The 140,590-nt window shown below is 50.2% G+C and overlaps 4 protein-coding genes and 2 long non-coding RNA genes across 12 annotated transcripts; 4 read left to right on the top strand and 2 right to left on the bottom strand.

Annotated features, from left to right (window-relative positions):
* Positions 1–19,370: 19,370 nt before the first annotated feature.
* Positions 19,371–32,611, top strand: PDYN (prodynorphin). Of its 4 annotated transcripts, none has more exons than XM_048820459.2 (3): positions 19,371–19,556; positions 29,354–29,501; positions 30,370–32,611. In XM_048820459.2, the coding sequence occupies exons 1-3, from the start codon at positions 19,456–19,458 to the stop codon at positions 31,027–31,029; spliced, it is 909 nt and encodes a 302-aa protein (XP_048676416.2). In that variant the 5' UTR covers positions 19,371–19,455; the 3' UTR covers positions 31,030–32,611. The 4 variants fall into 4 exon arrangements, with proteins under 4 accessions (XP_048676416.2, XP_048676418.2, XP_048676419.2 ...); XM_048820461.2 differs by lacking the exon at positions 19,371–19,556 and adding an exon at positions 20,157–20,298; XM_048820462.2 differs by lacking the exon at positions 19,371–19,556 and adding an exon at positions 20,357–20,481.
* A 6,913-nt stretch (positions 32,612–39,524) lies between these two features.
* On the bottom strand, positions 39,525–66,005 carry LOC125622133 (tyrosine-protein phosphatase non-receptor type substrate 1-like). 2 transcript variants are annotated; one of them, XM_075118655.1, is made up of 9 exons: positions 65,955–66,005; positions 65,148–65,238; positions 51,718–52,062; positions 48,868–49,182; positions 47,931–48,278; positions 46,186–46,296; positions 44,410–44,431; positions 43,337–43,376; positions 39,525–41,971 (listed from the first exon to the last, which is right to left on the bottom strand). In XM_075118655.1, the coding sequence occupies exons 1-9, from the start codon at positions 65,988–65,990 to the stop codon at positions 41,711–41,713; spliced, it is 1,569 nt and encodes a 522-aa protein (XP_074974756.1). In that variant the 5' UTR covers positions 65,991–66,005; the 3' UTR covers positions 39,525–41,710. The 2 variants fall into 2 exon arrangements, with proteins under 2 accessions (XP_074974756.1, XP_074974757.1); XM_075118656.1 differs by lacking the exon at positions 65,955–66,005 and adding an exon at positions 65,394–65,916.
* LOC125622136 (uncharacterized) lies at positions 64,223–122,185 on the top strand. The gene is made up of 3 exons (XR_007352658.2): positions 64,223–64,336; positions 111,603–111,765; positions 121,592–122,185. It is a non-coding gene; the product is annotated as an uncharacterized LOC125622136 (long non-coding RNA).
* On the bottom strand, positions 108,401–120,567 carry LOC125622135 (signal-regulatory protein gamma). 3 transcript variants are annotated; one of them, XM_075118657.1, is made up of 7 exons: positions 118,652–120,559; positions 117,682–117,786; positions 115,372–115,752; positions 111,583–111,684; positions 111,458–111,479; positions 110,936–110,978; positions 108,401–108,871 (listed from the first exon to the last, which is right to left on the bottom strand). In XM_075118657.1, the coding sequence occupies exons 1-7, from the start codon at positions 118,686–118,688 to the stop codon at positions 108,734–108,736; spliced, it is 828 nt and encodes a 275-aa protein (XP_074974758.1). In that variant the 5' UTR covers positions 118,689–120,559; the 3' UTR covers positions 108,401–108,733. The 3 variants fall into 3 exon arrangements, with proteins under 3 accessions (XP_074974758.1, XP_074974760.1, XP_074974759.1); XM_075118659.1 differs by having other exon boundaries at positions 115,372–115,536; positions 118,652–120,557; XM_075118658.1 differs by lacking the exon at positions 111,458–111,479 and having other exon boundaries at positions 118,652–120,567.
* Positions 122,186–123,121: 936 nt separating the features above from the next.
* LOC142068789 (uncharacterized) lies at positions 123,122–124,819 on the top strand. The gene is made up of 2 exons (XR_012664669.1): positions 123,122–123,234; positions 123,753–124,819. It is a non-coding gene; the product is annotated as an uncharacterized LOC142068789 (long non-coding RNA).
* Positions 124,820–126,969: 2,150 nt separating this feature from the next.
* LOC125622134 (signal-regulatory protein beta-1) lies at positions 126,970–134,420 on the top strand. Its single transcript, XM_048819766.2, has 6 exons — positions 126,970–127,144; positions 127,994–128,338; positions 129,239–129,553; positions 130,128–130,475; positions 131,142–131,249; positions 132,621–134,420. Exons 1-5 carry the CDS (start codon positions 127,039–127,041, stop codon positions 131,243–131,245), a joined length of 1,218 nt encoding a protein of 405 aa, XP_048675723.2. The 5' UTR covers positions 126,970–127,038; the 3' UTR covers positions 131,246–131,249; positions 132,621–134,420.
* Positions 134,421–140,590: the final 6,170 nt, after the last annotated feature.

Raw genomic sequence — 140,590 nt, 5'->3', positions numbered from 1 at the left:
GATTGGGGGAGGGGTGGTCAGCAGCGGGATGGGGATGTGAAGGGGGAATTTGAGGCTGGGCAGTGACTGGGGCCCGACTGTGCAGTCGCAGCAGGGGAAGCAGGGAGCTGTGCAGCTGCAGCAGGAAGGGGTGTTTTGTCTTGCGGGTGGCTATGCTGCAGCTGCACGGTGGGGGTAATAAACCGAAAGGTGGGGGCTATGCATCAGTCTGCAGGGTGTGAATTAGGCAGGTGCTGGGATGAAGCAGCATGGGGGTAGGATCTTGGGGGCTTTGCGCGGTAGCATTGGGGAAGGGTTAGTTGGGACAGGGCTGTATGCCCGGCCGTTAGCTCTGTATTGTTAGGTGAAGTGTACCAAAGAGAGAGTTTCTCTGCCCTGAATAGCTCAATGTTGAAGAGCTCCATGTGTCCGGTACAGAATGGTACAGGAAGAAACACACACACACAGTGCCACGCTCTTTGAGAGATGAGAGGAAAGAGCTTGATTTATATGAATTGGGAGGCTGTATCCATATTTACTTATACCATAGGGAGTTTTCTGTGGCTTTTAATCTCTGCTGGGCCTTTTTAGGGTGAAATGACAAAAACCAAACCATACCGAAAGGGAGGGAGTCCCATCGTTATTATGTATAGTATAAAATACCCAATATTTGAATTTGTTTAGCTGCACCTTCTCAAAATCTTCCTTAGTGTGCACGAGTCTAAATAGCTTTGTCTCATCAACAGCTTGCTAGTTACTGCTTTCTCGCAGCCATTAATAAATAGTTCTGGACACAACACCACTTCCAGGGATATCCCACTGAGAGCGTCTCAGTCTATGCTGGAGGGAAGCTGTTGGTTAAATGATGAACTGTGGAGGTCATATTTTGGTTTTGATTTTGTAATCCCCAAAGCCAGAGGTGATTCAGATCAGGTCCAATTTTATCTAAATCACCACAGTTCTTTGAAGAGGATGGTTAACTGGTTAAAAGATAGGAAACAAAGGATAGGAATAAATGGTCAGTTTTTAGAATGGAGAGAGGTAAATAGTGGTGTCCCCCAGGGCAGCCGCGTAGCCAGGTGGAGGGAACAGGGGGAGCGATCCAGAAAATGGCGCCACCCGCTGTGACGCTTTTACTCACCCGGCAGCGCTCTGGCGGTGGGCCCTCGCTCGCTCCAGGTGTCTTCGGCGACACTGAAGGTCCCGCCGCCAAGGTGCTGCCGAAGACCCGGAGCGAGTGAAGGTTCCGCCGCCGAGGTGCCGCCGAAGACCCGGAGCGAGTGAAGGTTCCGCCGCTGAGGTGCCGCCAAAGACCCAGAGCGCCGCCGGGGGAGTAAAAGCGCCGCAGTGGGTGGGTGCCGTTTTTTTGGATCGCTCCCCCTGTTCCCTCAAGGGGAAAATTTAAAAGGCGCCAAGACATTGACAAGGCGCCACTTATGCTCAGCGGGGGAGCGGCTGCTGCCCGGCTCCCCCCTAGCTACGCCACTGCCCCAGGGGTCTGTACTGGGCCCAGTCCTATTTAACATATTCATAAATGATCTGGAAAAGGGTGAACAGTGAGGTGGCAAAATTTGCAGATGATACAAAACTACTCAAGATAGTTAAGTCCCAGGCAGACTGTGAAGAGCTACAAAGGATCCCTCAAAACTGGGTGACCGGGCAACAAAATGGCAGATTAAATTCAATGTTGATAAATGCAATGTAATGCACATTGGAAAACATAAACCCAACTATACATATAAAATGATGGGGTCTAAATTAGCTGTTACCCCTCAAGAAAGAGATCTTGGAGTCATTGTGGATAGTTCTCTGAAAACATCCACTCAGTGTGCAGTGGCAGTCAAAAAAGCAGACAGAATGTTGGGATCATCAAAGGGATAGATAATAAGACAGAAAATATCATATTGCCTCTCTATAAATCCATGGTACGCCCACATCTTGAATACTCCATGCAGATGTGGTCGCCCCATCTCAAAAAAGATAAATTGGAATTGGAAAAGGTTCAGAAAGGGGCAATAAAAATTATTTGAAGTATAGAACGGCTTCCGTATGAGGAGAAATTAATAAGGCTGGGACTTTTCAGCTTGGAAAAGAGGCGACTAAGGGGGATATGACAGAGGTCCATAAAATCATGAATGGTATAGAGAAAGTAAATAAGGAAGTGTTACTTACTCCTTCTCATAATACAAGAACAAGGGGCCACCAAATGAAATTAATAGGTAGCAGGTTTAAAACAAACACAAGAAAGTATTTTTTCACGCAGTGCATTGTCAACCTCTGGAACGCCTTGCCAGAGGCTGTCATGAAGGCCAATCCTATAACGGGGTTCAAAAGGGAGCTAGACAGATTCATGGAGAATAGGTCCATCAATGGCTATTAGCCAGGATGGGCAGGAATGGTATCCCTAGCCTCTGTTTGCCAGAAGCTGGGATTGGGTGACAGGGCATGGATCACTGGATGATAACCTGTCCATTCCCTTTGGGACACCCGCCATTGGCCACTGTCAGAAGACAGGATACTAGGCTTGATAGACTTTTGGTCTGACTCAGTATGGCCGCTCTTATGGTGGTAGAGTTTGACTGAAAAAAATCAGTTTTGGTCCATCTCTATTATTTGTATTTATGCAATGCCATAAATGCACGTGATGCTTTATCAAACAGTGAAAGACTGAGGCTGCACTCTGTTAGGACACACAGGATTTGGAGGCATAACTCGCACTCATTCCAATGGGAACTGTGTCTAAACTCCTAGGTGGCTTTGAAAATCTCACCTTGGGTCCAAGACTTGAAATGCTTGTGGTTTAAAGGTAAGAACAGGAGGAGAGGAGAGACCCAGACGCTTAAGAAGTTAAGGATGATAGCAGTGCAGATGAGTGATGTACGGATTTTAAGGTTTACATGGTCGTTCATTTCTTGACAAGTGTTTTTCACCCACACCAGGAATTAGCCTCTGAGACTGGTATCATCAAACATTTCCTAAAGCCTACAGACATTGGGCCAAATCCTGCTGTAGCTCCACTGAAGTATATGGGGGACTTTAAAGTCTGCAGCAGTTTTTGGCTGTTAGATGTATTCTGGAGCATAGATATTGTAGCACTGGACTGACTTATTGGACCCGCTAATTTTTACTACTATATAGTCTGTTTCTAGAGGCTGAGAGAGAAAATGTCCTGGCCATCAGATAAACTTCTGAATATGTTTGCTACGCAATACATTGCTGCAGCAGTTCCCAGCACCCAAGAAATGCAGTTTGCAAAGGCCTGCATTGTCCCAGTGAATCCTGATTGTAGTTTAGTGACACTTGATCAGCCATTTGAATGTGTGTTGCTGCGAAGTCTGTCCCATAACTAACTTCATCCAATCACTTACTAGTTTCAAATGCCATAGTTTCATCTGACAAAGTTAAACAAATCCCTGTTCCCCATGCCCAGCTTGTCTGGGATTTAATAACCGTGTTTTCAAACAGAAAATTCCTTGCGAATGTCACTGGTCATGAACGTGAAGCTGTAATTCTGTCCAGTGTTATTTTGCTCAGCTTTGGGACAGCTCATTCTGGTGCTTTGGGTTTCCAGGCTTGCGATAAAGAGAGATTTGTAGCTGGAGCTTCTTAAAGCAAAATAAACGTTTTGAGATGGCTGCTCCTTGCCAGCAATACAGGATTTAAAGCAGCACCCATCCCTATTACACCTCGCATCACAGGGCATGGCCTGGGGTCAGTGATCTGCCTGAATCAGTCGAGTTCATGATATTAAGCAGTGAAACCCAAGAGTTAATTGGTTTGACACCTCTGTTGAGCGATAGCTCGGCAGTAAATAAATCCAGTACTTAATACACTTGGAGGTACTGCGGAGGCTCAAGAGCTCTGATAGCTATTTGGGTTATATTAAAAAAACAAACCCAAAGACAATTACTAAAGACTCCAAGAAACAGCTGTGAGTCTCCATCTGTAATTACTTCCAAGTCTGTATTCTGCCTTGTAAAGCTCTCCTTGATACAAAGAAAATTGACAGGTTTCAGAGTAGCAGCTGTGTTAGTCTGTATTTGCAAAAAGCAAAGGAGTACTTGTGGCACCTTAGAGACTAACAAATGTATTTGAGCATAAGCTTTCGTGAGTTACAGCTCACTTCATCGGATGCATTCTCCACTGAATGCATCCGATGAAGTGAGCTGTAGCTCACAAAAGCTTATGCTCAAATAAATTTGTTAGTCTCTAAGGTGCCACAAGTACTCCTTTTCTTTTTTTAAAGAAAATTGAGACTCTCCCAGTGACTCATCAGTGCATGAGGGTTTGGGTATGCTGTACTCATTAACCCTCCACTCCCAGTTACTGGCCATGAGATTATGGCCAATTTCCCTAATTTCAGTCCCTCTAAATCACTTTTAGCCTGGGGCGATAGTGACAAAGCTGGAATCTGTCCTGGCACCATTGTTACTAGTGGGTGGGACTGAACTTGACTGGGACTGAAGTAGTCATTAAACTGCACTTCCTTAATGCCTGTCTTGTGCGGGTCTCAGAGTGCTTGACAAGCATTCATGTAACTTGTCTACATCACAGGGGTGCAGGTAAGTATTAAGGGCCCAATCCTGTAACCACTGCACTTTGCATAGTGCTTCCTACTGTGAATAATCTCATTGAAGTCAGTACAGCTGCTCACGTGACTAAGGGCTTCAGGATCTGCGTAACCAGAAAAACAAAGGGCAAGACTTTAAAAAATGTAGGTGTGCAGAACGCACCCTTCAAGGCCCATTTGAGGTCCCTCTATTTCCATTGTGGGAGGTGAAAGGCAGCAGGATCAGGCTCTAACTTGGCGTCTTTGCAATGCAGTGTTGTTTCCCCACTCCCGACCAACCTAAGTATAATGAGGTCGTTGGGGGGAAATCAAACAATTATTTTTTCATAAAGTGTTGCAAGCAGATATTTTCAGTTTATTTTTGGACCATTACGTAACCGCAACTATAACCCTTTCCAGGATTTTTTGTATGTGTAAGATTGGCGGTTTTGGTACCAAAACATACAGCTTGGCATAACGTTTGATATGATTCTTTGGGACTGAAATTTATGAATTAAATAAACTGTGGGGTTTGCCCCCAAATTCACAGCATTTAAAGTGGCCACTAGGCTGATGTTTAGCTCCCAAGTGATCACAGTTGAGTGGGAAACCTGGAGTTCCATAGGCGGCTTTTGCAGAACTGGATTGACATTGTGAGGCTGGAAAAAATGTGAAATATATTGGGGCTGATCCAAAGCTCATCAGTCAAATTCTCTGGGTGTCTTTCCATTGACTTCAATGGGCTTCAGTGGGTCAAGCGCATTTCTGAGAGTCCAGATTCCATTGTGAGTATCCCAGCACCCACAGTAGCTATCTCTGTGAAGTGTATCTCTAGCCACCTGCTGTGCAACCTCCCCATGGGAGATCCAGGCCATGTCTTCCAGAAAAGCTTGTGCCAATTACCCTCTGGGGAAGGTGGGAGATCTGCAGATCATGGCACACACCCCCTCTCTAAGGCAAAGCACTTACTGTCAAAATTCAGTGCAAGATCCACTCCACCCATTCACTTCCTGGGATACCGGCGGCCCTGCCAAACCCAGAGCACATCACTTAGAGCAGCCAGCATGCCAACCAGCTGTTGGGAAACGGTGGTTTTGTGTTCAGATGGGCAAATAAAATTAACCCTTGGTTCATTCCCAAGCTGGTCTGTGGGCCATAGGTGGTTGATGGAGGCATGGGAGGGCTTACAGGGTCCCCTGGTGCTGCCTCCCCTAGTTTCCAGCTGCTTTTATAGATGTCCATTTCTTGGTGTAAAGATGGCTAAAAATGTACAAGTGCTCTGAAAGGGAGGGAGAGGCTGAAAGAGGACAGTGTAGATGGGTGCTGGGGCAGGGGCCATTCCAAGTGGAGCATTCCTGCCAGAGGGTGTCAGTTGAGCCTTTAAAGAAGGGCAGAGATGGCAGCACATTTCAAGAGAGAGTCAAAAGCGGAGCAGACCCTGAGGGTTCCAGTCACGGGGGTCGAGGAGAAGTAGCGATGTTTGGCAAGGGGAAAAGCAGAAGTGAGGGACAGCAGAACAAACTCCTCGCGAAGGAAGTCTCCTAAGAGTGGGATTTCCTTTTGCGCTTCCACAGAGTGTCCAACGTGACCTAGAGGGGTTTATACCCATGCTCCGTACGCAGCTGATGTAAGCAGCATGGAACACAATCCTCCTCCTTCCAGGTACACACGTGGACCACAGAAACATACATTTACCAGCTCGGCAGATTGCCAAAGAGGGAGGTGTGTCCTGTGCTCCTTTTGTCAGAGCTCCCCTTCTGTTTTTACGTAAAGCCCGCCCACAGGCAGCCACTTAACCTAGGATGCTTTAATAATAAGTACTTATAATTATTGCTGGTATGTTGTCCTTCTCTCTTATTTTCTGTCCCTGCGTTGCTTTCCATGAAGCCTGCTAGCACGTTGTCCCTTAGATTCCTTCCTGCAAGTTTACAAATCCTACCACAAAAAAAGCTTCTTATTAAATAAGAAAAGAGAAACGCTTCTTTCTCTGCTTTTTTCATTCCTCTTTCTTTTTTCTCCCCTGATGACACTGAAAATGGGCACATAAAGCTGGAGATGATGACCTTAAAAGTGAGTTTTAGCATTATTATTTTGTTGGCACGCCTCTTTTTTTAGTTGTTGAAATGATCCCCTCCTGAATAGGATCTGGGGCAAGGATGCTCTGTCTGCAGCAGCATTAGAGAGCTCCCCTACAAATGGTGTGAGGCCCTCGCTGTGTGGTGCAAAACAATACTGGTGATCAGTACATTGGGAAAACCAGGTGCCCTTGGAAGATGGTACCTTTGTGAGTGTTGTGTTGTCTGATGGATTTCCGTTTGTGCAAGGCGAAGTACAGAATGGCCAGAGATGGTGGGGACTGGGATGGGGGATTTGTTTCTTAGCCTTTCTGACGGGAACTTGAGAAGATGTGGGAAGATGCATTTGATCTTCACACGCTGCTCAAGGTTGAAAAGTCACTGCCTTAGACTCTTCAGTCCTCCTCTTGCTGCTGGACTGAGTTTAATTTGCCTGCACAATTCATCCAAATGCATCTAATTACCCACTTGCATGCACAGTTACCTGATTTGTATGCACAATCATAGTAATTGTGTGTTTAGATTAAGCATACAATTCCATGTATATTTTGCATGCCCAGCTTTTTTTTTTCTTTATAAGATCTAGCCAGTAATGTCCATATAGAGCAGGTAGGACCTCTGTTTTTACATTGTCATCCAAAAGACACTTACACTGTAAACTGCATCATTCTCAGTTTATCTACTACACCTTGGAAGGACAAAGGTTTGTGTAGATCCAGCCAAGATTTGAATCTGTGGTTTCAGGGAATCTGGTACCTAACTCACTAAGAAATCCCACCTCTAAGTAGTGAAGCCTTAAAAGCAAAAATTATTCTATTATCATATTATGGGCCTAATCCTGCCTCACGGTGAATCCTTGTGTCAGCAAAACTCCCGCTGGCTTCAGTGACACCTTGTCTATGTTAGAGAAGTTTACTATACTAAGAGATTCGCTTTTACAATGCCCACCTGCTGAAGTGAAGAAACAGATTGACAGAGCCAGAAGAATACCCAGAAGTTACCTACTCCAGGACAGGCCCAACAAAGAAAGTAACAGAACGCCACTAGCCGTCACCTTCAGCCCCCAACTAAAACCTCTCCAACGCATCATCAAGGATCTACAACCTATCCTGAAGGACAATCCCTCACTCTCACAGGTCTTGGGAGACAGGCCAGTCCTTGCTTACAGACAGACCCCCAACCTGAAGCAAATACTCACCAGCAACCACACAACAAAGACACTAACCCAGGAACCTATCCTTGCAACAAAATCCGTTGCCAACTCTGTCCACATATCTAATCAAGGAACACCATCATAGGACCTAATCATATCAGCCATACCATAAGAGGCTCATTCACCTGCACATCTACCAATGTGATACGTGCCATCATGTGCCAACAATGCCCCTCTGCCATGTACATTGGACAATCTCTACACAAAAGAATAAATGGACACAAATCAGACATCAAGAATTATAACATTCAAAAACCAGTCGGAGAACACTTCAACCTCCCTGGTCATTCAATTTCAGACCTAAAAGTCGCAATTCTCCAATAAAAAAACTTCAAAACCAGACTCCAACGAGAAACTGCAGAATTGGAATTAATTTGCAAACTGGACACCATTAAATTAGGCTTGAATAAAGACTGGGAGTAGATGGGTCATTACACAAAGTAAAAACTATTTCCCCGTGCTAATTTTTCCCCATACTGTTACTCACACCTTCTTGTCAACTGTTTGAAATGGGCCATCCTAATTATCACTACAAAAGTTTTTTTTCTCCTGCTGATAACAGCCCACCTTAATTAGTAGGTCTCATTACACTTGGTAAGGCAACACCCATTTTTCATGTTCTCTGTGTACATATATCTTCCCGCTGTATTTTCCACTGCATGCATCTGATGAAGTGGGTTTTAGCCACGAAAGCTTGTGCCCAAATACATTTGTAAGTCTCTAAGGTGCCACAAGTCCTCCTTGGTTTTTTTTGCTGATACAGACTAACACGGCTACCACTCTGAAAACTGTCACCTTGCCTTTCTTCGAACAGCCAGCTTCCCAAGGAATTGCCCTCTCTCTCACATGGCTGTGATGCTGGGGGCTGAATTCTGCACTGTCAAACATTTTGCTTCTCACTCAATGTGGCTGAGCAGAAATGATGTTATGTTTTGAAGGCCCGCATGATCGTTACCCAACTCCCCCTTCAAAAAATACCAGGACAGGCTCCAGATGCTGCTGTGACACAAGAGCAGGGTTCAGTGGCTGTGACCATCACGGCAGACTATGATAGCTTTTTTAGAAGGGGCTTGGGAAGGAATAGCAAAGGGGAGCTGACGGGCCGGCAGAGAACCTGTGGACCCCACTTAAAGTTTTTTTGTGTTTCATTATAACCCACTTCTTCACTCAAGTCTCCACATATGGGAAGGTGGAGGTTAAAGAAAGAGACCTTTAATTCCTCTTTGAGTGGAGGTGTTAATAGGGGAGACATGCTACCTTAGATCTCTTGATACCTGCCTGCAGGCTCAGTTTGCCTTGGCTGCTGCTGAGGAGGGGGCTTTGCACAGCTAGTTATGTGTCTTTGCACCAGTGCAGCCTTGTAACAGGTGATGGATGCCTGCCCCCCCTGCCAACAGGAGGGCAGTTTATCAGGGCCAGGGATGCTAATTACAAGGTTGGAAGGGCTTGGTGGCGCAGTGGGCAGCTTCTTCACTAGTTAATATTGTATGAAGGAGTGGGCTGATGGATGGAGGTTGCAGTTTGGTGTCAGATCACTTGGCGCATGCTGTGATGGAAGATCTGATTAAGCGCAGACTCAGCTGAAGTTACGAAGTGAGAGTAGGTGGCTGCCGAGATCATCTTTCTTAAACTCAATTCACTTCTAAATAGAGTCACTTTGTCTCCTCCTTCTGAATGATAGGGGCCATTAACATAACTAACAGCCCAGTCCTTGTGGAGTAGAGTTCTGCGTTCAGGGCAGCAGAGGCCAGCATGTTGGTTTGAAGAGGCTCACAATATTCTCCGTGACATGTCAGGCATAATGGAAGTTGTGTGATTCCTTTGTTTATTCGGGCTCATCGTTTCATAATGGCATCACGTAGCTGCTAGTGTTTGATTGCACAGGCAAATTATGTACTTTTGTGTGCAGAAGAACTATGTATGCAAATGGCTAATTAGTACAAGTAGACACGCTCGTTGTCTTTGAACATTTATGGTGGGTTTTCTGAAGAATTGGGTCGTGGTTGTTTTTTTTTTAACCTAGACACAGGAACCAGTTGAGGATGCACTTTGAATTTACAGCTGACTGGGCTGTTTTCATGTGATGTTCACAGTGTCACTACTAGGGTGACCAGACAGCAAGTGTGAAAAATCAGGACAGGGGTGCGGGGTAATAGGTGCCTATATAAGAAAAAGCCCCCAAAATCAGGATTGTCCCAATAAAATCGGGACATCCGGTCACCCTCGTCACCACCCTGCACCATCCCCTCGTCCCTCTCCTTAAGGAACGCTGCCATTTCCCTACCTAGGTGAAGCTCTGTGGATAGCCTATGGGACTACAAAGCAGGGAATTGCTTCTACTACTGCTGAGATGCTGAAGACCCTCAGGTCTTATTGCCTATGCCGTGTGGAGGGCATTTGATATATTGTAAGATTAGGCCCTTATTCAGTATCCCCAGCTGTAAAAGGAGATGATACTCTTACCTCACAGTGTTGCACCTACATACGCAAAGATGAGCTGGTAGTCTTGAAGATACACACTTCACATCTCCCCGTGGCCCTTGAAACATAAAGGGTGTTCCTCTTGGGGAAGTACCGTACCCATTAAGAAGAGGTAAGGATCAGGTGCCTGTGACAAGGAGAAATTTAGGAGAAATCTAACACAGTTCCGCCAGCCTTTCATGGCTCTTCCAGCATTTGCTTTGGTTTTCCAATAAGATTATTCAAGACCTTTTGAGCAAACACTTGTCAAGGCTGGTCTAGGTTTACCTGGTCCCGTCTCCGTGCAGGGGGCTGGCCTAGATGACCTCTTGAGGTCCCTTCCAGCCCTACAGTTCTACGATTCTATGGCTAGAGTTGCCACTGGCAGAAAGGGGTGATGTTGCTGGCAGTGCCTGGGCAGGGGCTGGAAGTGGTTTGGCCTGGAGGATGAGCTAGCCCAGTGGTCTCTGCGAAGCAGGGTAAAGGCATGCAGATGTAGTGGTGTGGGGAAGCTTATGTTTCCACTACAGCTGCTCTGTGGATAAGCAGTGGGCTTTGTGCCAAATTCATCCTGTTCCACTGAAGACAGTGGACTTGCACCAGGGTTTAATTTGGCCCTTCTCTAGGGCCATCAGTCTGGCACCTTTCCCAGCACCAACTTCAAGTGGAAAGGAGACCCAGGCTGCTATTCTCCCCAAGAACATTAAAAGCACAGTGGCTTGTTTTAGTGGGGTGCATCCTTGCAGAGTTGTGTGCACTTGTGGTAACTAAGGAACTGGTCACTTTTGAGCCTCTTGTGAGGCATTCACTTCCTTCATTAGCGAAAGCCACTCATTCGCTCCCACATCACTTCATCTCAGGCAGCAGCATCTGAGTTCCGCTGAATGGCGTTCTTAATGACGGCACCAAGCAAGGTGTCACGAAGAGCCTCAATTCCCAAGGCTGAAATGAATCAGAATATATTCACAGTTAGATGCAGATACAGCAGCGTGTATAAGAGCTTCATGGTGTCGTCAGGGCAGGAGGCTGACAGCTTGACTCATCCCAGGGGTCTAACCCCTTTGTTTGTGCCATTGTTTCTTTAGGAATCCTACATCTTGCGCACGTAGAGGAATAACCCACGTGATCGGAGACAGGCTATTTTAGCAGTTGCTTCTAAATCTTTCAGCTCCACCTACGAAAGCTGCCCAGTTTTCTGGCTGGATTCCTCACTGTGGTCTGAACCAACTCCCATCAAAGTAAACGGGAGTCTTTCTACTGACTTCAGTGGGCTCTGGATTAGGTTCTTGGGTGGCAAGAGAGATGCAGCGCATTCCTTCAGTTGGTTAGCTACCAAAAGAAGAGATGGCTGTATATGTCAGAAAGAACTTGGGCCCAGATCCTCAAACATATTTAGGTGCCTAGCTCCCATTGATTTCAATGAGAAATATGTACCTAAATACCTTTGAGGATCTGGGCCTGGGAACTGGATTGATGTGGCTACAGGACAATTACCCCATGGGCAGCAAGAAGGCAAGTGGATACGAACCAGTAATCATACGTTAGCCATGACCTGGAGAGGAGAGATGCTAGTTGTCTCCATTGGTTTATTCAGTCTCTGGCTTCTCTGCAGGACAGGGTGATGCTGGTGCTGGTTTTTAGCTGTCTTTGTGATGCAGGTGTCTGTCCATCAGCACTGGATTGAGACTCCCAATCTCACTGCATGTGGGCCACCAAACAGCTGTCAAATGATGACAAATTCCAGTCACTGCCAATGACCTAGAAAGGCTCCATGTCCCTCTATCATCCCCTGAGCTACCTGTTCTCCCAGGAACTAAACATGTATGTTGTGCTGATGCTTAGCTCAATACTCGCCAGGTGGGAGTTATGTATCTTGTCACGGGATGAGCCCCATCCAGTGATGAGCAATGGCCACGGGCAGTATGTTGAGAAGGGACCCTGACACATGGTCATTGCAGCCCTCTAACAATCTCCTCACCCCCTTGGGACAATAATACACTGTGTGCATAGCCTTACGTCACACCTGTGCTGCAATGCTCACAAATGCCAGTGGGTAGGCAGTCGGTGTTGGGTAGTACCAAATGCATTAATTGCCCTTCATTCCCTTTCTTGGGTTTTCTCCACCTGTTGCCTCTCATCGTGTGCTGATATTGCAAGCTCTCTGGGGGCGGGGACTGTCTTTATTCTGCCAGGTACAATGAGTGCTGAACCCTGGTTGTGGCCATTAAATATTACCACAATAAAAACAGATGGGACAGTAATTCATCTGAAGATCTCAAAGCACATTGCAACTGTCAGTGCAGCTGACACCAGGCCTGTGAGGTAGTAGTCTGGCCCTTTCCCATCCCACTGCCCCAATCTGGTGGTCGTGAGGGTAAGATTTGTGCACCCCGTGACTCACTGCCATCGCGGATGTGGTGAATTAAGAGGTGCCTACTCGTAGAGCATTGGGAATCACTGGCATCTGAATCCAAGGGAGTAAGGTTCTCTTTGAAGTGAGTTGGCCTCACACCCAGATGTTTCACGTCATTGGATTTTATTCTGGTTTGTAAACAACAAACAATCATTTCCAAATGGCCAATGCAGTGACGCTTCCGGGCTGGGTGGAATCCTGCAACCTTCCGTTCATAGCAACAAGGGATGCTGCTGCAAATGGATATTTGGTCCAGGTCCCTGTACTAAGAAGACTGCCAAGGACTTCCCTTTGTACCCTATCCATTACCTCTGTCCCCCTCTTCCTCCACTTGCTGACTAAATCCTGCTTCACACCTAGCGTAGCCCTAACAGGGCAGCAGGTTGCATCTGCTCAGGGAGAATGAGGGGTGTACAAGCTACTTAGCACAGGCCCTTTTCTGGGAAAACTGTAGACTGTAATAGGGTTGAAACCAACAGAGTTCTTTAGAAATTGCTTTTAAAACCAGAGTGCTCTCTCATTCCTGCTCACCAATGCAATAGAATTTCACTGCAGCCACGTAGCGATTAATAGAGAATTTATATTGAATGCCCTCAAACCTCAGTAGGAAAGTTCTCCTTTTCTATTCAATCCCATAAGCCCAGGCCAGTGGGACTTCTGAAGAGTTGTGGTTGCCTGCTGGTAACTTGTAGCTCCTACAATGATCAGATAAGCAGACTTTAATTAACAGTTGTAGCAGTAGTGATTAACCAGGGATTTCTTTGTCTATAAAGCTTCTATTCAGATTGTGTAACTTTGTGGCTTTGGGAACATTATGGCTGGGAGGCTCACAGTCCAAGCTCAGCATGACCCAAGGGATGCTGATGGTCCCTGCAGTGGGGAAGGTGGAGGTACCACTAAAGATGCTTGATGTCTCCATTCTCCCAGGGCCATTAGAAAAACCTCAGCATGCAGCTCCCCCTGCTGGCTCAATCCCCATTCTACAATGCAATGATTTTCTTCTCTAAGGTGCCACAAGTACTCCTGTTCTTTTTGCGGACAGACTAACACGGCTGCTACTCTGAAACCTTCTTTCCTTTTGAATCTGTATTTAGCTTTTACTGTGGGCCACTTAACCCTAACACCCCGGGTTGGCCGAGGGGTTCACAGAATACTAAGAACTGCCCTGATCCTGTAGTCACTGTACATTTATAGGCCTGGAATGTTCTGAACCAGCAGAGTCCAAAAAGCTAGAATTAGTGTTGGGGTGGAGGCTTCGTGGCGGCTTATAAAGTAAGAGCCTTTCACTGTGCTAGCTTGTTTCATTTTTCTTGCTATTGTTCTGGTCCAGTTAGTCACCGTATATAATTGTAAAAAGGCAGCTTTGGCTGCTGGGATCTCGGGTGACAAAACGGCCCAATATCTCCAGACCCTCACTGCTCCCCCTCACCCACCGCCTTCCTGCCAGATGGAGAAGTTTCATTCTTCCAATAGAAGAGTGTTGCCTGCTTTCTCCTGAAAGGAGCCTCAAGAAGCAGGGCAGCTGGCCTGCTGAGAAACGAGCTAGTTGGACAGTAGCTGCTGGAATCTGGGACTGGCTGGTGGGAGGTGAACAGTGGGAATGATGGACACCAAACTCTGGCAAATGTTTTGTTCTGACTAGCCAGAGTAGCTTTGCTTAAAAAAGAAATCCCAGCTGCCGTCCCTCCCCAAGCAGACCTCGTTGTTAGAGTGAAAGTTACTGAGGAAAACAACCGCACTGAAGATGGAATCAAATTGTGTTTAACTGATGCTGCAGGAGCAGCGGGGAGCTAATCCCAGCTCTGCCGGGTTCCACCAAAACTCTGCCACCACCAGAGCTCTCCAACCATCACTCACCAGCGTGAACTCCCATTGGCTGATCGTACCTGGAGGGCAGGATACGCCTTGGTCCTGAGCGTTCTCCGTTGCTCGAGCCCCTTCCCAGCAGGCCGAAGTGTGGCTGCTCTCCAATGGCAGACAGCATTGTAGGAGCTGTATGAATTCTTTTCTCATGTTTGGGACTGAAGCACTTGGTTGCTAGCAGGCCTCTCTGCCATTGTCTGACCCAAGACATTATCCCCATCTGATCCCCACTGTCAGAAGCTCTGGCTCTTCTCTGGTATGTGAGAATGGCATTGCCCCCACTTGAATATTGATCCAGAGGTGGTCTTTATGTGCTCCCCGTGGTACAGGCCTTATTTCTCTTCTGTCATATGATTGTCTGCCCCTGGTGTAGGATGGGAGGTAGCTGGCCACAGGACTGATGCCAGTCAACGGGTACCCACATGCTTGGTGGCTGTCACTCTCCTTTCCTACACCTCTGCACAGTGTGCCTGGTCTCTGCCAGTCCCCTGGAGAAAATCCTCAGTCTCCTTCCAAACCTGGATGTGGGCTTCCCCTACTGACCCCTGGGTGATTTCTTTAACCTCCCCTTCCCTCCCCTCTGCCCACTCCTGTTCCTTCCCAGCTCCAGGCTCTCTGCTCTCCTCAGGATCATTTTGCTGTCCATGGTGCTTAAAGATTGAGTGGAAGTAGGGAGTGAATCCTTGACCTGCTGCACTGCAGGTCTAAGTTGTGAAGCTACGTACAAAGGCCAGGGGCTTTGGTGACGTGAAAGAGGAAGGAGCTTGGCGCATGGCCTTCCTGAGCCAATATTTAAAGATCTTCTGAAGGGCTGTTTATTTCCATGACCCCTGGGTCTCATGCATGTTGAGCGGAGCTCACTGGTCATAACCAACTTTGCCCTTCCATCTATCTGCTGAGACTGCCAATAAAGCAGCTATTTAGGGCCAGTTGACTTTTTAGGATTTTTTTTTATGATGTAGGAACAAGACTGAGACCAATAAAACTCATTTCCCATTCAGCACCCACATGTGGTCAGATGGTGGTAACTCTCGGTCACGTTCAGTGTGGACTGGAAGAAAACTGGCACTCCAGAGATGTCGTATCCCCATGACCAAGCCTGTGAGCCATCCAGTCTCCAAGGGCTGCAGCTTTATGTACCTATTGTGGTTCCATCAGGACTGTCCAACAGCCTTTGGGAAATAGCTGGTCTCTCAAAGACACCACGGTCTATGATCCAGCAAGCAGCAGCGCCGCTTCACTTGCCTGAAAATTGCAGCAGTACCCCCATTCTGATGGCCACTTCCAGGAATTGCTTCCCAGTTGGGCATGGTGGTGGCTATTGCACGGGGACTTGCAGCTAGGCGTGGCTCCTGGGTAGTGAGTTACCTGCTCCAGTCTGGGAGCCCGTGCTGGTTCTGGGGTTTTCATCTGCCTGGGGAAATGTCCATTCCCAACAGCCTGTGGTCATGCACACAACGAACCCATGAGATGCAGTAGCGGGAGAGGGCCAGAGCAGGCTAGAAGCACCTCGCTGAATGTAACAGTTTTCTATCTAGATGCCATTCATACTTTGTCTAGGGGACAGCCCCATAAATACCAATGCACTGTGATCTACCTTGGTAGACCTGAGAAGCTGGTAGTCGGATTTTGCTGGATTTTAAGTGAACTCATTACAATGTGACACCATGTTCTTCCCAGACTTGCTCCCCTCTACTGTTTCCCAGTAGGTATTGCACCTGCTCACTCCTCTGCTAGACGGGTGCTGCCACAGATGCAACACGCTTCTTCCAGTATAAAGCAGCAGCCCCTTAATGCTCTGCTGCTCCTAGCATTTTGCAGTCCTCGGTGTCCACCTCCTCCGGCTTGTCTGGTGGAGTTGGTGCTGGTTGGAGCATGTTGTCTGAACGGTTACGTGGTGTTCCCGGGAGATTTACCGAAGGTGACGCTTACTTTTCCGGGAGGATCATCCTGGCCATCAAAAGGAGGGACTCAGGACGAAGCTGATTTCATTCAAGGAAATGTGGAAAGTTCTGCAAGCTGCTACAAAAATTCAGCGGTTTTCAAGCAGCTGCCGGTTGGCCCTGGTGAAGAGGGGCTAGAACTGTAAAGAGAAGAGCTGTGTGACATTAGCTGAAATTAACTCCCACTTATTTTTCCACTAGCCTGAGACTCATGCTAATCCCTCCTCCCTCCTAACCAGCTTTTAACTACTCTAGTTAAGAAAACTTAACTTTTCTATTACTGCACATTTGTCTCTTTTACCCAGGTGCTTAATTACCATTGTCCCAGCGAAATGTCAGCATGAGTCAGAGACAGTCTCCCATTAGGAAGAGACAGATGAATATTAATTATACTTACTGGTGAGTGGGTTTTCTTTTTTGTCATTTCCCTGACTGCGCTGAGGACCCTGTAGCTACATGTTCCCTGGCCTGAGCAGCTGAGCTGGCGCCAGATGGTCAGTGAACTGACAGAGTTAGTGGAAGTCAGGCTGTGGGAGATGGAAGGGAACCCAGCAACGCGAGGCAAGAGGACTCTCAACACTAGCTACAGCAGAGGCTGAAGATGAGAGAGAGAGAATGTGTAACAGAAATTGAGAGTAATAATACATTCCATCTGCTCTAGGAACAGAAGCAATTTAACTTTTCCCTCTAGCCAAAGGAAACAAACTCTTATTAAGAAATCTTATTACCAAGTACTTTAATCTTTGGGTGAATAACCCAAGCCTGGTGCTTGGTCTCCCAAAGCACGTTTGTCTATGGTGCAATTGAACTTGTTCAAAGCAAAGCAGCTGCGAGGACTTTCAGGTGCCCTTTGGGGGCTGAATTCCCTCTGACGTCCAGGACGCTCTCTGTGAATTCTGAGCTACACCATCAGTCACAGCACTGGAGTCTCTAAAGATAAGCGGGGTTAATAGGGAGCAGGCAGCTCTTCTCTCCCTCTCATCCTTGTTTGTGAATTGCACACAGCATGCGTGCATTCCATATGGCGTACGTTCGGGGACAGATTTTGGTGTTTTTTTTTAAAACCCTGGCTTCTAGTTTTCCACTTGCAGTTGTGTGGGCACAACAGATGTCAGATCAATGTTTGATTAAGTGGTGCGTTACCGTCAGGTAATGATGTCTCTGACAGCCATTTCAGCTCTCACAATAGCTGGTGCAGCATGGAAGGCTGAAGTAGGTTCCGTTTCCAATCAGGCCTTACAGTTCTGCATTTCACATCCCCGGCTGTACAGGTACTGTTATGGGAATGTGGCTGATGGCATCTGGAGATGATCAGACACTAACATGACATCTAATGGGTCCATATAATTACAGGTTAAAAAAAGAGAGGCCAGGTTTTAAACATCTGGGGTCTTAACCTGGGAGAATTAGTTGCTAGAAATGGAGAATGCTTTCCAGTATTAAGCATTATGCCGACATAGAGCCTTATCCAAAGCCCATTGAGGTTAATGGGAGACTTTGGCTTACCCTCAGTGGCCTTTGAATCATACCCATTGTGCTTAACAGCCAGGGTTAAATCTCTCTGAGGATAACTATGATCTTAACCAGCCAGACCAGGGGTGTTTGTGGTTTGCAGCTGCTTTTTACTACACCGGAGTCTGAGTCCATCTGTGCAAAGCCAAGCAGAAGAATGGGATGAGGTAACATGGTGGCTCCAGCTCCTTGGTAGCATGCCCTCCCATGACAAGTCTCTTCTTTATTAATGCCAGTACACGTTAGTCAGTCAGAGGTGAGCAGCAAGCTGGAATCTCTACTCCTTCGGGTAAGTTGGGGAACTTCTCTTTCAAACTCCGTGGTCAGAGCTGTCAAACGGAGAGCGGTTGTTGTCTTTCCAGTGGGTAAATGAAACCTTGTCATCGGTCCCTGAGGACCGGTTTTGGAAAGGCACAATGCTTTGTAATAACTCTTTGCAGAGCACTGATGTGAGGGAACCAGCCTTCTGTGACTGGAAGCATCTTATGGAAAGGCAGAAATTGCTGCTGCCCCTCTATTTCCACTCTTGGTCTGGTGAGCAAAGGTCCTGAACACAAAAGTCCTGTCTCAAAGTGCAGCGTCCCGTGGCCTTCCCCTTTCTCATGCCACCTTTGGAATAACAATAGTCACATTGAATTCTCTTGGCATTCAGTGGCTAGTAACATAGGGTGAAATTTACCCCTGTGCAAAGGGTCAGCAGAAGATCCCATGCTCCAACTCAAGCAGAACTTAGGTGCCACATGGGCCTTGTGCTGATCCTCTGGACAGGAGTAATTTTCACCCCCATGTGATTACACAGGTGTTCCATGTAACCTGCTCTGAATTGGGGCTGGATTTTCAGAGGGCCTGCAAGCCGTGCATTTGCAAAATTAGCATGACTAAAGGTCCCATGTAAACAACAGTTGGGTTATTGTGCACCTAACCTAATCTGTGCACAAATACCCATCTTTATGAGCAAATATGGAGTTTGCGTATGCAGTAGGCGTGGCCAGTTAGGTATAAAATCACCTTAGTTTTGTGCACGTCCAGGAAGAAGCTCTTTGAAAGGATTGGCATTTAAAGTCCTTTTTATTAAAAGCTGAATGATTCTCATATCTCATGGGCAACTTTCCATCCCTACCAAGTGGCCTCCTGAGGCTTTTGTAGAGAACTAAGATTTACCTGCTAATTCAATCCAACTCTTTATTCACAGGAAGGAACTTCAAGTATCCAGCAAGCCAATTTTCAAGCTAAAGGGAAGGGAGGGTTGCTGGGAAACATCCCTCTGGAGAGAGGGATGGTAAAAATAGTACGTTCTTCAGATCCTGGATTATCACTAATATTTGAAAGGCATCACATGCAGTAACCATGTCAGAGCCTCTCTCATTTTTAAGGCATAAACTTTACTGAGGGGTGGTGGGAGGAGCTTTTTCTGTTTGTGCCCAGGCATCCATGCTGATACAAAGGAGATGCAGATTCGTAACCTCTGGAGCATCACCCCAGCTGGGTGTCTCCTGCTCTCTGGTTTCTTTCATCTGAGACTTACTGGGAAGAAAGAGAGGAAAAGATGGTGAGTAAATTTCTGGGAGTTTTTTCACACTTGTCTGAAAGAGGAAGAGGTAAAGGAAGACCCCCCAGGCACATTGATAAGCACTATAACCTCTGCTCAGCCTGTTTTTGTGGCTACATATTCTGCTTGGGATGAAGCATGGCAATAAGGAGATCTAATGATAAAGAAATGCCCCTTGTAGCTTCTTTCACCTAATGCTTTTACATGATGAATGATCCCTCTCAGATAAATTGAATCCCCATTTTACAGATGGGAAAACTGAAGCACAGAGGGTTCAGGTAACAGGCCCAGATTTTCCACAATGTGCTTTAGTCCATGCCCAATTTTTCTCAAGCTTAACCCCCGATGCATGTGTGCAATTCAAGGCTTGTACACTCAAATCTTAGCTTGTGCACCTGCATCGAGGGTTGGCAGATGTTTAAAAATGCCCTGATGCCAGTCTGGGCCCGAGTGAATCAGAATCAGGGCTGGGAATAGAATCTGGACACACTTCTGTCTCTCCCATGTCCGGCTGCCTCCCGCCCCCCTCCGCTACGTTAATGGTATTCCCATCCCTTTGTCTGTTTCCCAAGGTAATTATCAATAGCTCAATGTGCAGGGAAAGAGGAGGTGGAGTGTGTGGCGGGGGGAAGTACAGCCTACCCGGGCTGTGAATAAAACCCTGCATTTCAATAGCAAGCGCAGGTGGAAGCTTTCGAACAAGTGAAGAGGCTTGTTCCGTATACAGCGCCGGAAGGTCAAGGTAAGGGACCACTGACTATACAAAACAGAGGGAGGAGAGAATTGAAGCAATTGAGGAGAGCCCCTGTGGCTGCTGAGTCCCTTTGCCTTCAGACACACTAGTCCCCGGCTGGCTACTTTCCGGCTCTTTTTTGAGAAGAAGCAGCTGGAGAACATCGGTGTCTTGGCATAATCGCCAGGAGAGGTAAATTCTGGAGAGGGCCTGTGAGGCCTCCTGGCCTTGTGACAGATGTCTCAGCAGCATGAGGGTGGCTGGGTGGTGGTAGTGGGGGGAGTGAGAGTGGGGACATGGGTGTGGGCAGGAATCTGAACACTAAAGGCCCTGTGTCCCAGGGTTTAATATTTGGAAATACACATCCAGTTCGTTGGGCCAGGCCTTTCCCCGGAGTCCAGGAGACTGTGAGTTCTCTCTCTGTCTTTTCCATTGCTCTGGGAGCTTGACTCTATCTCAAAGGCGTTACCGAGCTGATGAAGGCTTTCTGACTGTTGGAAAACAGGTGAGGGCAGGTGGCAGCTTCACTCGTTTTGACTCTTTACGGGTGATGGTTGAATTTAGTGCTGGTGAGAGATCGACAGGCCTGGAGTTCTGGCAGTTCAGTTCCCAGGGTACATTCAGTCCTGGGCCTCTTTGCCAGCTACTGTGTGTTCATAGTGAGTTTCATCTATTCCCTGGGAGCTGGTTGAGACCCACCAATCTCATCTCACACAGGCTGCCAGGTAGCCAGCAGGTGGGTGACTTTAAGGTGATTACCAGTCTAGGCTGGATTTGAATCAGCTACCAGAGGTGAGAAGCACCTCGCTCCATTGCCAGCCTAAGAGCGTAGTCTGTCCATTTGTGTTGCAGCTAGAGACTTTCACGGGTAAGTTCCAGGCTGCTTGGGAAGGGCTCGTCTCTGGGTCTGGTGTGTCCTCTGTCTTATCGCGACACAGCCGGCAATCCCACAGCCCAGCAGTGTCACTAGGAGAGCCACTTGGCAGGGCAGGCGCCCAGCAGGCTGGAGTGGGTTAGACTTGGAGATTTGCAAATGTAAATGACATTCAGTAGCCTGTGTGTGTGTGTTTACCCTCCTCCTTCATACTCCCTTTTGCACACTCTTGCTTTGAGCAGATGCGGGCCTGGGGATCATTGGAGGCCCAACTCAGGGCGGTGGAGAGGAGTCTGTGACTGATTATTCACAGTTTCAGTCTCCACCTATTGGCTCTGCAGAGCCTATGCTGAGCTGGGGCTCAGTGACAGGAGGAGGCTCCGTGTCAATAAAAAGAGGGGATAGAAAGAGTAGGGCTGTAATTCCAAAGGGAAACAAGCAGAGCTCTGCAGTCCTCGGTGCCGTCTGGGGGCTACAAAGCCAAAAGCTACAGCTGCAAAAAGGGAGCAGTTTCCTCCACCCCCCTTCACTGATGACCAGATTAACCTAAAGCTGAGGAAAGGAGATGGACAGAATCTGCTGAGACTCTCAACTTTCCAAGGGAGCCTGCAGCTACCAGAATCAACTTTCCACCCAAACTCTGCCCCAGGCGGGGAGCTCTCCAGGGACTGGGAGGAACACACAGGTAAGACACCAGCTATGTGTGTGTGTGTGTGTGTCCCAGTCGGTCTGTGCAGGTGTGTGTGTGATGCTCATCCCTGAATCCAACACTTTTTGGAGTTTAATTCTTTGCTTTCAGGTTTGCTTTTCCTTTCCTTGCATTTCAACTTCTAATAATGATTCACAGGCTGCAGCTTAGATAGTGACTCTATGATTAAAAAGGGACTTGATTTGGTTTCTCATGCCAAGTACCTCTTATCAATTGCTAAATTATTTAAAGACACGCAGATGAGCTACTTGGCCCCAGATATTTTTTTTATCCCTATAGCTGTGTGTTACCTACCCAGTCTATCTGTGTAAATGTCTTTCCTGTGCTTCATTTCAGTTCAGGTACCACATCGTTCTATCTTTCAAGAAGGGAGAGAATTACTTACGCTGAAACAAATCATATTTCAAAATAAACTAGAAAATGCACATGGAGGTTAAGGACAACACCTATTTCCTTTTTTTTTTTTTTTTTATAAATTCCCCTAAAAAAGGACTAGTATTCTACAGCAATAGTATCAAACTCTGAAGCAGCGGTACTGGAAATTGCAAAGGAATGGATCATTACTGTAGAATTTTGCAGCGTTTTTGTTTTAAGGGTTGGCGTTTTGTTTTTGTTTTATGAGGTAAAAGCAACATGCACAAAAGACATTTTTCAGGTAAGTTTTAAAGACAAAATGGGTGTAAATGAGAGGGGAGGGGAAATGATGTTAGAAATGTTGAATGTCCTAAAAGCCATCCAGAATGATAGATCTTTTAGAGAGGAAAAACTGGTGTAACCGGGCTGAATAAAGAAGAGTTGAGGTAAGTGTACTCTGTCTGTGTTGTATACAGTGCCAGGTATGTTAACATTATATTGGCAATAATAATCATTAATAAAAATAATTATCTTCATATCTTTCACACCTTTCATCTGAGGACCTTGCAGCCCTTCTTAAACACTAATTATGCTGCATCACACCGCTTATCAAGCCAGTAGGTGTGTATATATAGAAAATTTGATTCTGAAATGACCACCTACAGGAACAGTCTTCACTTCCCATTTTTCATTCTGTTCATTAGTTAAATACTCTGTACATTTGTTGCTTTATTTATAATGTGGCACACGATGTTCTCAGAAATGGCTGAAGGGATTTTGCATGAACTTAAAAAAAAAAATCCACTTTTGATCAGAGACCAAGCAGGGAAGAATTCAGCCCCAAAGGTGCATATTTAACTTAATTATAGGCAGCTGCAAGCAGGAGGTTAAGTTGTATTACATCTATTAAAATTCCATTAATGCAAGGATCTATCTCTCCAGGATGTGTGTAACATGGTGTGTACTGGTGGGTGTGTTTGAGTATATACCCACATTATAGTCTGGGTATTGTGTACTTATATAAAATATGGTATATATTTATAACTCTGATTTTCCTCCTCCTTTCTTTACCTCTTCCCTTCCTTGTGTTTCCTCCTTGGCTTTTATCCTTCGTTGTTTCTCTCCCTCCTTTTCTTCTGTTCTATTTTTATTGGTCACTTCTCCGTTTCTGAGCAGAGCGCAGCTAAGCTCTGTGTGGAGTACTTCTTACAGTGCTGAGTGAGTTATGTTCATGGGAGAGGTCTCTGGCTGCCTGATGACTGGTGACCGTAGCCTGCAGTTTGCCCAGAGGAGTTACAGATGCATGGGGTGTCATGAAATCCCCTGTCCTCTGGCTGTGGAGGGTGTAGGGATTATGCTTGGTGGATTGTGCCTGATCCAATAACTTAACTATCAGGCAAATGCTCTTATTTCATAGTCTGTTAATCACTTCTGGAATTTGTCACATCAGGTTTGAAACGCCTGTGTGATAAATATTATCAGATGTGTAAGGTGGTGCCCGGCTTCTCCAAATGGCACAGAGGGCTCCTTTTCTGATCTCCTCTCTGAAATCCAATACCAGATAGCCAGTACTTGCTGGCTTCTAAGCTCTTGCATTTTACAAGGCATTTTAAATCATCTTGGTAGAAATCAATACATAGGAGCTGACGTCACGGAATGCCATAGCTAACATAGGAACAAATCGGTACCAGTGCCCCGGTGCCAGACATTTGTTTCAGTTATAGAGATCAATGACGTTTTCAGCGCTGGATCAGACAGAGAAAAGCTATTAATGCAGAAAACTCTGGATCGATAGTGAACAGGGAAAAGACGAGTCTCCAGGCTGTAGCTACACCTGGTTTAAGCAGGTGAAGTGCCACTGAAGTCAAAAGGTATCTGGAAACACCAGGTGTGAATTTGACCCTTCTGACTTGACTTACCTGGTAAAGGGAGGAGACAGAATTGAGCCCCATTAATCCAAGCAGAATGAAGGACGTGGGGCTAGCTAGGCTAAATCGGGATTTGGATAAAGCAGGGGTACCCTTCACTAGAATGGCTGTATGTGTGGGGCCAGTCTGAGACTGGGAGTTGTTCAGATCAGAGGCTCGCCCGCACGCCCCAGCGAGAGGCTGTGCCACGCCCCTGTTGAATGCAAACCTGATTGAAGGCCCCACACTGCTTACAGAATGCGCTGCGTGGTGCTGGGCTTCTGGGCAAGAAAAAAGTCCGTCATCCTGCTTCAAGCAGCACTTTCACAAGCCCCCAAATATATGCCTCCCTCCCCTCGTCCCCAGGCCTTGCCTTGGGCATGGGGATTTTCATAGCTAGAAAATAAGGCATGTTGCTGTCTTCTTTCCTTGTGCTGTTGGAAACCTTCCTCAGGCTTTTGCGTGATGCCAAGCGTCCGGTCCCACTAGGCACCCAGGATAGAAGCTGGGGGGCCTTGTGTTACTAACGGCCCTGGGGTGAGGAGCTGAACATATTGCTGTTATTGACAAGTGGCATATTTGTCTTTTTTTCCATCTTCCTTTTAACCGTTTCCATACCAGGCCCTCCTCTTTGTTGCTTCCCTTCCCTTCTTCGCTTTCCATGCAGAGCCAAGACCTTCAGCATTTCAGTCTTTCAGACCGAGAGCACTTTAAATTGGGCTGTTAAAAATCGGTTTTGTTTTCATGCTATATTGAGCTTTCTCTTCCTGTTGTATTACAGTTTTGCACCAAGATTGGCATTCGCTGAGTTTTCTCTGACCAGTTCTATTTGCATGACTAGCAGAGATGCTAATAAAGCAATACTGTATCTCATATTCCTGTTTCTAATGACACATCATGAGAGGTTAACGGGGAGGGAGAGTGACTTAGTGGTTTGAGTAGGAGGCTGGGGATAGGGACTGCTGGGTTCCTTTCTGTTGATTTGCAGTATGACCTTAAGCAAATCACTTACCCCATTTGCCTTTTATTACCCACCTTTAAAACTGTGATGACACCTATCACAGTCATGGTGTGAGGTTTCCTGGGTTTTCAAGTGCTTTGAGATCCACAAATGAAAGGCACTACATTAGTGCAAAGTATTATCATTATTCATCCATTCATTTACTGAGTGTCTTGATAACAGCTTTGAGCCTGGTGAATTTGATGTTCTATTAATGGAGATAGTTCAGCATACGATAATACAGATAACTCAAATTACATTAAAGCATAGCCTGCATTAATAATCAGAACATTAACATATTTCTTCATTAGTGCCAATTATGGTACATTAACAGATACTGACTGAAAATGCAAAAGACTGCAGTACACATCAGTAATCCCAAATGGACTGCTTCTGGGTTATGCCATTGTCCTGGAGGCAAAAGGGACCAAGAAGGTAACAGGACACTTATCACATGCTCACAATAAAGCAAGGGCACAACGGGTGGCTAATTTTCTGCTTATGCATGTGTTGGAGACAACTAAACTTCTTACACGTGGTACAATGGGCAAGATTTTCCAAAGTGCCTACATCTCATTGAAAGTCAATGGAACGTAGGCTCCTAATTCACAATGATACTTCTGAAATTGTACTGAACATAAACAAATAATGACCTAGGGATACCAGGAATGAAGGTTTGGGAGTTGACAGTTGAGATGTTCCAGGTATCTTGGGCTCATGTGACCTGCTGTACTTCTAAGCTCTGAAAAAGATGGCTTAGTCCAGGATGTTCAGGTGCCATGCAGTGGAGGGGCGCGGGGGCAGTGGCCAGCGCATGTAATCTCATGGCAAGTGTGAGGGTTGGCCTGCGTTGCAGACAATGTGGGTTAAATGGCATATTTCTGTGTAAGGCTGCGTTCTTGCACTATCTCTGCTTCACGGCTGGTTGGAAAATAAAAGCACCTCTTACCTTATTTTCCTCCTTGTTGAGGGGTGTAGGGAGCAGGTACCTTCACTCCATGGGCCAATGACATTTTGCTTCATCCTAAACCACCCATTTCTCTATCAGCAGAGGAATCTTGGTGGGAATAAGGCATCACACCAAATTCCCTGCTTCTCGGGTGCAACGCCAGTGAACGCATGGGAAGTCAATGAGTCACAGCAAGACTCACTTTGGTCCAGTCTAGGTACCACTTACTCTGTCCCTAGTGGAACAGTGGGTGTAAGTGTTTTGAATGCATGTCCTGGGAAAGGTGAGTTTGGGTATTTGGGAGGCCTGGGGTTTGTGTGTGTATGTGTGGTACAGAACACACGGGTGGATTTTGGGAAGGAAGGTGTGTGTGTGTATGCTTGTGTGTGTGGTACAGAACACACGGGTGGATTTTGGGAAGGAAGGTGTGTGTGTATGGGGGGGGCAGAATTTTGTGAGAGAGGAAACTTGTGTGAGGACAGGGTGCGCTAGCAGGCAGTTAGGGAATCTTTCTAGGGTGTCTCTGGGGTGGAAATCTCCAACTAATATGGCTGCTGCTGTTAGCCAGTTTCATGAGTCACGGCCCAGCTGCACCATCTGTTCACTCATGATTGTGACTCAATTGGACGTAGATCCAAAAGGGAGAGGAGTGCTTCATGTGGCCTCATTTGATGGATGAAGAATCCAAAATGTGACATGGAGGTAGGTTAGATTCAGAGCCTAGTTTCCTGAACTCCACCCCTTCCCATCTCCTCCTTCTGAAGGATCAAGGCCCATAGGGAAGAAGACCAGAGTGTGAAGTGTTCATTGCAGCTGGGAATTGGGGAGGTGGGCATTGGAAAGGTACTGCCATCCATCACTGGATAATGCAAAGACCTTGAATTCCTTCCCTCCCCCTGCTCTCCTTTGGTGAATAGCTGCTATGGATTTCATTGCCTTTATTCTTCAAGGCCACGTGAGAGAAGCAGTGATTCACCTTCTCTAAGCCCCTCGGTAGCGCAGGGATAACAATACCGCAGAGAAATTCATGCTGCTGTTGATTAAAAAAGAATCTCTTTAAAATGATAAATAAAAGGCTTTAGAATAAATGTGTTTGAATGGCTCTCACTCATGCACCAGGAGGAACAGGTTATGGAACAGCATCTACAAGAGCGAGACGCACAGCTTCCGTGAGCTGATGAGGCTAGAAAGGTCCTGTTGATGAGAGACATGCTGTACGCAGGCACCTTTGAAACAGTCACCAAGAGAGTAGGAACATTGAGAGACAGGTCAGAAACGTACACAGTCATGCCAGGGCTCCCTTAAATACAGTAAAAGCTTTGTTATCCGGCATGCTGGGGGGGGGGGGGAGATGGGGGGTGCCGGTTAATCAAATATTCCGGTTAACTAAGAGAGATACTTACCGACGGAATACCAATTTCCAAAGAATTAGAATACGATAAAATGAATGAAGTATAAAATAGCACACAGGTACTCCTCAATCCAGTAGTAGTCCTGCACTGCAGAGTGGTTGGTTTCTTGAAGCACTTAGGTGTATACAGGTAAAGTGTTCTATACGGTAGGTTATGTGATGACACTATATATCACTCTGGGCAGCGCATGGCGTACCCCCAGATCACTAAAAATACACTGAACACTAAAACTATACGCAACACAACGTGATCTTTCTTTGGTTCAGAAGGCACTTTGGGATCTTGCAGGGTCATCATCATCAACCTCAATTATCATTGTAGAGGTAGAAGGTGCCGGAGATCGGGCTGAATCTGTAATGACCCTGACACACCCTGGAAGCTGCTTTTCTGAATAAATCCCTGATATCAGCTTGCTTACATGTCTTCTGCGTCTTTTGCATGAAAGTAGAGTGCAGAACGTGAAACTGCATAACCTCCTGGGCAGTATACTAGTCCCGGTTACTAGGCTGAAGATTTGTATTGGGAGATATCAGAAATGCCGGCTAACAGAGCTTTCCGGTTGATACCGTGCCGGATAACACAGCTTTTACTGTATGTTGGAGGCAAAGAGCCAGATCCTCAGCTTGTGTAGATCAGTGTTAGCACCATTGACTTCCAGGGAATCATGCTCATTTATATAAGCTGGAGTTCCGGGCTAAATTGTGCATTAGGCACACGTGCAAAAGTTACCAGCTGGGTGAAAGTGAAGGGTTTCTGAGACATCTAGGTGGAACATGTGTTTGTGTATGTGTGCGTGTGTGTCTCTGTGTGTTTGTCTGCACATGGGTGGCAGGGTGTGTTTATGCCTGTATGTTTCGCGCTGTAGTCGTATCTTGCAATTCTGTATCATCATTCATGCTGCACCAGAGATCAGCTAACGCCCCCTTTTTGCCATTCAGAGCAACTCTAAACGGTGGTGCTGCTCGCTGACGCACCTGCACCCTGTAAGCAACTCAGCAGTCTCTAGAGGAAATTCCTCCAGGATGCTGCTGATGCCCAGTGGCAGCCATTTCCTGTGCATGTCAGTGTGACTAATTTCAGAGTAGCAGCCATGTTAGTCTGTATTCGCAAAAAGAAAGGGAGTACTTGTGGCACCTTAGAGACTAACCAATTTATTTGATAATAAGCTTTCGTGAGCTAGTGAGCTGTAGCTCACGAAAGCTTATGCTCAAATAAATTTGTTATTCGCTAAGGTGCCACAAGTCCTCCTGTTCTTTTTGTGTGTCTAATGTGAACGTGCTATGCTGAGCACAAGCTGCAGGGCCACAGCTAACCCCACCCTCCCACTGGCAGCCTGAGGGTGTTCTCTGGGACAGGCCGCATGGAAGTAAAGCCTCACAGACAAGGCCCGGGACAGGGATTCAGGAGATCTGGGTTCAGATCCCAGCTCTGCTCCAGACTGCCTTTGTGACCTTGGGCAAGTCACTTAACCTCACTGAGTGAGGAACTTCAGACCTGTGCCCCATGTGCCATTGCTTTGGAATCACCTGCACGTAGGTACTGTTAAGGTTAAGGGCAAGTGTGAGATCGGTGCAATGCCCTCTCTCAGGGGACTATCACCTGCCTTGGCAGGGGCATTTTTCTTTCTAACTTCTATTGGTCCAATAGGTTTTGCTGTGATCTCTGGCTCATGGGGGATGTGGGTGTGGCACTCCCAGGCCCAATACTGAGTTTCCTCCACAGTGGGTTCGCCCATGTCCAAGTGCTGTGGGTGCCCCTGGCTATGGGAGGGTAGCGCTGGGGACCCATTGCCTGGGGTTTGCATCTGATAGTGAAAGATCATTGGTCTCTTGTGGTTTTCCTCTCTCCCCTTGCTGCAGGAAGTGCCCACTGCGCAGAATGGAGTGGCAGGTTCTGGTGTTGGCTCTTTGCATGGGTTTGGCTCATTCGGCCTTTGCAGACTGTGCAGCCCAGTGCTCCGTGTGTGCCGTGCAGACCCAGGATTTGGAGAAGCCCATCAGTCCCCTGGTAAGTGCTGGGTCCTACGTCTGGTGCAGTCTGGAGCAAACTCAGCTTTGGAGCTCAGATCAAATGAGCTCTGTATTCAAACCGGCGCCTGTTTTAGCCCATTTCCAGGTCTGGTAACACTTGCTCTACAAAGACCCAGATTTTCCAGACTTGCGCATCTGTGTTTGCATGCCTAATTTGGGGGTGCCGTTGCCACGGCTGTGTGCGTGCAACCGCAGTAATTGTGCACAGTAATGGGCTTTTGTGCACACAGTTCTGAAATCTAGCTGAACATGAGCATTTCTTCTTGCCTTGTATGGGCCAGTGGCAGGGCTGCTGAAGTGGCTGGTCCTGCTTGCTGGGGAAAGGTTGGACTGAGAGCACGACGACCCTCAGGACTCTGCATGCTCTAGCAGAGATCAGAGAACAACAACACGGGCCCAGTTCTCCACTGCCCTGTACTTTGTGCAGTTATTTACACTAGTGCAAAGTCTGTGTCAAAGCTACCAGTCTGATCTGACAGCATCTCGCACCCACTTTGCACTGGTGTCTACGATAATCCCCAGTGCTGCGCAACGCAGAATCAGGGCCATGGGGCTGGGGCTCCTTTTAATCTCTGACAACCTTTCCCTCTCTGTATCTGGCCCTGGCCCTGGATGTTAGAAGAATGGAAGCATCTGCTTCCCACTGTGGGACCAGATTATTCAGCCACCCACTGCAGCAGGGTGGGATGCAGGCCCTTAAAAGGTAGGATGTTATGGGACCCCAAGAAGTAGAGCTAGAGCTGGAAAGGGGAATCCCAAGACGTCATTCCTCCCTCTGGAGAGAGCCTTGGTGGTTGGGAACTGCCGGCGGGTGTCATGGGTTTGCTCTCATTGGTGTGTTGCAGATCTGTTCGCTGGAGTGTCACGGTTCCTTGCTGTCCAGCGCGGAGTGGGAGAGGTGCCAGACCATTCTGGCTCTCCTCACCCCACTGATGGTGGATGTGGGGGGCCAGGGCCTGTCCCCTCTGGAGGCTGAGGCCAAGGCAGAGCCAGAGGGGAGCCCCATCCCTGGCGAGCTCCCCAGCGGCCTGGTCAAACGCTATGGTGGCTTCATGAAGAAACTGGACAAGAACAAGATTTTCTCCCTCTTGCGTGAGAACGCCCACAGCAAAGGTGGCATGGCTAAGAAGTACGGTGGCTTCTTCCGCAAGCCGGGGGAGAGGGCGGCCTCTGAGGTGGCGGAGGACTACCCGGAGCTGGAAGCCAGGGAGACAGGCGACCACGGGGAGGAGCCCGAGGAAGGAAACCTCAAGGATGAGATGAAGCGCTACGGGGGCTTCCTTCGCAAGTACCCCAAGCGGAGCTCGGAGCTGGCCCCCGAGGGGGAGGGGCAGGAGCTGGAGGACCTGCACAAGCGCTATGGGGGCTTCATGCGCAGGATCCGCCCCAAGCTCAGATGGGACAATCAGAAGCGCTACGGGGGCTTCCTGCGGCGCCAGTTCAAGGTGACGACGCGTTCGGACGAGGACCCCAACGCCTACTCGGGGGAGGTCTTGGACCTATAGAACCCCCCCGCCAGCCGAGATACTTCCAGTAGAGACTGCATCGCTCCTCCCAACCCACATCACCCTCCCGTGCTCAGCTGCGCGTCCCCGGCATCACACACCAATCCGTCCTTTGAGTGATACCTAGGTGCACCACCCTGCTGCCGCTTCCCTGAAGAGCCAGATGTTTAGAAACCAGGCAGGGATTGCAGCCGGCCACGTTTCTCCCCAGTTTCTGTCTCTCTCAGCTCTGGGACTTGGACCAGTACCAAAGCGATCGGCCCGGCTATGGGTTTAGTTCAGCTGTATGGAAAGCAGGTTACTTTAATTAAGTCTCAGACAACTGACTATTGATCCTCCTTGTGACCCGTAGTGATGAGCCCAACTCAAGCTCCCACCCTCCAGTCGGAATACCCCAAACACTGGGAAAGTTCAGCTCTGGATCCAAACTTGGTGGCTGGCCCCTTTGGTCCTTCGTGGACCAAACCAGAGCTCCAGGTCCAAAGGCCTCCCAGCTTTGGGGGAGTTTGGCTCTAGCTCCAAATTGGAACCATACAGCTTTGCGGTGGAACCCCATTTCCAAGGTCCCCAGCGCTGGCCCCAGGTGCTGCTGGGCATTTCAGATATAAATATTCTAATGGAAACAGAGGCATCTGCTACTTGCCTTCTAGTCTATCCATTCAGATGCCTCTGCTCAGAACATCCCAATTGTTCTCTAATTGAACAGTGTCTCCCAGAGGGACCTGTGTTTGTATGGGAGGGCATCTAGCCTGGAGAGCAAGGTAGGCTTGCCCTATAGAACCCTGACTTGCTTCATTATATTCCAGCTAAATCACAGCTGTGACCCTTTATAATACACATGAGAGAGGCACACTTCTAATGAAGCGATGAAATCTCAATAGTGTTGCACTTCTGAAGGCACCCAAGTCAACCGCTCGTTTGTCACCTGGGGATTTATGCGCACAGTCATGAAGGGAGCAGAGTGAATGTCGGTATTGTGCTGCCAGATTTGCGGGCACAGTCTGATTCTTTGTGCCTTGGAGTGATTGTGTGCACAGAATTGCAGGTGCAAATAAGTTGGAGCACAAACCGACACTAGCTGGCCCCATTCTGTCCCTGCCCACAGGGGATCGCCCTCACACACAATGACAGAAATCAAGTAGGAGCCATTTCTGAAAGTTTGGCTCATCATGTAGTTCTCATTGCAACCATCCGTGTTCTCCCCCATCCCCCAGCGAATGCTGAATTGCAACAGGCCAACAAAAAGACCATGAGACAGAGGCAGGAAAGGGCAGGGCGTGGCACATTGTTTCCTTTTCTAACATCAACCATGGGCAAAATTGGGAAATTAAAATAGATGAAACTTATGAAAAGGAATGTAGATGAGGTTGGACTCTGCCTGAGACGCACTGTTTGGCTGAGCACAGCCCTCCATCGGCTGCCACCTGCTCCCTTGTGCTGTTCTGAGATGTACAGATCGTTTCGGAGTCTGGTTACTTTTCATTATTACATTTGCAAGAAGAAATAAAGTTTGGTCTGTCTTGAGATGGGTCACGTTCACCCCCTTCCTTTTCTGTACGGTAAATAAAAAGATGTTAATGAGTCTGCGTCTGGTGATGCATCTGTCCACAGTGTGGGGGCCAGCCAGGATGGGGGCCCATCACAGTGTTCACATATATCTTTGGGGAGGAAGCACTGGAAATCAGGGATGGGCTAGGTGTACTTGGTCCTGCCTCAGTGCAGGGGCTGGACTAGATGGCCTCTCACTATAGCTCCTTCGGGAGAGCAGCGAGCACCTCACAGGAGTGAGCCCTAAATGTGCTTGATGTGCATGAAGCAAATGTGGGTGCTTTTAGATTCCCTGCTGAGTGCTCGGATTATTCAGCTGAGGGAGGGGAGCAGCAGGTGCCAGGACAAGGACACAGAAAAGAAAACGATGAATGACCAGTACCCCTGCTTCGGCTGGGCATGAAGCACTGGCCTACAAAGGGACACAAAGCATAGAGAACCGGTGGAGTTATGACCCTCGTCCAAGATAAGGGAGGAAGAAGCCCCTGTCCAGAGAGTTCTGCTACTCCCATCTGAAAATGTGTCCCATGGTAGAAATAGAACAATTCCAGCCTCTCACCCACACATCAAGGCATGGGAAATATCCGCCGGTCCTCGCCCCCTTCATGGTCCAAATGGGTGAGAAGATATTGATCTGGGAGCTGGTAATTGTTCCTGACAGTTTTGCAAATTTGATCTGTACAGCAGAGCCCACCCTCTGTGGCTCCACCTCACCTAGTCGCACCCACCTTCTTGGCCCACTCAGCCATTCCACTCCCTCTCTGTTGAGAACACACCTCTTCCTGGTGCTTTCTGTGCTTTGAAACACGCCATCCCCAAAACTTTCCAGCTGCAGCTCCCAGACTGCAGGTGAGCAGAGCTCTGCCCAGCAGAGACAATCCCCCAGTCTCCTGCCATTCTCCTTGGGAAGGAATGGAGTCATTGTTACAACAAAGCTGGCAATTTGCTGGAGATGTCAGACGGGAAGGAGCTTCAGTAGATGAAGGGAGACCATGTGGACAGGGCAACAGTCTGGGAGGCAAGAGACCTGGCTTCAATTTCTGGCTCTGCCACTGTTTGAAATTCAGCCCCGTGCAGCCAGCCAGCACCCGACCTTAGGCATTGCATGCATCTCTCTATAGTCCTTTCTCCAGGGCTGAATTTCACCTTATGTGGCCCTCAGCAAAACCCTTAACCCCCTCCCCCCCCGCCCATGTACAACAGAGGGCTAAGGAGACTTCTCCAGATACAATGAGCTATGGATGAAACATGCAACGTAAGTGCAAATTATTAAATATAATGAGCACGAGACAAGTAAGGAGGGATTCTTCTATTTCCCCCAGCACTAGGCTGGTCCCCGTGTCAGATGTCTGCTCCCAGCTGGTCCGCCATTCCCGCAGGACGGAGGCTCAGAGAGCTTGATTCTGATTTTTCGCCTGTTTGTGATTCCAGGGGAGCTAGTCCCCATTTACCCCAGCTAAGCGGGATCAGAACCAGGCCCTGCTCCTGCTGAGGAATGGCCCTTCACTGAGAAACCACCTCCTCTCCTTCCCCGGAACAACAACATAATAAAGCTGGCAAACAGTTCCCATGGCAACAGCTGCCCATGGACCATCAGCAGGTGTGACTCAGTGCTAGCAGGGGCTGCCATGACCTTCAGTGGAGCAGGAGCCATCCACCACCAACTTCATCGCAAGAAGGGCTGTGGAGCAGCCAAGGACACCCCCTCTCAGCAGGAACGGCTGGTGGATGTATGTGCAAATGCCCCAATGGCTCCCAGAGGCAAAGAATAGCTGCACCCTGGAGAACCTGCCTGGGCTGTCAATTGGGGCGGGTGTGCGGATGTCCTCCAGCTGGCTCATTAGGAGGGGGGAGGGGGCTATAAAGAGAAGGCAGCGGCCACCCTGCCCAGGGTGGGGCTAACAGAAAATTGGGGCCTGCTCAAACATGCAGGGGCAGAAGCAGTCAGCTGGTCTCCTTAGTGCCCATGCCCAAGAAGAGCAAGCCTGGGCTGGCTGGTGAAGACCCTGCCTTCTCCTGGAGCTCAGCAGAAGGGCTGATCACAGGTACTTTGGGCCGGGCTGAGGGAGGCTGGCAGGAAGCGTGGGGGTTCATGTTTGTGCTGAAGGATCCAGGGCAGGCTGTGTGCACGCCTGGGAACTGTCATGAGGCTTAGATGGGCATGGCTTTTGCCATGTATGACACCATTGTGTCAAGTGCCCATGTGACCTTGGTTGGATGCAGTTTGAAGCAGTTTGAGCCTTCCTGCAGCTGGGGATGAATGCTGTGTGCTGGCCCTGAGAGCTGTGGCTTTCCTGCCTCTCTTCACCCCCTGTAACTCCCTTGGCGGGGCATCCCAATTAGCCACCAAAGGGGGAGGCTGCCCACGGGTGCTAATGCTGCTGGACGCTGCTCGGGGAGGGCGCTCTGAGATGCTGCCTGTCTCTGGAGATGGTTTGCATGGCAGCCCTTTGGGGAACGTTTTTGTCTCTGCTTTGCAAACTCTGGGCTCGGGACTCTATCTGCTGGGGCCGTGCCTGAAGTCTAGTAACCACTGACCTGCAGCACCTGCAGTATGAAGGGTGGCTGCCGACTCGCAGACAAGCTGGGGTACACGCTGCAGGGCGGTGGTAGTGGGGAGCTGGTAGGTAACCTGCAGCTGTACTGATTAGCAGTAGCAATGAGAGCAATGGCTGCAGATTGGGTTGTATATTTCATGGGGGCAGAAGACTTTGGCCTGCCAGGGAATGAGTTTCTGTGACGAGCTCAGGCCCATGGGAAGGAGGGCCTTGCTCACAGGACACCCCAGTGCCACCCTCTTTCCTAGGGGCCTGGTTGATGGGGCATCACCTTGGTGGGGAAGGCCCCCTGCCTCTGTGCTCTGTGTGCTGTAGCGAGTATTGTTGGCAGCTGCCAGGTAACTTATCCTGTAGCCTCCCCTTGTGGCCTGGAGATGAGCCTTTGAAGCTGCTTTGTAACATGCAAAGGAGGCAGAGGGGTGTGTGTATTTGGAAATCTAGAGCTGTGTAACAGGAGGAAAAATGAAGGTGGGTCTAGTGAGCCTTCCCCACATCCAGTGAGTGAACTGTCCTCTCCAACGGTTAATGATACACCCTCCTCCCCAGCAATTATTGCTCCTTGGGCCACCAGGGCTCTTCCTGTACAGCTGGTGTGTCAGTTTATCCGGGGACTGATTGAGGTACAGACCCTGCTCCATGGAAGTACATTACCGGCTTTCGGCATACGCTTAGGTATGGGCCAGACCTGCAAGTAGGCCGCCTATTACCCCTCATCCTCTGTCCTGATTTTTCACATTTGCTATCTGGTCACCCTACCTGCAAGTAAAAACAGCAGCACATGGTGGCACCATCTACCCAGTGAGAACAAGCTTTGATCTCTCCAACAGCTGATACCTGAGCTCCCCTTAATGGTGAGTCCGGGACAGAGAAAAATCAACAGGCTGCTAGTCCCGGGGTCAAAAGCTGAAAGGCAGGAGGGTCCTGATAGAAGCTAGAGTGAGAGGGAAAGTCTGGCAGAAACAGTTCAAGTCAAGGGGTGGTGGGGGAGGCTCAGCAGCTGCTTCTGAGCTGGGGGATTGTAAACTAGGAGCCTGGGGCTCCTAGTGCCCCACTGACCACAGGAACAGGAAATCTCCCCCTCCGTGTTCTCCGTCTTGTTTGTTTTGTGGTCTGAATGGCTGCTCGATAAGCTATTGGGAAATCGAAGGTAAGGAAGTGAGTTTGCTGCTTGGACTTCTCCTCTGCGGTCTGCTCTGGCTTCAGTCAGCCACAGCTGTACTGAAACACCTTACTGCTGCACTCCCCAGCTCCCTGGGGGGCCGTGGACCCCCCTGCACCCAGGCAGGCAGGCGTGCTCCCCAGATGGCTACCAGAATGACGCTGCCCAGGGGTCCTGCTGGGAGAGGGGCTATGGAGGACACAGCCCCGCCTTGCTCAGTGGGACTTGAAGGATCATCTGCGTGGCCAGCAGTTGTGTGCCAGGGGACCTGTTCACTGTTTTAGGCTGGTGTTGGTTAATGGTGGCTCAGTTTGGGAGAATAGCAAGGAGGGAGCAGGGCTCTGATGGGGGACAAGTCGGTGCTGCAAGATGGACTGGAGGGGGCTGCCCTGCTTAGGGGCTCTTGCCACCCCCAGACCTAGCCGTGCTTATCACTGTAAATGGGCTTTACAGGGGATCCTGACCGTGCTGGAGCGCCATAGCGGGAGCAGTCATGGTGGAAGGGGCCCATCTCCGGAAGAGGGCTCCTCTTCTGAAACGCCTGTTGTTACTGACTTCCACATATCTGCATACAGGGCTAAGCCTGGGGGGAGCTCCACCAACAAAGCTGGGATTTGATAATTCACAGCCCCTGTGGCCAGACCCTACCCCTTCACTACCCCACTTCCACTCACCTGAGTCGCCCACCACGACAACTTGCTCCCGGGGGAGGGGTGGAATGGGCAAGGGTGGAAGATAGAGACGTGTGGGCACACAGGTGGGTTGTAAATACACAAGGGGCCCCTGGGCAGGGTATGTAACTCCTGAAGCTTGGAAAGGATCATGGCTGGTCTGAACATGTTTTGGGCTTCATGACAGTTGGGAATCACTGAATCATTATTTTGAGATCTCTTGTTCTTAAGAAGTATCGCAGTATTTCTCCCCCCTCCTGCTCCTAAACACAGCAGACAGCCGTGGTGGCTTGGATCATTCTTGGTGCAGGCCTTCGTGTTTTTCCATCATTATTCCCAGCACACTTTCTTCTTTCTGGAAAGCTCAGGCCCACCTCGCAGAACCATCCAATGATTACTACCCTACACTTATGCTCTTGAGCCCTTCTGTAGTCTGCTTGCTACTGCCTGCAGTTCTCTGCAGTTCTCGCATCCCCCTCGCAAGCTGTAGGAGCCCTGAAGGACAGCTACAGACTCATGGAAATCGCTTGGAAAGTTTCCACACAGACGGTGTCTGCATCATGTTGTTTCCCTCTCAGCTGTATGGAAATGGAATCTGTGGATGTCTGGTTGAATTGCTTCACAACAACTGATTAGCCTGGCACGAGAAGTGGGGAAACACACCACATGCCAGGGGCTTATGTTACCAGGTTCTACTGCTTCCTCCCTCTCCAGTTCAGTACAATCTCCTGACAAAACCCCTCCCACATAGACCCCCCTCCTTCTCCACCTGATGCTGCTCAGGGTCCTTGCCTTGTTTTTTGATTCTTCTGCTGCAAGGGATGGACCTTTCTCACCCTCCAAACAATAAGCTTTATCTCCAACAGAAGTAGGCTTCAGCTAATGGTAGTTGTAATGAGGAATGGAAAACTTGTCTTATGAAAGGAGACTCAAGGAGGTTGGCTTGTTTAGCATAACTAAAAGAAGGTTGAGGGGAGATATGATTGCGCTCTATAAATATATCAGAGGGATAAATACCGGAGAGGGAGAGGAATTATTTAAGCTCAGTACCAATGTGGACACAAGAACAAATGGATATAAACTGGCCACCAGGAAGTTTAGACTTGAAATTAGACGAAGGTTTCTAACCATCAGAGGAGTGAAGTTTTGGAATAGCCTTCCAAGGGAAGCAGTGGGGGCAAAAGATCTGTCTGGCTTTAAGATTAAACTCGATAAGTTTATGGAGGAGATGGTATGATGGGATAACATGATTTTGGTAATTAATTGATCTTTAAATATTCATGGTAAATAGGCCTAATGGCCTGTGATGGGGTGGGATCTGAGTTACTACAGAAAATTCTTTCCTGGGTATCTGGCTGGTGAATCTTGCCCATATGCTCAGGGTTCAGCTGATCGCCATATTTGGGGTCGGGAAGGAATTTTCCTTCAGGGCGGATTGGAAGAGGCCCTGGAGGTTTTTTGCCTTCCTCTGTAGCATGGGGCATGGGTCACTTGCTGGAGGATTCTCTGCTCCTTGAAGTCTTTAAACCATGATTTGAGGACTTCAATAGCTCAGACATAGGTGAGAGGTTTTTCGCAGGAGTGGGTGGGTGAGATTCGATGGCCTGCGTTGTGCAGGAGGTTGGACTAGATGATCATAATGGTCCCTTCTGACCTTAGTATTTATTAAACTAGTTTTGAGGTTCAGCAATGAGCTGCCATCAGCACAAGCTATGGAGTCTTTTACGAGTGGCCCAGCAAGTCTAACCACGGGCAGATGGCGGTGATTGCTGGCCCATGCCTGAGATCCAGACATCTAAGCCACAGAAAGCTAAACTAAGAAGGAGGAACAAATACTTACTGAATTCAGCAGGGTGGCTTTCAAAACAGGTTTTAACTGCCTCTGTTACCATTATTTGCTGCTCTGCTGCGGACTGAGCAGGCAGCAAAACCAGATGACGGGTAGAATGCTTTGGGGCGGGGAGGCTGGGGGAAGAGATGTGTGGGAATAGGCGCGTGGGTCGGTGTTTAGAAAAGCACAAAACTAAACTAGCTCCTGAGTTGTAGTCCTGCGGCCGACTGGCTGTGACCGCTGAGGCAAGGTAGGCGCGCATCTAAATCCCATCGGGTACCGCAGTTGTACACGCAAATGGTCCCGCTTGCCTGCAATGCGCATGCATCTGTGCTCGGTTACCATGACGACACTTGCACCTTTGAGCGCCAGACTTGTTTAAAAACCGCACAGTGGCTTAGTTTGCCTGTCTGCGCCATGGGGATCACATTGTCCTGCCTTGCAGCGGGGCCGCGAGGCTGCACTGGGAAGCCCCTGGAGCTTCTTGGCGAGAAGATGCTTTAGACTTACAAAGCAGCTGCGCTCACCCCTGCATGTTCTTCTCCCCGACACCACCCAGCGAGTAAAACTGGGCCGTACATAGAGATGGGGAAAAGGGTCTGAGAACCTGAATGACTCAGATTTGCCTCCCCGCTCCCCCAGGGTATCTAACCCAGGAAGGGTATTCTGGCTTCCCTATGGCAGGGGGCCCTGAGCACAGCACCTGGCACCGACCCACGAGCAAGACAGAACTTTGAACTTTTTATTACAAAAATATCCTGCAAGCAAAAGAAAAAAAAGAAAAAAAAAAGAAGATATGTTGCAATCTGTACAAGTGGTCATTCAGTTGATTTTGAAACATCCTGTCGAGATCTCCTGGCTTCCCCTTCCTCCTCCCCAGCTCCCTGCAGGATCAAACAGCTAGAATACAATCTAGTTTCCAACATGTCTTAGTGCTAGATTATTTCTCCCTCTTCTGCCCTCCTTCCAAGGAATGGTACCACAAGTCCCACCTCTTCTCTTTAATACTGCTGAGGAAAGGAGGGCAGGGAAAGGGCTTTCCGCCATCACAATAACCAGGCAAGGGGGCCATATTCAGGCCTGGCGTAAACAGGTATAATCCCCTGCCTGGAGCACCAGCTGCCTAGCCCAGCTCTTCCTGACCCTGGAAATCTTGAAACCTGAATCCTAGGGATAAGGTGAAAATTGAAACTGTGCGTTATCTGCAACCTCCCATGTAGAAAATCAGGAAGACGGCTGCTTCTGAAATGCCACTTGTGGTTGCATTTCAGCTTCGTTTGTCACTTTTCTTCGCTAGGCCAGTCAGTCTGCCCGGCCGTGGGGAAGGCCGAGAAGTCAGAAATCCGCACCCCTCCCCCCCCAGCGCTGATGGAGGGTTACTTGCTTACCAGGCCTTCACTTGACAGGGTTGGGGATTATCACGCTGACTCTGACGCTTAGTTTTGCACGTCTCATCCTAGTGATGAACACACAGCACTCCACCCACGGACGACACACAAGCATTGGCTTTTAGCTCTAAAGATGAACAGTTACATGTCAAACAGTCATGGTGACATTGTTCTCCGGGGGATGCCCTCCACCCGTGCATGAAGGCTTTCTTCTTGCTTCCAGGCACTGAGGCCGGGCGTGCTGGATGAACTGGCCAGCAGGAAGGGCTGAAAGGCAGCATAGCCCTGGAATTAGCCTGTGCTCTGGCAGTAGAGGTTGGCTAGCCTCTTCCCCCACCCCGGCTAGCACAAGCTTCTGTAGGAAGTCCGTCAGTCCCAATCTCATGAGGATAAGCTCTGTGGTTGGCAATGAGGATGCTCTGTACCAGGGGAACACAGGCCTGGGAGCGGTGGTGCCTAGGAGCTCATGACTAGTGCATGACTTGTGCATGGCTCCTGGGTCAGATCAAGACTCTCCACTCTGCCCAGGTAGCTCCGCAGGCTGCGTTCCCCAGCCCAAGGTGCTCTGGGGCTGAGAAACGTCCTCACTTTGTTGATCTGATTGCAGAGCCTGGCGCTCAACCCGCAAGGGCACGAGTGGGTCACTGGTCTTAACATACTGCCCGAAGGATGGGATGATTGGGAAGGGGGAACCTCAGGTGGAAACTTAAGGAATTACTTACGACACACTTAGTTTGGCGGGAAATCTGAGCCTAAAAATGAGCAGTCTCGTTCAGACACAGGTTCTGGAGCAGGAGGAAGGAGGAGTAGTCACTCTGGATCAAAGAGTGTCTGCTCTTCACAGAGGGACTCCAACAGGCAAGCTAGCTGGCCTATGTTGCCTTGAGAACAGCAGTCCAGAGCCTGCTGCCAGACAGCTCTCTGCCACTACGTTATCTCCCAAAACAGCCTCCTCTCCTTCAGGTGGCTGATCTGCGGCAGCTTGGCTGCTTCTTGCTTGCACACAACGTACTAAATTGGCTGCAGAGAAACTCAGGTGTTCACTAGACGAGGACAGCCCTTGTCTGGAGAGGTTACAAGATGGAGTAGGCCACTGCATCAGCGAAGCACTGAAAACTGTCTGTCTGCTTGACACATGCGAAAGGAAACTCAGTGCACCAAGCGAAGGACCTCTCCAGTCTTGTGACAAATCACTGGTGGCGGAGGGGGGGGGAATAGCAGAGATCCTGGTCCAGAAATAAAGCTGCACGGTGTGAGGGTCTTAGTTCAGTCTGGCCTCTCCGGGCCTGTTGTGGAAGTTGGTATTAACTCAAGTGAGGACACAGCAGCATGGGGAGGCTTCCGTACGCTGTGTGAAGCATTCCAGGCCCCAGGAATGCAGCTCCCATAGCTTGGCACCCACTTCCACTGGGCTCCTGATGCCTCCATTGAGATCCAGTGTTGGAGGACCAGGGCTCCATGTCCAGCTAGGGGCCTGCCAGACTTCACCAAAACTCCAGTGAGCCCCGGACTGCTTTTAGCCCTGATCATTTCTTTTGGATTTGGACGCTGGCGTACTCCGAGATGGCTTCCTCGGGCCGGGGGGCAGGTCTCTTGGGTGCCTTGCTGAGGTGGACCATGTCCAGGTCAGCGTAGGTGAGATTGTCTTCAGCGACTGCCGGCTGGCCGGTCTGGATGCAGGCGTACTCCAACTGCGGGCTCATCTCCATGAACCGGCGCGTGCTCCTCTTCTTCTGCTGCTTGTCAAAGTTCAGGTCTGCATAGGACAGGGTGTTGGGATCAGAATCCTGAGTTGGGGGAGGGAGAAAACATGGAGTCAGTAGGGAGCTGTGTCCCCTGCAGCTGGCATACAGATGGGATATGAGCTGTTCATCCTGAGCTAAGAGTCTGGTCTAGTGGTTATAGCAGGAGATTGTGGCAAGAGCTAGAATCTACTCCCAGCTCTGCTGCTGACTGACCCTGGGCAACTCACTTAGTAGCCCAGTGCCTCAGTTTCCCCATCAGTAAACTGGGAATACAACTACTTCATTCATGACTAACGTGCTCTGAGGTCCTTGGATGGACCCTGCTAGGGCAGCACAAGTATGATGTGCTACAATGTAAAGTCCTACCGCCTGAGACCTGGGGTCTGTGTTGATGAATTAGTGGTGCTGGATCCCTGAGACAGGTGTCCCCATTCCAAACCAACCCCTCAACTATGTGCATCAACTGCCAACTGGCTGGCTTGTTCAGCAGAGAACAAAGATGGAAATGGCTCTGGAGACGTATCTACCATCCTGGGCAGGATTAAGGCATGCTGGTGGGACATCTAGCCAGCAGCAGTGCAAGCTGTACTTGCTGGATAACTTGGCTCTAGAATGGTCACTCAGGCTCCTGGGGACACTCGATAATGTTTCAAGAGGGGCGGAGAAGCATGCTAGTCCACAGGGCCCGAGACTAACCAAGACACTCGCTTGCTACCTTCAGGCTTCTCCAGGCAACTGAGATGCACCATTACCATCCACTGCAAGAATTCTCCCTTAAGTCTGCTGGCGAACGATGCTCCGAGGGAAGAACCAGGGGCAATACCAAGCCAGAGTCTGCAATCCCTTGCACCCCTGTAGACCTGGAGATGCTCCACTGGGGTCAACAGAATTACTCTAGACTTGCAGCAGTGTCAGTGAGATCATGGTCTGGGCGGCTATGTCCAGAATGGATGAGGTCTTTCCAGTGTGAGGCCAGCTGCGTGCGTACGTGAGCATGTGGACGAGCTGGGGCGGGGGGACAGAGCTCAGTTCTGATCGGTAAATTACTCATAGCTGCATCACAGAATGCAAAATAACTCTAGAAATAGCTTCCCTGGCTTATTGTACAGCTGGCTCTAGTCACAATAGAGCCAGACTTGTTCTTTGGGGAGGGGTGGGGGCGCCGGGGAGGAGGAGAAGAGAAATTCAGTGCGATGGAGGCAGCTTCCCTATGCAATTTAGAGAGGGAGCGTTTGTCCTGAGCGTTTGTCTCTCTCCCTCCCCCCAGCCACAGAAGTAGGCTCGCATAGCTGAGATTCTGAGCACTTAATAAACTGCCATGATTTTAGCCTGACGCTTGGTATTTTCATGGCGTCTTCCGTCGTTCTCCCCTCTCCGGTTCCCCAAAGGAAGCTAGCTGTTACATACCTGGAGAGCTGTGCTGGGGCTCTTCTTGGGCTCATGTAGCCTACAGAAAAAGCAACAGAACAGAGTCAAACACTCGTATTTTAAAATGGTAGCGCTGCTGGGTGACTAAGTTTTGCAGAGGATTCTTTCAGGTTAGGATGGCCGAGGGCTGACTGACGGTTGATTTCAGGACAGAGGGGAGAACCACTGGATACCAGTGTGTGATAACGGAGAACTAACTGCACCATGAAGAGTTTATCCTCACACAACACATAGACTTAAGTAGCCAGCTGGCCATAGGATGAAGATCTGGATTTCCCCAGGCTGCCTGTGTGTGGCATGGACAATAAAGAACAAGTGAATCATAGAATATCAGGGTTGGAAGGGACCTCAGGAGGTCATCTAGTCTAACCCCCTGCTCAAAGCAGGACCAACACCAACTAAATCATCCCAGCCAGGGCTTTGTCAAGCCTGACCTTAAAAACTTGTAAGGAAAGAGATTCCACAACCTCCCTAGGTAATGCAGGTTTACAGCTGTTTAGTGGCTGGTTTACAGCTCGGTTAATGAATGTGTGGGTGTACGCTCGGCCAGGAACCTCCGTTCAGCAATGCTATGGGAGAACCATCTCCAGTGATGTCTGCTTGCTGGCTCGTAACTGTTTGTACAGAGAGCGACTTCACTGAGCAGTCTCTGGGTGGTAATTCTCGAACGGTCGTGTGCTGTAACAGGCTGAGTCATGGCTCATGAGGTACTCTTGCCTTTACAATGGCTGAGATATTCAACCCCTCCAGATCACTAGAGCTAGAGACCAACGTCTCCATAGCATGGATCTCCTCTTCCATCCACTAGTGACTGAGCATCACATCAACCGCCATGTACAGGCGAAGAGCTTTCAAAGTGAAGCGTAGACCATGCTAAACCATGTTCGCCTGCATATGACATAGGAATTAAAGTTACAAACTTGGAACCTAGCTAAAACTTGACCCCAGTTCAGCCCTGGTGTCAACGCTTTGACTTCATTAGCTCCTGTGGCTTTAAATTCCCTCACTGATTACCCAACAGTTCAATGAGGAAAGTGGAGATCGGTGCTTACCTTACAGAAGGGGAGCTTTTTCCTGTTTAAAAAGAGAAACACAACTTAAAAAACCTTACTGTAATAATCCCTCCTCCCCACATCATTTCACGTTACTTTATATTTTTTTTAGCTCCTTTGCACACTATTTATTTCCTTTTTTTCTAACTTTTTTGTAGAAGTTGCTAGATCAGCTTTTCCAGAAACCCAATAACAGCATCTTCCTGCAAACTCTGCTGAACATATTGCAAAGCTCCTTTCCTTTCATTGCAGGACAAATCTTTGTGGGTGGAGTCTAAACCTTTCCTATTTTAGGAGTGTCTTTTGCAAGACAGAAATTGCATCAAATACAATATTATGGGCAGCCTGGGGGTTTTCAGAATGGACCTGCTTTATGAAGTTAAACATGGCGGCATGCTAGAGGAGTGATGGGAAATGAGTCAGAAGGCTGTAAGGGTATCAGAGTTCTGAGAAGGTCTTATTGCTCTTGCTGTTTAAAATGTTATCGGATCCCTTGATGAGATTATCCTCTGGTAATTCCCCTCCCCTCCCCTCCCCTCTTATTTTTGGGATGAATCTTCCAATGCCTTCCAGGCACAGTACTGGGAGCTGTGATTCCTCCAGCAATTGGCAGAAACTAGAGGGGGGATGATAGCAGTGAGATTTTTTCCCATTTAGCCTTCCATCAGACAAGAGGGATAACCCTACTGAGATCACAACCACTGCTGATGTTTCAGTGATGTATTAATGGAGTGCTGCATTGTTAGGCAAGAAGATACTGCAACAAACCAGTGCCTGAAACACCCTGAGCTTACAACAGATGTACAAACACACCTGCATCCCCACATGGGCTGATCTGGACCCTGTACAATCCCTTGTTGGACTAGCTGGTTGCAGCACCTGGAATGAGGTCTTTAGTTCATGAGCTGGCAGAGCCAGTGATGTTTATAGGGGTGGTATTCCCTCCATGCTGGGAGTGGAACAAGTGGTGCAGATGCACTGGTCCTTGCCACAGTGCAATGCTGAAGTTATCCAAGCACCTGCTCCTAGCAGCTGTGGGGGGCTCTATGGGATAGGTGCTAGGCTCTTTGGGGTAGTGTTAGAATCTTATGTTCTAATGCATGGGGGTGAGAGTGTCTCCATCCAAAATGGTGTGGCCCCATGGACATGCTAAGCCCATTGCAAGGACACACACTGCAGCCCATCTTTCATGCAGTCAATGCTTTCCTTACTTGGTGTCCATACAGCAGTGCCCTCTAGAGGGGGCGTTAAACCAAGGGTCCTTTTACTCCTCATCTGTCCAGGAGGAAGTCAAATATCCCCCGGGCATTTTTTGAGAGCACTAGGAGAGAACCCTGGTGTCCTGGCCAGGATTCTCCCTCAACTACAGCTTTTAAATTCCCATAACTGCCCTTAGAATCTACTATAGTCATTGCCCCTACATCTGTCTAGCCCGCACCTTCGTAGCGGGTTTTCGGGGTCCCTAGATGCTATATAGAACTAAAAGAGCAATGTAAAGAGAAGAATACGAAGTGTGACACATACATATGATTTCCATGATGCATAACTTAAAACTATTCCAGTGGCTGTTACCCTTAAGCTATAACTGACATTTCCCTATAACTGCGAGTGAAATTCTCTTCCCCAGGTGAACGCTAACCAGTTCCGTTCATTTCTTCCCCCGCCCCCCGATGCTGGTGTGTTTGTAAAGCACTGCCTGCGTGTATGGGAAGAGAGTGATCTAGCCAACGCACCCCCCACCCCCGGCAGGCACCCCTGGAAATAATTCATTTTTACCTTTGCGCTGTTGTACTCTGATGAGATAGATGACAGCAATTACCAATACACCCAGCACTGCACAAACCACTGCTACGGCTATGTAGATCTTTAGGTTAGATAAGTTATTCTCTGTAACAAGAGAGAAACTCAGGGATCATAGGAGGCCAGTATCAGAATAGTCAAACAGAAAAACTCCTCTCCAAACTGAGTTAGTTAAATGCAGAACATCTGGGCTTATGCCAAGGGGAGTTAGGAGCTCAACTCATGAAAATTCAGACTCCCTTTGGCCTCTTTGAGAATCTCAACCAAAGCTCAGGTCTGAAGTTTGGTACAAAGGGGAACTTCCCCGGAGTTTGATTGTACAGACCTGGGATTCCTGCTCATAGCTGCTGTAGAGATGACAGGCCCATTCTGAAGGAGAGCGCTGTGCACCTTGAAAGCTTGTCCATTTCACCCAACAGAAGTTTGGTCCAATAAAAGAGATTCCCTCCCCCACCTTGTCTCCCTCAGACCTAGTCTGTGGTGTTTCGGGGAGGATTTGGAATCCAGTTCACTAGGTGCTCTAAGGGGTGTGGATACAGTTACTGCAATGGGCTGAAGTTTTTCTGGCAAACAGTGAAGTCACCAGAAAGTGTGTGCGGTTGGGTTCTTTATACCAAAAGCCTTGTGAATTCAGGCCAAATTCAGCAAATCTTTCAGCTGAAACAACTAAAACGGCTTGTTTTGGCCATTTCAAAATCCAGACTTGGCTCTTGTTTTATTTTGAAATGGTGTTTTGTTTAGATGTTTAGCTACAGTTTCGTTTAACGTAGAAAAAAGGGTGAGACGTCCAAAACAAACTTCCATTTGGGGTCAAAATAAACAGTGTTTTGAGGGGTTGTTTTTGTTTTGTTTTGTTTTAAATTTTTGCCCCTGCAGCAGAAAATCCATTATTCACTCAGCTCTAATAATAACCAGTCTCAGCCCATCTGCTGAGCATATCTAGTGAAGACCAGCAACTCCAAGTTACCGTGTTCCCATTAGACTGTTCCATAGCTACAGAAAAGGGGCGGGGGAAGCCTTTGGGTCTCCGTATAACTTCTGGCAGCACCAGACAGCAACCCCACCCCCGAGTGGCACAGCAGGCCCTATACCTGTTCCTCTCAACCAACAGTGGGCTGGAGAGGAATATGGGAGAGACCCTTCACCCACAGACACACACCGTGTGGAGGGGTTAAGTTATGTCTTGGGATACAGAGGAAAGAGGAAGACTCGAGGCAAGTAGTCAGCAGTGCAGAATGTTCCTAGAGAAACCTCCAACAGGCCGAACTCTGAACGCAAGCCCCCAGGCAACACACACGGCCTGGTTCATCCTCAAACCAAACACACGGGTTCAGTCAGGCAACCGAACCCTGCTGCGTTTGCCCAGCTCCGCCGGCAGCTGTTTGCATAAGATACTAGCTGGCCACATGGAACCTCATCCTCAGCTCTGCAGGAGTGACCATGCCTGAGCCCCTCTCCAAGGGACATTCATGCCCCTGCAGGGCTGCTGAGATGATCTACCCTGGGCACAGAGTGCGGCCAAAGTGACGTTTCCTGCCCTCAACCTTCCCCTTCTGCATCCGGGCCCCAGGAGAGCAGAGCTGAGCAATAATCCTGGAATAAAAGAGTTGCTATAATACTGAGGCGCTCACTGCCGGAGATGGGCTGAAATGACCCCTGGGTTCAGCAGAACAGACCTGGCATTTCCCAGCAGTGCAGGGAGGGTTCAGCTGCACATTTACCTGCATCATGTGAAGTACCATCTTTGCTTGGCGTAGGAGGTGGCTGGGAGATTCTCAGCATCTGGCTGGCACTGACGGGGGGCTGGGAATCGTGCACAACCCGACAGGTGAACATGGACCGATTCCTCGGTTCAGTTGCTTTGACCTCCAGGGAGCTCTGCAGCGTGTACGTCCCATCTGGATTCTCGGCCAGGGGGGAGGATTTTCCAAGGTTCGTCTCATTTCCATTCTCCAGCCAGGTGAGACTCGCGTCCTTCGGGTAAAACCCCTCCGCGTGGCAGGTGAACAGCACAGACTCGTTCAGTGTGACGGGCGCTGCTGGGTCACCCACTCGCAGCCTGGGTGGAACTGAGAACACAAATATCCTGTGCTCGGCAGCTACAGAAATTCTCCTTTTCCTGCTGAGTCAGAGGGAAATTTCTGGGGCTGGACAGACTGACCTTCCCCCTGAGCCCACGTCCCACTTGCCATGTGATATTTTTTCAAGGGCAAAGAACTTTGGTTATCTCTAAGTTGCCTTCCCACGTGTGAGAGCCTTGGCCCCCTCACAGGAATAAACCCAGGGGAAGGCAAATGTTTTAAAATGAGCAGGCTGCAAAAACCCAAGTCTACCCAGTGTCTCCAATTTCCCTCCCCTTCCCCCTAGAAAAACCCCTGACAGACCCAGCTTGGGTACATTAAAATGGAGAGTGGTGTCTTACCAGGGTTTAAACAAAGTCAAACACCTTCTTCCTAACCCTGCCCTCCACTGGGCTGGAGTAAGGGATGTGCCAGCCCAGGGCAAAGAGTTTCAAAGTTTTAAGGGCACAAGGCAGAGTCCAGAACTGAATCTGGATTTCAGTGACTCCCCTCTTACCCCCCACTACCCAGCCCAAAGGAACCAAAGGCTAAAGGATCCATCTCTGCCCCTCCGCAGTAGCCCCAGCTGGGCTCCTACCTCGCAGGGCATCTCTGAGGTTGTAGGACCCACGCAGGGGAGCCGGTAAGGTGCTGTGCTCTATCTGACAGGTGAGCTGGGAGCGGACGTCTCCTCGGGTCAGGCTCAGTCCCACGGTGCTGGACATGTTGTAGGAGACGCTTTTGTGTTCGGGGAGAACCTGGGGCTGGGGGGCTGGGAGTTTGGTCCCATTTTTGAGCCAGGTCACAGTGATATCTCTGGGGGAGAATCCTCCTGACGTGCAGGTGAAAGTCACTGAGGGACCCGGCTCCACCCTGCTGGAGGGGCCGGACACGGACGGGGCCGAGGGGCTGGCTGCAGGGAGAAAAGCATTTATCAGTCAGATCCCTGCGACTGAGAGCCCATCTCCCCACTCCATGGGGCCCGCTTCCCCACAGGGACAGCCTGAGATCGGGGGAGCCACAGCCCCTGTCCCTGAGCAAATGCAGGGCTGGGGTGTAGGGAGGCTAGAGTCATGGGCAGGGGTGCTGAACAATGTGTATGGTGGGGATGGCGAGAGCTATTGAACCAAACTGTAAACCGTGGATAAAATGGAAACCCCTTCAAACCGGGGTGTGTGTGTGATATCACCCCTAGTTCCAGCACCTATGGTTATGGGTGAGAAATAGCCCCCATTTCTCCCCCCAAAAGCAGGGCTAGATACGCGCCTTAGACTGCGATCCACAAGAGCCCCACGTGAGGCAGGGAGCTACCTAAGCTCATGGGAGAGGACCAGGACAGGCATGTGTGCTAGGCCCCTGCCCTCTCGTGGTGATCGGTGCCTAAGTCCAGCTTTCAGGGGGTGCCCAGCTCCACGAATAGGAATCCCCGGCCTGGTGTCAGGCAGCTTAAGCATCCTAGGTGGTTGTGGTGTGAATAGGCAGGCGGGTAACTCCACGCACAACAGCTGGAGGTGGTGATGAGGGTGTGTGTCCCCCCTTAGCCTGGGGTTAGAGCACTCATCTGGGGTGGGGTGACCCCGGTTCAATTCCTCTCTGCCTGAGGGGGAGAGGAGTTGAACAGCGGTCTCCAGGTGAAGCTGTTCCACTCTGGATAACTAGTCCCAGACCCAGAGAGAGGGGAGGAGGCTGGAGTCTGCTGGTTTGGGCACCCAGGTTGGAGGTGAGAGCCCAGGGCCCCGTCCCCCTGCTCCAGTGACTCTCTCTATGCGCAATGGGACAGCTTCAACAGGGGACTGAGGGAGCCCCCCAGGTCCCATGGGTGCGGGTTTAGAGCACTCTCCTGAGAGCGGGGAGACCCCTGTTTAACTCCCCTAACAAAGGGGGGAATTGAACTCGGGGCACTCGCACCCAGGTGAGTGCTCGAACCAACAAGTTTAAGGGAACGGGAGCTGCCTCCACCTCCTTCTCCTCAGTTTTGAATGGGACCCAATACACTAGGTGGTCTCTGAGCACAGCGTCCAGCAGAGGGCAACAGAAATGATTCGGGGGCTGGAACACACGACTTATGGGGAGAGGCTGAGGGAACTGGGATTGTTTAGTCTGCGGAAGAGAAGAATGAGGGGGGATTTGATAGCTGCTTTCAACTACCTGAAGGGGGGTTCCAGAGAGGATGGAGCTCGGCTGTTCTCAGTGGTGGCAGATGACAGAACGAGGAGTAATGGTCTCAAGTTGCAGTGGAGGAGGTTTAGGTTGGATATTAGGAGAAACTTTTTCACTAGGAGGGTGGTGAAGCACTGGAATGTGTTACCTAGGGAGGTGGTGGAATCTTCTTCCTTCAAAGTTTTTAAGGTCAGGCTTGACAAAGCCCTGGCTGGGATGATTTAGTTGGGGATTGGTCCTGCTTTGAGCAGGGGGTTGGACTAGATGAGCTCCTGAGGTCCCTTCCAACCCTGATATTCTATGATTCTACCAGCTTGGGCCCTGCACGTGAGAGAGGCAGGTGGGTGCCCATCTCCCCCGGTTTGTAAATTGCTCTGGGGCTGAGGCAGCTGAATGGCCAAGGGAAAAACCAGAGGCCTAGGGAAGATTTACCCTGAGTTCAGGCACCTCCAGGGGGTGAGTGTTCTGTGGGTCACAGTGGACCCTACATCTGGATTGCGGTGCCTAAACCCAGCCTAAGGCCCCCAAGTCATTTAGGTGCCTCAGCATAGGTGCTAGAACTGAAGTGGTTTCCATCATATGCAGGGTGTTTACAGTTTGGTTCAATGGCTCCCAGCACCCCCACGATACAAATTGTTCCAGTCCCCCTGTGCCTCAGTACCCTTGTGAAGCTAGCCCCAAATGCCTCATTCACGTACCCGAGCTCAGGCCGGGGGACTGAGCTACAGGAGAAGGAATTAAACGAGTGGGGGAGGGCGAAGTCACCCCAGGATTGCGTCTGGCTTCAGTTCCAGTTGTGCATGCAAGGAGCGAACTGGGGCTGGATGCTCCAGCCGCCCAGCTCCTGTGGGGCCTCCCCCCAGCTCTGTAGGAGGCGGGGGAAATGGCGAGTCCCAGCCTGGTACACCGGCACCGCTGGGGTGATGGCAGAATCAGCCTGCCAGTGCCGGCAGCACCTGCATTTTGGTGGGGGGAGGAGAAGGGAGGCACTAACCTGACACCTGCCTCCTCCCACCAGACCCCCCCCAGTGCTCATCGCAGTGTGAAGCCATCTTCAGAGGGCCAAGGTAGGAACAGAAATGGAGATTTTTGCCTGGTGCCCAGATTCCCCCAGGCCCATCAGTCACGGGGCAAATCTCCACCAGGCCTGCTTCAGCGCCGGTCTAGGGGCGTCCCATGGGAATCCCAGCTCCCCGGGGAGGGTCCGGGCGGAGCGAGGTTGGTCCCCGCCCTGGTCCCAGCCCCCGGCGGGCAGGGGCGTGTGGCTGGGACGGGAGCTCGCCCTCACCGCTCACAGTCACGGCCGTGCCCGCGCCGGATCTGAACTCCTCATCGGCTCCCGACCCCTTCTTAAACTTCACACAGTGATAGGTCCCGGCGTCCGCGGGGCGGGTGTCACTGATGCGGATGGTGAAGTCTGTGTCAGAGCCACTCGCAGCCCGCGTCACCCGGGGGAATGATCCTGCCTGTGCATAAACGAGCTGCTGGCCCCCGCCCGAGTCTTTGAACCACTTCACGGGTCCTACTGGAGCGAGGCTGGTCACAGAGCAGGTCAGAGTGAGAGTCTCTCCCGCGGACACCCGCACGGCGTCCTGGGGCTGCAGCAGCCGGAACTCCTCGGCCCCCCCGGCCCCTGTAACAAAAACAACCTTCGTAATCCGGCTCTTTTACTCAACACACCCCCTGCCCCTGGGGCCGGGACACAGCCAGTGACACTGTTACGGGGGAGGCCTTTAGAGTAACAGGCAGCACCATTCCTCCCGTGGCCAAGGGCCGAGCCCATCACGTCTCCTTTCAGCGGGAGCTTACAGGATTGTCCTGCATTACGGCAATGCCCGGAGTCATCGCTCTGGGGCTGAGCCGCTGCTGGCAGAAGACGGGTATGGTCCAGCTTAAAAATACCTGCCAGGTTTATCAGCGTTGACTGAAAATAGCTGGGCTGGGCCAAATCCACTGGCCAATGCCCCAACCAGGGGACTCTGGACCTGTTGGTATCACACAAACCGTTCCCATCTTCAGTGCCCAGGTGATAGGCACCTTATACTTACCCTAGCTAGTTACACACCTTCAGACTCTGTACCCCTTTAAATTGCACACGCAATGAGGTGGAAATGTCAGTCTAGACAAACCATAATTTGTGGTTGTGCTGGATTATTGCCCTGGAGAAACTAACATTTAGTCATAAATTTTATATGCATGATTTGTCTTTGGGTATCTACAAGTGCCTTATCCCTTACCATACAAGCCCAGGTGGGGATGGCTTTATCTCTTACTACCTGTCAGGTCACGGTGGTTTCTTTTTTCTTTTACGAGAAAATATTGTAGGAGAAACAGGGACCCCCAAAACCATGGAAGTTACAGCAGTGCTCAGCATCACAAATTCTTCTGTATATTACAGAGAGTAATTTAATTCAAGTGATCCACCTGGGCTGAGATGTGGTGGACATTCCTGGTCTTGACCAAAGAAGGGATCTACAGCACTGAATACACTTCCAACCCAAAAACTGGCTGAGCAATCGGGCTGGGCCATCTTGAAAAGTTTCAGTGGTCCCTCGCAAGGCAAGAGGCCCGTCAGCAATAATCCCAGCCTGATATCCGTGGGGCTGGTTTGGGCTTTGTCCTAGTTGTTAGGTAGGTGTAGCTTCCATCCAATGCCCATTGCCCAGTTATTTACACTTTTCCGAAACTATTCCATTTAAAATCCTCCAGGCCCCAGTTGTACAGGTTTGAGCTCAGCACCGGAGGGTACCTTCTGTGGAGAGTAGTTATGTCACTTGAGTTACACCTGATGTAGCAGGTCTCATCCCCACACATTCTACCCAGAGGCCTGAATGGTGAAACGGTGGGAGGAGGTTCTTCCAGCCACCACTTCCCTCACCCCAGCTCCTGTTGCCCCCAGTCTCCGTACGGGGCTCCCAGGAAGAGAGGTCCTCCTGGCTCCAAACTCGGCAACAGCGGTAGCAGTGCTGGTGAGTTACTGGTAAACTCCCCCCTGCAGGACTGGGGAGGAGCAGGAGTGCGGGGCTGAGCTGGAGAGCGACGTCATCCTGCTAACCAACGAGACAGAGCCCAAGTGATCATCAACAGAGCAGCCAAACTGACGCCATACAAAGTGCTGCCAAACGCAAACTGAAGAAAATATTTGTCTCCTAATCAGCCAGTTAGTCACCTTATGGGTTTTTTTGTAACGATATTAGGAAAATAAACTCCAGACAAGTGTGACTTTCCTGGTGACTGTTTAAAGCGATCAGTAGAAATGGCTGGGGTTACAATTAGAGGGGATGAAAGATTCACTTTTGTACTGACCTTTTTTTTAAATGGGTGACTGTGTTGTTTCAGCTATATTCTCCTGCCAATTCCAACCTGGCGCTGATGCTGCAAAGAAACTAGTTTAACACAGGGGAGGTCTCTTCCTTTCAGTGGATATCGTTAAACTTCTTAATTATGTAATGAATGCCCAGGGTGGGCACCTTAGAAATGGATCTTGTAACAACAGATGCGGGTTTTACTTGTGAACCACGTGACATTTCCTTGAATGGGCCTGACCGTCCTCTTTCTCCCGAGAACTCCGTTGCAGCGGCTCTTCAATGATACCGGCACAAGAGAGAGGCAACTCAGGCCCCTGATGTCTATGGTGTAATTGCTCTAATGATTCTGTGCTCTGTACGTAGCTTCTTTACTCTTAAGTTAATACAGGAGAGTATAAAATACTCCTGCTCACTGGAAACTAAGCCCGTCTCTGCAGCATGTTGGGGTTACAAAACTTTCACGGGGACCCCCTGATTAGACACTTGGTCCTGCAACCAGTTGTGGTAGCATGGAGGCCTGGGCCTGGGCCACGTACCATTGACTTTGTGGTAGTACATGGGCATGGAAGTCCCTGCTAGAGGAACTGGCAGCAGGATCAGAGCCTTTGTGAATAATAATAATCATTAGCACTTACAGCGAGCTTTACAATTCCAACTCACTGTACAAAGATGAATGTATTGATCCCTATGTTAGCCCGTGAGGCAGGTTGGTGTTATCTCTTCTCTATCAGCAAAAAGAGCCATTTAAAAAAACACCCCACAAACTTAACATAAGAATGGCCATGCTGGCTCAGACCAGTGGTCCATCTAGCCCAGTATCATGTCTCTGACGGTGGCCAGTGCCAGATACTTCAGAGGGAATGAACAGAATGGGGGATTGAGTAAGTGATCCAACCCTATCATCCAATCTCAGCTTCTGGCAGTTGGAGGCTTAGGGACACCTCAAGTATGGGGTTGTATGCCTGACCATCTTGGCTAACAGCCATTGATGGTCCTATCGTCTATGAACTTATCTAATTCTTTTCTGAACCCAGTTACACTTGTGGCCTTCACAACATCCCCTGGCAACAAATTCCACAGGTTGACTGTGTGTTGTGTGAAGTACTTTCTTTTGTTTATTTTAAACCTGCTGCCTCTTAATTTCCTCAGGTGACCCTTAGTACTTGTGTTCTGTGAAGGGATGAATAACACTTTTTCTCCACACCAGGCATGATTTTATAGACCTCTATCCTATCCCCGCTCAGTCGTCTCTTTTCTAAGATGAACAGTCCCAGTCTTATTAATCTCTCCTCTATGGAAGTTGTTCCACACCCTTCATCATTTTTGTTCCTCTTCTCTGCATCTTTTCCAATTTTAACGCAAGAGACAAACTATTGTAATTAATACAAATACAAGAATAGGTCTTATTTCCTGCATTTAAATCTTTATCTTTATTTGGCTTCTATTGAATTCAAATACTGAATCTTAGAATAGCAGACCAGGGTAGCACCACTTGGCACTAAGCAGATGTGATATTTATGCCAATTATTCCCAATTAACCAGAAGTTACTACCATTCCCTGCCAATAGGCTAAGTCACTTCCCTAGGAGACATCCCAATAAAACAGCTTCCCAATTAATCAGAGTATGCTGTATTAGTTAATGCAAGTGGGCACTTTTGCACAGAATTCTCCATCTTGTGAGCCCGAGTGCTCATTTGCACTGCATATCAAGGCTGTGTGTCCACATGCATGTGCAGAAACAAGTATTTGCGCTGGTCAGCTACGTGGGAACTTTGTCTGAGGTCTCTGAAAATGTCCTGAACATTCCAGTTTACCTTCAAAAGGTAATAATGATGATGATGATGATAAAGCAGCCTCAGATGAAACTTCATTGTTACCCTGACTTGCCGTGCTCAGCTGACTGAAACGCTGTCTGGTTATCTAAAGCAAATTAAGTGTTGCAATACCCAGGCACAATGGAGCAGGCAAGGTGAGAGCTCAAGACCACCAGAAATAATGAAAAGTGCTGTAGTCAAGACCTGTAGAAGCAGCAGCAGGAGGAGCAATATAGGTAGAGATGCTCTGTAGCCTACACAGATATTTGACGGATTAATTTTGGCAACACTTGTCATCCTGGTCATGCCAATGCAGTTACTGAAACTGAATTGAACAAGATTTCTATCCATGCCATTGCTTACGGTTACATTTTTAAACGCTGCACGGAGGGAAGTGTAATATTGTTGCAGAGCTTCTGTGGCTGTTAATGGCACTCGCAGCTAAGAGTAAATCACTGCATACTATATTATTATTGGGAGTCAATAGACGGCACTGAAACAAATGCTGTTAAGTTTAACCAAACGTGTAAGTAGTTAGCTCTTGAGGAAATGCTTAGTATTCGCTGTGATGCGCTTTTTTAAAAATACCGAGCATTTCACCAGTAAGGTCTGTTCTCTTTGCCTGAATCCAATACTAGTCTTTAGTGCAGCAGCTGCACACAGGTTATATCCCCACCATAAAACTGAAGACTTGGACTCAGTATTGCCCTGTGAAGAGTTCCCTTTGCATTGCTCCATTGGTACAAAAGGGTCTTACAACTGCTGTAGAGACCAGATGATTTTCTCAGATAGCAGTTGGGATTTAGGCTCTCTCACCATGGTGGCCAATATCAAAATGCTTCAGAGGATGGTGCAAGACACCCCTACTGGACAACTATGGAATTACTTGCCATAGGGAAGTTTCTCCCTAGACCCTGTTAATTAGTTGCTGGTTGATGCCCCACCACAAGAGATTTTTTTTATTGCTTATAATTTCTTATCCCCTATAATGTAACCCATTAATGTTCTCTTCATCCATATAGATTCTCAATCCTTTGACACCTGAGAAATTCTTGGCATCAATTATTTCTTGTGGCAGTGAGTTCCACAGGTGCATTGTGCATTGTGTAAAAATATCAGTTTTAAGTTTGTTGCTTTCTGGATAGTGTTCCTTTCACAGGTAAGTCCTGGGTTTTGATGTGACTAAGAGCACCAGGACACTGAAATTTCCCCCAAAATAGAATGGAGCTGATACAGCATCAGCACTTTGATACTGAGACACAAGTGTGTCCAAAAGGACATTTTAAAGGTGGAAACCCCATTTCAGCAGAAGCTCAGTGGCATTTCAGAATGTGCAAACTCAGTCTAGTCTCCATTTCATCCATCCGTGAGTGGTGGCAGTCTAATAACTCTGGGCTCATACAACGTTAAATTTTACGTTGTCCCTGAGTTTCTCAGATACCCATTTACAGCAGTGTCCCTCTCTGGAGCATGTGCCTGGCATGTGAGAGAAGTTCTTTAAACGGCAGGGAGTAGAGAGACTGGGGCATGTGTGAGCAGTGAGAAGAGAACATTAATCTCCGCTGTGCACAACTGTGAAACAAGGCATTGCACTCAACTTCTAGACTCAGATGTGCCTCCACTGAGCATTGAACTATTCCTGCACCAAAGCAGCCGAGCATTCACAGACATTTGAATGTGCGAATGTGAGTGAGCCGTACTTGTACCAAGGGTCAGAGCGCCAGGTTTAAGCTGCGTGTTTGAGAATTCTCTCCAGAAGCGACTCTGTTTGGCTCAGCACAGAACGAGTGTTCCTCAAACCCATCAGCAGAACCTGGCACAAGGCTGTGAAGAGCTGACGCAGATGAGCTATGCCTACTGGCATCTTATCTCTGAATGTAGTAGATACAGATCGACCATTCCTGTAACAGAGCCCACTAAGCAGCCCAGATAAGGATCTGACCACATTGGTCATAGCTAAGACTGCACTCAGACTCAGTTACTTGTGTGCACAGGAGAAGGGAAAGTTAAACTTCTGCTCTGCACCTAGCCAGTACATCTGATTGCCTAATTTTTCTGGGTGCCTCAAGCAAGGTCTGTGCAACCCAGGAAGTAAGAGATCTAAAAGCTTTCTGCAATATCGGCTCTCGCCCCCTAACCTGCTGCTGCTTCCTGAGATTTAGAGCTCCAGCAGCTTCTCCAAACCCTCCTACACTCTCCCAGGAAATAGAACCAATTGCGTGTGACTTCTGATCATCTGACCAAACACAACAGCTCAAATTTTGTCTATAGAATCCTTGCAGCAAACCAATCAATACAAAGAGTATAAAAAGATGAAATTCGTACAGCCACCACATTGGAGAAAATCACAATCATTTCGGTAAGCATGAAGAGGCCAAGCTCATCAAGTCAACTGTTTACCACAAACAATTCACTCAGCTCTGTTCCACACACAAGTCTTGTTAGCTCCGGATTTAATTTTTGTAAATTACTGCAACCAACCAATAGCCTTGAAACACAAGGGACATGATAAGGAAAAAAACCCCACATCTCTCCCAGCTAATTTGCGGTTGTGTTCCTCATTTGGGTCTTTATCTTACCTTTGTCAAAGAAGACCTCCTTTCCCTATGCATCTCCATAATGGGTGACATCAGCTGGGTTTCCCCTGTTGACAGTCACTAGATTTAAGTGTCACCTGTTGGTGAGTGTATGTTACAGATCCCTCTCTCTGCCCTATCCACAGAGGATATAAATCTCTAGAGAGCATTGGCTTTTAGCTCTGGAGGTCTCTGGTTCCCATTTGTGGACCAAGCTGGTGGCCGTCACATGAGTTCTTGAGGCATGGAGATAGTTATCCTTGGTAGATGGCTCCTTGCCATGGAATTGGCACCAGAGTCATTGTGTTGGCATTAAAGGAATTGTGCCAGGGTTGTCGTCTTGACTACTCGTTTGCTGGACTCTGGGCTCAACTCTGGAAGTAATTTCCACCAGGCGGGCTGGGACAGAGGACTGGGGTGAATGGCTTGTACTGCCGCCTAATGCATGCAAGGCTGGCTGATGGGTTTAGATACATACTCTGTTCCCAGAAGCCATGGCCACGAGTGCACAATTATTACATAGAAGTAATATTAAATATGGGCCTTGGCACATTGAGCACTAATTGCTTTGAAAATGGACCTAATTGACTAGCAGAGCTGTTCTCTTCCATGATCACTTGGAAATAACAGGAAAGCAGCTTCTGCTGCAAAAATAAGGGCTTCTATCGTGTTGCCAATATATTGGCTTCATCTTTGGTCATAGAACTGCTTCGTGAAAGAATTCTAGGACATTCTTGTCCATCTGCCCACTGCAATCCTCATTAGAACTGCCCAGTCCAGCAAGTCTCACTCAGGTACGACTCGCAATGTTTTCAGTGGGAGTTTGCCTTGGAGATCCTTCAGTCCTACCTAAGTTCCTGTACCGACACTCATCACTGTAACATCTCCACTTCCTGAGGATTGGGCCCTAAAGGGAACGTGATGGAGTGGAACTGAATGCTCGCTACTGCAGGTGCTTTATTTCTCCAACAAAAATTCACTGGGAAGATAATTTTCCTTTTGCATTATGCTCACAACAGCAATGTTTGATTAAATTACATCTACTAAAGAGGGAACTGTTTCCAACATTAACGGTCTAAGAGCAAAACAAAATTCTGCTGTGTCTAGAGGAAGATCCCGGATAAAGTTTCCCAGTAGGAATGAACCTGTCAATATCAGTAGCCCTAGGCAGAGGGAGTGTATAGGCTAGTAGAATGCACAGTGTGTAATGGACGTGAGAGAGCTCTCTTCTTCCTCCTCCCTCTCACCATCTGTCGATCTCTCTATCTGAAAGGCAAGCACTGTACCCAGAGAGGAGGAAGATGGGGGAAGTGTCTGCTCTGGAATCCTGGGGGGTCTGAGGAGCCTTAGGAACAGATATCAATGGGTGGGGATGTGGTTCAGCCAAGTTGTGTGTATTATGCAGGCTTTCAGAGGGACAGAATCTGATCTCAGTTACACCAATATAAATCTGGAGTAACTCCATGGACGTGAGTGGAATTACTTTGCATTTACACCAGTATAACTAGGAGAGGAACTTGGGCCATGAACTGTAACTGTTGGTCACTGTTGTTGAAACCCACTATCCATAGTCTCCAGTTAGGATGGCGTTTCCCCTCCCTGGCACCCCGCATCCTCAAGCTACTCAGCATGTATAGGAAGTGGCAGAGTTTTAGAGACTTTCTTTCGCGCTCCTGGAGCTCAAGCCCATCTGTGTTTTGAAGTGAGGATCTGCAGGCAGCTCATCCGTATCATGCACTGGCTCGTCCAACCCTATTCTTGCAACGTGTGCACATCCGAATGGCTGTCAGCTTCTAACTGAAGAGGAGTTTGTGGTTAATGAGCCTGTTCGTTGTTGTCGAGTCCAGTTGGTGACCCACATTCTGCCACAGGTCGGCCAGTTGCGTTGCTGCAGCTGGTGAGGTCAGCGCACCAGATGTGGCTGTTTGTTTCAGATGGAGCTGGCACTTTGAGAAGGACCATCAGTGTAACTGTGAGACAAACAGCCAACAGCCGTGATGGTGTGAAGCTGCCATCTGGCGGCTTTGGGGTCTCCTTGTCGCCTCTGTCAACATTGCCCAGCTGTACGCTCTTTGGGAATATATTTCAAATGTTGCTTTTGCCCAGCTTGTATCAGCCCTTCTCCCGCATCCTCCCAACTCAGCCACTTCTCCATAACCTATGATGACCTGTTGGTCCGTAGATCAGACATAAGCTACTGCTGATATTAGGATTTACTGTAATGGCTCAGAAGCATCTGCAGGATGGGCACAGCACGCCAGCGTCGGACACGAGCTGCCATGCTAGCATTTCCTAGCTTCCACTAGGCGTATTTACATCGCACAGCTTTCAAGTACACAACTGTCACTGGAGTCGCCATACAAAACGGGCCTACCTCTCCGCATGCCTATTGCCATAGTGGGCTAATTAATTCCTGGTACAATTCTAGCGATGTCAGCGGAGTAACTCCAAGGAGGCATCTGGCCCAGTATGAGTTCAGAAAAGGCTTGAAATGCCGAGATCCATCAGTGGTGCGAGTCCCTTCCCCCTCATCATTATGAAAAAAGAGGAAACTGAGCTGAAAAACCCTGAATAGACATACTGACTGCAGCATACAAGCAAGAAAATGCAAAGTTTAGGCTGAAACTCCATTCCCTGCTGCAATTCACCGTGACAAAGTTCCTCCTCTACCTTGGTGGGTCTTGCGCTTACTGGCGGATTTGCTCGCCTTGGAGCTTCACGGTAGCCCTCAGTTTGGCTGTTTTCGTGAACCCACAGTCCAGGTCGACTCCTCCTGTGTCTGACCAGGAGTTGGGAGGATTTGGGGGGAACCCGGGCCCGCCCTCTACTCCGGGTTCCAGCCCAGGGCCCTGTGGAACGCAGCTGTCTAGAGTGCCTCCTGGAACAGCTGTGCGACAGCTACGACTCCCTGGGCTACTTCCCCATGGCCTCCTCCCAACCCCTTCTTTATCCTCACCATAGGACCTTCCTCCTGGTGTCTGATAATGCTTGTACACCTCAGTCCTCCAACAGTCTGCGTTCTCACTCTCAGCTCCTAGCACCTCTTGTTCCCAGCTCCTTACACGCGCACCACAAATGGAAGTGAGCTCCTTTTTAAAACCCAGGTGCCCTGATTAGCCTGCCTTAATTGATTCTAACAGCTTCTTGATTGGCTGCAGGTGTTCTAATCAGCCTGTCTTAATTGTCTCCAGAAGGTTCCTGTTTGTTCTGGAACCTTCCCTGTTACCTTACCCAGGGAAAAGGGACCTACTTAACCTGGGGCTAATATATCTGCCTTCTATTACTCTCCTTTAGCCATCTGGCCTGACCCTGTCACATCAGTTACTGGATATTTTCTCTTCCTTAAGTATTTTCCCCACAATTAAACCCCATCATCTCTCCCCCTCCCCATTGTCTCCCCAAAGCAAAACACAAGCACTGTTATAGGTGAGCTTCTGAATCCACCAGTATTTCAATGGGTTTAAAATCAGGCAAGAATTCACCCATCGCCTTCCATGAAGGCTCCTATTACACAGCACGGAAGCACTGAGTGGGAGGGTGTTCAGAAAGTTTCTTCTAATAGTCTGTGCAATACAGCTACTGACTCAGACACTGATCATGTGACACACATACTGTACAGTGGTCAAGATCATGAGTTCCTTCTGCCGCATCACACGCATGGAAAAGACATCATTTGCACAGCCAGCTTCCACAAATGAAAGACAAGTTGTTCCTCCCAAGCGAACACGCATTCGGCAACAAATCCCTTCTCAGGCACAGCATTGAACAGTGTCTTAGAAAACCCATTTTCTTAGGAAACTGGCAACTCGTGTTTTAGGACCCAAGCTGCAAGGTGCTGAGCACCCTTAACGCCTTTAAAAGTTAGAATTAAGAATGAGTTAAGGAGGGTTAAGCATGTGCTGATCCCCACAGAATTGGGGACCTTAATGCTCATCTGCTGCAATCTACTTTACCATGATGTTAAATTTCAGGGATAGTGAGATGTTGTTTTTAAAAGCACTGTAAGTGTGGAAATCCTCATACCGCAGGCCCAGAACTTGTACAGTATAGAATTCATAATGGTGGGGAAGTGGCGAAGGCTAGAGTGAATTACGATGTTCCAGGCCCAGCAAGGAGGCAGTATCCTGCATGGTGTCCCGCAGCACGGGCTCAGCATCGTATATCCTTACCTTGATTTTTTGCTTGGCTTAGGAGAGCAGTAAGTTTGTTATTTGTGGTTTAAAATTTCTGGTTCGGTGAGTCATTAATTTTTCCCTTCTCCCCATTTTCAAGTCACTTGATGCTAGACGGGTTGGAATGGGTTAAGGTTTAATTGCAGGAGAGCTGCAGCTCTTGCCTAAATTCTTGCCCACAAAAATAGCTTTTCTTCAAAAGCAATCTAAAGTAATGCTGGAAGGAGCATAAGAGTGTTACTAAGCGAGGACTTCACATTCGTAAAGAAATATGCAGCTGGTTTGAATATTTGCAGTCAGTGTCATTGTCACTTGTTGGAATGAGACAATTTCAACTGGAGAAGGAGCCCAACAATAATTCACTAGGTACAATGCTTAAAATTCTCCCCAGTGGGGATACCCAGTTAAGGAAATTAACAGGTGCTTGCTATAAATGAGCATGGAATTTGCAACTCAGAAAAAGGAGAAGAAAGCCAGAGATCAATTTACACAGTGGTATAGGGAGCCCCAGACAGCGTCTGGTGGGTTACAGGAAGGGTGTATTTCACATGGGTGACAGCAGCAGAAAGTGCGTGTAGTTCACCAGGGTAATGTCATCTGCTTCAGCGACCTCCCCTCTCCCGCCGTCTCCCCAGCACGGACAGAACCCCAGAACCATTTATCTGAATCTCTTACACAGGGAGAACTTAGAGAAATGGGACCCAGAGCTGAATCAGCCCAGTTGTTCACGAAAATCGGTGTCAAGGAGGTGGGGGGAAGTCATGGCTTTGATCTGGCAAAGCTCTAGTTCAAAGGCAGCTTTACCAGGGATCAGCCAGTGCCACTTTTTTGTAGGAAAGAAATATTCTGGTTGTTTTGCCTTTTCCCTACCCCCTCAGAAATTTCTTTGTGGCAACCATCCCTGGAACCCGTCAGCCTTAGACAGCAGTGGTCACAGTCAGCATGGAAAGAACCCCACATACATTTTCACCTGAAAATTTTGCCCTTATGATTGGGACACAGAACCCCTCTTGGTAACGGACAGACTAGAGAGGTTCTCTCCCTCCCGCCCCCCCCCCAGTCGATAGTCAGTGGCATGTTCTGGCTCATGGACTGGCATTAGAGGTGGCTGGACATTAGCAGGAGCTGGCTACTCCAACATCTTTCCTGTGAGGGCTTCCAATGAAACGCAGACCTTGACTTTGGTCACACCTGTGGCCTTATGTGAATTAGAGAAGGAAGGTTCACCAATTACTTAATCCCGAGGCAGAAATAAAATTACTGGCAGCATTTCAGCTGCAAGCGAAGCACCATTGAAAGCAGCCGCCGCAGGGCTCATTTCCTGGTGGGAGAGGGAGGTTTACTGACACTGATAGAGGGAAGGGAGTGAAAAGAGGGACGTGCAAATGGCAGGAAGAATAAATAAATACTTTAGATGCACCACAATCGCCTCTTTCATCATCGATCTCAGAGCCTTTTGCAAGCCTTAAAGGAATCATCTGGCAGAGCCAAGAATGTGAGCCAGGAGCCCTGATTGGTGCTCAGATACCATGGGGCGAACACAGTATAAATCCCTAGATTAGGCTCTGTCTACACTAGCACTTTTGTCGGTAAAACTTTTGCCAATCAGGGATGTGGAAAAAACCACGCTCCTGACCGACGTAAATTTCACCAACAAAAGCGGACAGCACTATGTCAGCAGGAGAGCTGCTCCCACCAACAGAGCTACCGCCCCTCGTTGAAGGTGTTTTAATTAGTTCTCTCCTGCCGGCATAGAGCGGCTACACAGGAGCCCTTACAGCGGCGCAGCTGTGCCACTGTACGGTCCGGAGTGTAGACATAACCTACACAGGGTCAAACGGAGCTTGGAGTCAGTGTGTGCAACTTCCCTTGTGATGCAGACTTCATGTTGGGCGTAATTTGGCCAGAAAACTGATGCACAGTCCGGGAAGTTATACTGATTTGGTGTTCGGTGATTGTGCAAAGCGAGTGAGATGTGCACACCATGCAGTGCAGAAAGGAGGTTAAGGAACAAGAAAAGCAACTACCCAGAGCAGGTAAGAAAACAGCTATTTTACACCTGTGCCCATTTTACAGCCTCCTACACGGCCTCATGAAAATTAATCTGGAATAAGATAGAGTGTGAATTTAAAACAGATCAACTATTCCTGATTAACTCCTTGTGTGGATACTCTTCTTCTGGACTAAGAGCGTCCACACAGGGCGTTAATCAGGAATAACTTCCTGTGCTGACATGCCCTTAGTTGCCCTTCTATTACGCTGACTGTTTGTATGTAAATTACACCAATTCCGTGCACTGCCTGAATGGCAGATTTATGCAATTTTGACAAATTCACCATCTACACCCATCTGCTGATGAGCTCGCATCAGCCATAGGAGTTCAGACCCCTGCTGAATTCAGCCCCTGGTGCCCCTTTTTCACCAGGGCAAGGACAAGGTGTTTACCTTGTAGCAGAATCCATGGATTAGAGGAAATCAAACAAACCACAGCCATGAGCCAACTTACTCAGTGGGATCCTGGGGTTCCCATAACCCCTGCGGAACGAGGGGGCCAGAGCCCAGGTTCCTACCGTCCATAGACAATCCCCCGTCCCTTTAATTCACATCTCTGGCCCCCTCCCCTGCAGTGGTGCGGCGGTAGTTAAAGGTCAATACGCATCTATATTGTGCACCAGACACCCCTGGATGGAAAGGGTTTCTATAGGGGAAGGTTGAGGGGAACCAGAGACCAGGGAAAGGAAGAGATGGGGGTGGGAGGGGGGGGGCAGGATAAAGACAGGACCCAACAATGCTTCTGCCAGGAGTATCCAGCTCTGCCAGCAGCAGGTGCGAGGCAGCGTCACTTACCCGGCCGGCCCAGCAGGGCGAGGAGCAGCAGGCAGGGCAGCCAGCAGGCAGGGCAGCAGGAACGGCTGGCGACAGGCTCCATCGCGGGCGCCTGGCAGGGACAGAAAGGAGAAGAGCTGCGTGAAGAGCAGGGTCCGGGGCAGGGCAGCGGCAGAAGGAAATTACTGGCGCCCCAGCCCGAAGGGAGGAGGAGGAAGAAGAGGAATCGGACCGATCCCGATCCTGCCCCGGGGAGCTGCCACCCACCGGCGGCGGCCGCTTGGTGCTGCCCAGGCGGGATCCAAAATCCCCGGCGCGGTGACCCCTGCGAACCAGCCGCCTTCTTCAATCACATGCCGCCCCGCGGCGAGGAGCGGAAAGGAGCCCGGGGTGCACCTGGCCGGCCGGCCGCAGGGGGAGCGCTCCGCCCCCGGTCGCTGCAGCGGGCAGCCGCGCGCCCTCTGCGTCCCCGGGAGAGGCAGCGCGCGGACCCGGCCGCCCGGCTCCCGCTCCAGTTCTCCGCGGCGGCGGCTGCTGGCGCTCGGCCCCCCCGCCCGTTGCCTAGCAGTCAGCACTTGAGGAGACTCTGCTTCCACAATGTGCCAGTGCAGAGAGCCCCCCCGCAGCTTTCAGGCCAGCCCCGATTTAAGGTAGCTTGCCCGGGCGGTGCAGCGGAACCAGCCCCACAAGGGGCCCTGCCTGGCCCCGCACAAACTTGTTTTTCTAAGGTCATTCCTGCCTGCTTGAATCAACCATACGCTGCTGGCTTAAGGTGGGCTGGGCGAGTTCCCTGCCCTCCCCCCTGGGCTCCCGGCCTCCCCAGCTCACTTCGGCTGCTGCTGGGGCGGTCCCTGCGTCGCTCATTGCCTTCGCCAATCGCTTCCCCAGCCAGGGGTGGGAGTGGAGCCAGGAGCCCGCCTTGGTCTGCACCAATCCTCTCCCAGGTGCTCCCCATGGAGCCCAGGGAAAGGCTGAGGAAGAACTGGAGGGCAGGGAAAGCAGGAAGCAGAGGGGTTGAGAGGACGGCTGCCTAGTAGTTTGAGCACTAGTCTATGACTTGGAAGACAGGGGTTCGAGTCGCTGTTCTACCACAGCCTTCCTATGTGACCAAGGGCAAGTCCCTTGTGCCTCAGTTCCCCTTCTGTGCAATCACAGAATCATAGAACTGGAAAGGACCTCCAGGTCATCTAGTCCAGTCCCCTGCACTGAAGGCAGGGCTAATTATTATCTAGACCATCCCTGACAGGTGTTTGTCCAACCTGTTCTTAAAAATCCTCAATGATGGAGATTCCACAACCTCCCTAGGCAATTTATTCCAGTGCTTAACCACCCTGATAGTTAGGAAGTTTTTCGTAACATCCAACCTAAACCGCCCTTGCTGCAATTTAAGCCCATTGCTTCTTGTCCTATCCTCAGAGGTTAAGAAGAACAATTCTTCTCCCTTCTCCTTGTGACAACCTTTTATGTACTTGAAAACTGTTATCATGTCCCCTCTCAGTCTTCTCTTCTCCAGACTAAACAAACCCAGTTTTTTTCAATCTTCCCTTATAGGTCATGTTTTCTAGACCTTGAATCATTTTTGTTGCTCTTCTCTGGACTTTCTCCAAATCTTTCCTGAAATGTGGCACCCAGAACTCGACACAATACTCCAGTTGAGGCCTAATCAGTGCGGAGTAGAGTGGAAGAATTACTTCTCGTGTCTTGCTTACCCACTGCTGCTAATACATCCCAGAATCATGTTTGGTTTTTTTATAACAGTGTTACGCTGTTGACTCATATTTAGCTTGTGATCCACTATGACCCCGAGATCCCTTTCCGCAGTACTCCTTCCTAGGCAGTCATTTCCCATTTTGTATGTGTGCAACTGATTATTCCTTCCTAAGTGGAGTGCATGTATCCTTATTGAATTTCATTCTGTTTACTTCAGACCATTTCTCCAGTTTGTCCAGATCATTTTGAATTTTAATCCTATCCTCCAAAGCACTTGCAACCCTTCCCACCTTGGTATCATCCACAAACTTTATAAGTGTACTCTCTATGCCATTATCTAAATCATTGATGAAGATATTGAACAGAACTGGACCCAGAACCGATCCCTGCGGGACCCCAGTCATTATATCCTTCCAGCATGACTGTGAACCACCGATAACTGCTCTCTGGGAACAATTTTCCAACCAGTTTTGCACCCACCTTATAGTAGCTCCATCTAGGTTGTATTTCCCTAGTTTGTTTATGAGAAGGTCATTCGAGACAGTAGCAAAAGCCTTACTAAAGTCAAGATATACCACGTCTACGGCTTCCCCCCTATCCACAAGGCTTGTTACCCTGTCAAAGAAAACTATCAGGTTGGTTTGACAAGTCCAGGCTGACTGTTATTTATCATATTATCTTCTAGGTGTTTGCAAATTGATTGCTTACTTATTTGCTCCATTGGGGGTGACAGCCCCACCCTGCCCCGCAGGAGGGCGGTGAGGCAAAACACATTCCCAACTGTGAGGGGCTCAGAGACATTGGTAATGGGGGTAGGGTGACCAGATGTCCCGATTTTATAGGGACAGTCCTGATATTTGGGGCTTTTTCTTATATAGGCGCCTATTACCTCCCACCCCCATCCCGATTTTTCACTCCTTCTATCTGGTCTCCCTAAAGGGAAGCTCTGTGGGGCAGGGACTGTCTTGTTCCATGTCTGTACAGCACCAAGCGCAATGGGGTCCTGGCCCAGGACTGGGGCTCGCAGGTGCTACCGTAATACACATTAATAATAGTAAGCACCTTAGATGGAAGGGTAGGAAGATGTGGGGGCTGGGAACAAACAGGGGAGAGAGGGGGAGAATAGAACTAGGGGAAGGGAGGAGTCTCTCTGCAACCTACTGGAGAGAGCCCCTGGGAACCCCTTGTTAAATTCTGATAGCTAACTGAAGGGAGGGGAGAGGTGGCATCCCTGCCCCCGACAGCACTGACCCCACTCTCATGCACAACCATCCATGCCAGACAAAACCCCTACTCCCCTGGCCCCCCCCCCCCAAAAACCTGGTGTCCATCTCCCCTCCAAACATGCCCCAGCCATGGTACCCACTGCCCGGCCCTCCAACTCCTCAGGAGCTAACAGGAATCCTTCCAGCAAGTGCACTTAATAGGAGTTTGGTTGCCAAGTGGTACCGACTCCCTCCCTGGTATGGCGATGAGGAGAGCTTTGTTCGAGAGGGGAAATGGATGAATGGATTCCCCAGCCGAGCGCCCTGCGCGACGTGCCGTTTGTCACAGGCTGACAAGGAATGCTTTCCATCAATGGAACAAAAGCCCAGGGTGGCGAGGGAGGAAAGAGGGGAAGTGGGAGGATGAGAAGATGGAGGTGATGGGAGGGTGAAAAGTGGAGGAAGAGCAGGGCAGAGAAAGAGAATGAAGGGAGAAGGCAGAGTTTGGTTTGCCCTTCTCACGCTGCAGCGTATTCACGGGTACGTCTACACTGCGATAAAAACCCCGTGGTGCCAAGTTGCAGCGCCCAGGTCAGCTGACTCTGGCTCATGGGGCTTGGGGCTAAGCATAGCAGTGTAGGTGCATGGGCTGGTGCCTGGCTCTGAGACCCACCCACTTTGCGGCGTGTCCGAATGTCCACACTGCAGTTTTATAGCCCAGCCCCCAAGTCAGCTGACCCAGGCCAGTCGCAGCCATGCCACAGGTGTTTGATTGCAGCGGAGCCATATCCCAAGTGATGTGCGTGTTCCTGCAAGACACCAGACCCACTACGCCGGGGACTGCAGGCATGGCATTGCCACCCTACTGCGCTTCTCCTCACACATGGAGAGACCCTCTGTAGGACACACAGGCAAGCACAGTCTCCACTACTCATTCAGACCTTGGTTTTTCTCTTGGCACCTGTGAACAAGGGGCCAGTTGTGGCCTGGGCACTTCTATCTGGAAATGAAGTTGGTCAACTCATTTAACAATGGTCAGCTGGTAACAATTTTCATTCGCTACCAACTTGGGTCAGAACAGGTGGAATGACCTACTGTGTAAGGCTGTGGCTGCCCATCAGGCCCTGAAGGATTTCACCACTGTCCCTGAGCCTACCCTACGAGCAATATGAATGCACAGCACAAAGGTCTTAGGGAATCAAAGCAGCCTTTACAGAGTGGGCTGGGGAGTGGCAGATATTTGGGGGAGTCTTTACTGCTGTTTTAGCTTCTTATCAGAAAGAAAAATCCTTGACTGGGGCCAGATAGACCAAATATTCTTATATATGCTTGCACTGCATAAGACAGTTATCCATACACAGGAGCAGGAAGAGTGCACTAGACTTCAGTCAGAGGGTGGCTGCAGACCTTGCTCTGTGACTGCTGTCTAGAACAAGAATAATTCCAGTGTTCTGGAGAACTTCGCTGTAATTCTTCCAGCAGCCTGGCTTGCAGCCTCCTTCCGCCCCCATTAACTGTAACGCTCCACCCTTGGGAGGATGAGAGAGTGCCATAGCTATTTTTTTGATTTATATTGTGCTGTAAACAAAAGGCAAAGCTACCTCAAGTGATTTGGAAATGGAACCCCCAAGCTGGGTGCATTGTCAGCCCATCTAACTTCATGTTCTTACCACTACAACCCCTCTCTGTCCTGTAGTTTGCTACACCCACGTGTTGCATCTGGTCTTAATTTAATTTGCATGCTCTTGAAAGCAGGGAATGTGTTTTCCTGTGAGCCTGTGCTGTGCCTTGCTCAGTCAAGCCTGACACCTGATTAAGGGCTTCCGGGTACTACCCTAATGTAAATATAATCTTTGTGGTCAATATTATTCCAGTGGAGACAGTGGGTGTCCTATGTAAAAAGAAACTTGCTACCACCATTTTTACCTCCCCTGTCTGTCTGACAAGCCTGTAAGTGAGCAGCAGGGAATGGGGTTTGTGAGCACATTGGAACAATTTTGTCCCATACTCATGCTTCATCTGGGGCTTTTTGTAAGGCAAGAAGAGCTTCATCTGGGCTTAAAACAATTCCTTGCGCAGGGGTGGGCATGCAGGATCCAAATGGAAAGCAGGGTGGGCAGGGCAGAGGGTTATTAAAATCCTATAGTTGATCCTCTTATAGAAGTATAAGACATCCCCCCCTAGATTTCAATTCATTGGCACCCCCCAGAACTGAATTCTGGAGCAGTTGGTGCTGGGCGGACCAAAAGGAAGGGGGAAGATATATGGGTGAGATGCATACAGCTGTCTGCGGCATTTCTCCGCCCTGATGGTTATTTTTAAATGGAGCCAGAATTCCTGGAGGCCTATTTGACTTCAGCATGTCTGGGCTGTTCTCCTGCGCTGTGCTGAAGGTTCAGACAACCTGTTTTGAGGCAATTACAAAGTGGAGACAGCCCGTGTGCAAGCAGCAGCTACCGAACGGCTAGGAAGGAAAGTTACAGAGCTAAAAAAAAAAAAAATTACAAGGAGGAATGTGCTGAAGCAAAGCAGATGGCTGTGGCATGAGTGCTGCATGGAGCTAGGCTGGTGGTGCTCCCCTATAGAAAACACATGGGCAGGCCAGTGGAACCAGCCCCCTGCCCCCTGCCCCTGTCCCGCCTGCCCAAGGCTGTTTGGTTTGGTGACACAAGCTCCCCATCAAAGTGAGTGGTGCTTTCTGGGGCCCGCGCACTCAGGAGGCCTTTGTGCCGTAGCAGGGGCTGAAGGTTAATAATCTGTTTGCGATGAAAGCGCCATTTCCCCGGCTGCTGAGTGCCTGCGACGGAGCGAGAGAGCTCAGAGCCTTTCAGGAGACAGAATGCCGTAATTAGTAGTTTCCTTCGGAATTCAACACCCCCCGTTAGCAGGCAGCTTGCGACGCTATTCATCAGGGGTGGGTTAGTGCTGCCAGACGCTAAACACTATTATTGGGCAGCCAGGCTCCGCTCGGCAAGTTTAGTTTTTGCTTCTTAATTTAATCTGAAACTACCACTTGAGCTTGGCCATTTTAAAGGCCACCTTTCCCTTAGTTAGCCCTGCGGGCCTTTCCTGTCTGCTGCAGCAGCCATAGAGCCAGGTGGCTCGGTCACCCTTTGGTGTTAAGTTGCTCCTAAGCAATCCAGACCAGGTGCTGGGAGAACTCTGTGCGTTCAGAGCTGCTCTGACAGGTTGCGATAATAAATAACTTGCTGCTTGCAGGGGTTGCTTGGCCGGCAGAACTGAAAAAGAGGAAGCGCTGGGGTTTCAGTCTTTCAGGAGAGCTTTTCAGGAATAGGTTTGCTTTCACAGCTTCAAGGGCTGGACCTAAGAGCTCCCCATGCTTTCAACACCATTCTTGGGAAAGCATTACAAGGCCAGTGATAACAGTGCTGGATATTTGAGCCCTCTAAGTCTGTGGCTGGATCAGTCACCATGTCGGCTTCAGGCCTTAGACTTTTTTTTTCAGTGACCCCCAACAAACTGACAGTCCCGATTCTCTTTCTAAGTGGTTGGTTGGCGTTTCAGTTCATCCCCCGCGCCGCAGGAGCATGAATGAAATCTGGGAAATATCTGAGATTATTTCTGGACTCAGAATGCCTCCCTATTTTATATAAAATAGCACCTACCATCCAAGGATACCAGAGTGTTTATTCATAACGCCAAAATAAAGGCACGTGCTAGTGGCACCAATTAGGAGGGGCATCGGAAAATGCAGTTCTGTCAAAATCGAAATGGTTTGCAATCACGTTGATTTTGTCTAAATTTCATTTTGTGGGGAGAGGAATTCTGGCAATGGAAAACATCCCTTTTTGACATTTTTGAAATGAACGTTTCATCCTGTTACGTATAATATAAAAGTTGAGATTGAAACAAAGTTTCACTTTTGTTGAAACAAAATATTTTAATGCAAATTTTCCTTCGGAGAATTTTGAAACTTTGGGGTTTTGTTCTAATTCAAAATGAAGCCAATTTTCAAAACCTCAGAATCCTTCACAAAATAGAATGATCATCCCTGCAGCCAGCTCTTGTGTGTGCAGCTGTCCACTACTAGAGGGAACTCCATAGATGTGTACCATGGCCCCTCTACTGCTAGTTGGGACAGGAGATTTCCCTCAAGCTTAAGTAGAAAGGGCTTGTGATTTTGTACTGGAAGATCTGAGTTCTATTCCTGCAACTGCTATCCAATTCTGGGTGGCACCATACTAACAAGGGACATCAGGGCTGTCCACAGATTCTTGACAATACTTGAGTATTTATCCAGCACTCTTACATTTCTAAGAACTGTGCCAACATCAACACAATATCCTCCAGAAGTGAGTAAGTGGCACAGCCCCTAACCTACAGATTGGGACACATGGAAAGGTGGAGGGCAGCATTTTCAAAAGTGGGCACTGATTTTGGGTGCCCAGCGTGAGACAACTCAGGTCCGATTTTTCAGGGATGCAGAGCTCCCTTCTCTGCCATCAACTTCAGTTGGAGTTGTGCCCACTCTGTGCCACTGAAAATCCAGGCCCAAGGTGCCGCAGGCCAGGAACTCAAAAAGCCAGTGGTGAGTTTTGAAGGCTGAAGCTATTTGAAATGCCTCCTCCCTGTTCCCCTCCCCAGTGGTGCCAGGATCAGAGCAGGACTCTTGGCTTCTGAGCACCATGTCCAGGCCAGCATAACAGTGATTTTCAGCCTTTGCTCCATCACGCCCCACTTTCTCAAAGGCATGGAGTCTGGAGCCCACCTTCCCATGCACTAGAGGCAATGTTAATAACCAATCCAGATGCTGGCGTCTTTATGGCTACAGCGGCCTGTGCTCTGATGCATCTCGGGGACAGGCAGCAGCAGGTTTGTAAGCAGAGAGTTTATCCAGCTGGGGACAGACTGACCCACTAGGCAACCAGACAGTGACTTGTGAATCCCTCCTGTGGAAGGGGGACAGCATGGGCAGAACCCTGTGCCCGCTGCCTCTTCCGCATGGAGTCCCTGTCCTCCCAGCCTACAGTCCTTTGCCAGCAGGGCCCTCGGGCAGCCGACAGCAGATACCTCCACCCGCATGCCCCCCTGCAGGCTGAGCAGTAGCGGGGCAGCACAGAGCGGAAAAGGAGAGCGTCTCCCTGCATGCAGTCCCAGCAGCAGACTCTCTGCAGGGCCAGCCCTGTTCAGTCTGGGTGCATGAGAAGGGCTTGCCCTGGAGCTGGCATGAGCACACTTTACCCCAGGCTGCCATGGGGATTTATCTACTATTATAACGGCAGATACTAAAGGCAGGCAGACAGGCATTTGAGGCAAGAGCCACCAGCAGCATGGCCAGGCCCCACGATTTGTGAGCCAAGCCAGTCACAGGGCTGGGTGGGCGACGGGCACTGCTATATAGATTATTGGCTCTATTGGCTACGACATTGCATCCCCCTCGGATTCCTCATGTAAGGGGGGCTAGCTTGGGTTCCTAGCATAGGCTGCCCCTCATTCATCACCAGCTTTGCTCCCCTGTTTTCTCAGCGTCAGAATAGACCGTCGAGTGTCTATTGCCTAACAGAGAAGCACAAGTGTGTTCAGAAAAGGAAAGAATTTTGTCTGGTGGGATTCAAATGTTAAAGTCTTTAAACATCGACCCCAGTCAGGTTTTCTCATCCCCTTTTCATCACGCTCCCCACCCGGCTTGGTTTCAAACGGCCAGGAGAACGCTGGCAGCTGCTCTTTCTACACCGAGAGAGCGATTTAAAATTACACACAGATGTGGAGAGGTTTTCAGTTCTTGCGCAGTGGGACCACACACTGACAATCCTGACAAGTTCTAGTTCTGTCAAAGTAGCACCGTTTTATCACTAATGGAAATATTCCATTCACTCTCTTGCTAGGGCTTTTTCCTTTAGAGATGAAAATTTTACAATCCCATTAGACAAAGCAGTTTATATTATGGTGTAACAGGGACCTTCCTTAGAGGTTAATAGCAGTCAGTCTTCAGCCATACGAGGCCATACCACCCAGCCCGTTGGGTCTTACAGCTTCATTAAGTCTCTTAAATCCCAGGCAAGTGGGAAAGTCTCTTAAAATTATAATCAGAAAAGAGGAAAGATACCACAGGCTAAGGTGCAGGAACTGAAATCGATGGGGAGTTCTCCTTTAAAATCAATGCCACAAGAAGACCTCAGTCTAGGGTCTGATCCAAAGCCAGACGAAGTCAAATCAAAGATGCTCATTGACTTCAGTGGGTTTTGGATCAGACCCATAAAGTTCCTGGACCTCCACAACACACCAGCCAGCATGCACAGGAATCCCTCCATGCTTTAACAATGAGCTCAGATTATTTTAAATCAAATTTTATACATCAGGCTCTTTTTTTTTTATTCCCTGCAACCCAAACTCTCATACTCCCAGAGGAGGTTCACATTTCAATGACAGCTACAATTGCTGATCTTGTTGATAGTTGGCCGAGCTTGCAAAGCCCTTACACTCAACTCCGGGGCATTGCTCTGTCTGTATGTAAAGAGAACTTTTGAATGCTGCATCCAATCAACTCCAGCATTTCAGGGGATGTTCTAGCCATCGATGGCAACACCCCCAACCTCTAGCGCTTCTGCAACAGTCTGTAGATCGAAGAACTGGTTGATGGCTCTTGTTAATCAATACCCCTGCTCATCTCCGCTTATCCAATAAAAGCTGTCCCCTCACCCAGCTTGTCTCTCTAATATCCTGGGATCAACCAGGATACAACAACCCTGCAAACATCCTCTCAGTCCTTTCACATGCTGAATGACTTCTCTCCCAGTTAGAAAGAAGAAAGGGAGTAGGGGGAAGTGCACCCAGCTTGTGGAACATGAAGGGAGAATGGGGGACCCTCTGATAGGAGGAATGGGGGGCAAACAGAGGCCCTAGCAGGGAAGCGACTAGGGGGAATTGCAGGGAGTCCCTGAAGAAGAGGAGGCTGGCAGGATAGCAGACAGGGAGCTTGTGGGTGGAATGAAGGGCTGCCAGGAGCCCCGGTGTGTGCAGTGAGCTCTGCCTCCATAAACTACCGAGTGTGCTACCTTCTAATAGCCCTCATTTTCAGCACCAGACACTGCGCAGATCATCAGATCTCTGAGCCAGTCCTCAAATTAAATTACGTTTGTGTTTTCCCACAACAAAACCAGGCTGTGAGCTTAGAATAGAAGTGATGCATTGCACTGCTCAGTTTCCTGCCCTAACCCGGAGAAGCCCTCTCTGACTCGAGAGGCAGGGCCTGGGGCAGTTTTTGTTATGAGCCCTTTAAAAACTAGGTATTGCTATTGCACCACTGATATTTAGCATCTCCAGGGAGCCAAATGTAGCTTCAGCCTAGCCGGGTAGCCTGCCAAATTAATCCAAGACACCCAGTACAGAAGGAGCTTAAATTAGTTTTATCTGATGTTAGCTTGTACTAAACAATATGTTAACTTGATGATGGAAAAATACCCTTGTGCCAGTTTATAAGGAGTGATGCATAGAGCCTGCTGAGCCTCAGATGAGGGAGAACGTGATTTGGGGGGGAAAAGGGAGCAGGTGTTCGTATCTGTGTGAGGTTCAGACTCATGGGTTGCCTAAAGAGACCTTCTGACAGTCACCCATTTTAACAGCCGCAGACCATGTCCTCCTGGCTTTCTCATTGCACACTTATTGAGCACAGCTGGCTTGTTTCACTCCACTGCAATAGGTCTGTGCTCTCATGGGTGTCTCACAGTCAGAGACAAGACTAACCGCAACCAGATTCTTATATAGCCTAGGGAAACAAAGGGTTAACAAGCGACAGGTGCTGCATTAAGAATCTATTTGCTATCCTCCTACCCTCAGCTACTCATCAAAGAAGCAAAGGCCGTTAGGGTGGCATGGGTTAAAGCTGCCTTGTGAAGCAGAACGGTTGTTTGATGGTGGCTTTCTTCTGCGGGGTTCCTTCTCATGCTTTTCTGATGGGCCTTTCCTTGGTTGTGATATGTGTCACTGCTCTCACTCTATTTAAAGATGAACGGCAAAGTCAAGAAACTTGTGTACTGTGCTCTTTACTGTGCCTTTAGGAGGGGGCCTCCAAGGAATTGTCTTTATTATGTCTTCAGCAAGGGTTTTGATCACTTGATTTGCTTCTCATAGCAGAAATCTCAGGTCCTCTGTGCTGGAGGACTCTGGCAGTCCTAGGAAGCTGTGGATGGTGACTACAGCTCGAGGCTGAAACCTGACCTGTAGCCCTACCAGTCCCGAAGTGAAGGGGGGGCAGGACCCAAACTACCGTGTCTATTTGTGTGCGTCTACAGGAACAGTAAAACTGGGACACAACAATACAGCTTCTTTACAGCTCACTGTGAAGAGTCACCAGTTATTATTGAAGTCTAATTGGGGAGCAGTATTTCTAATCACACTCAACTTAATTTTAGTAACACTCGTGCTCCACTGGGAGTGTGTGCTGTTAGGCCCTTGGTCAATGACTTCTGGAGAACTACTTAAGTCTGGTTGCTTAATGTTAAAACCTGACTCCCAAAGCACTGTCTACTGCCCCAACAAACACAGCCGAAATCCACCTCTGCTATTGAGCACATGAAGGCGGCCTTTACTCTGTGTAAATAACAATTCAAACCCATTAAAACGTTATTGATTGTCTGTATTGCGGCAGTGCCCAGAGACCCCAATTAGGATCCGGCCCCATTGCCCTGGGTGTTGTGCTCCCTGAAGCTGTTACTTGGATCTGAGATGGTTCTGTGTCTCTCAGTGAGCTATGCAGTGACCCATCAGCTGCTTTCTGGCTCTGCTTTTGCTGGTGTATGGCACCTGCAGCCATGGAAAGAGAGTAATTCATCCAGGCTTCCTTAACATATTCATGCAAGTTTCCTGCTGGGGAATTCCTATTGGCCTGCGTCACAGCAGGAAAGGTGGATATATCCTGGAAGCCTGTCCTATTTTGACCTGTATGGACTGGAAGTGGGACCAATGTACACTGCGTAGAGGTACCATGGGGCTCAGGGCTGTGGTCTGAAAAACTGCTCTGGAACATTCAGAGTCAGGAAGGGGCAAGAAGCTGAAGGATCTCTGGAATTACGTCTGGTTAGTTACAGCAAGGAGTTAAACATCCCGGCTGGGCTCACGCCAGCAGCATCCCATTCCAATCTCTTCCCTTGCTTCCTTGGGCCCTGTGCGCCTTTCTGCTGTGCAGAGCACTGGGACACACCCCGAAACCCTCAAGCTGGGAGCAGGAGGGGAACAGACCCTGGGCAGCCGACTCCCCAGCTGGAGTCCTTCTGCATGAACCCAGCATGGTTAAGGCTTCCAGAGCATTAGAAGGATGTGGCTGGCGAAGGGTGAGGATCAGAGGAGCTGCGCTTCTGTACAGCAAACTCCCTGGTAAACTGGTGTATTTTCAGAGCCACATCCGCTTCGAACATGCACCTTCTGCCCCAATTCGGTCCACGTCTGGAGCAGGGACCAGTGACCCAACAGCCCCTGAGCTGCCCATGCTGCTAGATGGGAAGGGGACCCATGGAAGGGTTTTCATGGAGAGGCATCATCCATTCTGACTGTGTAGGGTTGGGGTTTTGAATTCTCAAGGGCCTGGTGCCAGGGGAGGGCTCTGTGTTCTTGTCAGCATGGGGATGGTGTGGTCCTAAATGAAGACCCATATCTTATGACTTGTGCTCCAGTTTAGGGGCCAGCGTAAACATAGTGGAGCCTCGTTGGCTTCAGTGGCATCACGTCTAGCGTTCGCTGGTGAAAATAAGCCAGATTCTGATCTTCGTTGCGCAGGTGTAACACATTGAGGGGCTCTGGGATTACACTGGGGTAACCGTGATCAGAATCTTGAGCGAGCTGGTATTCTCAGGCCTGGTTCCGTGTCACCCCATTGTATCTGCACTCAGTTCTGTGACGTTACTTCTGCCTCAGACTGCTGAGACCAGAACTGGGCCCCTAGTCCTATATGGAGAGCAGGTGTTTCCACATTAATGGCCCAGGACTTCAGGGAATGTTGGTCCCTGAGGAGTTTTTAGTGAAACATAAAATACTACACAGATCTGGCGGTAAAGCTCGTTTGTTCCCCTCTAGAAGGAACAGCTTCTGCTCATGCTGTCAGCAGCGTGCTGGAGAGTTAACTGGCTGTCTTGCAGTAAGTCTGACCTACTGTCCGTTATCTCTTCATCTAATTGTGCTGCTTGTATGCAAGCTCATCCTGGTGATCTCTGCAGGGCGTGCGTTACTATGAACACTGGCTGCAAAGCAGGGACTTCCCAGCTTCCTTTTCTGTTTCTTGTTACCAGAGACAAGAAATACATAATCCACCCTTAGCCCTGGGACACTTAGTTCTGACGCCAGCTCAGAAACTCTGAGAAGCAGCAAGTGCGGGAGAACAGGAGTGCCACGGAGGTACGAGCTGCCAAACCTTCAGAGAGTTCCCTCCCCTCCCATCTCAACTCGGGGCTCCAAAGAGCGTGGACAACTAATTACCAGTCCCTAGTTCCCAGCTTCCCTCCCACACATCAGGGCCGAGGTAGTGTTCTTGGCAAGCACTAGAAAGTGAAGCCTGCCTATGCCAGCAGCAATGCGCTCCGTGCATGAACAGACAGAGACAAATATACTTGCCAGTGGTGTAAAGACCTTCACTCCTCACAAGTCCTATGACCCACAAACAGCACTTGATTGTTCCTGATGTCTAGCTAGGCTCAGCCTGTGCTCCGGGGAACGGGCTTTGCTGACGGCTGTTACATGGGGAGCGGGGCTATTAAAATGAAAGAGGGCGAGCAGGAGGAATATACAAATCGGAACCTAAGCTTGCTGTGTTTAGGGCTGAGGATTATTTCTTTCATGGTCATTGTAAAATAAGCTGTGCCTTCTTAGCTGAAAGAGAGAATGCAGCAGGAAATCGGGACTGGTTCGGGAGCGTTCATGTCTGCCAGAGGGCAAATGCAAGCTCGTAGGGCATGTTCTGTGACTCCCATCTCCCTGTGGAACAAACACACCTGCCTGTGCCATGGGACGAGGGACAGAATAGCTGCTGGGCTTCAGTTTAGCAGGCAGGCGTCCTAATCCCGAGGGGAAGGCTCCAGGCCGCGAGCTGGATGCAAATAGACCTGAGGTTCTTGGCGTAGTCTGGACGAGGTGTGAGCTGTCACCTCCGTTCCAGGGTGTCTAGGCACCAGCAGCCCAGAGCTGCATGCCCTTCCTCCTGAGAGTAGTCCTGGTGTCTTTGATTTGGTGAGGAGGAGTAAAGAGCATGGTTGGAGCCTTTGATCTTGCTGAGCAGAGTCCTTTTAACTTTCCCTGGCTGTCTGCAGTCTCTCTGTGGCCAGCGTTATTTTATCCCGGTGTCTAGCTTAGTTTCCCAGCACTGTTGCTCTGCTGCTGTCTGCACCTGATCAGACCTAGTGTCCCAGTCCCCCAGGAGCCTTCTTTGGGGATGTTCCCAGGCCCTGTGCCCTTCTCTATCTGGGCACTATCCTTAGGGCAAAACCAGAACCTCAACCACGAGTCACCCTGCATTTTATAAGAGGAAGAAGTCAGATCTGAGTGTCTGGAGCCAAACCTTCCCCTAGCATTTGATTCCAGGTCAAGCCTGATTTCAGACAGGGGCCTGATTTCAGGGTCCTGTTCAGAGGCAGCTAAAATCTTTCAGGAAGAGGCATTGAATAGGATTCTTTCCATCCTGGGCCAAAAGCTCCAGAATTCCTGTGCTTAGAGAATTCTCCCACGCTGGGGCTTGTCTCTTACCAGAGGAGACATGATCGGGGCTAACCCATCCTGGCCTCCGGTTCAGCCTTGACATCCCAACCTCACCCTCATCTGCATCCAGATGCTGCTTCCTGCATCTATTTATGTTCCAGGGGCTAATAAGGGAACTGGGGTCGTGCTGACGCCTGATAGATTTATTTTGCCCTTTCCAGCCGCTGCTGCTGAGCCCATCTCTGATTTGTGTTGTGTCCACTGGCGTGACCGCTGTGCTGAAAAGAGCTGCTGTTCCTCAGAAAGTAAACACGTGTGTGTGGGTTGTTTTTACGCAGCACTTCTCCTCCTCTGGGTATCCCAAAGCTCTTAAATAAGATGCTGATGGTGCAGCATCTGGGTCGGCTGACGTGGCAGCCATGACGTGCCCTGGAATAGCTCCTTTGTTCATCACACCTAGTGAATGGGAAACCCCAGCATCCAGACCCACAAAGGGCCAGGGGATCCTTAACTCCCCCCTAGGCAGAGGAGAGCAGGAGTGACCGCGGCTGGCAACTCCTAGAGTGACAGGCGATGAAAGAGAGAACCAGAAATTTTGCAAAGGGACTTTTGTGACTGGCTAAAACTTGCCCCTGATCCCCCCCCCCAAAAAAAGAACCCCTTTTCTTCTCCCCAGCCCAAACTGCTGCTAACTTAGACCCTTGAAAGCCTGGACCTGCAGTTGCCCAAGGGGTTTAATGGGAGTTCTCTGGGGCTCAGTGGCGACCTGAATTGGGGGTGCTATTGGCTCCTGATGCCCTGGGCCAAGTAGCACATCTTCAAGCAACTCTTTCGGAGCAGGGTCTCCCCAGGGGGCTGCTTTACCGTGGAAATCTCCCGATGCAGCGTGTCTGAGGTGAGGGAGAGATTGTCTGGATCCTGAGAGAGAAATTAACAGCATCAGTTTGAGGAAATGGGCCGATGGTAGTATGCTCCCCCCTGCAAATGTGCTCACCTCCCACTAGCCGCTCCAGTCCTTGGCCTTGCCTGAGCTGAGACGACCCAGCCTGTGACAGACTGACATGGGGACTAGGACGAAACTGCCACCTTCATTTTCACTTGTGACCAACCAAAGGATTTGAGCCCCATGTCTAGAGATGCCATGCAAGGCCACCAGCCCCCTCTCGCGCTTCGTTAGCTGAAGGAAATCGACTCTTGTGTCTAAGGCACAGGGCTGGGTTCTGTTCTCCGCTTGGCTACAGACTGCTCTGTGACCAGCCACCGAAAGAACTCTGTGCCTTCCATTTTCCCCGTCCATAAAATGGTTCAACTAGCACTCGGCAGCGTCTGTGCAGTGCTTGGAGATCCTCGGAGGCAGGGTGCGGTAGAAGTTCTTAAATCCATCCATCCCCTTTTGATGCCTCCAGGGTCTGCAGTGGGTTAAATCGCTCAGCCCTAAACTGGATGATACCGTCTTGATTCTTTTCACTCCTGCAGAACTCTTCCTCGATTGCAATGTGTTATCGCGAGAGAACACCCAATGCTGAAACGGCAGATAATGCTCTTCTGCCTTCCAGGCCTAGGTGATTGTAGCTCATTGCTGGCTGGGTGGCCGGATAAGATCTCGCAGCAGTGTAGATAATTCAAAACGCTGCTGCTGAGGCATTTATCACATTAGTTTATCGCAGCCCATTGCTTCCTGCTTGCCATGGCTTTCTGCTAAAGGAGGCTGCGGGACTTTGAAGTCCTGGCTTTGAGACGTCTGTTCTCTTTGGCATTTTTTAAAAAGAGCCAGGGCCAGACAAGCCACTGGAATGGGTGGTGCGACATCCGCTGAGGATGTGGCCCTGTGTCCTATATGTGTTGTGCTATGCTGCTGATTGTGTCCCAGTGCAGTGCTAAAGCACTTGGGTGGAGTGGAGGTAGGTAGGAGGTGTGATCACATCCTAGGGGACAAGGTCAACAGTGATGTGAGAGGCTGTGATAACAGTTCTAGAGGTTATTTGTGCACAACCCATATCTTACCCACGCTGCAGTGAAGATGCGAATACACAATAGTTAGGGCGGATCACAGATGCTAAAGTGACAGCTAAGCTTGTGTGAAACATGGAAACCTTGTTTCCGCTGATTCCTTCTAGGATCTAAACAGGGATTTTCTCCTGTTGGGTCCCGCCTCCAAGTTGGGGCTGACGGGGCAGGGACAGGACCCCCCATAGGAGTGTGGCTTTAACCCCAAACGTCTCCTGCTTAGATCTTCCTGTCCTGACACCAGCCGAGGTGCTGGCCAGTTCAGGCCAAAGAGAGACTCCCCGAGGCAGAGTGGTTGGTGGGTAGCAGCTCTGCAGATGTGGGGCTCCTGTGGCTTGTGAGCAATAGCACAGAACTGTTTATTTCAGACCACGAGAGGCTGTTCATACTAAGTAATGTTCATGCCTTCAGCTGTCCGCTGTAGGGGAGGCTGCTACTGGCCCGCTGCGGGAAATCCTTGCTGGAAATGCGTGGGAGAGGGTTCCTCAAATCCGTGAATGCAGCAAAAATGCGGTGATTATTTCCGGCTCTGTGATGTTGACACACATACAAGCCCTTGGCTGATGCACTGGTCCCAAAGCCAACCACTTTTAGGGGCCTGGCACGGCCTAAGTGATATGTCACAGCTGACAAGCGAGAATGTGACACACCGTTCACTTCGTTGACATACGTGCCTCAAAATGCTGCAGCCCCTTCTCCTGGAACCCAGCCTCCTAGTGCCAGTGAGGATAACTAGGCAGAGGGTCTGTGCCCAAGGAAGTGGGGGGTTACTGGTTTCAGGGTTAGGGATCAGGGATTCATACTGCCTCTGGGCTGTGTACTGTGTAATCTAGGAAATATTGTGTCCTCAACTCTGGGAGCCAGCCTGACCCTGCTCTTCTGTGAGAACCCCCACTCCCAGGCTGTTCACACACAGCCTCTGGCACGTAAGCTGCTCCCAGAGACGTGAGTGAGCACTTTTGGCTAGCTGGTGCTTGGATAGCGCAACCGAATGACACTAGCCAATATCTCCGGTCCCAGACACAACCCTAGGAACCTCCGTCTTGCAGTGTCAACTTATGCCCGCTGGACGCTGCAAGCTTATATGGGTTTGTCAATTTAACAAAGAAATTGATATATACCAGGCTTGTTATCCCAAGGGGAGTCTCTGATATGATATGCTTCAAACCAAATGCACTGCTTCAGGTAGAATAAACAAACAAATGTATTAACTACAAAAGATGGATTTTAAGTTATTATAAGTCAAAGCACAACAAGTCAGATTTGGTCTAATGAAATAAATGCAAAACACATTCTAAGCTGATTTCAACACTTTCAGTGCCCTGACAAACTTAGATGCTTCTCACCACAGGCTGGCTGGTTGCTCTTCAGTCAGGCTCTCCCCTTCAGTTGCTTGGTGGTGGTGTTTGTAGATGGGGGTGGAAGAGAGAGGAAGAGCATGGCAAATGTCTCTCCCTTTTATCATGTTCTTTCTTCCCTATTGACTTTGCCCTCCCCCCTACAGGGTCAGGTGAGCATTACCTCATCGTAGTCCCAAACTGACCAAGGGAAGGGGGGTGACTCACTCGAGAGTCTAACAGATCCTTTGTTGCTGCCTAGGCCAGTGTCCTTTGTTCCTGTGAGGCTGGGCTGGGTTTGTCCCATTCATGCCCTGACGAGGTGTGAACTGCCCCTCTGCTGGAGAGTTTTGCCTGGGCTTGTTTTACGCGATGAGGACACATTTTCAGCCTCATAACTATATACATGAAATTGCAACCTATAACATTACTAAAACAACAATGCTCACTGCATCATGAGCCTTCCAAAAACACTCAACATGACAAACTTTGCATTGGATACCACACAATCATGTTATAAGGATGAACACGGGGGTGCAGGGTATTCCGTCGAGATACAGAGTGCACAGTTCCCATTCCCTGTGTGTTAGCCCGTTATTACCTAAAGCAAGTCCATTCTCTTCCTTCCCTGCCAGCCCAAGTCTTTTTTCCTTTGTTATCCAGCTCTTTTTCACACTTCTCAGTAACAATCTGCTGTGCTCTTTTAATAAGAAGTGAGAGGGTATTTTTCAAAAAAAGCACTGTGCTTAATTCATCTGTGGAACTCATGGCCACAGTATATTATGGACAAAAAGAGCTTGGTGGGGTTCAAAAAACGCTTAACCATTTATAAGTAATAAAAATATCTGCCATTATATTAGGCATGATCAAAATGTATAAACCACCACAGGCCAAGCACTAATTGTTTCCTCCATGAGCAGTTGACAGCATAAGTGATATGGCTTACATTTTTATTATCATTATTTGTATTATTTGTATTACCCCAGTGCCGAGAGTCACAGTCATGGATTAGGACCCCATTGTGTTAGGTGCTGTAGAAACGTTTTAGCTTGCATTTTATAGCTTATTCTGAAGCAGCTGCTACTGGCCATCATCAGAAACAGGATACTGGACTAGAAGAACCCTGGCTCAGGTCCAGAATGGCAATTCCTGTGTTCTGGATCATGTTCTGTAGGCAATGAACTAATAACACATTCATAAAATCTACTTTACATATTAGCTTCCTCATGCGCCCATGTGCACATGCAGAGCTATTCTGATCAGAAGGAAATGTTTCCTTATCGCTAAGCAGGGGATTTCCCCTTGGGACTGATAGGAAAAGTAGAATTTGCCCCATCAGTTTCTTTCTCAGTCTGCCCGGGGCATTGCCACAGTGAGGGACAAAGAGCTGAATGTGCTCTGGCTATTTGAGCCAAGAAGCTATTATTAAGTCCTTACATCAAAAACTTCACTCTTTCAATCAGAGAATCTATACTTTTGTCAGTTATGCTTTACTCAGGATGAGTTTCTCACAGATTTCCTGGACTTGAGATGGAATTTCCTTCTTGAACAGTCTGTCCTCCATGTTCTTTTAGTTACTTGCCCTTTTCATCACCAGGCTAATTGCTTCTCTTCGTCCTGACATCTCTCCTCTTACAGCACGGTTCTCTTCTCTGAGCATAGCAGCTTTCTACTCCTCATGTCTGCTCCCTGGACATATCTAGACTCTGATCTTCTGACTGCAGTGACAAAAATAAATTCCCATTGTGTCTCACTCCACAGAGACTCAGAGAGAGTTAGTGGGATTTATTGCTCCTTGTTCATAGCCCACAGGGTGGTTTGCTAAGTTCCAATTAGAAGGCCCAAATGAGATGTTTGTGCAAACCCAGTAAAGTCACTAAAGTTGCACAGGTGTAGCCTTGGCTATACTTTGACCTAGAGAGCCAAGAACCTTAATGACTGCTGACAATGCCCAAAAAGGAGAAGAGAAGCCAGCTTGGCGGTCAGATCCTAGGCTGAGTCCGCAGGGCTGGCAGATAGCACAAACCCCCTTGTAAACTTGGCCCAGCCAGTCTGTAAGACGGTATAAATGTGGGAATCCCACAATGCCATTTTCACAGAGTCACTTTTCAGATTAGAGCCACTGCATGCTAAGCACCTCTCGGGAACAGCCTCTCGCCCGGGCCCTGTTCAGTGCAATGCCCGATTTCTGTCTGTCCTGTTGTAGGAACCGGTACTGCACTCCTGGGCGGGAGGACAAGACAGGAGATGCACTAGTGAGCGAAGTGATTTTGTTAGGAAGCGAAGCGCCGGGTGTGGAACGTGCTGTAAGATGCCGTGTTCTGTTCTGCTCACCTTCGCCCTGCAAGAAGGGGGTGGTGATTATTTTTTTTGTATGTTTTGCTGCCAGAGTGGGCGGGCCAGACTCATCCATGTTTCTCACTTTTTTGCTCACGAAAATGAGAAATGTTTACCGAGACTTTGCTTTGCTCTGGGGTACGTTATTTTTACACGTTGCTATAGTTACCAATACCCTTATAAAATTAAGCTTGAACCTCGTGGTAGAAATGGATCTGTCAGAAGCAATTATTTTAAAAGAGCAAGTTGTTTATTCCCCCGCCCCCCAGGTAACCCTGGGCTGTAATGTATGTCTGGGGGGTGCAATCTGAGTGTTGGAAGTGGATGCCGTGATTGTGGAAGGAGCTGGGTTGAGAGCTCGGGAGGCTGAAGTTTGCAGTTTATCCCCAGAGAAGGTAAAGCCAGGGCAGCAGCAGGGCAAGCCTCGCGTACCTGCTTCCGGCCTGAGGTGCATCATTGCTACTGTTATTTATTTGTGTTTCCGCGGTGCCAAGGGAGCCAGTCCTGGGCCAGGACCCCACTGTGCTAGGCGCTGTATAAACATAGAACAAAAAGACGGTTCCTGATCCAGGAGCTCAATCCTTGGTTGGTTAATGAGAGCACTAGCCAGGGAGCCACGCCTACCCTGGGACCGGGGGTGTAGGCACTCATCCCCTGGGCACTGGACTGGGTTAAGCCCACAAACACCTTTCCTATGGGCTCCAGAACAGGCCTGGCTTTGGGTCCCTGGTTGTCAGAGTGGTGTGAATTTGAGCCAGGCACCTAGAAGGGAAAAGTTTTCAGTCCCTCTCTTTGCATGTTTCCTGCTACATTCTTTCTCCCCTCTCCTGAGTGCGCTTGGATACTCCACTATAATACAGCATCCACGTGGCATCCAGGAGACATTTCGATTTTGCATACTGCCTTCTGTTGGTGCCAAGTGCATCTGTGTACACTCAGAGCTTAGCAAAAGCAGATTTGCTTCACTCGTTTGTGCTCTGAAATTGCTTTCAGCACTCCTCTTGGCTTCTTCCAGCAGTTTCTGTTGCTTCATTCTCTAGTTCTCTAAATATTTTTTCCTTTCTTTTGCACTTCCCATTAGAGTGTAGCTGTGACTGCCTGCTAGATGCTGCTGCCAACTTCCTGAGGCATGCAGCCAAGCAGAGGAAAGTTTTAAGGAGGCTCCATATGCACGGCATGAATAGTGGTTGGGATTGCCACACAGTGATGGCTTCCCATGCACAAAGAGCAACGGCATACTCTTTTTCTGAATGGCTTTCCTTCAAATGAAGGAAACAAGAGAAAACCAAAGGACAGTCTTTGTGGAAGAGCCCAGTGGGTGTGCATCCTTCTGTAACATGCTGCATCAAGGCCACTTCGCAAAATGATGGCTGCCCCTACAGGCTGGCAAACACCAAATCAATTTAAAGATACAGTACACCGAGAAATAAACTCACAAGTCCTGAGGCACATATGCCAGCCAGCCAGTTCTAGGGATATCTTTCATAGGCAGCTCTTAAGTCCTGTTTCCAACAGGCACTGGAAGTGAGGCATGTCATAAAGAATATGAGATCATATAAAGACAGATATAATCTTCTCCAAATTACAGGAGAGTTTGGTTTAGACCCCCCCCCCGCCCCCCGCTAACAAACAATAGTTCTCTTTTATTTGAAAGACACCCTCAGGAGAGGAAGTTAGGGCATTAGCCTGTGTATTGGAGACTGTGTCTTTAAGGGCTGAGCTTCCTAGACAAAGAGTCTGGGACACTGTGAAGTTCTTGTTAGGCACAGCTAACTGGAACCTGACCGAGTGCTTCCCGAGTCGGGGTCTCCCTGGCAGGGCTGGGGTTGTACACTGCTCCTGCACACACTGCTGCTGATGGGGTGAGGTTGTGGCACTGAGATTTGGTGACGGGGGTTCAGCTGAGTTTATTTTTGGTTTTGGTTCATGTGGTTTCACACACTCTGGTTTCTCTCTCGTTTTGGAGACCAGACTCAAAGCCAGGTGCAGCTGGGACTGGCGAGTTTCATGTCATTTTTGAACAAAACCTCAACACTGCCTTCCCCTGCTGTACTTCTGGGTTGAGTCCTGAGTCTGTAATTGCAGCAGGCAGGTTTCGAGCAGTTTGGGGGGTTGTAATGAAAGGTTCTCACTCCTCTTGCAGGAAACTCGATCACATGCAAAGCTCCAGAAACCAAAAAGCAGAAGTCCCCAGGACTAGTTGCATCAGCAGGTCGAGAGAAGCCTCTAACATTGACAGGGGCAGAATATGGCCCTAAGCAGGAGTAACTGCAAATAGGTGCCAGCCTGGATCAGCCCCCGGGTCTATCTAGCTCAGTAGACACTGGCCAGAACCAGGTGCCTCAGAGGTAGATACAAGAACTGCACAATAGGCAGATGTGGGTTATTTCTGCCCCTCATCCTGATCCCGAATAGTTCAAGATTGGCTTAGACGCAGTGAGGTTTTTCTCCCTTCCAATAGATATTTAGCATTTACTACTCTAGCTCTGGCTATTCCCATGACCCACATCACCATCAAAGCCTTTTTTGACTCTTGCTAAGCTCTTGGTATCAATGGCATCTTGTGGCAGTGAGTTCCACAGGGTAACTGAGCATTTTGTGAAAAAGTATTTCCTTTCATCAGCACTTAACTTTCCACCGTTCACTGTCATTGAACATCCCCTTGGCCTGGTGCTGTGAGACAGGGAGAACAGCAGCTCCTGATCTGCCTGGCCTGCACCGTTAATTATTATATTTTGCTTCCTTAGCAAATAGAACAAACTCCAGGCCAGGGGGCTGTAATTCACCGTCCTGTGTCCAAACATCACCAGATGTCTAAGGCCCAATCTAACTCAATGGGAGCCTCTCTGTTTGGGGTCAACAGGAGCTGGGTCAGGTTTCAATAGGATTAGATTCTTTCCCCCTTACTGTGTGGACTAGGACCTGATGCTCAAGGAATCCTACTGAAATCCAGTGGCGTTATTCATGGAGTCAGTTACTACTCAGCCTGCATAAGAGTGGCAAAATCTGGCTGACAGGGAGCAAGGAGCTATAATTAGATGTTACATTCAGGGAGGAAAACTGTGCCCTGTGCGCAATACAGAGCCACCAGATTTGGAAGGACGTCCAACGTGGCTGATGGACGTGGCTTTAGCCTCCCTGTTGTGTGGCAGAGGACAGCCAGTTCGACAGATCAGCTGTGAAGCAGAGAGCACAGGTGATCAATATAGATCTGCCAGCAGCAGATCTGGTGAACTTCGGGGGTTTGATGTAGTTTGTTCTTTTCAGCTTCCTTTTTCTTTCCTGCTTCCATCTCGCAGCCAACAGAAAGGATAGACTCTCTGGGTGGGGGTGGATGTGTGTGTGTCCTAGAAACCTGCTTTCACAGCTGTCTGTGGAGACACAAATGAGAAATGAGTTGGCCGTCCTCCTTCCACTCCTTAAGGGATGTGTATCCACAGCAGCACACCTCACCATGCAATCTATCAGGGCGGGCAACCTCTGTGCCAGGGAAGTTGTGGGGCAGGCGTATTTGGAGTGCTGCAGGCTACGATTGTGGTGCGTTGACGGACAGAGAATGCCTGCACGTCCCCTCTTCACCTGGGGGGAGATTCACCCTCTGTAGGCGCGAACTCCATCCACTGCATCTGACCTTAGCTGCTAGTATTAGCATTAACGCTCACCTGGCCAACTGTACAGATACAGACAATTATATTCATCTTAGGCAGGGCTCTATACACCTCCCTATTTTCTAATTCTTGGACATCTTGCTCTGTCAAGGCCAGTTCATTGCACACAGATTAACAATGCGGAGATGCCAGCTTTAAAAGGGGAAGGGGCTTGTGCGGGGGACTGTTTCACTGGCTCCTCTTTGTTTGATGAGGGAAATTTAGTCAGACGTTTTAACCAAGGGCACCACAATTACTGTGTCAAACTGACTGGCCAACTTAATTAAGATCCTCTCGCTAACATGTGTTTTCACTCATGGAGGCCGTGCCTATGCAGTTGGAAAAATGTCTGCGTTGTGCTGGGGAGAATTGAATCCTTGCACTAAATCACTAAGGGGGGGGAAGGGGGAGGAGAGAAATGTGTATCAGAGGCAAGAGCACGGTACCGAAACAGTTCCTATGACAACCCCAAATCTCAAACCTGTTTATCCTTTATCATAAAAAACCTACAATAAGCCACAAAAGGAGATTTAATAACTGGCATATGGAAGAGATCAATAACACCATAAAATGTGTGACCCTTTTACTTTCACTTAGCTCATTCTTCATCATGGAAATGCTGTCTTAATAAGTAAACATCCGAGATTCATTGCTGGTTTGTCCTTTGAGTTTCGACTGCCTCCCCTGAGCTTGCTGAGAAAAACACATTCCTGAGGAAGAAGACTAATGGCCTTTTAGACACAGCTTCATTTTCCACCCCATGGAAACACGCACGCGGTGGCATGTACCTCTTGCTACTTTCGAAAGCAGGGGAATGAAAATAGAACTGTGCGTGTATGAGTCGTGCCACAGGGTGCAAAGGGGTTCAAAAGTTACGTCCATTTTTGCAAGACGGTGGCATTGTACAATAGATGATCTGAGTATCTCAGAGGAGGCAAAGTATGATTCCAATATTCTATAAGGACCATGGGTCACCATGTGACAGCTGGCTGGCGGCGTGCGTAAGGCCTTTGGGGGGCCTCAGTCCACTTCCTCCTGGATGTACCCACTTTACAAAATAAGCACCCTCACAACTGGCTCCTCGCTGGCAGGCTCAGAGGAGAGGCCAAGGATTGAATGGCCCGTGTGGACTGAACTGCCCTTTCCCCCCCCCCAGGATCCAGAGCAGCAAAAGTGCCAGGGTTATGCATGCTTGATGCAAGGTTTGCGAATGGAGCATGGACGAGGGTTCCTAACTGGGCATCATCTCTCTATTACACCACGAATAACGAACCGTTGCCGGCCGTGCCGTGCCTGGCACTATGATCAGTGTGGGTTGGTGGGCCTCTTTGGGTCCGTGGCAGCAGGGCAGCATGGGGGAGCTTACACTGGTGCAGTCCTCTCCTCTGCCTGTTCAGTGCTTGCATGGAACAGCTCAGACTCCTGGCATTGGAGGCTCAAACCTTTCACAAGCTCTTCATGCTCCTCTTAAAGAAAAGCGAGAAGTACAGGTCTGGGAACACAACCCTCCCAGCTGAATGTGCGCACACAGCCTGTCCGCAAATATCAAAGGTCAGCAGCGCTGCTGACCTGGCAGCATGCAGAGCGCTGTTGAAATGTCTGCCCTTTATGCTGTAAGAGTGAATTTGGCCTGTGGTTTGGAATAGTTCAGTCCCAGGAAGGCTCTGTACGCCCCACACTCTGGAAATACATCTGTGAGGAGGAGAAAGTGACAGCCCGCGTGGCACACAGACATGCAAAAACCTTTCTGCATTGGTGTGAGATAGCCTGCGACTGATCCAGGGGCCCAAAGCTACCTTTCTGTTCTCCCCACCTGATCCTGGAGTCAGCCTGGGCCAGTTGTGCTCCTGACACAGGATAGAGCAGCCTGGGGGCTGCTCTAAACTGAGCCTGGCTGCAGTGGTCCCCAAGGGGCTGTTCTGCATCCAGATATAGTTAGAGCCTTGCAAGCACTGGTGCCACACTTCCTTTCCCAACACACGCTCCCTTGGCCAGCACAGCAGCCCCTATGCCCCCTAGGGAATCCTGTAAGTCAGAATGCTCCCAGAACCAGCTACACCAGCTCCAATGCTGCTTTCCTCCAAAAGAAAGTGTGGAGCAGCCTTCCCAGGGACAAGGATCTGGCGCAAATGCTTGAGCCAAAGTATAAAAGCCAAGCAGTGTTCCCAGACTTGTCTCCTGGAGCGGAGGCCAGCACAAGCCCTTGTTTCCAGGCTGCGCTGGCTTTCCTGGGGCAGGCTGTGGATGGACTCCTTTCCGTCGACGCTGGGCTTTGAGCAGGGTCAGGTCACCCATGTGTGACAGAGCCAACTGAGCAAAGCAACCTGTTCCCCCTGTTCCCACCCTGCAAACACAGACATGTCAGGGACCCTGGGTACAGCGCGGCTAGCCCCGAACCCTGTTGACCTCTACAGCAGAACACAGCAAAGGCAGGATGGGGCTCCATGCATCTTGGCTGTTCCTGGCTGCCTGGGGTAGCAATAAGGAGAAAGTATTTCCATTGTAACCTGCATATTTGATCAGCTGAGTCCATTTTCTGCCTGCTGGTGTGAACTTGCTTTCTGCCTTCACGTGTGCTTCCCAAGCAAATAAAAGGGAGACTAAGGTATATTTGCTCTCTTTAGTGGGGGGGATTATAGGGGGGAAAGAAACTCAACTCTCGCAGCCTACAGATCCGGCCTGCAACTAGGTGGTGTGGGCACAAAGCGACGCAGCAGTGGCATCAAATGCTGAAGACTGTCCTGCAGCAGAGGCCGCAGGGGGCTTTGGAGACATTCCTGTGCGTTTGGAGAGCGGCTCGCCCAGCTGGTGCCATCTTTCTGCGAAAGGAGAGAGGCAGCGCCATTCAGCTACTGTAGGCGGCCAGCTGGGCTTATTCAGCTCTCGAGCTAGTGATTATCTCCTGCAATGTCATCTAAATACTAGTATACCATGGCTAAGTCCTCAGTATCTATCTAGTCCCCACCACCATAGTAGCTGAGCACAGTAATTCAGACAAGAGCTCTGTCATGGTGGGAGATTAGACTGCACTGAATCCTGCCCCCCCAGCACTGGGTCAGAATCCATCCTGCTCCCATTAAAGAAGGTGGGAACTTTGCCATTGACGTCAGTGGAGGCCGGCGTGACCCCATGGTTAGGGTTAGGGTAAGGGTTGGCATTGGCAGTGGTTTCCTTGGAGCTTTCACACAGCCCTGGGGCTGGTGACGGTAGTGTACCTTTGCAGCTTGTCCTTGGTCTGCGGTGAGGCTGGCAGTGCACTGGGGTGACAGCTGATGGGCCTGGGCTCAGATGATGCTCTAGCCGTTCCTCTCCAGCGCTCTGCGAGCGGCTGGTGTCTCGAGCCCGACCATGGTTCTCAGATGCAGGATAACACAATTTTTATTCAGACGGCGCCTTTCACGGGAGCCGCTTTGCTGAGAGAGAAAGATCCAGTACAGGAGACGAAAGGGGATGCTCCGTCAGCACTGGACGAGGAGACCAAAGCTGGGCCGGCCTGGGAGTGAAAACAGAGAAGTGGGGAGGTACATGCAAGGAGCAGCCTCCCAGCTGAGACAAGCTCAGCTCGGCTCCTGTGGTGGAGGTCAGAGGGAACTTCCGTTTTAGTTCACCGAGCTGCACGGCTGCCTAGGGACCACAGGAGTCCTGGTTGAAGCCTCAGCAGGAGTCTCATCTGCAGGCTGCACACACACTGAATGGGCAAACCTACTTGTTCCAGTGTCTTGGCCCTCCCAGCTGGCAGACTCGAAGGAAGCTGCAGGTGTGAAGTGGGCAGGGGTGTTGTTTCTGTGTCTTGGGCCTGTTTGGCCTTCTGTGTCGCCTGGCCCTGGACGGCTGCAGAAGCAGCACCCCGGCCATGTGGTGGCAACGGTGTATTGGCCTGGGGCAAATCGGAGCAGCCTTGGTGGGCTCCAAAAGGCCCCTCTCAGCCCGAAGGAGGGTCTCTGAGATGCAGAACAAAGGAAAGGGGCGAGGGGCAGGGGGACACCTCTGTACAGCTGAATGAAAATAGTCCAGGACATTCTCTGGAGGGGGGATACACATCAATGTGCTGTAAGGTACCAGCATTAACTGCAGCCCGCAAGATTTCAAAGAGCTCCTGAGACATGAAACTGCCTCCCTCTGAGCTGCCTTTCCCTGGAGCAGTCCAGTGACGCCGTCTGTTCATCCATCCGAGCCAGAGACTCTCCTGTCTGTGAAGTGCTGTGAACCCCAAACACATCATGTCACGGGGCAGGAGGAATCAATCCCGGCAGCTGAGCGCTGCTGTTCTTGGAGCTCACCCAGGGCTCCAGCACAAGCTATTTCTCCCGGCCATCTCTTCTTTGCCAATTTTTACCAACCCGAGTCTGTTTTCCAGGTCTCTAGGGAAGTTGGCTAGATTGTCGGGCTCAATGGGTAGTGATCAATGGCTCCATGTCTAGTTGGCAGCCGGTATCTAGCGGAGTGCCCCAAGAGTCGGTCCTGGGGCCGGTTTTGTTCCATATCTTCATAAATGATCTGGAGGATGGTGTGGATTGCACCCTCAGCAAGTTTGCGGATGACACTAAACTGGGAGGAGAGGTAGATACGCTGGAGGGTAGGGATAGGATACAGAGGGCCCTAGACAAATTGGAGGATTGGGCCAAAAGAAATCTGATGAGGTTCAACAAGGACAAGGGCAGAGTCCTGCACTTAGGATGGAAGAATCCAATGCACCGCTATAGACTAGGGACCGAATGGCTCGGCAACAGTTCTGCAGAGAAGGACCTAGGGGTGACAGTGGATGAGAAGCTGGATATGAGTCAAGAGTGTGCCCTTGTTGCCAAGAAGGCCAATGGCATTTTGGGATGTATAAGTAGGGGCATTTCCAGCAGATCGAGGGACGTGATCGTTCCCCTCTATTCCACATTGGTGAGGCCTCATCTGGAGTACTGTGTCCAGTTTTGGGCCACACAACAAGAAGGATGTGGAGAAATTGGAGAGAGTCCAGCGCAGGGCAACAAAAATGATTAGGGGTCTGGAACACATGAGTTATGAGGAGAGGCTGAGGGAACTGGGATCGTTTAGTCTACGGAAGAGAAGAATGAGGGGGGATTTGATAGCTGCTTTTAACTACCTGAAAGGTGGGTCCAAAGAGGATGGATCTAGACTATTCTCACTGATAGCAGATGACAGGACAAGGAGTAATGGTCTCAAGTTGCAGTGGGGGAGATTTAGGTTGGATATTAGGAAAAACTTTTTCACTAGGAGGGTGGTGAAACACTGGAATGCATTACCTAGGGAGGTGGTGGAATCCCCTTCCTTAGAAGTTTTTAAGGTCAGGCTTGACAAAGCCCTGGCTGGGATGATTTAGTTGGGATTGGTCCTGCTCTGGGCAGGGGGTTGGACTAGATGACCTCCAGAGGTCCCTTCCAACTCTGATATTCTATGATTCCCTAACATCTGGAGTTTTCTTAATTGCTATGGTGACTTCAGCAGTGTCCCTTCCTGGGGTAACTGGTTCCATACGGTGGGATTCTCACTCGCTTGCCTCTGATCTTTGCCAGGCTGGACGGCGCGATACTCTTTGTAACAGTGTTAGAGGTGCCAAAGCTTTGCAGATCCATCCTTAACCCCTTAACCCTCTCCATATTAACATATCTATGGAGGCTCGGAGCCTCAGTACCTTTGAGGATCTGGGCCAAAGTGCTTTACAAGCATTCATTCATCTAGCCTCACATCAGCTCTGCGAGGCAGGCAGGTTGTATTATCCCCATTTCATAGATGAGAAAACTAAGGCACAGAGCATTTACGTGACCTGCCCAAGGTCACACACAGATTCAGTGGCATCGCTGGGAATGAAACCCAGCCGCCCTGACGCCTGCTGCTGTGCACTAATTGAGACCGCACTTCCTCCCCTTATTAATTAAATCATTCCCTGATCTGCTCTCATCCCCTGGATTGTCCTCTTTTCTGAATCATGTTCTCTGACTAATTACTTGGCATTATTGCAAGCTTTCTTTCAGCTGGGTGTGCTTCCCTTGGCTGTTTGCAAGCTGTGTTCTTTCCTTGGTGGCTTTCATCTGTGCTAGGCACAGATAATAACCTGGCACTTTTGTAACTAGCTTGGGTAGCCAACTGCCTTTCCTTGGGTACCTCAGAAGCTGTTTCCCACCTCCCGTTTGTCTCCTGGGTTCAGCTGGGTGCATTGCATGGAATTAGTGTCACCCGGGCAGGGCTGGTCTTCAATCACAGCATTTATCTGTCTGGCGAGAAACCAGCCCGAGCTTTCCGTGCTGGTTTTGAAAGGCACAGGGTCCCATCTTGTCAGGACGTACCATCTTTTGTACCAGAATACAAAAAGGGGTTTGTTCGCAGCAGCAGGAGCTGTTCTGTTTGCTTCTGACCAGTTGGTCCCCGTTTTCTGCCAGGAAGTCCAATTTATAGCATCTAGAGACTAACTGGTTTCTCTTTGTCCAAGGCCAGTTGATTGATCCTTAGCTTGTCTTTGTCAGGAAAGCAGCGGAGGGCCTGGAAGCAGACTCTGCCCAACCCCCCGGAGTATCTGGGGCCTGGCCACTTCTCGCTTCCAGGGCTATTTCTATTTTCCTTCCCTCTCCGGACTTCAGGGCTTTGCACAGAGTCTTACTGTTGCATAACTATGAGAACAGCCTCCTTCCAAAGCCTGTCTGGGCTTTTCTTTTCTTTCCTGGCTCCTCTATTGTGTTGGGATGAATAAAGAGCTGGAGTACACAGGCTTCCACCAGCCTATTTCTCCAGGTCACAAATCATGGAGATGGAAAAGCCCTGTTACAGGCTGTCACCTGAATGAGAAACTTCTCTCCCAGCACGCAGGTCAGGGCCTCTGCAATTCTGAGGCCCGCTTTGCAGTCCTAGATCAATGACTACTATGTCCTCGTTATCCCTGCCATTGTAACACAGTGAGTTCAACAGAGCCCCAGTCCTCGCTGCTCCCGGGACTGCATTACACCTGTGCTTAGACCCAAAGAACGGTGTCCCAGATATAGTGCTTTGGGGCCAGATGCAAATCCAGATGGGGTCTGATTTCTGGATGTCGATCAAGATGGTTGGGATTAAAAAAAGCCAGCTTGTGAAATTGCATCACTGTCAAACTCAGCCCTGCTCTGTGGCTGGGCTTTGGACCAGAACCCTACCTTAGATCTGATCTGGAACCAGATGCCATCTTCCTAACCCATCTCTGATAAACAGCACTGTATACATGATGCCCTGTAGGCCTACTCTGTTTTACTCTATTCAGGTTCTCCTACTCTGCCCATCACTGTGTTATCTGGCAGCTACTGTATGTAATTGTGCACATGATTCCTCAGAATCTTGTAACTGTAAATGTACAGAGGGATCTTGCCCGTTTGCTGAGGGTGCTGCCACATTGGAGAGAGCCGATTGGCACTCGCCGGGCTCTCTGCCACGGGGACACAGCTGTTCTTTCTTTGCTGCTCTCCTTCATGCAAAATAAGTCCATACTAATGAGCAAAACCTGGGCGAAACCATGGTGATCACTCTCCAGATATTTTAGCTGCCTGCCTGGACAGTGATAGGAAAATGAAGCTATCAGCTCCACCACACAAAGAAATGCTGACCAAGAACTGTCACCTAGGTCCAGCCAGTCTGCCCCACATCCCGGCTCTGTCAGTCCCGGCTCTCCATAATCAGGTCTCTCTCGCTCATGAGCTCATTTATATTTCGTCAGACCCAGCAGCTCATTCTGCGTCTTTGCTATTCCCTTCATGAGATAGTCCAGGCAGGTTCCCATTCGTCCCCTGAATGTCCTAGGGTCTCCACTGTTTGCCCCTGGGGACTTAAATACCTCTGCAGTTTGAGTTGTGCACCTCACCAGTTCTCCATGGACTCACTGTCACCTCTAATTTTGGCTGCTTTCAGGGCCCAGCTCGGGACTCCCAGGCCCTGGCTGTCTGTGGTGCTGAGGGCCCAGAGCTCCCACTGCAGCCCGGTAGCCACAGTTTCAGAACCTCCGTTTCTTGGTGCCCAAAGTGAGACAGTCCTCAGGGGATCTGAGCTCTCCCAGCTCTGACTGGCTCCAGCTGGAACAGTGGGAGGTCAGCCTCTCTGCAGGCAAGGGGGTCGGAAGTGTCTCACGCTGGGCACCACAAACTGCGGTACCTGAAATCAGTGGCCACTGCTGAAAACCTCCCTAGCCTTTTCCTGCTAGATAAACCCTGGACTCATCTTGGCCTGGCAGAGAAGAGCTAGTCCCTCTCCCCGCAATGGGCCTTCATTGCCTCCCTCCAGGACAACCCTGAGCACTGCAGAGTCTCTCTCTTTACTGACTTGTTCTTCGTTGCCTGATTCTTTCCAGCCTGCTAAGCCCAGGCAGGCTAATGAGACCCGTAAGGAATGGGAGGTGCTCTCCCTGCCACAGACCCTCCCCCAGCTTGAAGTAGCCACAGGACTAACCGGTGCCTTGCAAAGTAACAATATACCACCCTTGATTTGTATTCTTACCTTGCGCTGATACATGCCAGGAGCTTGTTTTGTGTTTTCACTGCCAGCCACACACTAGGCGGTTGGCTTAAAGGATTTTCCCACAATAACCATCAAATCCCTCTCCTAGTCAATAAGCCGCAGAACTGTTCAGTTCCCAGGTGCACCACTCAGGGCAGCCTCCTCTCCTGCTGCTTAGTGTTTGTTTACATCAAACTGGAGTTTCCCTTTCCTGGCCCAGCCAGGAATGCAAAAGCCCTGCAAAACATTGAGCCTGGTTTCATTTCCCCTTATCCCCTCTACCCTCTCTCTCTCTGTCAAGGTTTCTCCCCCACTCTGAACTCTAGCGTACAGATGTGGGGACCTGCATGAAAAACCTCCTAAGCTTATCTTTACCAGCTTAGGTCAAAACTTCCCCAAGGTACAAAATATTCCACCCGTTGTCCTTGGATTGGCCGCTACCACCACCAAACTAATACTGGTTACTGGGGAAGTGCTGTTTGGACGCGTCTTTCCCCCCAAAATACTTCCCAAAACCTTGCACCCCACTTCCTGGACAAGGTTTGGTAAAAAGCCTCACCAATTTGCCTAGGTGACTACAGACTGAGACCCTTGGATCTTAAGAACAATGAACAATCCTCCCAACACTTGCACCCCCCACTTTCCTGGGAAATGTTGGATAAAAAGCCTCACCAATTTGCATAGGTGACCACAGACCCAAACCCTTGGATCTGAGAACAATGAAAAAGCATTCAGTTTTCTTACAAGAAGACTTTTAATAAAAATAGAAGTAAATAGAAATAAAGAAATCCCCCCTGTAAAATCAGGATGGTAGATATCTTACAGGGTAATTAGATTCAAAAACATAGAGAACCCCTCTAGGCAAAACCTTAAGTTACAAAAAAGATACACAGACAGAAATAGGTATTCTATTCAGCACAGTTCTTTTCTCAGCCATTTAAAGAAATCATAATCTAACACATACCTAGCTAGATTACTTACTAAAAGTTCTAAGACTCCATTCCTGGTCTATCCCCGGCAGAAACCAGTATATAGACAGACACACAGACCCTTTGTTTCTCTCCCTCCTCCCAGCTTTTGAAAGTATCTTGTCTCCTCATTGGTCATTTTGGTCAGGTGCCAGCGAGGTTACCTTTAGCTTCTTAACCCTTTACAGGTGAGAGGAGCTTTCCCCTGGCCAGGAGGGATTTCAAAGGGGTTTACCCTTCCCTTTATATTTATGACACTCTCTCTCTCTGGTTTCGGTCTCAGTATGGTGACAGGTTTCAGATTGGTAGCTGTATCAGCAAAAACAAGGAGGAGTCCTTGTGGCACCTTAGAGACTAACAAATTTATTTGGGCATAAGCTTTTGTGGGCTAAACCCCACTTCATCAGATGCATGGAGTGAAAAATACAATAGGCAGGTATATATATTACAGCACATGAAAAGATGGGAGTAGCCTTACCAAATGGGGGGTCAGTGCTAATGAGCCAATTCAATTAAGGTGGAAGTGGCCTATTCTCAACAGTTGACAAGAAGGAGGTGAGTATCAGCAGAGGGGAAATTACTTTTTGTAGTGACCCAGCCACTCCCAGTCTTTATTCGGGCCTAATTTGATGGTGTCCAGTTTGCAAATGAATTCCAGTTCTGCAGTTTCTCGTTGGAGTCTGTTTTCGAAGTTTTTTTGTTGAAGCCACTTTTAAGTCTGTTGTTGAGTGTCCAGGGAGATTGAAATGTTCTCCTACTGTTCTACCAGAAGGACTCCAAGTTGTTTTTGGTCTCAGTATGATTTCTCCTCTTCGAGATCCTTTTCTAAATTGTTTGCACAAAGTATGTGTTGAGCCCCTCCTCTAAGGGAAAGGACCCTACAGATGTTATTGGTTTCCTGTTCAAGGAACAGGTTTTTTAAATGAGCGAAATGAAGGAGTGTTGTCCAGGGGAACGTCTACCCTATGAAGCCTACGTCAGCACAGCTCTGCTCCCTAGTGTAGACACAGCCAACAGAGGGAGTTCTTCTGTTGGGGTAGGAACACCACCTCCCTGAATGACGTTAGCTCTGTCGCCAGATACCCTCTTCCATCGATGTGGCTGAATCTACTTTGTGGGGGTTTGTCAGCACAGCTGTCAGCCAGGCATGTCTTCTTCTTTTTTCCCAGACCCTGGACTGACGTAGCTTCACCGACATCACTTTTAATTTTAGACCAAGCCTAGTAGTGGTTAGAATGTGAGACATAGGTGTAGCACTCCTGGGTTCTATTCCCAGATCTGCCATTTCTGTGTCCAGGGCTACAAAAGGAAGTCTGGTTTACAGGTAAAATTTAGATCCACAGAGCTATGGCGTGCAGAGGTGTGAGAAATTACACACTGCTAAGCAGCCTGACTATGCTGACCTAACCTCTGCTATAGACGTGGCTAGGTCAATGGAAGAATGCTTATGTCAACCTCGCTACTGCTGCTTGGGAAGATGGAGTTCCTGCAGTGACGGAAAAACCCCATCAGTCACAGTAGTCTTCATCTACACTATGGGGCTACAGCAGCCTAGCTATGGTGCTATAGCGAGGCCACTGTCAACCCTGTAGTGTGGACAAGAAGCCCTGAGTCACTTCACTTCTTTTGTCTTGGCTTCTGTATCAGTCCAATGGGGTAAAACGTAACAAACCCCTGAGGATGTTGTGAGACGTAATTAGTTTGTTTGCAACGTGCTTTGAGATCCTCTGTTGAAAGGAGCGATAGATGTGAAAGGGTTAGTACCAGAAGAGTTCAGATCTCGAGCTGGCTTTCAATGACTCCGAAGTTCAGGATATTTTGGATGTAAAGGTTTCTTTTGGGCCCATTATAAAGACCAGGGGCCTTCTGCAAAATGGAGACCCTGATTTGGAGTCAGACTTTGAACAAAGAGCCAGAGTTCAGGGATGTTGTGAACTAGTGTCCTGCGAAGGGCCAAGCATGCGTTTTTAAGCGACTTCACCCTCAGCGCCTGATCCCTCAGCTGCCACTAATGATCATCAGTGGGGAGCCTTTGCCGATGCCTCTGAAATATTACGTGTGCAGCCTCTGTTGAATTTCTTCTCTCCCTCATTAGAACAGGTAAAAACCTGCTTTACCAGTTACCAGAGACAGTCCCTGCACTGACCTACTGCAGCTCAGATTCTTTTTCCCCCCAGTGCTTCATTTCACAGTGAGTTACACACGCCCGAGAGCTGCTGTGCGCCCCACACTGCCTCTCCATGCAGCTTGACTTTATGAACTCCTTTAATACCCCCACCCTCCGCACCAAGGAGGTGTTGTGCTGGGATCTTGAATATAAAGCTTGTCATTGTCGTTCAGCCTGAAAGCCCCAGCACCCTCCGTGTTTCCTTCCCAGGCACTTGACTATCAAAACGACTTTGTGGTCATGCAAACAGATTTCACAAATGGCCTCTCCTCCTCACTGCCTAATAACCGTTGCTTTTAATAGAAACGCGCTCGACGGGTCACCGGGAGCCATGATTAAGCCTGTTGTATGGATACGTGTCTCTTGCTGTCTCCTTTCACTTCCTCATTTCAGAGAAAGGAATCTGGAAGCTGGCATCAACCAGAAACCTCCAAGATTATAGAGCGTAGTGCTTGGCACAAAGGGTTTTCAGCTCTGTACAAAGCATGTGCGGTTGGACTTTTAAGTGATCTCTGTCGAATTATAGCTGGAGAGGTGCCTGCAGAGTACTGGAGTGCGTGTGTGTGTCTGGATGTTGTGTGTCAGATTGTGCGTGTCTGCCTGCTGCACAGGTATCAGATTGCATTGGGGTGCTGCAGCGGGTGTGTCAGATTGGGTGTTGCACAGGCATCAGATGGCTTGCTCCCTTCCTTCACCCCATTTTATAACAGGGAAGAGACACCCTTTTTAATCAGGATTTTCCTCCTGACCTCCCAGATGTGCATATGGCTGCCGCTAGGGGAACAACTGTACTGATGTTTTCAGAGTAGTAGCCATGTTAGTCTGTCTCCGCAAAAAGAACAGGAGGACTTGTGGCAGCTTAGAGACTAACCAATTTATTTGAGCATCAGCTTTCGTGAGCTACAGCTCGCTTCATCGGATGCATGCTGTATTCGTCTGCAGAACAGACAAGCACCAGCAGACTGGAATCAAATTCAAACCTGCAATATCCTGAATGCATCGACAGCAGCAAGTTGTGGGAGGGGGGGAAGGGGAGGTCCCAATTTCCAAGCTGTTGGGATCCCCAGCTCCAGAGGAGATGCCCAACACTGAGATTTTCAACGTCTGGAAAATATTCCCTTAAGGGGCCAGTAATAAAAGCTAAAGAAAAAAGGTAGAAAATGTCCTTCTGATACACGAATTAGCTTCATCTCCCTTTGAATTCTAGGGGGCATTTCAAAGTGCCGTGAGTTCTGAGGCCTGACACATACTGGAGCTCACCGATCCAATGCACTGCGTAGGACACCCCAACCGCTCTGACAGCCAGGGAGTAAGGCAGGCTCTGTAAAGGGAGAGAAATTCAAAGCAATGCCCGGTGACGCAGGGAGGGGCAGAGACAGTACAGTGTGGGCTGCGGCGTGGGTCGGAGAAGAGCATTGATTCCACTGTGCAGAGGAACCTGTCCAGAGCAGTGAGCTATAACCTGGGCAGAGCAAGATAACCAGCAAAGGGGCTTTTAGGGCTGTCGTCAACAGAGCTCTCGTTATTTTCCAAGAGGAGCCTTTCAATATAACTGTATTAAGGGTCTTCATCTGGGGAAACTAAACCACGTGAATGAAATGACACCGAAGCGAGAAGCTCGCCAGCACAACACGGTGCCCCCTGATTTATTACTTTTTTTAAAAGAGTGAATTTTCCAAGAATCAATACGGGAAGTGGTATGAAAAAAATACAATGCAAAAGAACAAAGCTGGGCGAGCCAGACAAGGAACTCCAGTGACCTGCTGCCACGTAAAGCCTGGGAGCTTCCTGCAGGACTTCTCCTGGTCAAAGAACAACCGGATCTCAGGAAAACGCTGTGCGGCTGAGCTGTGCTCCTGAAGGATGGATGCAGGAAAGTAAGGAAAGGACCCAGCTCCCAACTGAGGCAGGGCCTGACCCAGAGGAGAGTTGTGCATCCAGACACCGATGCAGCAGGACCCGGTGAAAGTCAAGTCAGCCTCATACAGTAACATCTGCCACCAACAGGGATTGTGTGTCTTTAAACAGCGGAGGTTATTGTCTTTGGAAGGTGCTAGGTAAAACTGCCAAGGGCAGGTGTGTTCAGAGCCAGGGGAGCGTAGAGATGCAGGTAGGTTAAAAAAATTGGGAAAGGGGAGGGGCCAGCATGAGAGTCCTGTACTTCCACTGGGGGTCCATCAATAGCAGTAGGAAAGAGAAGAAATAAGGTGAGGAAGGAAAAGGACACACGGGGTGGGCATGACAAAGTTTTACATCCCAGGTGCTGTTTGCCTGGAGCTGGTGGAAGTGGTGGTGTCATCTGGGTCCCTCTCTCTGGCCCGGTCTGGTCAGGATGTCTTTAGGATTAGGATGACGAAGGGTCCCGGTCTCCCAGGAGATGGTGGGGGTGTCAGCCATTAGGGTGAAGCTCGCTCCTTCCCCTTCTTGTATCTTTCAGTCAGCCAATGTACCAATCCATCCACCCCCCCAAAAAAAAGCCTCTTGGTTCAAGGACCCCCGAAGGGGAGCGATGGGCAGAACAGCCCGTCCTCTCATTATTTTGGCCACAGATTAGGCCTAGTTTTTGCCACAACAATTTTGGTTCACAGATTTCCATTCCCACACTTTTCTTGCTCACCAGGCATGATCTTAACAATGTCCTTGAGTTATATCCAACGGTCTCTTTGCTTGGACTAGGTCAGTCTGTCTGTCTTGCTTTTGTGCCTTTTCCCATCAACATTTGCTATCATAGGTTACCATTATAGTGATGTTTTTGTGACCTTTCACTCACTTTTTATAGCTGAGCCGGCAATTAGGGTAAATTTGTAGGCCCAATGATCACAATGTCCCGGCCCAGCCATTGCACTATTGCTTAGGGTAAAGGTTGTATTGAATCTGACTCCATTATATAGCTGTCAATTTACAAGTGATTGTGACGTTCCCCTGATATTATCTGTAAGGTCACTCCGATCCTCGACTCTGGGAACCAGCTTTACCCTGCTCTGCTGTGAGAACCCCCACTCCCGGGCTGTTCACACACGGCCTCTGGCATGTAAGCTGCTCCCAGCGACGTGAGTGAGCACTTGCGGCCAACTGCTGCTTGGATTGTGCAACTGAAGGACACTAATCAATATCTCTGGTCCCAGACACAACCCGAGGAGCCTCCATCTTGCAGTGTCCAATTATGCCCACTGGAAGCTGCAAGCTTATATGAGTTCATCAGTTTAACAAAGAAATTGATATGGACCAGGCTTGTTATCCCAAGGGGAGTCTCTGACATGCTTCAAACCAAACACACTGCTTCAGGTAGAATAAACAAACAAATGTATTAACTATAAAGATAGATTTTAAGTGATTATAAGTCAAAGCACAACAAGTCAGATTTGGTCAAATGAAATAAAAGCAAAACACATTCTAAGCTGATTTCAACACTTTCAGTGTCCTTACAAACTTAGATGCTTCTCACCACAGGCTGGCTGGTTGCCCTTCAGCCAGGCTCTCTCCTTTGATCAGGACTTCCATCACTTGTAGATGGAGGTGGAAGAGAGAGGAAGAGCATGGAAAACGTCTCTCCCTTTTATCATGTTCTTTCTTCCCTCTTGGCTTAGCCCCCACACTTCAGGGTCAGGTGAGCATTACCTCATCGTAGTCCCAAACTGACAAAGGGAAGGAGGGTGACTCACTCAAGAGTCCAACAGATCCTTTGTTGCTGCCTAGGCCAGAGTCCCTTGTTCCTGTGAGGCTGGGCTGAGTTTGTCTCATTCATGCCCTGATGAGGTGTGAACTGCCCCTCTGCTCCTGGAGAGTTTTGCCTGGGCTTGTTTTACTCGATGAGGACACATTTTCAGCCTCATAACTATATACATGAAATTACAACCTATAACATTACTATAACAACAATGCTCAGAGCCTTCCAAAGACACCGGACATGACAAACTTTGCATTGGATACCACACAATCATATTATAAGGATGAACATGGGGTGCAGGGTGTTCCCCCGAATACAGAGTGTCAGTGATTCAATTCAATTTATTTGACACTAAACCTGGATGTTCTAAGTGCCACAGGTGGTTGTATTGATGGGGCCTTCCTGCATTGTAGGAGCTGTCAGGGGGAAGTTGGGAGTTTTGGTAGCTAGTATGGGGGGCAGTAGGGCACTCAGGGTGGTGCGTGAGGCCCTGTGGGAGCCATGGAAACCTGGGTACCTTTGCTAAGATCATCAGCAATGAATTAGCACCAAGGCTCCAGGGGCTAGACTGTGCCACCTTGGGGGCATGGCCAGCTCCCAGCCCCACGCAGAGTGTATATGCGTTGTGTGGACGGCTGTAGTGTTACAGACACCATGAGCACTTGCCCCTCCTATCTGCATGGCTCCAGGAGCTGGGGGCAGTGCAAAGCCATCAGCTTGTTCCCAGGGGGTTGGATGGTGAACAAGGGAGAGGCTAATCAATATGGTTGGTTGCTTTAAAAAAAGTCAGATGAAGTTGTGAATCAGGAAATTTACTTTTGCAAGGTAAAGCAACAACCTCCTCCCCCTATGTCTCTCCTTCCTGCGCGATCCCTGTAGCCTCTGAGAGCCTGACCCCGTAGCGTACGAATGCCCCATGCTGCTGGGGGGTGATGCACAGTGCTCTGCTAAGCAGATGCTCCCTTACATGATGCTCATTGACAGCAGGCCCAATCTGGAGGGGTGCTGAGCTCTCAAAACTACCGTCGACGTTCCTGGGAGCTGCAAAGGCCCCGCACCGCTCGGGATTTGGCCTGCTGTTTGCAAAGCGCGTTGGGATTCTCTGGGAGGAAGACGCTTTATTAAACGCATGATATTACACAAGCTGAATGCTCCAGAAGGCTTTGGACGTGATTAAGAGCTACAGGCTGGAAAGGCAGCTTGAGAGGCCAAGTTACACGAGGACAGTTCTAATACAATTAAGTAGCAAAAGCGCCATAAAAAGAGGCAGACAGCCAGGGTACGGAAAGCACTTTCCCTGTTAACCACCAGAGGGAGCTCTTATATTAATTAAGTCTCTATTTGCTATTGGGGATGGAGAGTTTATTTTGCCCCTTATTAGCCAGGAACCAGAAGGAGGCTGAATTTGATACAGTCTTTTTGCTGGGCTGTGAAAGGGCATTAGCGTTTCCGAGTATTGAATGGAAAGGGACGGTCTGTGAGTGAGGCCAAGGAAAGAACCTGGCTTAACACGATCTACTTATCTCGAGTCCTCGCTCCGTCTATGTGCTCTCACAGCAGTCGTCTGCAAACCCTGGATGCCGGCTGGGGCTTGGGATTTTAGTATTTGTTTTAAACAGTCTTTCTGGAAATGGATACAAAATTCAGACGCACCGAGGGTTACAAATGCCGCTGGCATGTTCCCTGAGCACTGCGCCGGATTCCGCCTCGTTTATACACAGCCAGAAAGAAAAAGGAGCTCAGCTCTGTCTTGTGCAGAGGTCCTGTAGGGTTCAGATCCGCATTTATTACTAGTCTAATCTCTGTGCTACAGAAGATGCTTGTTTGGTGCCGGGTGATCCTCTTTGGATACCTGTTCAGACACTATGCATGTAAACTCCCCCTATCATTTCCTGCCCCTCATTTGCATGCAGAGAAACTCTCAGGCCATTCTTACTCCTGACGCTAATGAGCAGAGCAGGCCGCTCGGGGGTACACTGGAATCATATCCAATCCCTTCTGTGATGAGAACACAATCTAGCACCACCCGCAGCCCTAGCTCACAGGGCCTGACGCTCATGTCATCTACGCCGAGGTGAATCAGGAGCGATTCCACTGAAGCCAAGGGGGTGAGGGTTTCCCTGGGGTAAGTGAGAAGAGCATCAGGCCTAATGAATCTGTGTCTGTTTCAAATCGTATCCTTCATCCAAATCTGCTGTTCGCTATGAAAATGAATCATGCAGGGCCAGATGGTGCCTAGCCCTTAGATGGGGGCGTGGAAGGGGTGGGCGGCGGAAGGACCCTTATCCCCACCCCCTTCCCTGGCTTATGTAAGTGTAGGGAAAATTACAGCCCTGGCGTGTGCAGGGGTTACTCCCTCCTTGTTCCCCTGGTGCAGACAATGCCAAGACTCTGCCCCATCTGTGCATGAACCAATGGAGCTGTCTGGGCATGCGGGACTTCGCTGCACCCTGCAAAGAAGGCAGCCGGGACGCAGCCGCTGAGCGTCTGCAAACTGCTCTGGGCCTTCACTGCAGCCAGTGGCGCTACCCTGATTTATACCAGCTCAGGATCTGGCCCCATGAGGCAGAATGCCTCCCACTGCTCCTGGCCGGGCAGTGCAGCTTCATGCCATCCCTCGCTAGGGGCTGCACCAGCAAGGCCCCATCCAGCCCTTCATTATGGAATCATTTCCCTCCAGTGACTATTTCAACCCTCCTCTCCAAAGTGCCGAAAACACCGCGGGCTCCCACAGGTGCCAGGAAACCTTCAAACTGGGGGGGCTGATCCCCTGAAATGGAAGGTCCTGCACAATTTAGCAGCCCCCTTCATCATCTTCAAAAGGTCCGTCCCCTGGTGCAGAGTTCCTTTAGTCATGCTGGCTGTCTAGCCTCTCGGTAGGGCAGTGTCTACAGCACCGTAGTGTAGACGCTCCCTACCGTGATGGGAGGGGTCTTTCCGTCGATGTATATAATCCACCTTGCCGAGTGGGGGAGCTAGGCCGACAGAAGATGAAGCTGCGTCTACAGTGGGGCTTAGGGTGACCTAACTACGTCACACCAGGCGTGACATTTTTCACAGCCCTGAGTGATGGGGCTGGGTCAATCGAATTTTTAGGTGTAGACCAGGCCTATGATTCCTAGGTCATAAGGCTAGAAGGTTTGATTGTGGTCATCTAGTCTGACCTGTGTAACACAGGCCACAGGACTTCCCTGCATTAATTCCTGCTTGAATCAGAGCAGATCTGTTAGAAAAAAACCCATCCGGTCTTGATTTTAAAATTGCCAGTGACGGAGAATCCACCACGGCCCTTGGTAAATTGTCCCAGTGGTTAAAATGTTAAAATGTCCCTGTTAAAATGTATTAGTCTGAATTTGTCTAGCTTCCACTTCGAGCCGTTGGGTTGTGTTATACTTTATCTGCTAGATTGAAGTGCCCTTGCTTATCGATGAGTTCCCCTTGTAGGTAAGTACAGACGGTGACCAAGTTGCCCTGTGGTAGGATGGGTTCTCCCGGCCCCCTCCCCTGCCAGGATGGGGTTAAAGAGCTCCTCTGGGCCCACACCAGCCACCGCTGTGGCTTGTCAAGCCTGGAGAGGGGCAGCCCCTCAAAAGGGGGGATCCAAGCCCGGTGCAGGCTGGCACTCGGAGGAAAGCAGGGCTGGAGCTCCCAAACCCCTCTGAGAAGGAGCTGTGGGTCAGGAAAGCTGCTGAAGAGCTTCTGCTGCTGGATCCTCTGGAGAGGTAGAGGGGCCATCTCCAATTTGCTTTGCTTCCCCGAGAGCCCAGGGTCCCCCCAGACGCCCGAGGGGTTAGAAACCCAGCCTCCCTTCCCAAGGGCGATTTGCCTTGCGCGGGGCGAGCCCGGGCTGTTTTGTGGGCTGCAGGATTGTTTGGTTTGTCATTTTGGACTGCAGCCAGGAGCCCCCAAGGATGTTGGGCAGGAAGGGGCGGCGTGGGGGCGGGGCCTGGGGGTGGAGGACCCCCTGGGAAAAAGAGAAGTCAGCCCTATGTGTGTGTCCCACCCTTAGAAGACTTCCTCCTAAGAGCAACCTCAGAAATCACAGGGGCAGTTCTTGTGCTGGCCTCCAATACCATCCGTTCAAAGGCCGCGGCTCAGATTTCACAGGGCAAATCGCCGTTGGCTCTGCTTAGAGAGAATATAATTGAAATCTTTAATTGTTTGTGAAAACAGGAACATGCCAGGTGGCTGCTGACTTTCCAGGTCATGAGTTCCCCCGATTCGGAGTCACACCCACGCTGACAGCGAAATCGAAACAAAGTGCCAGGGGGAACAAGAGACGCTGTGTCAGTTCCGGGCCCCCCACGGGGAAGACCTTGAGTGACTCGGATGATAGAATTTTAGAGCCTGCCCTCACTTCTCCTTTCTCGCTGTGCCCGGCAGAGAGCTGCAGCTTCCTTCTCCGACAGCAGCTCTTTAAGTCTTTCTCCGAGGCTGCCCAGAGCCACGCTGCCTTCTCCCTCTACGTGGCAATGGCCGGGGTTACCTTAATGGCAGCGTATTCAGAATGTTCTTCTGGGGCGCTCTGCTTGGGCTGCTGGAGCCTGGCCGGGTGCTGCAGGTCAGCGTAGAGCACGTCTGGGTCTTTGTCATCACTGGGCTAAAAAGAAAGGGTTCATGAATTGGTTCCTGGGTACAGCAGCGAGCGCTATGTACGCCCTGAGTTATGCATGAGCACGTGCACGGTATGGCATCCCTGTGTTTATAAGAACAAACTGCCCTCTTCTTATCCCTCTTAATTACTCCCTGGCCCGCTGTTGTGCAGCTTTGCACCCAAAGAGCAGAGAGGAGGAAAAGCGGAGAGATTGCAAAGTTACTGTCAGCCCAAACTGACCAGTTACCTCCCCCTGCCCTCCAAGCAGTTTATTTCTTCAGCCCCTCTCTGCTCGCAGCACATACAGCCACCAGAGCGGTCCTTGTGTGCCCTGGTTTGTGCTGGATGCTGCACCGTTCAATAAAACATCCCCACACGGCGTGCAGGCTCCCGACTTCTCTGGGTACAGTCCACGCCTGGCACCGAAGGGGTTAATGCCAGCTGGGCTGCCAGTGAGTCACACACTCAGACGCTAGGGTTTAAAAAAAGAACGCGGAGGCTCTAGAGAAACCCCAACAGGACCCTGAGCCCAGCGGCTGAAACACCACCCAAGCTGCAGTGTGCCACGGGGGAAGTAGCCACAGGCTGGAAAATCTCCCCATGTCTGAGCAACAGCAGGGGCAGGAAGGGGCAGGAAGTGTCTGATTCCAATGCAAGCCAGGAAAATCAACGTGACCCCTTCCTGGGCCTGGTGCTGCTCCCCGCTGCAGCCCCATTACTGGTAACGTCTGGGAGTCGTCAGGATGGCCGTGGGTACGTCTGCGCAGCGGTCAGAGCTGTGTTGCAGCACGTGTAGGCATCCTGAGCTAGCTCTCATCCAAACAGCTTGTCAAGATGGCAGTGTTGTGAGGGTGGGCTGGGCTTGCCACCTGAGCATGTACCCGGGTCCCCAGGGCGGCATGCTGCCATCCGTGCCACCATGGCCACACTGCTACTGTTAGCGAGCTAGCTCGGGTTTGTCGACGTGCCGCAGTGACACCTGATTGCAGTGCAGACAGGGCCAGAGAGGCCCCTGGTGGGCATGTCCCCCAGCTAGGCATAGCGCATAAGGCTGCTGTCATGTGGCCCTACGCTCTCTCCCCTCACAGCCCCCACTTTTGGGGCATCCCACAGGAGGGGGAGGGTGTGACAGGGTGCGAGGGGGTGTGGCTGGCATGCAGAACAGCCCCCTCGCCCCAGTTGCTCCTGCTGTGCACAGCACAGAGCCTGGCCCCATGTTACTGACTTCTCTTTCCATGGGAATTACCGTGGTCCCTTCTATCCTCTGCCTGTCTCCAGGGGGCTGCTGGGTCAGCGTGCGGGTGCTGGGGGTTAGTGGCCTGTGCCATACGGGAGGTTGGGCTGGACGATCTGGTGGCCCCTTCTGGCCTGGAACTCTGTGACCCCGGTGTTTCTAACAGTGACGATGGGGCAATGAGCCTGACTCTCCCCCGGTTACACTGGTGTCGCTGTGTTGGCCTCAGTGGAATTACTCCCGCCTTCCACCAGTGAGAGGAGACCCTGGCCAGTGCCTCTGCGTACTGCTGGGAGGTGGTGCAAGCTGGAAAGTGACAGCCCAGATGGCCTCTTGGGCTGCTCAGTGAACCCATTTGGGAGGTCAGAAGGGGAGCAGCCGGGCCCCTGCGCCCCAGCTGGGGCTGCTGCGTTGGGTTTTGTGCAGCCTCAGACATCCTGGGAACAGGACCAAACCCCCCCAGCCCCTATGCATCAGGCCAAAACCCTGCGGGCCTGATCCTAGGAAGCAGTGAGGAGGCCCAATGCAGCTGGGGGTAAGTCTCCACTTAAAGCTGCGGGTGCGATTCCCGGGTCGAGGAGACACACTCATGCAAGAGTGAAGCCACGGGCATGGCCACCCTGAGACCATGCCTAGGTCTTAGACGAGTGTGTACCCAGAGAGCTAGCCTCTCCCACTGCTCCCACTGCGGCAGCTACACTCTGGTGTTAGCACCCAAGCTTGATCCGAGCCAGTGCAGGTTACATGTCTCCTCAAGCTGGGAACCACACGCCTAGCTTGAACTGTGGACGTGCCCAAGAGGGCCACTCTCCCGTTGTATCAGCATCACGTCATACCTGGCTCTGAGTCCTCGTGGTATCCGGAAAGGGAGTCTGAGACCTGTGGGAAAGAGAATCCTAATTAGACACAGATAAGAGGATTTTGCCCCCCCAAGAACTGAACTGTGTAGAAGAAAAGGAGCTGAGTCCATCCCAGGGACAGAATCTGGCCCTGGAAGTTTGGCTGGGGTTCTTGGCCAGACATGAAATCGGCTTTTTATTCGGGGGTGATTTTGGAGGCGGACATTCTGTGCGCTTGCTTTTTATATTGCTTTGCTGGGCTCTTAAATACCAAGGTAACAGGTGCCAGAGAAACACCTAGTCCCAGCATAGATACAAACTACTGGAGTCCGGCTTCGGGTAGAATTCCAGTCACAATAAGCAGACACAGCAAAGTGTTATGGATAAAAAGATCTTTTACAGCACAACATGCTTTGAGGGAATTAAGCCAGGAGGCTGTTGGGTCAGACAGAGAGAGAACAGGTGAGACTGAGTTAGTTTGACTAAGAGTTGTTGAATTAACACCAGCTTTATACAGACCTGGCTGTGGAGGGGCTCCTGCCTAGATGGGCAGAGGAAAGAAACAATGAGGTCAGTTAGTCATGCTAGGACCAGCAAATAGCCCTGGAGTAAATGGAACAGGCTGGTTGAAATGCTGCACTCACCTCTCTTCTTTCTCACAAAGAAGTAAGTGGAGACAAGGACTAAAACGACAAGGAGGACACAGACTGTCCCGGCAGCAGCAGACACAGCAACCTGGTGGCGATCTGGGAAAATAAAACCTAGAGGCACAAGCTGCACTTCAGGGGTTGGCAGAGACCATTCTGCAGTGCATAAATAACTGACTGGTGAGTTTGTCTGCCATGCTTCTGTAGCGCGGTCCACAGTCACCTTCCAGGACTGCCTAGGAGCCTGGGTACCAAAAAGGAATGGGAATGGCTCCTTTATGAGCATGCATTTGATCTAGGTGGTGTTACTGACACCTGGTGGGAGGATGCACACTATTGGAATGTTAAAATCAACAGTTACAACCTCTTTAGGAATGTATGAGGCCGGCGGATTGCTTGAGCTCAGGAGTTCTGGGCTGCAGTGGGCGATGCTGATTGGGTGTCCACACTAAGTTTGGCGTCGATATGGTGATCCCTGGGAAGCTTGGGATCACGAGGTTGCCCAGGAGGGGTTGGGCGGGCTGGTCGTTGGGGTTCTCCAGGATATCAGCTGTGAGACCCTGTTGGGGGGTGACTGTGTCTCTTTGGGACTGGATCCAGGTCCTGCTCCTGTAACGGCCGAGGGTTTGAATTTGAATCCAGGGAACCAATCGGCTGAGATGGAAATGGTCAGTGTAGCTACTCTGAAACCTCTTTAGGAAAGACAGAATGGGCAAAAGGGGAGAGGGCGTGACACTCTATATCAAAGATGGCATTACCTGTTTCACTGATAACTTAGAAGAAAATGATTTTGAATGCTTATGGATCAATGTCCTAACAGGTAAAGCACCAGATGGGGTATTAATTGGAGTCTGCTACAGACCCCCAAATTATACTAGGGAACAGGATGGGGCACTTCAATTTGAGTGACATATGCTAGGGGTCTTATACTGCCAGTATTAAAACATCCTTGGAATTTCTAAACATTATAGATGACAATTTCCTAAAACAAAAAATGTTGCATCCAACACAGGGGAATTCTATATTACACCTTGTCATGATAGATAAAGAGAAACTGAACACAGAACTAAAAAACAATGGTATCTTAGGTACAAGCCGTCATGATTTGATCATATTTATGATGTGCAAACAGAACAAAGTCCAGACAAGTGATATAGATATATAAATGTTGCTTTCTAAGGGCCAGTTTCAAAAAGCTGAAAATAATTATGAGCCAAATCATGTGGGAGGAAGAATTTAATCAGAAAAAAGTGAATAATTAGGAATTGTTTAAGAACACTCTACTAGATGCCCCAAAAGCCACAATTGATGAAGAAGGCCATGTTGGTTAAAAAACCTACCTAGTTTAAAGAGGCAGTGAAGGCAGCTATTATTTATCTATATCTATATAAATAAAACAATTGGAAGAAAAGGAAAGTTGATACTAATGAATATAAATCAGAAGCTAGGAATTTTAGAAAATTGATAAGGGAAGCAAAGGGATACAAGGCAAAATCTATGACCAGCAGAGTTAAGGCAATAAAGAGTTTTTAAAATATATTAGGAACAAAAAGAATCCTAACAATGGAACTAATCCATTACTCGAAAATGGTAGAATTATCAGTAATAATGGAGAAAAGGCGGAAGTGTTCAATAAATATTTCTGTTCTATACTGGGGAAAAAACATATCATGTAGTCATGTCATATGACAACACTCTTTCCATTCCACTAGTGTCTCTGGAGGATGTTAAACAGTAGCTACTAAAGTCAGATATTTTTAAATCTGCAGGTCTGGATAACTTGGATTCAAGTGTTTTAAAAGAGCTGGCTGAGCAGCTCACTGTACCAATAATGTTGATTTTCAATAAATCTTGGAACACCCAGGAAGTTCCAGAAGACTGGAAGGAAGCTAATGTTGTGCAATATTTAAAAAAGGTCTCCAGGATGATCTAGGTAATTATAGGCCTGCTGTCTGACATCGATGCCTGGCAAGATGATGGAGCAGCTGATATGGGACTTGATTAATAAAGAATTAAAGGAGAGTAATATAATTAATGCCAATCAATGTGGGTTTATGGAAAATAAATCCTGTTAAATTAACTTAGTATCTTTTTTTATGAGATTACAAGTTTGGTAAAGGTAATAGTGGTAATATACTTGAACTTCTGTAAGGCATTTGATGCAGGATATTTTGATTGAAAAACTAGAAAGATATAAAATTAACATGGCACACATTAAGTTGATTAAAAGATGGCTAACTGATAGGTCTCAAAATGTAACTGTAAACCAGAAGTCATCATTGAAAGAGTGTGTTTCTAGAGGGATTCTCCAGGGATCAGTTCTTGGCCCTACACTATTAAACATTTTTATTAATGACCTGAAAGAAAAAATAAGATCACCACTGATAAAGTGAACAGATGACAGAAAAATTGGGGAATGGTAAATAATGAAGTGGCCTGGTCACTGATACAGAGCCATATGGATTGCTTGGTAAGCTATGCACAAATAAACAATGTTTTTTAACATGGCTAAACGCAAATATATACATCTAGGAGCAAAGAACGAGGCCACATTCACACAACTGGGGACTCAAACCTGGAAAGCAGGGACTCTGGAAAAGATGTGGGGGTCATGGTGGCTAATCAGCTGAACATGAGCTCCCAGCACGATGCAGTGGCCAAAAGGGCTAATGAGATCCTAGGATGCATAAACAGGGGACTCTCCAGTAGACGTAGAGCGGTTATTTTATCTCTGTATTTGGCACTGGTGCAGCTGCTGCTGGAATCCTGTGTCCAGTTCTGGTGCCCACACTACAGGAAGGATGTTGATGAATTGGGGAGGGGTCAGAGAAAAGCCACGAGAATTATTTAAAGGATTAGAAAACTTGTTTTACAGTGATCGACTCCAGGAGTCCAATCTGTGTAGCTTAACAAAGAGAAGGTTAAGGGATGGCTCGATCATATTCTATAAGTACTGTACCTACATTGCAGAACACATATTTAATAATGGGCTCTTCAGTTTAGAAAGGTAGAACATGATCCAATGGCTGGAAGTTGAAGCTAAATAAGGCGTACATTTTTTAACAATGAGAGGTTTCAGAGTAGCAGCCATGTTAGTCTGTATTGGCAAAAAGAAAAGGAGGACTTGTGGCACCTTAGAGACTAACCAATTTATTTGAGCATAAGCTTTCCTGAGCTACAGCTCACTTCATCGGAAGTATTTTCCACTGAATGCATTGGAGGAAGTGAGCTGTAGCTCACGAAAGCTTATGCTCAGATAAATTGGTTAGTTTCTAAGGTGCCACAAGTCCTCCTGTTCTTTTAACAGTGAGAGTAATTAACCACTGGGAAAAGTTCCCTAGGGTTGTGAGGATTCTCCATCACTGACCATTTTTAAATCAAGACTGGGATGTTTTTCTAACAGATACGCTCTAGGGATTATTTTGGGGCAGTTCTCTGGCCTGTGCTATACAGGAAGTCAGACTAGACACAAAGGTCCCTTCTGGCCTTGGAATCTACGTTAAAAACCCAGGATCCAGGGGGACGCTGCGTGGCGACACTGGGCAGCCCGGGCTATGTTAGTCTGGAAGCTGGAGAACCGCAGGGGGTGCCTGCATCCTGCAGCCTTGCTGAGATTCATCCTTATCTCTGTTACTGCTGAATCCGGTGTCTTCTCTACCGCACAAGGCATGTTACAGCTACAAGAATAGCTAACAGAATGGGCAGGAAGAGTTTGAGCTGGGTTTGTTCCCCGCCCTGGTCCCAGCCCCCGGCGGGCAGGGGTGTGTGGCTGGGATGGGAACTCACCCTCACCGCTCACAGTCACGACCGTGCCCGCGCCGGATCTGAACTCCTCATCGGCTGCCGACCCCTTCTTATCCTCCTCTCCGGCTCCCGACACCTTCTTAAACTTCACACAGCGATAGGTCCCGGCGTCCGCGGGGCGGGTGTCACTGATGCGGATGGTGAAGTCTGTGTTAGAGCCATTCGCAGCCCGCGTCACCCGGGGGAATGATCCCCTCTCTGCATAAACGAGCTGCCGGCCCCCGCCCGAGCCCTTGAACCACTTCACGGGTCCTGCTGGACCGAGGCCGGTCACAGAGCAGGTCAGAGTGAGAGTCTCTCCCGCGGACACCCGCACGGCGTCCTGGGGCTGTAGCAGCCGGAACTCCTCGGCCCCCCCGGCCCCTGCAGCGCAGAGACAGTGGGAGGGTTTTAGTTAATGACAGGGATAATGCGTTGTTATTATTACTGATATTGTGTATTATTTGCACAGTTCTCCCAGCGTGGGAAATCAGCAGGTACAGATGGGCGTTTGCCCAGGCAGATGGGTGGTTGGGCACCAAATTACCCAATTCATGTGCACAACTCCGGGACTGCATGTGCAAAGATTTGTGGGGGTGGTGGGTAGGGGGAGTGCACAATTTGCATGCCCTATCAGATGCCTTGTTGAGGCTGGCTGGATGCTTTGGCCCACAGGCCCAGACTCTGCTCTTGAACTGGCTTGTGTTGGGATTGGTAGCCCTTAGATCCAATGGGATTATGTCCCCCCAAACCCTGTGGCAACGCTGCCCAGCAGCCCCCGTGCACCCTCTTCTGGAGCTTCGCTCCATGGCATCGAGCCCTTATGGGCATCCGGGGAGCAGCTGCGGGGCCGAGGCAGCCTTGGCAGTGGGGTTCCCATGGAGCTGTGCTGCCAGGGGCTGGGGAGGGCTGAAGAAAGCCCGGGAGTCGGCGTGAAGCCGCTGAACTTGGAGGCTGGTGGCCACGGTCACCGATGGATCCTTCGAGATCCACAACGTTTGGGGTTAGTGCTGCTGGGGGCAGAACAAAGCCTGCCCTTTCCCTGCCTCATCGAAAGAATTCAGAGAGCCACCCTGGGCACATCCCACGGCTGTTAGGGCAGAGGGGCTGAGTCTGGTTCTCTCGGCGCAGAGTCTGGGGCAGGTCGTGCGTTGCCATGTTCCTGGCTGGACGCTGGTGAAGACACCTGCTCCGCCGCGGCAAAACTGGCTCCTCGTGTTGCTTGTGCCGAACAGGCCAACCTGGAAACCACATTCCGCGCAGAGAAACTCTGCAAGTTATGGCCGTGCATTTCTCTCCCCCTTTTTTATTTATAAACTCGGGGCGGTCGCACGAAAACAGGAACTTTGTCTCTTGAAGAGGTCATGCGTTATTGCTGGTTATCCCCCACCGGGAGCAGCCGGGCTGGGAGATCATCAGAGCTGTGATGGCAAAGGGAGAGGGGAGGGGGAAGCGGACGGGTCAGATCTCTGCTCAGACCAAGACCCTGTTCCCCTGCATTTCTCGCTGAGAGGGAATAAGCCCCCGGAGAGGCAGCAAATGCGGGAAGAGGCGGGGAGGACTCGTTTCTAAGTACAATGGTTTTCAGGAGTTTTCTGTCCAGGGTCTGCTGCTCTTTCAGAAGCTGGGTTCCAGCAGCTCTTCCAGGACTGACATCACTCCGTGCTCTGCTGTAAAACCGAGCAGGCAATATGGGAGCAGCTCTGCCGGGACTCCATGCAGCCCAGCTCTGCAGGAGGGAGGTCACAGCAGTGCAGGGCTGGGTGCAAGGAAAGTGCGCAGGACATGCGTGTGCTGCCTGATCTGTGCTGTGGGCATGTACCTGGAGGAAAACTGCAGAGGAGCTCCTGGAAAAGAGTCCAAGAACTGTGATGTTTTTGCAGAGTTGAGTCCCATTCACTGGGAAATACATGGAAAGACCTTTCACCTTGCAACACTGCATCCCAGCCTCCCCGGGAGGGTAAATGCTCTGCGGTTATTTTAAACACTTTTGTTACCCCAGTGCTCAGAGGACCCAGTCAAGACGGGCGCAGCTGAACACTGTACAAACACATGGACACGATCCCGCTCCAAAGAGCTTATAACCCGAAAAGACACGTAACGTGCAAAAGGGGAAGGGAGGGAGAGGAAACCATCAAACAGGGACTTTTTTTTACACACACACACACACACACGCACACACTATTACAAATAGTTACCTGTCTCTGTCTTCCCCCTGCACGGAGATCCCTAACTGGCTGATTTCTTTCTCTGCTCCTTAGCCCAGCCAAATTGTATTGCAAAGCCCCCATCGCTTGCCCGCTTTGTACTCACCTGACTTGTCCATGGAAGAGACACCCAGCAACAAGCTCAGCAGCTGAAGCCACGCCGACGTGCAGAAAGCCATTTGCAGGGCTGTAGGTTGGAGACCAGTCAGCCCTGTGGGATTAACAACAATGGTTTGAGCTCAGCCAGCTCAGCTGGCAAAGGAAAATGAGAAGTCACAACAGGAAACAGAAACAACTGGCACATGCATAATTAACACGTTCAGAGCCTGCCCTGCTGCTTGAGCCATCGCTCAGGAAAAGAACTGGCTGTGCCCAAATTCACGAAGAGTTAAAACACGGGGAGGGAATGTTTATACAGTTTTAACACTAGGCATGGACCCGAAGTGGTATCTCAGATCCAAACCCCTTCAAGGCAAGGGTCTCATGTTCATCACTCCATCCATTTACTTCTTCGTTATCATTATTACAGGGTGCTACAGGACACAACAGTGTCTGGGCCCCATTGTGCTAGGCACTGGTACTGGACAGTCCCTACCCCACAGAACCTGCTGCCTAAGAAGCGGAGACAGACAAGGGGCAGGAAAAGGAAGGTGCTGTTATCCCCACTGCAGCACTGGAGACAGAAGCCCAGAGATAGTAAGTGATTTGCCTCAGGTCCCACGAGGTGACTCCATAGCAGATATGGTGAAAGAACCCAGCTCACCTGTGCCGTAACCACAAGACCTTCCTGGCTCCTGCAGTGAGTTCTGCATTGGATCCAAAACAGGAAAAGGCCCGTTTCATGGCCCAGGTTTGGCTCTCCAGAGAAAAACTGATCTCATAAGATCTCCACCATCAAACCCAACCCCAGCCTAGACCTAATCCAGATCCAACCCCACCTCGTTGGCCCATTAACATGGTTCAGGTGCTGTGAGTGGCCAAGTGACTTCCACCCACTCAGATGAGCAATGAAGGGGCCCGTCAGATTAACAGCCCTGCTCAGAGAATAGCTCTAGAACAGGGGTCTCAGGGTGTACCTGAACATGCCGTGGCTGGTAAATTCTCCGGTTTCATTTTTTTCCTGGGGGGAGGGGAGAGATTTCCTTGTTGAGGATTCCCAAAGAGCAGCACTCTGCCAAGACCATCTCTCCCCACTTAAATACCCCAGCAGCATTAGCATGGGTGCTTTATTTCATGGGGGTCAGAGGGCTGGACTATCTGAGGCTTCATGAGAGAACACGGGTCACCAGCCGCTTTGCTGTAAGAAGTAAAATTAATAGTAAGGAAAAAAACTGTTTAGCCTGCACAGATTCAAAACAGGAAGTGTCACTAACGCAATCCACTTCCTTCTGCATCAGGGGATGGTCTGATCCTTAACTCCGAATTCTCAATATCTCTTGAGCCAATGGGGAGCTGGCAAAGACTGCAGTGTTGAAAGGTCTTCCCACTGCCACCATGATGGCTTTCTTGACCCAAACGTCTGGACTGTCTCGGCCATGCCTGGTGCTGCTGCTTCTCCTGGAAATCCCCAGTAAGAGACTCATGTATTGCCCATGTGGGCACAAACCGTCTAGACTGTTTTCCTGCTCCTTGCAAAAGTGATAAGTTCCAGATGCGTCAGTGGAAGATCTAAGCCCTTGTATTATTTTATACCATAAGAGGAAACTTCTTCCTGACTCCAGCTGGTGATCAGCTTGGTCCTGGCAAGCTGTTCTCTGCCTCCGTCCCATCGCAATGGAAGGGGTTCTGTGCGTGTGCAGAGATCCTGTTTGGATCCAGGAGCGGCGCTGGGACCTTATGGTCCAGCCCCATGTTCACAGATTCTTCTGTCTTACTCCATTCTTTCTGCAGCTCATGTATATTGAGAAATCGTCTTCACTGAGCTGCCTAGACCTTTGTCCTGAGGAATTACAACAGGGTCAGAATCCATGAGCATGCACTGCTCCTCCTGACCCCACAATCCCCCCGCCCCAGGTTGATCAATCAGTTTGTTTTCTAGCTGTCACCTGGCTGTACAACTGCTCTTGTGGATACTTACTATATACCCAGAAGATCATCCAGCCTAATACTGAGCCCAGTGTTCCCATCCCCTTTCCAGCCTGAGAACTGGTCATTTGTTCCTACCCTTTCATTCCCTTCTCTTCACCTGACACCTCTCACCCCAGAGTTGGCACCTGAAAAAGTCCCATGGGGGAGTTTACAATGGTCAAGTCTGTGAGAGTCTCATTTACTCAGCACTTTGCTACAGAGCTGGGCCAGCCAAGCGAGGCTGCCATGTCTGGGTGGGGCTGTCTGAGGAGCAAAGTGTCTCTCCCTTTATGGGAAGTAGGTGACACCCAAAGCAGTGCCCTTGTCACTGGTGGTCCCTCTGTAATGTACGCTGGGCTGGTGATTTATCGGCTGAGCGAAGCAAGGCCCTACACCCCACTCCTCTCTTGGGCTGGATGTAACACAGGGATTTTTGAACTCTAACCTGTCAGTCCCAACATTTCAGGGATGGTTACAGGTGCCAAACAGGAGGAAGCCTATTGATTTTGGTGCAAACTGGAAACCCAGAAGGCAGACATGGGGGACACATGGAGACCCTTGTCTCTGGTGAGCACACACACTGGCTTCAGCTCGGTCAGTAACTGGCTAGAGATCGAAGAACTGGGTGATCCGGGGCAGCGTAACATGCTGACGCCCTCAGTGACTTCTCTCCCAGACAGAAAGAAAAGAAATAACAACAGTGGGGGAAATGGCAGGGCATGGTGGAAGGGGAGAATGGGGGACCCTGGTACCGGGGGAGATGGGCAGGGGGCACACAGAGCCACTGGTGTATGGCAGAGAGAGGCAGAGGGAATGAGGGGGCACACAGAGCCCCTGGGGAAAGGGGGATCCTGGTGTGGGGGAGGGTGGAATGAGGGGACACTTAGAGCCCGTGGCATGAGGCAGGGAGTGGGGGCGTTGCAGGGAGGCCCTGAAGGAGAAGGGGATGGCAGGTGGTGCACAGGCAGGAATGGAGGGGTGCCAGGAGCCCCTGGTGGGTGTGAAGGGCTCGGCTCCGGCAGCTCTGAAGCCGGCCTGCCTCTAGTTTACCCCTGGGGTTTGTGTGGCTGGAGCAGCGTAGCAGCGGGGGCTCAGGGCCCTTGTCCCTGCTCGTGCCCATGAGGTTCTGTCCCTGCCCCGGCTCCCCTGCTCACGCTCAGCGAACCGCTCCCTGGTCCCTGCCTGCCCCCGGGAGCCGGGGCGGAGCTCTGGAAACGCGGCTCTGGGGGCAGCCTGCAGGGGTCGCTGTGGAGCGACACAAAGTGGCTCCCCAGGGAGCTAAAGCCCCCCCGCCCGGGCAGGGCCCGGCTCTCGGCAGGGCTGGGGGCAGGATCCACAGAGCGGTGCCCGGGCCTGGGGCTCAGCCCCCTGCTGCTGCGGGGCGGGGGCTTGTGAACCAGCCTCCCCCAGCCTGGCCTGTTCTCTCCTTCCAGGGGCCGGGGCCAAGGAGTTCCGGCTGCTGCAGCCTCATAGCAGCACTTCAGCAGTGCCCAGAGCCTCCCACCTCCAGCAGCGATGGAGCCCAAATCAGGCTAAGGCATCTGCTCCACCCCAGCGTTGGGGGCAGGGCTGGATGAAGTGGGGAGAGGCTCCCTGGGGCATTAATATCCAGATTCAGATCTGGAGTCAGCGGCTTGTGTCCATCTCTTACTCTCAGGCTCTTTTAATTTTGGAAGATTCCCCCTTGGGCTGGGATTCCTCCTGATCCTGTTCATCCCAGAAGGGAGCCGGGAGGGCTGTGAGTTGACACCATGCAGGACAGGAGGGGGGTATTGCTGGGGGCATACTCCAATGAAGGAGAGAACTGAACTCCCCTGTTGGTGGGGAGTGGGATGTGGGCCACGGGGAAGGGATGTTTTCCAAGTCTTGAAATATCCCTTGGAATCAGCAGGAAAAGGAGCAACTTCTGTACATCGAGATTTCCATGATGTTTTTCATTTGTTTGCCAGTTCCACCCAGGCTGCGAGTGGGCACTGACCCGCCAGTGCCCGTTGCAGTGAACGAGTCTGTGACATTCCCCTGCCGTGTGGAGGGGTTTTATCCGAAGGACGTGAGTCTCACCAGGCTGGAGAACAGAAACGAGACGGGTTAGGAAAGTACTCCCCCATGGCTGAGAATCCAGACGGGACGTACACGCTCCAGAGCTCCCTGGAGATGAACTCAACTGAGCAGAGGAATCCGTCCGCGTTCACCTGTCGGATTGTGCACAATTCCCAGCCTCCCATCAGGCAAGTGAGACGCTGAGGATCTCCGAGCCGCCTGCAGCACCTGGTGGAGGGTTAGATTTGTCCCAGGCAGGCAAAGGGGCAGTTCTAGGAACCCCCTTGTCTGTGTAAAGGAGAGAGACCACTGGACAGATCCCAGTCACGCCTCAGACGCATGAGCAGAAGCTCCCCAGGGGACTCCTGGCCGCTTGCTGATCACGTAGATTTCTACTGCAGGTCACTGTCTGTTTTCCAGCTGCGCCTTCTGGATCGGGCTCTTCCTGGAAAAGGTGCTGACTGCCGCCTTCCTCCTCTTCCTCTTCCTGAGAGGAAGCGGGTCACGTAGTAAGTAAACACTTCCTTCCTGGGATTTACCTTGGGGAAGAGCTGCCAGGGCAATGGAGCGAGTGGGAAAACTCAAGGCTGCATCCCCGGAGCAGAGTAGGAAGAGTTGACACCATGCAGGGACGTCAGCACTGGGGGACACCGGGTGTCTGAAGGATGCTAATAGGATACAACCTCTTGCCCCTCTGGGTTAGCAGCTCGATTCTGGCCCAGAACAGTAGTGGCCAGAGTCTAGTGCTTCTCTGATGATTCCTAGATGGCCACAACATATCGCTAAGTAACCATGTCCCTGGGCCCCAGCTGCCACTCTTGTCGACAGGATCTGCAGCCAGGCCAAAGCTCGTGTTGACCTGGGAAACAAATTCCTCCCCGCACCCAGCACGTGCCCAGGTGCGGGGCCTGCTGGCCTGGGTGGAGGGACAAGGTAGCTTCATTTTTCCTTGGCTTCTCCACGTCACCCAGGTTAGAGCGCAGTGCCCCTCTGGCGTGGCTGTCCCCACAGACCCGAGTGTGTCTACCCTGCAGTCCGAGGGGTGACTGCTGCACCTGGGGGCACTCTGAGCCAGCTTTGGCCTCGCTAACTCCACTAACATAGCAGTGATGGGCAGCAGCGTTCAGCGGCTGTACTCTAGGGCCCTTGGCCAGCCAGAGTCACTGCCCCAGACAGCCAGCTGGGTCAGGGTGAACCCTGTCAGGCCCAGACCAGGTGGGAGATTTTCTTATGTTGCTAAGCATAAGGTCCCAAACAGGTAGCTGCTGGCAACCTTCCACCAGCGTATTAACCCTTTCCCTGCCCAGTCAACTCCTCCCTGGCATTACCAGGGGCTGATTCATTTCTCAGTGGTGTCTATGCAAGTGGCCATGCCCTATTGCTGTCTCTGGGGTGGACTCCTGCAGGACTCCTCTTTCATTACAATGCCGTGTAGCTGATCCCACGAGGAGTCCTTGTGGCACTTTGGAGACAAACCTCTGTATTTGGGCATAAGCTTTCGTGGGCTAGAACCCACTTCATCGGATGCGTGGAGTGGAACATACAGGAGCAGGTATAAATACATGAAAAGATGGGAGTTGCCTTCCCAAGTGTGAGATCAGTCTGCAGCTGATGTAACATGCCCTCCCTGGTGGTGGTCCCCAGGCCACCCTGCCTTATCTCCGAGACAAACCCCAGCTCGCTCCACTCGGGCCAGCCCAAGTTCCAGCCCAAAGCTGGTGGCACCCTCCCGAGAAGGTACCAGGGGGACAGCTGTAGTTCTCCCCGGTCTTAGTCTTCTCAGTGCTTCCTGCCGTCCATACCCTGATCTGGGACCTGGAGGGGTCGTCCCCTGTCCTAGGGGAAGGGGGTTCAATTTCCAGCTTCTCATAATCACAGGAAATTTCAGAAGCAAAGTCGCAACGGACTTTTTTTCTCAGTTTAAACCTTCAGCTGAATGATGATTTCCCCTCCTGCCTGTGCGCGTGTGGCTGGTGCCCTGGGGAGGCTCCTTGTCGGGCTGGGTTACTGCTCAGGGAAGGTCATGGACTGGCTCTCCTCTTTCATCTCTTTGGTTCTTTCCTTTTTCAGCCCCACTTCTGTTTCCTGGTTTCCTTGCACCCTTCACTGCCTGCCAACTTCGCCGTCTGCACCTCCGTCCGTCCCCGCAGTCTGGGAAATGAGTTCATCGATGGAGCTGCAGTGACCCCCGCTGGCCAGGCCAATGGAGCCCAGGCCTCTGATGAGCTGCACCTGCCAAACTCACCCTCTACTGATGGAGCAGCCGACAGGGAATTCCTGACCTGGCTCCCTGCCCCCTTCACCCTGTCTCTCTGTGCTGTCTGCATTGACCTTCACTTCGGGGAGAAGAGCTGAAATATGGGGTACAACGCACATGATTCTGGTGGAACACACAATGTGTCTATGAGACCCAATGGCCCTGGAGCAGTCCCCCTGAGTCCTGTGGGTTCGACCCTGAGGGTCAAACTCTTGCTCCTGGGGCTGGCAGGAGCTGGGCGTTTTGAAGATGTGACGCCATGACTTGCAGGAGAGAACTGGTCGAGTGGGTCTGCCCTGGCCCAGTGATGGAGCAGCCTGATCAAACTCTATTATCCCTGCAGGAGGCCTCTGGGCCTGACTCTGAGATGGGAGGGATGAGAAGACACGGTGGTAAATGGAAGCCGAAGTAAGGTGAAAATGAAGCAATTCGCTGAACTCCCATTCCCCCTGTTAAGCACCCGCCTTCTGCTCTGGCAAGGTTGGATCCTGTAGCTGACCCTGCTGGTCTGTGCTCCGGGACACGGAGGTGATGGGAGCAGGGAGCCCAGATCATCTGTAGAGCTGGCTTGTGCCTTTCTGTGATTCTGGACTCCGGCTGGAGCCTCCTGCCTCTGCTTGGCTGTGAAGAGGCAGGAGAAATTTGTGTAATAATTTCTGGCAGTGCTTGAACTCACCCCTGACTGCAGAGCTGGGGTGGGGAGACGGGAAATGTCACGGAGCAATTCCCTAACATTTGTAGCTGTTTTAAAGTCCCATGTCTGAGGCGGGCCTGGGGGGCAGAGCCCCCCTCCACACACTGTGCAGGAGCTTCTTTTACCCCACCTGAGAGAACTGTCTGTGAGTGAATAGATAATATAGCGATTCATCTGTTCTTACCATTTCTCATTGCTTGTGTTATTTATAAAGTGGCTACGCGGTTATAGTCTGCCTGGGAAACCTGTCTCTGTATCCAGAAGAGCCTGGAGACTTAAGGTTGGGGCGCACGGTTTATCTGGACACTAGGACGGTTCATGGTGTATTCACACCCTTTGTGCTGGCTGGTCCTGTTTTGAATTTCAGACTTTGCCGAGTCCCTTTGGAGTTCTCTGGCTAGCCACCCTTATCGGTCCTTGTAAAACCAAGTGACACGCCCAGGGTCAGATCTCCTGGGTCGGTCTCTCAGGTACTGAGTGTATAGTCCGCAGGGACCAGGGGCCTTGACACAAGCAGGGGAAGCTGAGCACCACCCAGCTTGTTCATGTGCCAGACTGGGGGAACTCCATGTCCAGAGGGTGTGGGCGATAAATGGGCCTGTGCAATTTCTGGAGATAAGTTGAAGCCACCGAAAAGCCGGGCCCAAGGTGTTTACTGCCAGCAGATGCTGCCCTGGGACTGCTTTGGGTTGGGCATTGTAGTCCACCGACCCACGCGCATCTTCTGTCCCTACGGCCCAGGTGAGCTGACATTTTCCAGAGACCCACAACGTACAACACAACCTGCCTCCCTTTTGTGGCTCCCAGGGGCAGCTGTTGGCAGAGGGAGGCACGGCAGTGGGGGGCCAGTGGAGTCACCCCAGCAGGGAGCTGGAGAGAGCTGCGGAGGGCCCCAGAGCTGGTGCAGCCATACAGAGCTTTCTGGCTGATGGACCTGGCTTCTGGTGGAACCCACAATGTCTGGGGCCAGACCCACTGCTGCTTCTATGGGGGGCAAAGGCCACTCCTTCCTCTGCCCTGGACAGAAGAATTTAGAGGCAATTCCCTGGGCCCCCCACAGGATTTTATGGCAGGAGGTTTTGATCTGGCCCATTGGGTCTGTTTCTCTTGGCAAGTCCCAGGCAGGCTGTGCAGAGTCTGGGGCCGGAGGTGGGTTGCATGTTCATGGCTGGAGGGTGGGAAGTCAGTTTTTGAAAAATGATTAAACTAGCAGTATGGCTGCAAAACCCAAAGCTCTTGTGTCACGCCCTTCGCGATTACACTTCAGAGACCCGTCACCTCGCTGCTTGGTGCTCACTGGAATGTTTCATGGCAGATGTAATGGATCAAGCAGCTGAGAACCAGGACCTGTGTAAACAGGACGCCAGAAGCACAGAGATGAAAACACAGTGGAGCAGAGGCTGATGGAGCTTTAAGACTAGAAATGGGACAAAAACAAAAACAGATGCTCAAATCCTAACCCAGGCACATATTTGAAAGGGGACATGGTTTAATACCTGCCCCCATTGATTTATTAATGATCATCAGGATTATGTTTACAGTCTAGAGCACAGCGCTGAGATCTAGGCCCCCTAGTGCTAGGTGCTGTACAAACACAGTGTAAGAGACAATTCCCCATCCGAAATAATTGACCATCGAACTAGCCAAGTCAGACAAAGGCAATTTCAAGATGGGAGCGGAGGCCGTGAAGGACTCAGTGACTTCCCCAAGGTCACAGATAATTGAACATCTCCTGGAGCCGAGTCCAGTGCTTTTAGCCAAACCTTCTTTCTCCTCTCATCCAAACTGGATCCAAACTAACTCCCAAACCCAAACTCCAGCCTAGACCTAATTCAGATTCACCCTCTCCCTACCCAGCCCATCTCTAATTAACAGATCAGGTGCCACGAGTGACCATGTGCCGTCCCCCACTGAGGCGTGTGTTGAAGGAGCCTCTCTGGTAGCAGTCACAGCCAGGGACTAGCTCCGGAACAGGGGCCTCCGGGCCCAGCTTTCCGATGTCTCTTTGGACAGTGTTTCTCAACGTGCAGTGGCTGGTAAACGCTCTGCTTTGGTGTTCGGGAGGGAGATTTAAAGGCTGTCAGGGAATTCCCTTCCCAAAGAGCCGCACTCTGCCAGGGCCCCTCTCTCCACCCTTCAATACCCCAGCAGCGTTAGCATGGCTGCTTAAGATCATGGCACACAAAGGGCTGGATTACATGAGGCTTCATGAGAGAATATGGGTCACCAGCCGCTTCGCTGTGAGAAGTAAAATTCATGGTGGGAAAAACCATTTGAGTCTGCCCAGAGGTGGAAGCAGGAAATGTCACTCACGCAACCCACTTCCTTCTGCATTAGTGGAAGGGCTGATCCTGCACCTCCAACTTCTCAGTATCTCTTCGGACAACGGAGAGCTGGCAAAGGCCATGGTGCTGACAGGTCGCCCCTCTGAGAGCAAAATGGCTCTGTCGACCCCTGTATCTGGATTGTCTCTTCCATGGCTGGTGCTGCTGCTTCTCCTGGAAATCCCTGGTGAGTGCAGAACACAGACACGGCCCACGCGAGCGCAAGCTGGCTTGTCTGCTTTCTTGCTGCTTGAGCAGAGGGCAATGCCAGGTGCTCTAAAGGGAGGAATAAACCCTTGTGTAGTTTATATCCCAGAGGAAACCTTCCTGAGCCTAGCTTGTGATCTCCTTATGCTCTGGAGCGTGAGAACCGGAAACAGTGTCTAAACTTGTTCCCAGCTCATGCCACTGCAGGGGCTGTTCTTATTTTTATAAACGTCTGATCTTTTTGTAGAACTCTTACAGAACAATTAGATTCAACAATATCCTGCAGCAGTGAATTCCACAGGTTACTTAGATGTGGATTAAAAATATTTCTTTTTATCCCTTTAAATCGTGTTGCTTTCAGATTCCATCGGGTGCCATGTCTGTGTGGGGCCATCCAGGGGCAAAATAACCCTCCGTTCATTGGCAGTAAGTGACACACCCAGAAGCGCCTTCTCTGTGGCTGGAGCAGCGCAGCAGCGGGGGCTCAGGGCCCTTGTCCCTGCTCGTGCCCAGGAGGTTCTGTCCCTGCCCCGGCTCCCCTGCTCACGCTCAGCGAACCGCTCCCTGGTCCCTGCCTGCCCCCGGGAGCCGGGGCGGAGCTCTGGAAACGCGGCTCTGGGGGCAGCCTGCAGGGGTCGCTGTGGAGCGACACAAAGTTGCTGCCCTAGGAGCTAAAGCCCCCCCCCGCGCGGGCAGGGCCCGGCTCTCGGCAGGGCTGGGGGCAGGATCCACACAGCGGTGCCCGGTGCCTGGGGCTCAGCCCCCTGCTGCTGCGGGGCGGGGGCTTGTGAACCAGCCTCCCCCAGCCTGGCCTGTTCTCTCCTTCCAGGGGCCGGGGGGGCCGAGGAGTTCCGGCTGCTGCAGCCCCAGGACGCCGTGCGGGTGTCCGCGGGAGAGACTCTCACTCTGACCTGCTCTGTGACCGGAGACGCTCCAGTAGGACCCGTGAAGTGGTTCAAAGACTCGGGCGGGGGCCGGCAGCTCGTTTATGCAACCGCGGGATCATTCCCCCGGGTGACGCGGGCTGCGAGTGGCTCTGACACAGACTTCACCATCCGCATCAGTGACACCCGCCCCGCGGACGCCGGGACCTATCGCTGTGTGAAGTTTAAGAAGGGGTCGGGAGCCGATGAGGAGTTCAGATCCGGCGCGGGCACGGCCGTGACTGTGAGCGGTGAGGGCGAGCTCCCGTCCCAGCCACACGCCCCTGCCCGCCGGGGGCTGGGACCAGGGCGGGGACCAACCTCGCTCCGCCCGGACCCTCCCCGGGGAGCTGCGCTTCCCACCGAGACAGTGGGACCTGGGTTGGGACCTACACCTGTGTGGGCGGGGGGGCTGTGGATTTCAGCGAGATGGGGGGGAAAGGGGGAGAAATTTCTCCTCTATCCCCAGGGATCGCTGCCCCCCAGCGAAAACGAAGTGCCAGGTGCACCGGGTGTGCAGTGGGGGTGACTGGCCGGCTGGGTGCATGGGGGGGGGGGTATCAGGTGTTGGGTTTATTCTTCCCACTCGGCCCCTCCAGAAAGAGCAGCCGGAGCTGCTGGCGGGGGATGTGGGGGGCCTCTGCCGCCCTTCGCAGCCTCCAGCCGAGCCGGCTGCGACTCCTCACACTCACCTACTCGGGGGACTCGCTCCCAGCACCAGGGGGTTTCTCCCCCCCCTCCCCCAGTGCCCGGGGCAGCCCCAGTGGGAGACGGGGAGCGAGGACCAGGCAGGCTGGGGCAGCTGCTCAGAGTTTGTGCTTCCTTGGCAGAACCGACCTGCGGCCAGACACAGTCCTGGGGGGAATCTACTCGACCCCCCCTTCCCCCATCCCCCATAGGGCTCTGGCTGTGGGCACAGAGCTCGGCTGCAGCCAGGGAGTTACTGGGATCTTCTTCTTCTTTTCCTATGACACTTCCCCAGCCCCAGCAAGGACTCTCCTAGTCTGTCCCCTCGACCCCCGCCTTTGCATTTACTCAATGGCTGTGCCTCCCCCGATCTCAGGCTGTCCCTGTGGGGAAGCGGGCCCCATGGGGTGGGGAGATGGGCTCTCAGTCGCAGGGATCTGACTGATAAACGCTCCTCCCTGCAGCCAGCCCCTCGGCCCCGTCCGTGTCCGGCCCCCCCAGCAGGGCGGAGCCGGGTCCCTCAGTGACTTTCGCCTGCACGTCAGGAGGATTCTCCCCCAGATATATCACTGTGACCTGGCTCAAAAATGGGACCAAACTCCCAGCCCCCCAGCCCCGGGTTCTCCCCGAACACGAGAGCGTCTCCTACAACATGTCCAGCACCGTGGGACTGAGCCTGACCCGAGGAGACGTCCGCTCCCAGCTCACCTGTCAGATAGAGCACAGCACCTTACCGGCTCCCCTGCGTGGGTCCTACAACCTCAGAGATGCCCTGCGAGGTAGGAGCCCAGCTGGGGCTACTGCGGAGGGGCAGAGATGGATCCTTCAGCCTTTGGTTCCTTTGGGCTGGGTAGTGGGGGGGGGGGGGGTAAGAGGGGAGTCACTGAAATCCAGATTCAAATCTGGACTCTGCCTTGTGCCCTTAAAACTTTGAAACTCTTTGCCCTGGGCTGGCACATCCCCTACTCCAGCCCAGTGGAGGGCAGGGTTAGGAAGAAGGTGTTTGACTTTGTTTAAAGCCTGATAAGACACCACTCTCCATTTTAATGTACCCAAGCTGGGTCTGTCAGGGGTTTTTCCAGGGGGAAGGGGAGGGAAATTGGGGACACTGGGTAGACTTGGGTTTTTGTAGCCTGCTCATTTTAAAACATTTGCCTTCCCCTGGGTTTATTCCTGTGAGGGGGACAACTTAGAGATAACCAAAGTTCTTTGCCCTTGAAAAAATATCACATGGCAAGTGGGACGTGGGCTTAGGGGGAAGGTCAGTCTGTCCAGCCCCAGAAATTTCCCTCTAACTCAGCAGGAAAAGGAGAATTTCTGTAGCTGCCGAGCACAGGATATTTGTGTTCTCAGTTCCACCCAGGCTGCGAGTGGGTGACCCAGCAGCGCCTGTCGCACTGAACAAGTCTGTGACGTTCACCTGCCACGCGGAGGGGTTTTACCCGAAGGACGCGAGTCTCACCTGGCTGGAGAATGGAAATGAGACGAATCTTGGAAAATCCTCCCCCCTGGCCGAGAATCCAGATGGGACGTACACGCTGCAGAGCTCCCTGGAGGTCAAAGCAATTGAACAGAGGAATCGGTCCATGTTCACCTGTCGGGTTGTGCACGATTCCCAGCCCCCCGTCAGTGCCAGCCAGATGCTGAGAATCTCCCAGCCACCTCCTAAGCCAAGCAAAGATGGTACTTCACGTGATGCAGGTAAATGTGCAGCTGAACCCTCCCTGCACTGCTGGGAAATGCCAGGTCTGTTCTGCTGAACCCAGGGGTCATTTCAGCCCATCTCCAGCAGTGGAGCGCCTCAGTGTAACAGCGACTCTTTTATTCCAGGTTTATTGCTTAGCTCTGCTCTCCTGGGGCCTGTGGGCGCCGCGGGAAGGGGAAGGTTGAGGGCAGGAAATGCCTCTTTGGCTGCGCTCTGTGCCGAGGGAAGATGCTCTCTGCAGCCCTGCAGGGTGTGAATGTCCCTTGGAGAGGGGCTCGAACACGGTGACTCCCGCAGAGCTGGGGATCCAAGGACTCCGGCACTGCTCAGGGATTTGAGGCTTTTAAGTAAAAGTGCAGGTGGTTCCTGAGTCCTTATTCTCCTGCTCTGCGAAGCTCAAGGTCTCCGCTGTAGAGTCTGGGCCTCCCTGGGGCCAGCCAGCTGCGAGTGGATACAGCTGCCAGGCAGAGCTGGGCAAACTCTGCAGAGGCCATTTGCCAAACTGCTGTTCACAGGTAGGAACTCGCCAAGCCCCGTGGAAGGCCAGTTTCCTCGGAGCCTGGTAAAGGTGCACGTGAGCCAGGGCGGGATGGCCGGGAACCAGCAGTTCTCTTGTCTGCTGGGGGTTTCTCTCCATTGGCTGATCTGAGGCATTTCTGCAGATCAGATCCTGTTCTCCAGCTCCGCTCTCTGGATTGGGCTCTTCCTGGAGAAGGTGCTGACTGCCGCTTTCCTCCTCTTCCTCTTCCTGAGAAGTAAAGAGTAACCAGGTAAATGTCGATTTTCTGTGAGATACCCTGGGGCATTAAAAAGGAGCCAGAGGGAACCGATTGTAATGCTGCAGCCCAGGAGCAGAGCAGGAAGCGTTAATGTCTCACAGGGAGTCAGTGTCAAGGGGTTGGATGTCTCTGGGGCTGCGCGTAGGACACAGACCCTCCCAGTCTGATGCCAGGCCAGATCACTAGTGGCCAGGTGGTTTTTTCAGGGCCCCAGTGCAGTTCCTAGAGCCCAAAGGGGCCCATCACCAGGTGGCCATCTCCCTGGGCACTAACTGCTGCTCTAACCGGGCATCAAAGACCCCAAGGATTGTGTACAAGTGGGAAATGAATTGCTCTGCCCCATAGAGTGGGTCCTTCTGGCTCAGGGTGAGCTCCATGGGGAACTGGCAGGGCTGGCCAGGCTTTACATCACTGTCTGCGCCCCCGTCACATAGAAGCCCCTTTGCTCCTCTCCTGCTCACATGACGCTTCCTCTCCACACGCTCCCTCCGTTTGGTAAATGCCTCCCGGGTTCCGCTGGGGCAGGTTCCCTGGGGGACACAGTCCAGGGCCCCTGGTGAGCTCCGGAATCCCTGCCCCAAACAGCCAGGCGGGTCGGGGGAGCCCTGCAGGGGCCAGGGACACACAGGGGATAAGTTCCCTTTTATCTCATGTTAGGCGCATTGTCCTAGCCATGTCGCTGCTGGAAATCCTGCCCCAAGGTATTCACCCCCAAGAACAACAGTCCCACTCCAGCCGAGGGCCCGGCATTCCCAGATCCCTGACTCTCTCCTGCGCCGGGCCTGTACAGAGGGTCCCAGTGTCCCGTTCGTGCCTATGGACCAGATTCCTTAGTTCCAGAGCCCTGTGACTGCTGTTAACCAGCCTCCCCTGGCATTGCCGCCCAGGTCCCCGTATCTGTGCCCCCAAGAGACAAACCCCCAGCTAGTTCCATCGTGCTCAGCCTGATCCTCAGCCCAAAGCTGGTGGCACCGTCCCTCAGGGAACACAACAGTTATAGCTTGAATCCTCCTCAGCATCACTCTCCTCTGGGCTTCCTAATACTCCTGATCCGGTCCTGATCCCTGACCAGGAGGGTCCCTCCCCTTTTTAGGGCGGGGAGAATTCAGGTACCAGCTTGTCACAGTCACTGGAAATTCAGGAGAGTCAGAGCCCTGAGTAAATCTCCCCTCGGTTAAACATACAGCGTGAGATGACTGCTCCCCGACACCCCGCCCCCAGCTCAGGGCATGATGGGGGCTAACATGGAGCGTACTAGAGCAGTTTGTCCCTGGGCGGCTCCTCCCTGGGCTGGGTTAATGCTAAGGCAAGGGTCATTGACTGACTCTCCTCATTCACCTGTTGGATTCTTTCCTTCTGCAGCCCCTGGTCTATTTCCCAGATTTCTCGCACTGTCGCCACCTGCCAACTTCTCTGTCAGCAGCCTCTGTCCCCGCAGTCCAGGAAAGGAGTCCCTATATGGTGGAACTGCAGTGACCCCTGCTGGCCAATCCGATTGAGTCCAGGCCCCTGATGGGACATACCCACCGCTCACTCATGCCTACTGATTGCGAATCCTGACTGGGCTCCCTGCTCCTTCTCGCCCACTGGTTCTCAAACTTGGGATCGCGACCCAGTTGTGTGGGGGCTCGCGAGCCCAGACCCTGGCGTGGGGCTGCGAGCCATGAGCCCCGACCCCTGCGCCAGGCTGCGAGCCCTGACCCCAACAGCGGCACGTGGCTGCGAGCCCCGACCCTCACCCCAATGTGGGGCTGCGAGCCCTGACCCCGAACCTGGCCAGGAGCGGGGCTGCAAGCTATGAGTCTCGACCCCTGTGCCGGGCTGCAACCATGACACCCAACCCTGACACTGGCGCGGGGCTGTGAGTCCCGACCCCCTTATGGGGCTGCAGAGCTGCAAGCCCCAACCCCAACCCTGCTAGCCAGGAGGGGACCCCGAATACAGATTATACAAAGGTTATATACTTTTTAGCAAAGCATGTTGCCCTCCTGCATCGGAAATCTTAGCCAATAAACAAACCCTTTTCTTATCTACCACCTATCCCTGCTTGATGCATTCCTCGTGCTAAACCAGTATGTTAATTACACAGCATGGTCCTAAAGCCATGCATCAGTAACTTTTATTATCAGGATGGGAGGCCTCACATCAAAGGCCAGGAGATAGGGAGTTAGGGACTGACAAAAAACCAGATACTGGGAGTCAAGGCAGGCTGGAGACAAGGAGGAGGATTTTCACAAGAATGCAGTATCTAAGGAACACGCCTCCTGGTGCATGATGTGCTTGCTTTTAGACAATGGTGGACCCCAAACCAAAATGGAGTCACATGTGCTAACTTTTCCTTAACAGCCTGCAGCTTTTGGGGGACGTGGTTCAGACCTGGGTCTGTGTTTGTAGCAGGCTAGCATGTCTGGTACCCTGCAGAGGAGCCACTGGAAAAGAATCAGTGATTCTTGTCTGTGGGTCCAGCCCTCTGCCCTATTAAATACAGTATTAACCTCAGAGCCCAGCTTCCTCTCTAGAGTAAATTCAGAACTATATGCATTGAGTATTAGTATTGCCATGCTGCTCAGAGGCCTGAGTCCGGACCAGCACAGCTGGATGCAGCTGCTGTGCAAATATATGGCCCTTGCCCCAAAGAGCCTGCAATCCAACGATGGGATTTTTTAAAGGGCTCAGAATTGGCCCAGCCCTGCTCCCGTTACAGTCAATGGTAAAACTCCAAAAAATTGGTGGAATCCTGACAAGCAACAATGTGCAAACATCCCTCTTTGCATCCTTCGGCCAGCAATGTTGGCACGGATGCTTTATCTCATGGAACTCGAAGGGATGGACTGCATGAAGCCTTGCAAGAGAACACGGGGCACCAGCCGCTTTGCTGTGAGATGCCGAATATATAACGGGGAAAACCAGTTTAGTCTGCACAGATCTGGAAGGAGGACACGTAGCTAACACGCTCCACTTCCTTCTGCATTAGAGGAACTGCCTCTGAGCTCCAAGCTTCTCAGTACCTCTGTGAAGAGATAACAACAGCAACTGTGTAGAACAGTCTCCCTTTACCATCAACCCAAGTGTCTGGATTGTTTATTTTGTGCCTGGTGCTGATGCTTCTCTTGGAAATTACTGGTGCGTGTAGAACATATAAATCGCCCACATTGGCACAAACCAGCTAGTCTGCTCTCTTGCTGTCCACAATTCCAGATGCTTCCAAACCCTCCATAATGCAACAATTGTGGCATTTCTACCATGAGGAGAAAGTTCTTCCTGACCCCAGGTGATGCTCTGGGATCTGGAGAATGAGAATTAGTAACCCTGTAACTTTAGCTCAGCTGGTGTCTGTGCAGGGGCTGTTCTTGTGTGAATAAATGTAAAAACTGTTTAAAAAAAAACTCTCTAAGCAATTAGCTTCACTAATATCCTGCAGGAGTGAATTCCACAGGTTAATTATTACAGGTCTAAAAAGAATTTCCTTTTAGATTCCATCAGATGCCCACTATTATTCCTGTGCTAAGAGGGTAAATAGCAGTACTTGTCTTTTTGCTCTTCACTATTTTACCTGTTAGGGGGCTTATTCCTTCACCCACTTACTTCCCTGGTCCTTCTCGCATGAACAGAGAGCAACAATACCCGAAGTCCAAAGGTGCAAACAATTCGATGTTTATTGGGGTGAACTTCCAGCAAGCATGATTCCAGTTTCCTTCCTTAGTATCCTCCTTCCCAGCTCTGACACCACAGAGCCTTACACCTGTGTCCCTGTTCCCATTCCTACCCTTAGCCAAACATGATTCCAACTTCCTTACTCCCATTCCCTGTTCCCATTTCCCCCTTTAGCAAACCATGATTCCAATTTTCTTACCCCCATTCCCTGTTCCCATCTCACATGCACATGCCCATGCCCATGCCCACCCCCACCCACACCCACACCCACACCCAGTCACTTCCTCATTGACTACAGATTATATAGTAAAACTTGAGTTCTGCTTAGCTATACCTTAACCAATCATTTTCCTGAAATTTAACTAACCAATCCTAACATATTGTAACATGATTATGTAACCAATTATATCCCACCACCTCAATTAGTTTACACCCAGCAAAATTAATTATACAGCAGACAGGAACAATCACAGAACCAGACAGAGATTATACAGACAAACAACAGCAAAGTGGGAACTATAATGACAAAACAATACAGAAGTGAGGATTTCACATCCCAGCTATTGATAAGTGAGTTCTTGCCAGACAGGATGCTATCAAACTAAGTTTCCTTTTACATTTTCTAGGCACTTCCCTTTCTCTGGAGGTGATAGGAATACAATCCTGTCCTGATAGTGCCTAACAGCCCAATAGCACCTTATTTCAATGTGACTAGTTTGGAATGTGAGGATGTGACCGTTCGCTTCCCAGCTTATGGCTGCCTCTGCTGCTTAGCCAAAGGCCTGAGCCTAAGCACAGGGCCACAAACTGTCACAGTAAGAGAAGGCCCTTACACTGGCAGACAGTGGTTTTGATTCTTTCTTTTATACCTCTGTCACTAGCCAAGTGATAAGAATACACCTAAATTCTTAGAGTATAGGCCTTTACAGACAGGCCTGAATATCTATATCCTAACACTACCTCTTTATTTTCTTTTCCTCTTTGAAACAGTCCCATTCTTTTTAAGTCACTCACTATATGAAATGTTCCCCACAGCCTTTCCCAAGGTCTCTGCTAGTTTGGTTGCTCCTCTGTGTCCTTTTTTAATTTCAGCTGGAGGAACATCATTTTAGATGAGGCCGTTTAATGGGAGTGCAGAATTCAAGGGGAAAGAAACTACTGAGTGATACAACTGCAATGTATAATTGTCTCGTTGCTTCTTCCTAAAGCTTTATTCTCTAGTCACTGGTTTTTAGCAGTGTGCACCGACCAGACACCTTCACTGAGCTGCCCGCGAAGTTGCCGAGATCACTGTCCTGAGAAGTTCTAGTTACTTTTTGTGGCATTTCCCTCAATCTCCCGCTCCGCCAACCCCCTGAATCTTGATTAACCTAAAAAATGTCACATTGCCCCCTTGCTCCAATCCCTCTTCCAGATCACTCCAAACTATACTGAGCAGCCCCGTCCTAGTGCTGATCCCTTGTTTTCCCGCTACTTCTCTCTTAGTATGCAGAGCACAGAGCATATATTCCTAATTTTCTTTTCCTGTCTCTTCACCTGATCCATGACAGCCCTTTACTCCTCACTCTGCAGTTGTTGCCTTGAAATGCTCTTACATGGGGACTTATCAGGAAATATCTGAGAGCCTGATTATGTTCTGTGCACTGGGTATGTTCCTAAGGAAAGCAGCCAGGTTAAACAGAGCTGGGGAGTTGCCCTGGCTACATGGGTGTTATCTAAGGAGCAAAGTCCCCCTCCATTTATTGGAAGTAGGTGACACACAAAGAAAGTCCCTGGTCACCAGAGGTCACTGTAATTTGCATTGAGCTAGTGATTTATTTCCTGTGTCCATTTTATTACCCACTGCATCCTCCTGGAGTCAGTGCCATTGGCCTGATGCAGTCTGTGATGGAAGCTTCATCTGCCCTAGCTTTTGAGGCCACTGAAATCAGAGTAAAGACACTCACTGATGGCAGTGGGTTTGGGATCGGGCTCCTACCCCATTACAGGTGCCAACGGCCAGAAGTTCCAGGTGCTGCAGCCCCAGGGCCCAGCAAAAGGAAAACATGAAGTATGGAGCGTGCAATGCAGATTATTTCATGTGAATTATACCAGGTTGCTGTTTGACCCGATGGCCCAGGGTACGTTCCCTGACGATGTGGGTTTGATCCCAAAGCTCAGACTCTTGCTCCCCTGGGGCGGTAGGAGCAGGGAGCCTTGCAAATGTGACCCTTTAGCTGACAGGAATAGAAACTGTCTGAGCGGTTACTACAGCCTCTGTAGCTGGCCCAGCCCTGGAGCAGCCTTGAGAGGTTTCCTAAGGGAGCTTTGGGTATGCTGCTGGCCATTGGGCCTGGCTGCGGGAAGTGGGGGATAAGAGGAAAGTCCGTGAGGGGGGGTCTCAAGAACGGGGGGGGGTCTCAAGCAGGTGAATGTGATGCATTCCCCATGGTGATGTCCTGCCTCTCTGCTTTGGGCAGAGTCTGCCGGGGTAAGTGTATGCTCTGATCCCTAAGCAGTGACACAGGGGAGCAGGGAGCGCAGAGGGCCCCCTTCTGTGATAGTCGTTTACACCAGGCCAGCTGGGCATGCAGCGTGGGGAGGTGCTGCTCGGCTGCTTAGGGAGGGAGTTGCTCTCACTGTTCTATGGTAGGTCTACACGGCACACGCCTTTCGACAGTGTGCGGAGCTCACACACCGCACGCCCCCCTTTGATGGGTATGAAGTGCTGTGTAGATGGTGAGACATTGGTTAGGCAAGTACAGTAAAGACATCCCTGCACCCTGTGGGTATGTACCCGGATATGTACCTTGCAGGGCTCTCTGCTCACCCAACCAGCACCTCCCTGCATAGGTGCCGATTCCATGGGTGCTCCAGGGCTGGAGCACCCACAGGGAAAAAATGGGGGGTGTTGAGCACTCACCAGCACCCCCCCCAGATCAGCGCCAGTCCCTCCCCCCAGCGCCTCCCGCCGGCTGTGGATCAGCTGTTCCATGGTGTGCAGGAGGTGCTGGGCGGCGGGGATGGGGGAGCGAGGGCAGGGCACGCTTGGGGAAGGGGGCGGAATGGGGCACAAAGAAGTGGGGCGGGGCAGGAACAGGCGAGGGCGTGAAGAGGCAGGGTGGGGTGGGGTGGGGTGGGGCCTTGGGGAAGGGATGGAGTGTGGGTGGGGTCTGGGGCAGAGCGGGAGATGGGGGTCAAGCACCCCCCAGCACAGTAAAAAGTCAACGCCCCTGCCTCCCTGTCTACTTTGCTATTTTCAGGAGTGAAGTTTCCCGCTGCCTCCCTGCTCCCGAAGCCTCTCCCTGCGGCAGGGGGCTCCCGGAGCCTGTCCCCATGCAGGGTTAGCTACGGGATTAGACGGGCAATGCTGGGATGTTCCGTCAGTGCCCAGAGCAATTTGGCCTGTCTATGCCAGTGATGGCTGTAGGCAGGCAAATCCCCATGCAGGCCTAGCCGGTTTGTGGGGCTCTAGGTCTGAGCTCAGGCAAAGGGAACTGGGCAGTCACAACAGGAAATCAAGAGAAAAAGAATGCAGATAGTTAACCCTCTCAGTGCCTGCCCTGCTGGTAACATCATTCAAGACGGAGATGGTTGGGCACAAATAAAGTGGGATTTCAAACATAACGTCTCGTGTGTTCGTGCACGCTGACAATTAGAGATGGGCCAAAACGGCTACTTTGAATCCAAAGGCTTTTTTTTATTTTATTTTTCTTGGGAATGGGGGTTTCAGGCTGGAAGCTCCGGATCCAAACTTACAGTTTCAATTCCATGTCTGAGCCAGACTGGAAAAGGCCCATTTGATGGATCAGGTTTTGATCTGGGAGAGGGGCTCATGTCATGAGACCTCTGCAGTTTTGGCCCCATTGGACCATTATATCGAGAAGGGCAAAGGACTGGAGAAAGTGAAGCTTCATGAAAGAACATGGGACAGCAGCCGCTTTGCCGTGAGAAGCAAAGTATATTAATAGTTAAGTCTGAACAAATCTTGTGGCTGGAGCCATCACTAATGCAATCTACTTCCTTCTGTGGTAGGAGATGGTCTGAGCTGGAGCCAAAGCTTCTCGGTAGCTCTATGGACAACGGAGAACCAGAGCTGGCAAAGGCAGCGAGGCTGAAAGGTTTTCCCTCTGCCAGCACAATGGCTACATCAACCCAAGTGTCTGGATTGTCTCTTCCATACCTGCTGCTGATTCTTCTCCTGGAAATCCCTGGTGAGTGTAGAACAGCAGGTTTCCGCCTGTGGTCTCTGGACCCCTGTAGGTCCACAGACTATGTCTAAGGCTTCCAAAGGATCTGCAGGTCTGCACCTCCAGCCGAAATTTTTTTGCCCGGGGGGGGTCCGCAAATGAAAAAAGGTTGAAAACCACAAATGTAGAAGATACCCAGCAACGGGCACTAACCATCTCACCCAACGTTTGTTGTCCTTCTATGGATCTTTTCTGTTTCTCCTTTTCCATAGTGGCATCACAGCATTCCCTGAGTTATTGTCTGATCCCTTCTTAACGGAGTCTGAGTTCCTCTCTCTTTCCTGACTGCTGCTGCACAGAGAGCAATGTCTTCCTTTGGCTAGCCACAGTGCTGCAGACAGTTTGTTTTCCTCTTAGCCCTTCAAATTAGCTCGGAATCCACCAGCATGGAGTGTTTAAACGGTTCCTCCGGTTTACGTTTCGAGATGACTAACGCTGTGTTGCCGTAGGAACCCTAGGTACGTCCTGGGGCAGCTTGCCTGTCCTGCTGCCACTGCAGCCATGGCCACACTGCTATTTTTAGTGCACTTGCTCAATCAGAGCTAGTGGAGGCATGTCTCCTGAGGCTGGAAATCCTACCCTCCAGCTCCAGTGTAGACAGACCCTTAGCCTGTCCGCTCTTCGGCGCAATGACCATCATTTTGCTCCGTGTTCATGCAGCACCTCGTGCAATGGGGTTCTGGTCTGTGGCTGGGACTCCAGCGTGCTCCCCCAGTGCAGACACACAATGAGTAAGTAGTGATCAGCGCTGAGTTTGATCGGCTGGTGTTGGGCACAGTGCCTTCATTCAGCTCACCACATTCCTCCATAGCCTTGATTAATCTGACCAATGGCAAGGATGCCATGTGGCTATTCAGCTGCCCTTCGAAAACCAGCTGGCACAGCTCCTGTCCTAGCCCTGAGCCCTGGGTGCCCAGCATTTACCTTCTTTCCACGCTGAGCTGTGGCCATTTGCTCTTTGCTTCCAGCTAGTGCCCTAACCCAGGGAAACACTTCATCCCTTAACCTGGAGCTGCCAAGCATTCCTCTTCTGATGGGGGGATGGTCAGAAAGGTTAGGAATTCCCTTTGCCACCCTTTGCTAACTCCTTAAAGAACACTAACAGGTAACTGGGGAATCTGACCTGTCGGGCTAGAACGGTAAAGGGCACAAAGTCTCAGTGTTGCCAACTATTATAATTTTATCGCTAGTCTCGAAATATTGGGTGTGTTTCTTAGCGTTCCAGCTGTAGGAATCAGCAAACTCCTCCCAGCTTTGCTTTTATTTTATTTTTTATATTTTTATTTTGTATTTTTTATTGTTTTTAATTTTTAATTTTTTTTAAAAAATATTTTATTTTATTTTTAACCTAAGTTTCTCACCCTCCTTGTGGAGAGAAGCTGGAGAATGTGAGGTGAATGTGCCCTACAGGCTGATAACCCAGAAAAGAAATTAAAAAACCCAATATCT

This window comes from Caretta caretta, chromosome 13 (assembly GCF_965140235.1).
Source record: "Caretta caretta isolate rCarCar2 chromosome 13, rCarCar1.hap1, whole genome shotgun sequence".
Taxonomy (NCBI): Eukaryota; Metazoa; Chordata; order Testudines; family Cheloniidae; genus Caretta; species Caretta caretta.
The sequence above is the reverse complement of the archived record's forward strand: the minus strand, read 5'-3'. Positions and strand labels throughout refer to the sequence as shown.

Coding starts and splice junctions, on each gene's coding strand:
- PDYN (XM_048820459.2), top strand. CDS start 19,456: ATGCAGATTCGTAACCTCTGGAGCATCACCCCAGCTGGGTGTCTCCTG. Junction 19,557..29,353: donor AAGAAAGAGAGGAAAAGATG/GTGAGTAAATTT, acceptor CCCTTGCTGCAG/GAAGTGCCCACTGCGCAGAA. Junction 29,502..30,369: donor AGAAGCCCATCAGTCCCCTG/GTAAGTGCTGGG, acceptor GGTGTGTTGCAG/ATCTGTTCGCTGGAGTGTCA.
- LOC125622133 (XM_075118655.1), bottom strand. CDS start 65,990: ATGAGCGACGCAGGGACCGCCCCAGCAGCAGCCGAA. Junction 65,239..65,954: donor CCGCCCCAGCAGCAGCCGAA/GTGAGCTGGGGA, acceptor TGTCCCTGCCAG/GCGCCCGCGATGGAGCCTGT. Junction 41,972..43,336: donor GCCCCAGCACAGCTCTCCAG/GTATGTAACAGC, acceptor CCCCCAACTCAG/GATTCTGATCCCAACACCCT.
- LOC125622135 (XM_075118657.1), bottom strand. CDS start 118,688: ATGAAACCGGAGAATTTACCAGCCACGGCATGTTCAG. Junction 111,685..115,371: donor CGTGACTGTGAGCGGTGAGG/GTGAGTTCCCAT, acceptor TTATTTTCCCAG/ATCGCCACCAGGTTGCTGTG. Junction 111,480..111,582: donor CTTTGTGAGAAAGAAGAGAG/GTGAGTGCAGCA, acceptor CTGCCCATCTAG/GCAGGAGCCCCTCCACAGCC.
- LOC125622134 (XM_048819766.2), top strand. CDS start 127,039: ATGGTGCTGACAGGTCGCCCCTCTGAGAGCAAAATGGCTCTGTCGACC. Junction 128,339..129,238: donor CACGGCCGTGACTGTGAGCG/GTGAGGGCGAGC, acceptor TCCTCCCTGCAG/CCAGCCCCTCGGCCCCGTCC. Junction 130,476..131,141: donor TGGTACTTCACGTGATGCAG/GTAAATGTGCAG, acceptor GCATTTCTGCAG/ATCAGATCCTGTTCTCCAGC.